General features: G+C 44.0%; 3 protein-coding genes across 11 annotated transcripts in view; 2 read left to right on the top strand and 1 right to left on the bottom strand.

Annotated features, from left to right (window-relative positions):
* The window catches only part of RSPO3 (R-spondin 3), a 61,653-nt gene extending 14,733 nt beyond the window's left edge, over nucleotides 1-46,920 (top strand). The window contains exons 3-6 of the mRNA XM_075414102.1: nucleotides 20,093-20,284; nucleotides 21,754-21,900; nucleotides 24,282-24,479; nucleotides 45,870-46,920. Coding sequence (XP_075270217.1) covers nucleotides 20,093-20,284; nucleotides 21,754-21,900; nucleotides 24,282-24,479; nucleotides 45,870-46,063 — 731 coding nt within the window. The 3' untranslated portion in view covers nucleotides 46,064-46,920. The remainder of the gene's footprint in view (nucleotides 1-20,092; nucleotides 20,285-21,753; nucleotides 21,901-24,281; nucleotides 24,480-45,869) is intronic.
* A 24,400-nt stretch (nucleotides 46,921-71,320) lies between these two features.
* RNF146 (ring finger protein 146) lies at nucleotides 71,321-82,004 on the top strand. Of its 2 annotated transcripts, XM_075414091.1 has the most exons (3): nucleotides 71,321-71,429; nucleotides 76,416-76,572; nucleotides 80,241-82,004. In XM_075414091.1, exon 3 carries the CDS (start codon nucleotides 80,242-80,244, stop codon nucleotides 81,298-81,300), a length of 1,059 nt encoding a protein of 352 aa, XP_075270206.1. In that variant the 5' UTR covers nucleotides 71,321-71,429; nucleotides 76,416-76,572; nucleotide 80,241; the 3' UTR covers nucleotides 81,301-82,004. The 2 variants fall into 2 exon arrangements, with proteins under 2 accessions (XP_075270206.1, XP_075270207.1); XM_075414092.1 differs by lacking the exon at nucleotides 76,416-76,572.
* ECHDC1 (ethylmalonyl-CoA decarboxylase 1) lies at nucleotides 81,996-131,019 on the bottom strand. 8 transcript variants are annotated; one of them, XM_075414094.1, is made up of 8 exons: nucleotides 129,710-130,387; nucleotides 122,145-122,366; nucleotides 117,216-117,358; nucleotides 109,366-109,418; nucleotides 107,394-107,474; nucleotides 85,006-87,416; nucleotides 83,483-84,849; nucleotides 81,996-82,301 (listed from the first exon to the last, which is right to left on the bottom strand). In XM_075414094.1, the coding sequence occupies exons 1-6, from the start codon at nucleotides 129,717-129,719 to the stop codon at nucleotides 87,011-87,013; spliced, it is 915 nt and encodes a 304-aa protein (XP_075270209.1). In that variant the 5' UTR covers nucleotides 129,720-130,387; the 3' UTR covers nucleotides 81,996-82,301; nucleotides 83,483-84,849; nucleotides 85,006-87,010. The 8 variants fall into 8 exon arrangements, with proteins under 8 accessions (XP_075270209.1, XP_075270213.1, XP_075270214.1 ...); XM_075414098.1 differs by lacking the exon at nucleotides 81,996-82,301 and having other exon boundaries at nucleotides 82,334-84,849; nucleotides 85,006-85,114; nucleotides 86,784-87,416; XM_075414097.1 differs by lacking the exon at nucleotides 81,996-82,301 and having other exon boundaries at nucleotides 82,337-83,595; nucleotides 84,709-84,849.
* Between the last annotated feature and the right edge of the window lie 13,160 nt (nucleotides 131,020-144,179).

Below are 144,179 nucleotides of genomic sequence, written 5' to 3'. Positions count from 1 at the left end.
CCTCCTGCTTGCCCAGGGCCCCCTGGTTGGGCACAGCTGTGTAGCCTGGTGGGTGATCTGCCAGCCAGCTGTGCAGCCACAGGCTCCCACTGCTGCACATCTTGTTGCTCCTCCACACCTCCTTCACACACTTCTTGCACATCAGAGCCAAGGCAACTTCAGAGGCTGTGGCGGTGAAGCTTACCAAAGATTTTCTTTCAGTATCACGGGCTTAGATCTTTTTTTTTTTTTATAGTCCGTATGCCTGCAATCAACCTGTGCTGGAGAACCACAACAACAGGACAGGCTCCAGATCGAACAGTCAAGAGACTGCCCAAGTGCAGGGCACAATGCAATCAACAGCAATCAGCACCCTGTCCTCCACTGACACCATCAAACAGTCTGGAGTTCCTCCACCTCTTGCAGCAGCCATTGGCCTTTCAGACTATTTACTTCAGGGTCTGCAAAGCAAACAGTCACTTCCCTCAAGATTAGCAAGAATAGAGGCAGTTTTATGTGGCTGAAGTACAACTTGAGGTTGGTGCGCACACAATTCTCTGGACCATCCTTGTTAGGTGCCACCAAGTTATAGAATGCAGACCCTGACTTACGAAAACGCCACAGAAGAATGCAACAATGAGTGGGTTTTCTCTCTTGTCTTCTTGTCTTGTCTTGTCTTGTCTTGTCTTGTCTTGTCTTGTCTTGTCTTGTCTAGTCTTGTCTTCTCCCCTCCCCTCCCCTCCCCTCCCCTCTCCGCCTGTCCTGTCCTGTCCTGTCCTGTCCTGTCCTGTCCTGTCCTGTCCTGTCCTGTCCTCTCCTCTCCTCTCCTCTCCTCTCCTCTCCTCTCTCCTCCGTTCTCCTCCATTCTCCTCCGTTCTCTTCTACTCTTTCCTTTTTGGCTGCAGGGAAGTTGCCAGTAATTTCCAGCATTTGGTCTGACAACTGTTCTACTGTAAATATTTAGAAGAATCCATTAGTGATTAAATAAAGTGTAAGTAACTCTTCCTAAGTGATAGCTCTTATTAATGTTTGCAGCAATAGGTGCTTTACAAACACGTGAGAGTCCTACCTCTAGGCTGCTTGTAGAAAAGGACAAGATAGAAGGCAGCAGCCAGAACACAGTGTAATTTGAGTGTCAGTGTGTTATCACTATAAATAATCAGTACAGCGACAGCATTCTGTAATGTGTGCACCATGCTTGCAAATCTTCTAGACAGCAACAGGTAGAATGCACTATCCTGACCAATGTATTTTAAATGATCTGTATCAGGCTGTAGAAGTACTCAGAGTCCCAGTTTGGACTTCTCCGCTTTTCTCTGGTCTTCCCCCAAAATATGAAAAATATTTAAAAAAATCCAAAGCAGAACCACCAAGCCTCCCCCCATCCCAAAATGTATCGAGTCATCATGTGTTACAGGGGAAAAGACAAGCATTGCTCTGGTGGAATTTGTAACTTTTATTGAATATTCTAGAACTATCCCGACTATACAGTGTCTTAAATGTTCACTGTGCAGGACGATATTAGTAGCAGATAAGGATGAACACTAACAGTGTTCTGGGGCTGAGGATGAGATACTTAAGAAGCAATGTTGACAGAAGTCACTTTCCAGTGGACTCAATTTTGAGGATAAAAAAGGCTGCATTTACAACAAACCAAGGAGAATGAAGATGTATAAATGCATCTACACACTAGCCAATTTTTTTTTCTGAAAAAATATGTGATATTCTAGGAACTCAGTGAACAACAGGTATACATGTATGCATGTGCATTCCACAGCAAAATTTTCTATCCCAGCAAAGGCTGGTGATACTGTTGGGGTTTTTTTTTTTCATTTTAATTACTTTGTTTATTGTCAGTTTTCAGTGAGTAGAGTGTGCTGGTTCCAATACAGAAGGAGTAAAAAATGGATCACAAGACTTGGCTCCAGCATCCACCTTGCACTGGTTCGGTCTTGCAAGCAAAACGGCCTGTGGCTTATCCAGGCCACTCGTGATGCTTTCCTAGGGGTAATGTCTGGTACTCAGAAATAATGCACGTAAGGCAGATCTTTTAGCACCCTATCTAATTTCTGAAGCTGGCAGGCTCCTTCTCTTTTCCTGTCCCCCCACCTTAAATAGTTTGTAGGAGTTATCTGGAGCATTCTTTCATCTCAGTTTCATAGCCACATCTGACTTTTCAAACTTTGAGTCACCATTTTCTCTATGTGAGTTTAGATCTTTACGGAAGAAATAAATAAAAGCAAGATGGGCAACTGGGACAGTTGGGTGTGAGCTGCTGAGCAGGAGCATGCTGACTTTTTGAGTACTCCCATCACTTATCGTGGTGGTTTTATGGAGTTGGTGGCTTCAGTGTCACAGCAGGGAAGACAGATGAAACTTGTTAGGGTAAAGTTTGGTTCTGCAGGTTTCCCAGAGAAAGAAAAGGGGAAGATACAATGCTTGTAATCACCTGAAGCAGGCATCAGTAAGTTAAACAGAAAGGGAGGTGGCAAAAAGTTCTTAACAGCCTCCTCACTAGTTCAGATGTTAGGCTGGTGTCAAGAGTGAAGAGGATAATGTCTGCTCCAGCTTCCCTTCTGCGTGGTCAACTATTACTCAGCACAAATGAAGTAACATGTTGTTAGTACCAGTTCCCAAGTACAAAATGGACTCAAAGCATGGGCAGTGATATGCCTGACTCCAGTGGGTGCAGTGCATTTTTTTAAGTGCTGCTGAGGCAGGGCCAGCTCTGGTGTTTGGCTGAAGTCAGTAGCCATCTGCCAGAGAGTGACTGCTACAGGCTGAGTCTGGCCTTGCATCACTCATCATTCATGCCCAAAAGCAGGAGACAGAAAGCCATGAAGTCTTCTTTAGGCCTTGGTCTTTCTGAATTTGTTTATAGGCTTCCAGGTGCTGACACTCTTCCACCTCTAGAGCCAGTACCAGCAGAAGGAGAGGGTGAGGGAGCCATCCTGAGCTTCTTGACAGTGGCAAGGATGATGAATGTCAGGTAGGATGTAAGGCGGTTTATCTTCTCCTATACCTCCATGTGTGCATATATGGGAGCTTTAGGAGGTCAGATGGAAGAGATGCTCATGCTCTAGAAAAGCTACAGAGGGGCAGACTATGTAGTCTTTTCGAGGAAGAGGAACACTAGTAAGGATTGTTTCTAAGCTAGTGGGGTTGCATAGCTGAGAACAGCTGAAGTTGTTCTCCACAAAACTCCCCTAAGTGACTGTATTCACCTTAAAATAGTATCAATAAGAAGCAGCTGCAAGAATGCACCTTTCAAAACCTGTACAAATATCAGTTCATTTGTCATATTACTCCACTTGACAGGTTTTCAAGAGGGCATTGTCATAATTTTTCAAAAAGTGAAAAGGAGGCAGATAAGTTATCTTCTAAGACGATCCAACAGCATTGATCTCATTTTAAGACACATAGAACACTTACTTGCAAATCTTGCTGAAGCCCAGGTGGTCAGATCTCTTTACCTCAAGGAACAAATCTTCCACTGGAACAGTGACATTTGGCTCAGATAAATAATTTGACCATCTTCCTTGACTGCATGCATTGAACACATAACCAGCAACAACTGAGCTAGTCATTGGACATAAAACGGCAACTCCTGGGCCCCTTCATCCCTACACAGAGGTTTAAGATAGTTCAGATGGACTGAGACCTAGAAGTGTCTACTTGCCTTCAGGGACTACAAAGTCTGGTGTCCCCAAGCCCGGAGGATCTCCCCCTCTCCATCTATAGAAGAGTTAAACCTGAGAAGACCCACATTGACTCTTCAGGAGCCTGGACAGCTGAGTCAATCATGGATGTCCAAATCTTCAGTGTCTATAGTAAGTGGAGATGAATCCCAGCATGGGTCCTTAAGTGCAGGCACCTTCATTTTTAAAATTGGATAAAAATCTTTCAGAGGTGCTAAAACGCAGTTGAAAGGGAACTGAACTTTCAGAGCTCTTACTTCTTACTCTGAAGCCAAGCTTGAATGTTCAAGGGCAGCAGACATTTTAATTATATATCATTTCAGGAGGACTGCTGGGATATCATTTCCCCCCAAGTTCATGATGCTGTGGGCCATTCCCACTTATGCTACAATGTAATGATCGCAACAGAAACAATTGCTTCTCAAAATTTGCTATTCCATTGCCATATTATTGGTTACAGCATAAGCACATGCAATTTGAGTGTGAAACTGCTGATTGAGAATAGGAGCACTTTACAGCCACTTAGCTCAGATGTGAATGCATACCCCAGGGTGAGCAGGAGGGGGGAATAACCTCTACACTTTCAGAACAGGAGCCATAGCAAAACAGGGATGAAAGAAAAGGGCAAAAAGCGAGGCTATAATAAGAAAGGTAATTTTATTATTACATTATTATTTATTATTATTATACTGTTGAAGGTAATGGTGTCTCCAAGTCCCATATAAGACAGTACCTTAAACATTCCTCCCAGATGCTCGTTTGAAAAAACAAAGTGGAATGTATGCTGTAGTTCAGAAAAGAAGAGGACAGTAAGTAACTTGGCTTGTTATTCCTTCTGCTTTTTGAAAGAGGAGTTGTTTTCCATCATTTCACTCCATTTTTGCATGAAGCAACATTCCGTCCTCTTTAAAATACTAATTTACTAGTGCTGAATTTCCTCTGATATAAAGAATAAACAAACTGAGGAAGAGACCATATTGCTGAAGAATTTTAGATACATGTTTAAGTTTTAAAGAACAAAAAGCTAGTGTTAATTTTCTTTTGTTTTGCCAGTAATTTCATATGAATGTTGAACTGCGTTAGATAAGTGGCTAAGACACAGCAAGAGAAAATTATGTGAAATCAAAAGGATACTTTCTTGTGATTCTCCCCTTCTCTATCCTGCACAAATATATCACGGTAAAATCAACAAGTCTCCTACCATCTGTTTGCTTACACTGATGCCTCATCCAGCAGATATGCTACATTGAAACCTTATGAGACATAAAAATCCAATTTTGTTCATAAGGCAACAATGTGGAGTTTGTTTTAAGGAAACTGAAGTTTATTTTATTTCTGAAAACTCCTGTGAAGCAAGTAGTTCTTAAAGCACAAAGAAAACATTGGATCATTACCCTATATTAAAAATGTGGCATTTTTATTTGCTTTTATTCACAATTATTTCATTCTCTTTTTTTATGTCATCAGAATCAGATTGATGAGCATAACACAACTCACTGCGAGTAAGAAAATGATGATATTGCTGATGCTACCTTAAGGCAAAATGCTATCAAACAGCTGGCTCGCCAGTGCCTGCAGCCCCTTGCCAGGGCTGCAGCGGCGAGGGATGTCTGATGGTGCCTAGCAAAAACTGTAGGACCCGCTCAGTGGTTGCTTTCTCAGGCACAATGATTTATGGTTAAACTACAGCACGCTTTTAGAAAGCTGCCTGACCTCTTATTTGAAGCATAGATGTGACTGAGATTATACTGCCTCCCTGAGACTGCTGCAATGATCGAAAATACCGAGGCCTTCTGAAATTTGTCTTGCATAATGCAGTTGAGACTCACTGATGCCCGTTTCCAACAACTGATCCATTGTATCTTTACTTCCAGTAGCAGATAGCTTTATAGTATCAGATATCTTAGGGGCGACGCTTAATTGCAGACTGATTTTTTTCCACCAAGAGAACGAGGTGGTGTTACAGAGTGTGCCTCAGGCAGGGCTGGTTTTGGAGAAAACACACCACTAAGCTAGGTGCAGTGTTTACTACGCTTTTTCTTCTCTAAGAACAGGCATGACTGAGGCTTTAACGTATCTGATCTCAGTCCCGTTCTATGCCAGTGTAACTCTCTTGGTGTTAAATATTCATGGAGCTGTTCTTTGCTTATAAAGACATAACAGAAGAATTGGAGCCGGGTCTACCACAGTGCTGTTCCTAAGTTGTGACCAAGCAACTGTGTTCCTGACGGAAGTGAAGCCCATGAAGACATTCCAGTGCCGCTTTCCCTCATGGCTATTTCCCACCTGCCACCAGCGGCTCTCAGGCATTATGTAGCGTCAAGACACTTCAAAGCTTAGAGACCTTCAGAGGAAGCAAACAGCAGCGAGGTGATCCGCTGACCCTTCTGAATCCCCAGTATTGAACTATTGCTTCAGCATGGGCATTGGGATGACTACGCCTCCTCCTTGCAATATAAAGCAGAACAAGGCCGACAGCAATCATGATCAGTTTGCTGGTAAAAGCCACAATTTCAGCCCTAGAGATTCCCCAGATGTCTCCGTTCAGACTGGTTATAGCAGCTGTCAGACAGGCAGTACATTCCCTTTCTTCCCCAAACACGTGTTGTTAAAGAGCTGCTGCAGTCATCTTAGAGAAAGGTAGTACGACCCCTAAAGCATTTACTCCCATCATGGAGCTGCATCTTGATTGTTATGAAGTGTCTGGAGGATCACAGGGTGAAAGGTCCTGCAGAATTGCGCATATACTTGAAGTCTTACTGTTATTGCTGCTGTTGCTATTTGATTATGTCATAGAATGACAGAATCATAGGTTGGAAAAGACCTCTAAGATCATCAAGTCCAACCATCCACCCAACGCCACCATGTCTACTCATGTTCTTGAGGTTTCTTAAGGACGGTTGAAATCACAGTTTGCAATAATTATATTTATTCTCTTTCTCACATGTCTGTGAAAAGCTTTGTAGTCATTTTCCCTGATCATTTGGCCTCCTTTTCACTTGGCTTCCCTTTGAACACTTCTTTCTAATTTTCTGTGAGAACACCTTTGTTGTACTGGCTTTTTTCCATACGGAGTGTTACATATAATGTTGGTATGGAAAGTATTACGCAGTAAACAGCAGATTTAAGCTGAAAAAGATACTTTGGAGATTAATGAATGGGCTTTGAGTCTCTGCTTTTATAGGACACCAGTTCGATTCCTACTGAAATCAAAGCAATCTGTTTTCCTTCCTATCAGGATATAGTTTAGTAACCCCTTATAAAATTATTTAATAATCTCAATGTTGAAAATCCTTATATTAAAAAAGCAACAAAATTATCATCTGTATTGGGTCTTCTGCTGAGACACAAAGAAACAGGGCTGCTAATTCCAAGCACTGTAGGAATCTTAATCCCAGATATAATGGCAGTGATTTAAAAATGTATGAACTTTAATTTTTAAGAGTTAATAAATTAAAGTAGTATCAGAAACCCTTCATAAGCCTTTTGAATTCACACAGCTATGTGTTTCTCTGCAGAATTAAAGAAGACAATTTTTTTTTTTAATCTTTTAAAAAAGGAGAAAAGAATAATGATTGTGCTCTCTGGAACACCCTGAAAACATAGTAATTATGTTGAAAATACTTGATATTTTATTTTCTCTACTACAAAATTACCTAAAAATACTGAAAAGTTAAAAGATGAAAATTGGTTTAAACTATGAATTAGTTAACAGCTGAGAAGTTCAAGGCATTATTTTCAAAGTTAGTACGTTAAGAGTTAGGCTTTTGCCTACTTCGGGAAGATATGTCTGCTCCAAGCACAAGACCCTCTATTCAAGAATGTGTCCTTAATTTTAATCAGGTATTTAAGTCTAATTGAAGTCAAAGGGTCTGTAACACATGTGTGAAGGTAACCATATGCTGATGTGCTTTTTCGAATGGGGAGGAATTTAAGCATGGTAATTGTTGGGGTTTTTTTTTCAGTTGGGTCTGGGTATGCAGAAAGTAGAATAAAAGAGATCAACAAACATTAAAGCTTGTTAACTTAGTGCTCAGTATAGAGGAGAAAAAGGGCCTTTTATTTCCCTGAAATTTCTGACCTTTTTTGTTGTTTTTCTTCTCCCTGTTGCTCTTTGCTCACCAACCACAGCTCTCGTTTGCTGTGGACAATTCCCAAAGGGAACATTCCTCGCTGGACTAACATACCCAGCTCTTTTCCTTAATTTACAGCGACTACAGCACCCCTTGCAGAACGCATAGCAGACCCTTTGGCTGCAAGCCAGTGGTAATAGCATGTTTTCCAATAATCTAATCTCTTCAGTCACAGAGCAGAAATCAGAAAGTTAAAAGAACTGGCTTCTCTACTCTTCTCAGTCCACCTTTGAAATCTGTGCGTGGCAAGGTTGTGCGAGTGGCTGCAATAAATTGTTACCACACTTGCACCCATGAGTCAGTAGTTGTGTTCGTAACTATCTGATGTATATGAGAGAATCTCATATAAAGCAAGGTTTAATGCAGTGCCAGGAATAGAATCGCACATGAAGTCTTGCATGTGCAAAAAAGCCAGGAATTTCAGCCAAAGCTGCGGACATATTGTAAACATCCATGAATTAAACACCTCAGCACTCCAAAGAGATAGGTATCATTTCTCCTTTGCAGATGAAGAAATTGAAGCCCAAAGATGACAAGGCCAAAACTTATAAGTTTGGCTCTAGAAGCTAAGCAGCAATCCTTTGATTGGACTCCTAAATAAATAGCTGCATTTTCAAACCTCTGAGCATCTGCATCTTCCGCAGGCACTCTGGAAAACAGGTTACGTATGTAGGGATGGAGCAGGAGATTAGTTGTCTCACTGGAGGTCCTGGGTTTGAAAATGTGGATGCTAATACTTTTAGCTTTCCAATGCTAGAGGGGCACCATAAGCAGACAGCTTCAGCAACCTTCAAATCCAAGAACCCCTAGCTTTCTCCAAAAGCACGTAACTCTGTGGTGCTGTTCGGGGGGATTTCAAATATAAGGAAAGACAAAGTAACTAGATGCTGAAAAGTCACTTATTGCTTTTATTTTCTTCAATGCGGTTTATTTCTTTTTTACCTGTACTGGACTGTGTATGTGTTTGCTTTGGGGGTGGGGAACTGATACCATGGGAATCATTTTTCCTCATTTCTAACATTATGCAGATCTCGGGTGGTCTACAGACTACTGGTTGATAACTGGGCCCATCACTCTACCCCAGGACAGAATCCCCTATACATACAATTTTGCTTGCTGTCACTGGGGGCACGTACTTGTCAGGAACTGCTGCTGCTCTGTGAGAGTAAATGGCTTGACGTGCTTCATGCAACTCCTTGAGCTCAAGGAGTCATTTAAGAAGGACTTTTTCATACTAGGGCACAGTTCCACCTATCCTTTCACTCACTCTGTTTTGGCATCTGCTTGTGTCATTTTTTATCGCAATATTTGCTGCAGCAGCGTGGCGTTTGGAGTGGTGTTGTTGCGGTCATCTCATATCCGAGCCCTGTCTCATGGCAGCCCAACGTGGTGCTGCAAGCCACTAGCCACCAGTAGAGCTGCCAAATATTCATCGCATTGGATGCTTTAAAAATAACTGCTGTGTTTTCATGCTTTTCTAATATCTAGGGGATGTTTGGTTTTCACCGAAGCCTAACTAATTGTTGGTATAACTTATAGTAGACAGTTCTATTTGCAGTAACGGGTTCTATTTCTATAATTTATTCTGCATCAGCTTAACTTCATTATTTTACAGCGTGACAACACAGAACTGAATAGTCCTCTCTTCCTCATTACTGTAGTTATTAGAAAAATTTTCTTCAATGGAGCACTCTTGCAAAGTGCCAAGGATATTTTGCAAGCTGGCTAAGGCATCCGACACCTGAAAAAGCAGCGCTTTCAGGCCACGAAACAGCAAATGGATCATTTTGTTGTGCAGCCGGTTGGGTAGGAAAAGGTGTCGCACAAATTTGGACTTGCACATGCAGCATCAGGTTAAACGTACTCCCAGGATGCTGCTGTGATTCAGCTTAAATTATGTGACTCCTACCACTGTTACTGGTGAAATATTTTAGCCAAAATGTATTTTTAAGACCACTTGTTCAATTGTGCATAAGAAGGGTCAGATATCACTTTGGATATGCATCAGCAATGTTAAATAAAAAGCAGTCATCCCTAAAAGTTATAATTCATAGATTACCATTGATCTTTCCAAAGGTTTTTGTCCTCATTTTAGGTTAAACTTGTTTTCAAGACACATAAGGTGCTTTTTTTCATATTTTTTTGCTGTTGCAGAAAAACATTAAAGTGGCTTCAAAACCTTTGATTTTGCAGTTCTTACTATAAAATGTTTAATAACATCCATAACACTAACGTTAAATTTCCTAGCTGTCTAATTCTTGGTTTTACATATAAATATATAACTTTGTTTTTCTTTGCCTAGTGTTGTCAATAGGTGGCCTCAGCTTATTTAATTTTTAACTTTAGAATTTCCTTTTTCTTTTAAATTAAAATTCTATACCTTACCATTCCTTATTACCTTTATGTTGTTACTATTATTATTGCAAATTAAAGCCACTCAGAGAAGCATTGACAGAACAAAATTCCATTACAACGCATCACTCTAAAAATAGAAATATTTTGTAAAAATAAAAAATATTTGACATAATTTTGTCAAATTTTTATTCAAATAACCGAAATGAAGTATTCCCAACAAAGTGAAACAGATTATCTTTTAATATTTTGTGGGATATTTCATAATTTTTTGCATTTTATAGCAATTTTGCATGAATCCCACTTTTGAAAAGCCTTGTCAAATAGCATTCCCGTCATCCCCTATAGGTGTGATCATTAACTGGCAGACATTGGAGAAGAGCAAAACATTCACAGAGACCTTTGATCAATTAAACTGATGTCCCAGATGCTGCACATCCTCTCCAGGGCATCCTCAAGAGGCTGGAGCAGCCTGGCAGCTTCCAGCCTTAGTCTGCAAGAGAGGTGGTGGTGGCCATGGGGCTCCTCTTTGCAGGAAGGGCCCGGGTCAAGGTGGGTACGGGGGACCTGGCTTTGTCCTGCAGCTGCGGGGGGGGGGGGGGGGTCTTCTACACTGGAGGTGGCAGCAGGCGGACAACAGGGTGCTTTGGCCTCTGCCTGGACTTCTCCATGCCACCAACACACCCCGTAGGATTGCTGCAGGCAAACTAGCTTTAGAGGGGAAGCTGTGATCGATTGCTTACTGACTGCTGAGGTAGTAACGGTGCTGCCTGCCATTCACCTGCGCAGCTGCGCAGAGCTCGCCCGGTCTGTGCAACCACTGGCTACAACCGTCACTAACAATCCCACACAGGCTGCAGCTTGTGTTTTCAAATACAGCCTGTGAATAAGCTTTCAATTAATTTAACTATCTGGAAAGTCTGATGTGTCAGCATTATACTGTTAATTGCTTTTGGGACAAAGAACATACTTTTACATATGTTACATTAAAAAAAAACAAAGAGCAGTTTTAATTCATTTTCTCTTGCAATCAACTGAGCTGATTGGCAAGCAAATCCTCAGAGAAGTGGTGGTACCCCACCACTTAAAAAATGAACCGCATCCCTGCTTAAGCACAAAATGGACGACAGCCTTGATTTCATCACCAGCATCCCAATAATTCAGCTCAAATATTTCCTAGCATGGCTTTAGCTCAACTGTAAGCTGCCTGCTCTGTGTCACTGCGGTGATGTGAGATGTATTACAGTTTTGGGGAAGTGAATGATGCTTGGTGTGAGCGCTAAATTTCTTTCATGTGGGTCAGTGTGTGAGGCAGCGGAGCTGGCTTCAGACTTCAAAGGGAGGGCAGCACGCAGAAGGGGTGATGAAGCAAGCCCTAACTACATGCCATTCATAGTTACTTCACGAGAAGAGCCAGGCACGCGGAGCTGTCGAACTGAGTCAGTTTCTCGGGAATCAGATGCCTATTTAAATCTCGCCAGTCCTATTACTTAATCGCGATCAAACCAGGCCATCCAACCACACTGCCCTCTAAAAATCAGGTAACTGTACTCTGAACCATAGACTACCCTAATGTAGATTAACAAATTAGTGAATCCTCAGCCCCGCCTCTTTGCAGGAGTTTTGCTGTTGAGTTTGGTTGTCCAAGACTTCCGTCAGTGAGTCCAAGCTGACTGCTGATGAAGCCTCTTGTCAGTTTTCCAGCTGAGTGCATTCAGTTTTTGTATCATACAGTTCATGCTTTGCACTCAAAAACCTTTGACTTCTTTTTTTTAGACTGGCATGGGTCCCAGAGGCATGAGGGAAAGGTGAAAATAGTTGGGTCATCATTTGCTGAGTGTTGACAGCGTATGCTTCACTACACAGCACTACAGCAGAGAAGCAGTCACTAGAGCTAGTATTTTAATCATCAATTTAAACTTGGAATTTTGGGCAGTATTTTGTGTCACTGGCAGATGGATGGTCTGGTCAGCCTGGAGAATTTACCCTTTTTCCTCTATGAAAAATTGAGATCTGAGTTTTCCCTTGTTACAAACCGTAGAAAACAATTTTTAGAGACCTGCCAGCACTGTGATACTCCTTAGTATCTATTCTCTGGATTCAAATCTTGATGTGAGACTTGAATTTAAAGAGACAGGTTCTGCTTCAGTGTTTGCAGGCATCAGTCCAGAACAGTTCCACTGCAAGCAACATAATTCGTGCTTTTAGTTAGCTTCAGTATGGTATGAATTTAATCATTGCACAGAAAAAAATTATTTCATTCAGCAGAAACTTTTGATCAATTCCACTTAGGAAAATATACAAAATTGAGAGGATATTAAGTAATTGACCAAAGGCACATCTGAGCAACGCCAAGGTAGTGGGCTGGCTTGCTGTACGGCTTATTAATACTTTAACGCTGTAAACATGGTAGTAGAAAATCATAGCTTCGATGTGGGATTACAGGCTTTTGCTGTCTAAACCCTTCTCCCTAGTCCCCAGCATGGAAAGTAAAATCTGTTACATCCTGCTGTTCTTTCTGTGGTTTCTGAAACAAAACTTTGAGAGAAAAACTCTGGTCTCAAAAGACCCTGTGGGAAACGAGAAACTTGCAAATGCTACTGTAGTTGTGTAATGTTGACAGTATGAGCTGAGTGATCCTTATACAGCTTGGAAGTACACGAGCATCTGTGTAATACGCAACAGTAAAAGTCTCCATTATGTTAAAGGAATAAAACAGGAGAAGCAAACCAGGGGGACAGGCTCTGCTGCCAGCAGGACAACCTGAGCACCGCCGAGATTTGTTAGAAACACATAAACGATAGATGGAACGCTAGCATCAAGCAGCAAATCAAGCAGAAAGACTGCACATTTTAAAGAACGAGCACATGCAATATACAGCCGTGATTTTCTACTTGAAAGAAGTATGCTTCTCCTGTGGGGAAGAGATTGGGGAGTCATGGGAGTCACGGTGATGTTGAAAACTTTGTTTTTAGAGTTCTGTGTGCACATGAACAGCGTAAAATCAACTGGGGATCTTCATGATGGCATCTTGCAGGATTAGAGTATTAAAATACTGTCTAAATATATGTGCATCAAATATAATCTCTCCAAAACTCGAACCCCCTTTTTTCATCTCAGCATAGATGCTTTATTTGCAAGTAGCTGAGTCTGACAAGTGTTATGTCACTTTGGTTATACAACTATTAGGTTATACAACTGTTAGGTTACTACTCATTATAGATACCATACATTCCCTTCTATAACAAGTCATTTTATGTGGACAATAACAAGAAGATAATGTAATTCAGTTTTGCATTTTTAGACAAGATTAATAATGTGTAGTCTTGAAGGCTGGATATTTGGAAACAACTACAGCTGACTCTAGAAGTAAGATCTGTAGTTGCTTATAGTATTTAAAACTTGATGTGTGAGAAGGTGTTGCGTGGCCTGGTCCTACCTTTACTATCACTACCAGTGTGCTTAAGGCAACTCGTCTTAAGGATCCTCTTCGGTCCTATACTGGTTAAACTTCCTGGATGCCTGAATTTTGGTGGTGCTCCATAGTACGTGGGAAAAAAAAGTCAATTTCCATTCTCCCTCCATGAAGAGAATCTTTCAGTTTATTTACAAGACTCTTTGGAATGAGAAGAAGCCATTTGTGGTTGCTGTGGCTGAGTTCTGTTGTGCTGAAGATGCTAGGAGACTGCATAAAACTGTGCACCCCTGGTGAGATTTTTCAGCCTGTTGATGCTTTTTCTAACCAAATCAGGGGAAACGTGTTCTGGCAGCCAGTATACTTGATTTTCAGGATCACTTTGCCAGACATGTGTTTAATAATGATGAGGCATTCCCCAGAGAGATCCTGGCCATTTGGGCTGAGGGCCTCCTTGCTCGTAGACACCACTACAAAACAGTTACGGATACTCCCTGAGACTGTGGGACAGTCCCATACTCGTGTTTCTGTTGCTCTTTAGAACTGTTGACACTTGGTGAACAAAATAGGTTGGTTTCTTTTCTCTCAGATGGGAATTGCCTCTTGAGGAGTAAAATATTCTGTCAAGCCAGGCAGATGATTGAGGAATTTCTTTTTCAGTCCTTATGGGATCTTTATCCTTCAAAACATGGGAGGACATTTGAGGATCTTCTTGGTTGCGTGTTTTGTACCATAGAAGGCAGCAATGCTCTGAAGTAAAATTGAAGTCAGGCTAATCTCTGGAGGAGTTACCATCCTCTTAGAAAGAAATCTTAAAGTATTTTTTTAAGGACAAATCACAAAGAAAAACAGAAGACGTTAAGCCTTTAACAGGTGACTTTTAGACTGACTTTTCCTCTTTGCTCCATTTGTGGCTGCCTCTCCTTTCAAGGCTGCCTCGAACTCCTGTAGATTCAGGGACGCTAGCCAGAGAGTCCACATTCCTCAGCTATCATCATTGGTTCGGTTGCATCCCAGAAAACTTCTGGCCAACCCAATGTAGCAATTGCTGTGCATGGGTCTATCATCTTCCCCACAGAGCCCAGCTGCTGCCCCATCACAACACACCAAGTCAATTGCTTCCCTATGGATGATTTAAGGCCAAGAGATCAAGCAGAACTTAGCCTGCAAGACTGAGCTTAAGTTTCTTCTTGGCTCAGGCTGGCAATCTATTTAGCAGTGATAATACAAACTAATCAAACCCACGTGTACTTGCTCTCCCAGTGCTGTCCCACCACTCTTGGGCTTTCTTCTTGCTCTGCACTGCATGTTGTCTGTACGTTGGTTCAATGTTCTTGCCCTACCATTGTCTGTTCCGCTTCTAACGCATTTCCACACAAAGAAATGCTAACCAAGAAAGGGTCTGAGCAAATACACTGTGGTTTGCAAACTGAATTCCTTAATGACTTTCTCATTAGAAGAGCTTACTGCCAAATGCTGTTTGCGTTTGCCTAAAGGACAGTCCACATGATTAAGAGTAACTCTGCTTTACATGAAGTATTGTTTTCAGGCCGCTGCCACAGGCAGCTGCTTCTCACTAGGCGAGAGAGAGAAACGAACGGCAGTGAATGCACAGAGCGACCAGGCAACACGAGAACCCATGGGATATCCTGTCCCAAATCCCCCCCACCACAAGGGCTCGTGCCCACACGGGTGCCACAGGGTGGGTAAAGCCGAGGCAGGGCTTGGGTCTCGCAGCAAGGGGTATCCACTGGGGAGGCTGAACTCCAGAGCAGCTCTGCTGTGAAAATATTTCCTGTGAGAACGCACAAGCCCGAGAAACCAGGAGTAGCAGCAGCTCTTTAGCAGGGATGTATTTAATTTGTCTAGCACATCCATTTCAAGAGCAAGCCTCTAACTGGGCATCTTGTCGTTGAAGACTGATGATGAGGCAGTGCACCTCAGCTGCAGCAAAACAACGAAGAATATTCTTCTACCCCGAGCTTTTCCTCTAGTTGTGAGAACATATGCTGACCTGGATGCCTCTCACATTTTGTTTTCTGTTTCTGATCCCATAAATTTTAACCTATATATAAAGTAAAACTGTTAGAAAAAATTCATTGTAAAAGTTTTAGAATTTGCTGCATGCAATCAAAAACTCCCATTGTCTCATTACTGAAAGTTCAGATTCAAATTCTGCTCCTTGTCCCTAACTTTCTATTTTTAACAGAGCGACCACAACTCATTGTTTCCAGAGCAGGGCTTTGGAAAATATTCTGAGAAAGGAAAATCCCCAGAGATTTCATTTGCTAATGAGGCTTAAAACTAATATCTGGACAAACAGCTTGCACAAAAAAAGGCCTCCTAAGCCAAAAAGGGCTTTAAGCCAGGCAGGGGAAGAGAATAGTTCAAGATTAACTTAGTGTCTTCTCTGATCTCCAGTATTTAGGTTTTATAAAAAGAAGAATGGAGGTATGGATTCTGGACCTAAAGCCAGTCACAGGCCTGCACATACATACTTTGTACCTGATGAGTCAGCAGGCCTGGCTAACGCTTGTGTAAGAGATGGGGAAGAACTTGTCTGTGGGTCTCTGTGCTCCCACCGCTTGCTTTGCCCATTGGTATGCTGTATTTTCCATCCTTGAGAGTCTGGAACTTCACTGTGCTCAAAAAGTGTTTGAATACAAGAGGGTAGACTGCTCGAGGGCTGGTAGGGTCATCGCTAATGGCAGACATTGCTCCTAACAGCCCACACATAGAGGACTTCATCCTCATCGAAGTTAGTTCTGAGGGTAGTGGAGAATTCTTTAGATTTCATTTTATTTGTCTTCATAATGGAGCAGGTTGCACCAAAGACCAAGTGGTTACAAGCAAGAGCATTTCTTGGACCTATTTGCAATGCTAAAGACCAGACCTTCTGGTTCTGCAGCCAGTGCATAAGCCACAAGGCCACATCACCTGCCCCTCTACCGAGAGACTGGACCTGTCTCTGTCCCGCTTACCATAGCTAAAACTTGTGGCTAACAGGAGTGGTCTATGTTCTCCTAGTGCTTTTTCACCTGTAGACTTCAAAGCGTTTCTTAAAGTGGAAAGACATTACTTACCCATTTCTACTGTTGACCTAAGTATAGGAATTTGGAGCCATGCTTACGCCAGGTGTACCATGGCTGGATTTCACCAGATGGGGTTTATGTTCCCAGCTTGTTGCAGCACACCACCTAAACTCTGAGCTCACAGTCCTGATATGGGGAAAAAAAGGGCAAAACTTCTGGCTGCTTCCTCATGGTTATAGTGTGCTGTTGCTGAAGTGCTTGAGATCTGCAGATGCTAACACCTTGCTGCAATGAGAGAGGAACAGTAAGGGCCAGTTCTGTGCCCAGCAGCAATAAGTTCGCTCCCTGTGGCAGAAAGATGTTTCAGAGCCCGAGGTTTCCCTGTTTCCGTCTGGAATCCTTTCGACCCCACCTGGCCTTCTCAGGAGGGGAAGGACCAGTCGCTGCATTGCAGGGATCAGGAGGGTAGCTGATCTGAGAGGTAACAAGAATGACTGCAGCTGGAGCTTGGAGATGCCTCATTTCAAACATGCTATCTCATTTTGTAGACACAAATATTTTTCCTGCACCATTTATTTTCTCCCAGGTTCAATGACAAAACCTAGTGCTGTGCTTTCAAACAGTACCAATTTCTGGAGCACTCGGCTGTCCGTGCTTCGCTTCTTGCATGAGCCAGGATAAGGGTCTATGGAGCATTCGGAGCAGCTGCAATGAGAGGCAGTTTCATTACACAGATACAGGGCTCAAAGAAATGCCAGGCATAATAGGAAACAATCAAAAAAGGATCCCTTTAATAGCTTTTAAGGAAAAAACATCTGCTTCATTTAAAATGTCAATTCTGACTTTTCAACAAGACTTTTGCTCCATGCATTTCCAAGAACAGGATCTTGTTTTGCTTCACACGTTGAGTTAGAACATGGCATGACATCAACCTTTAAATGGAGCTTGACTTACATATTTTAACTTATTCCTTGCTCCATAATACTATCAATATGATTCTCCATTTGGAACTACAGGCTTTCTTTTTTTGCCGTGTTATTTGTATGAGATGTATCTGCATGAAAGGAAGCAGAAATTGCAAAACTGGCTAGAAGTACATTTTATTTTATACTTAATACTTCTGGAGTTAAAGGGGAGGCGGAAATTGACCATGTAATGGATCTTAGCTATTGAGAATTATGTTTCGATAATAAAGTATTGCCTGTCTCATGGTCTCACACATGCAGCTTGACCTCAGAGCAGTTGCACATAAGTTTTCTCTGTCAAGAGAATCTATTCATAATGATGTGTCACAGGTGCTCACACATCATATGTTTCACGTCAAAAGTGATCATCCATATTTTATATAGCAACTTTGATGACAAATATTTTGTACTTCACCTGCTTTTTTTTCCCTCTGTCAAACTTAATGAAGGAAAATCATGCATAGTTCTTAAATAATGTCAGCTTCTTAGATCACGTTACTGTGTCTGCTTTTGAAAATAGCTTCATACAAGAGCCACAAGACACGGGCGAGAGAGACAAGGACATTGTAATTTACTTAACTTTAAAAAGAAACCAAATTTTTCAGGCTCTTAATTTCAAAATCAATATACTCTGTGTCTTTGGAATCTTCTTAGAAAAAACTGTGCTATACTTATTGAGTCCTCCGTATTTTGAGAGTCTAGTGAAACCAAGTCTGATAACTAAATTGGGGTTGCAGCTTCTCACCACGCAGAATGTCATTTCTTTGCATCGTAGTGGTGCGTCCTGGTCGTACAAGCACTTTTCTCCAGGTTGTTCTACAAAGTGAGTGCCTTGGGGGGCACAGAGAATTGGGTTCTTATATTCTCATTGAAATTGTTTGTCCGCAGCAGAGCCAAAGTTTGCTCTTCTTCTATGTGTTCAGGCCTACTGAGAGAAATAACCCTCATTCCTCATTCTAATAACGAAAGAGGAAAAGTGAACTTGAACTCCCTTTGAGGTTTCTCAGATTGCGGGACTGGTCATCAAAACCTCAGAGCATAGAGGAGTGCTTTTCCCATTCATGGGCCATGTCTTTCCTGCCAAAAATGTATGTGAACAAAGTACAGAGGCATTCCTGAACTTCCCTGTCATCAGGCAAACTCCCCTGAGCTAGCAGGGAGTGGTGGCTTTCAACCTCTAAGCCATGGATTCATATGGGCTTCTGGTCTGCCTCCAAGGGATCCACAGAAGGGAGCTCATGAAAGTGAGTTCATTGTATATGCAAGCTATTTAGCAGTGTCTGCAGGTAAAAATAAAATCAAAACACTAAAATAGGCAATCAAAGTATGTTATGTGCATACTCATAAAATTACCACTGGCCTGTGAAGAAGGCAGAACAAGAAGCCAATAGTATTTACAAATAGGACTTACAAACATAAATGACAACTGGATTTCTCTTACACATGAAATATTACCAGGTGTCTCAGGTGAAGAGATGACAGCTGACACTTAGAAAAATGCCTGGGTTTTTCACAAAAGACGAAGCCAAAAAAGAGGGTCTGGAGCTATTTTGTGCTTAATTATTTTTCAATCCAACTCCTATTTCAGAATGCAACCAAGAAGCAATTAAAACTAAGTAACAACTTCTAAAGTACCAGAAGATGCAAAACCTTATTCTCTGCCACTGAGAAGTAATACGCTGATTAATGCCTGCTACTGAAAAGATAGTCTGCAATAGCATCCTCTTTTCTGCTACCCCTAAGCCTCTAAGGAAGAACTGAATAGTCTTAAGCAGTGAGTGTATTAAGTTTTCCATTCCTTGTCTGAAGAATTAGAACAATTCAATTGAAAGGTAAATATAATCCTACCTATGCTCCATGCTGGGACTGGAGCAGGGTAAATGCCACAGTTAAGCCAGAACATCAGGTTGTAATTGTTAGAGATTAAAAACATGCCAGAGAGAACATTCCAGGGAAAGAAGAAGGGTGAGAAGGATGGCTCTCCTCTGTCTTTTTATTAAGGCAAATTAGCATCAGATCTTACAAGGCCATATTCCTGCACAGCAGAACTCAATCAAATGGCATTTAGTCAATGAAGGAAATTATACACTAGGCTGATTTTTAATCATCCAGTTAGGAAAAGCAAAGATAAATGAACATGTATTTATCTGCTGAGCCAAGTGCATACAAGGCAGAAAAGGCACTGAAAATAGCTAAAAGACAAATAAATGTTCTCTAGGATTCTGCTGCTCCATAAAACCTATTTCAAATATAATTTTCTGTTAGCTATTTCTGCAAGATGTGAGCACATCAGCTGAGCTTCTCATTTTTACGCAGATGAAATAATTGCTGAAATGATGTGTCAGGTCATAAGAGACACAAGAAAAAACGAAGCAATCTTTAAGAGCTGCCGGAGAGGTGGATGATCCACCCTTCCAATCACAGAGGAACCATTATTTCATGTTCTTTTCTAATATCTTGTTCTCTCACCATTTGTTGTTTGTTTTGTTTTTTTTTTTTTGAATGCTTGTCTTCTCAGTGCATCCTAACGTGAGCCAGGGTTGCCAAGGAGGGTGTGCTACGTGTTCTGACTACAACGGATGCCTGTCATGTAAGCCCAGGCTCTTTTTCGTTCTGGAGAGGATTGGCATGAAACAGATCGGAGTGTGTCTTTCCTCGTGTCCAAGCGGATACTACGGGACACGGTATCCGGACATTAATAAGTGCGCAAGTAAGTGCTGGGGAAAGGGGAAGCGTGTGGCTTTGTTTGCTCCCTCTCGAATGCTGTGTCCCCTTAGGAGCTGGGTCAACAGAGAAGCAGACGGACAGGCCGTGTCTTTATTTGTTCAGTTCTTCCATAGTAGCACAGTAAATATTAACCCAGGCAAGAAATTAAGGGTGAAAGATCACCAAAGAGCCTAAACCTGAGGGATCCTGGCTCTCCGTGAGTGACCTGCCCAGGGCCCAGGTGATGGCTTCCTCCTCCTCCTCCTCCAGACCCCCACGCAGAAGGGGCTGGCAGCGAGAGGGAGCAGCGGCTGCTCCGAAGAGCCGGGGGACCCTGAATCGCAGTAGCTGGAGCCATTGCTTAGCCCACTGCCCTTACCCAGCTGACTCCGCGGCAAGGAGGGGAGATGCCAGGTTTCGGCGCTGCGGTTTGCCCCGGTCTCGCAGCAGCTTGCCTCACGCTCGGTGCAGCCCTCTCAACGCCTGCAGCAGCCAGCCAGGCTTCAGCCTGGTTTCGGGGAGGTTACCGAGGCGTGTTGCCTCCGGGCTGGGAGACAGAGAACGCAGCTCTGTTCTTCACCACTTGGGCAACATTTGGATCCCACTAGGTATTCTGAACCATAAATGAACTGGAAAAGATCGCAATGTCCTCATCACTCCTCTTTTCGTTGTTGAATTCACTGTTTTTAATCCCGCAGGTGATATAAAAACATAAGAGCGACAGCCAAGCAACTCTCCCAGTTTTTACCTGGTAATAAAAGTTATTTAATGAATGGAACCCAGAGTAAAGTCTTACAGAGTAACTTGACACTGTAATGTATATGCTCACTTTTTAGCAGTGTGTGGCCTTGCATATCAGACATGAGCTGTGCCATACACAAGTTTTTATGTATTTTCTTTTAAGAATATCTGAGAACTGGGAAATATACCACTAATGCCTATTTGTGTAGTCATCTAGAGAATACATGAAATACTACACGACATCTGATTGAACATCAAGGAGTCATTTAAAAACAGAAAAAGATGTTGATGCAGAACAGTCTTAAGCAGACTCTAAATTCTGGCATATTTTTATTTCATCTGGCTGAATGGAGATACGTAGTGTGGAACTGTCTCAGTACCTGTGCCCTGTGGGGTTAATTAGTACCTATGCTGGGTCAGTGTAGGGCAGAAGCAGTATATTGTTATTCTGATGTGCTGTGCCGTGTCTTCCATTTGCATAGGTCTGCAAGAAGACAAGCAGTGTGAGGCCATTCAGCATCAGGCCATCCTTATTAAATCCTCACTCACGCCAAGGTCACTCGTGGCTGGCCTCACTGTGTGTACAGGCCATGGAGAAGACCTAAATATAATTTGCTTCCCTTGAAGATCGTTTAACATTGCTAGAATTGTGTGATTCTGGTATATGTGAGAGAGCCCATGGCGTTTTGTGGCAAAAAGCAACAACACTGTTGTTTACTGTTTGCTTTTCAGAATGTAAAGCTGACTGTGATACCTGCTTCACCAGAAACTTCTGCACAAAGTGCAAAAGTGGGTTTTACTTATACAGTGGAAAGTGCCTTGAAAAGTGCCCTGATGGGCTGGAAGCCAACAATCACACGATGGAGTGCACTAGCATTGGTAAGTCCGGTCCCCCCGTGTCCTGCCTGGTTTTCTCACAGGGGGTGGGTAGCAGCAGGAGGGCATGAGTTGCAAGATCAGTTACACCACCAGGGAAGTGTAACTTAAAATGGAAATATTCTGCATCATAGGATGTATCCCCCAGCACAGCAAACTCCAGGTACTTCCCAAGTCTGCCATTTCACAAGAGGCACATCTTGGTTGTGCCCCACAAACACAGCCTTGATGCTAAGGACAATTCTGCCTCAGGAAATATGGCCTCTTTGGTCTGCCCTGAGGTAGAATGACATCCATCTCTCAGTTGCTCTGTTATGGTGCTATGCAGCACCACTAACATCAAAGGTTCAAAGATCTCAAGCCAGACCCCACATATAGTTGAAAGATTAAAATACTAACTGCTTTGCTTTAGCTCCCTTGTACTACCTGAGCTTTCAAAGCATGCGTGCGGCAACATTTTGAAGCTTACCTTCACAAAGGTGAAGGCTAGAAATTAAAACAATAAGAAACCCCCCCCCCCAAATACCCCAAACCCCAAATTAGTATATGTGCATACTGACCTGACTCCAGAAACCAAGGATTAAAATAAAACACCAGTGTAGCACTGTCACTGAAAGAATGAGATTGGTGACACCGGTCCTGTGACACACTGGCTGCAGAGAAGAGACCTGCTTTTGTATCTCTCCAGCCTCTGACTCACAAGCTCCGATTCTTCACGCCGGGACAATTTTGGAGGTCACCACACCTAACCGTCTGTTCCATCCCTCTGCCACCCCTCCGGCTGAATGCAGAATGGGCGATTCATTTGCCTCTGGGCTGATGCAGTTGGCATCCCCTGCCATGGGCAGGCCGAAGCTGTGGCAAGATTCAGCTTATTTGAGTAGGCTGGCTGTGAATTGCGGTGGCTGAGGGCTGCGAACTGCGGTGGTAACCTCTTCAGCCACCAGCAACCAGGGAGCACTTAGGCGCAGTCTGGCTGTGACGGAAATCTCCTCCCCCACAGTATCATGCACACAGCTCTCCTGGCATCGCGTGTTTTGGAGGGGAAGTAATGCAGGTATAAAAATAATGTGCAGTAGTTTGGCATTTGGCTTCTCAAACATATATTAGTTCAGGTGGTAGTGATGGTTTTTACGGTTTTATTTTCAAGCAAAGACTTTCATCTTTGAAAGAAATTCAAGGGATCATTTTTGTTTCTTGATGGCTGTTTCCAAGTGCTGTAGACTCAGCTGCTTTAACAATGAGTCAGTCTCAACTAGGAAAAGCCATTTAAAGCTACGGAGGAAAAACAGAACCTTTTTGTGCACGTGAAGGCAAATTATTTTAACAGGAAAGCTCCAGTGTAATATCAAAAACAAAATGACCCACATGACAATTCACTGGAGGAAGGTTCAGGGATTGCCTGAGGTCAGTCATATTTTTAGGTTTTGAAAAATTTGGATGTGAATTCTGGAGCTGGAAAAATGTTGACTTGCAAATTCCTCCTTATAGAGGGGCTGGAAGTCTTTCCTTCTTTAGCGGTAGCTTCTAGTCTTAAGCATGCATGTGAACATGTAAAGATAAATTTTTACTATCTTTTATCAAGAGATACATAGGGAGGAGATGGCACAAAAGAGGGACAGTTATTAAAAGCCCGTTCTTAAGCTTCCAAGGTTACTCCCATTTTTGTCTACACTGTTTGGACAAGTGTCCAGCTGCACACCTTTTGAGTTCCCAATAGCACGAGATGTGCATTCAGATCACTGTGGTTCACAAACTGTAACCCACAATTTTTTTAAAAGCTTGCACCCACCCAACCCAAGTTCTCCTCTGCTTTGGCTACTTACAGCTTGTATATGCTACAGATGATGGCTCTTTCACTATTTAAGCCGAATACTAAGCAGCAGATCACCAAAGATACTTGATTCTTAATGAATCAAGCCTTCTGGTGTCAGTTGGTCCTTTATACCTCTGTTGATTTCCAAATTCAACACCTTTCAGACCAGCTGCAGCAGCTTGACCCAATGACTTCACTCTCACACAGGCATGACCGAAATTTAATTCTGCTGAAGCTACGAGGGTTTAAACCTCCACAAAACCAAAGCAACCTCAGCACAGGCCCCAGTAACTGATTTTATTGAGACCAATCGTGGTGGTGTTGCCCCATTTCAGGAATGGAATTATGAAACAGCGAGTACAAAATAGTAACTGACATAATTATTTGACATTACTTTGTGCAGTATATCCTCAGCAGTTCAATTTCTGTCAATTCACTGCTGAAAATTCTGATTAATTCCATTAAATTTGCCACCTTTTGGCTGATGCAGAATAAAATTAATGTACCATATGCATTGTGTATACAAAAAGGTATTGGTCAGGCTCAGCTTGTCCTATGTTTATTGCAGTGCACTGTGAAGCTAGTGAGTGGAGTCCGTGGAGCCCTTGCACAAAGAAAGGAAAAACATGTGGTTTCAAAAGAGGAAATGAAGTAAGGGTCAGAGAGATCGTACAGCATCCGTCAGCAAGGGGCAATCCTTGCCCAGCTACAAGCGAGAGCAGAAAATGTGTTGTACAAAGAAAGAGATGTCAGAAGGAAGGAAAAGGTACCACGTTATCATCATCATAATATGAGATTGGTATTGTGCTTGTTTAATAACTCATATGTGAATTCCCAGGCCTCGATTGCAGGCTTCACCAAAGCTCCCATCGATGTGGTGTTCTTTGGGCTGGAGAGAACTGTGCCCTTGCCTGCAGTAAATAAAGTCCTAACGCTGCTCAAATAATGTGCTTTGTGTGATCTAGACAGGACAGGGTGGGTTGGATGGGACGGCACATTCTCTCTTGGTTCTGCTAAAAGAGATGCCAAGATCAGGGGTTGTATGTGGAGCTAAAGATCCATTGTAAGGCATGTCATGGTGGGAGTTGTTTGTTTGGTATCAGGCAGCCAAGTTTCATGCTTCAGCCATGGGATTCCTCCAAACCAATTCCTATTTCATGCTTCCCTACAGGTAAGACCATAACTCTTGCAATTGCAGTGCTGTGGCCTCTCTCCCACCCTGAACTCTTTCTACTAGCTCTGGCTGAACAACGTGGCCTGATCCAGCCATCTGCATCTGGCTCATGGGGTCCCAGTTTGGGAGAAAGAACACAACACTGTGTGGCAGCCAAGGGAAATTCCACTTGGTTTCACCCAATTGGCAAGGGTGCCAGCAGAACCACGCCTCCAAGCGAGCCGGCTTGTTGGACATTTTCCATCACATCGTCCCACATGTTAAAAATGGGAGATGCTTAAGAAGTCTATGAAATAATAATTTATACAAATTCCACCCAGTAGAGATTGTTGTTCCATTGTTCCCTTTTCTCCCCTTCTTGCAGCAGGGAAGTTACTTGCTCTGTTCCCAGAGCAGTTACTCTGGTTGGCACAGGAGTGTTGATGGAATATTTCCTTTTCCCCATCCCTCCCATTTTCCCCATCCTTCCCATTTCCCCATCCCTTCTACTTCCCCCTTCCCTCCCAACTCAAAAGCAAGGTTTTCACCCCTTTGCGGATGAGTGGAACAAGGGCAGCAGCTGCCCCTTGTGTGAACATCTGTGAGCCAGCATGAGTTGCTGGTACCAAGCAGTAACTTACTGTTTCATTGTCAAACAATCGCTAGGGTTGCTGCAGATTACTTACAGAAACTTTAAAGGGGTTTGGAGCTTGTAATCCTTCTGAAGGTTGGCTTGTTCCCTAGGGATATACCTCATGAGAAGGGAAATAATGTTAGAACGAGGATTGTACGAACCAGATAGCTACAGGTGCCTCCCCCTCACCCAAGAATTGGCTAGATCTACTTATTTACGGGAACCTACAGGGTGGATGTCACCTCCTGCTCCTCCTTGTGTCAGGCAGTGCCTTGCAGAGGTAGAGAGGTGTATCTGCCTCAGGGAAGTAGCCGAGGCAAGCTATTTACAGGCTCATTTCCGCTTAGAATCTATGTCCGAAAAGCCCACGCTTGCTTCTGCTCCTGCACAGTGGCACATCTTGAAACACAGCCTCTCATTAGCCTGACGGGGGAAGAGTTCTTTTATTTTGGAACCATGAAATTGTGTTTTTTGAGGTGATAATGACGTTGTGTATTGGCTTATGGCAATTTGGCAATCTCTTCAGATTAGACAAGACATTTCTCTTTGAGAAATGCCTGCTGTTCCTGTGTAGTAAGTACTTTAGAAGAAACTACTCACGTATTTTACTGTTCTTATTTTACGGGTTCTGAGCCAAACCATACTTGAAAAATATTGCACACCACAAGAATTCGTTCACAGTCATCAATATTTTTCTTACTTTTATTTCTGCAATGTGCATAAAGGAGGGGGTTTTACTTCTTTTTGAGCAAGTCACAGACTGTATTCTAGCCTGTTTTACACTCAATAGACAATTCCTTCAAAACCAATGCAGGCAGAAGGCACCTATGTTCCAATTCTACCTGTGCCCTTGCTATGTCCGAGAGTCATTCTTTTTTAGTGTTCTGAAATCCCACTATATACTCCTCAGTATCCACAAAAGTCTGTCCCATTCACTTTCATACACCTTCATAGGAAGATGAACTTTAATTTTTTTTAAAAAAGGTAATTTTTAACAAAACTGAGGAAATTCACACATAAAACATTAGGTTAAAATACCTTTAAGGGACAGATTATGGTGACAAGCCAGGAAACTGAGGATTAAGCTAAAAGTTTTCCTTCTGTTCCTGCTGGAATGGGGAAATGAAGCTTTCCAACTTAACCTCCAGGCAACTTATCTTCCCTACTGCCACTGTCCCTTATTACACAGAAATAAACTTCTATGCACTTTTGAACAACAGAATAGTTGCACGAGAAACCAAGCCGGGCTCTGTTCTTCTGGCTAGCTGCATGCAGTCAGTGAGTGCAGAAGGATGTAACAACAAAAACACTTTGGGAAAGGGAAGGGAAAGTACATTTATTTGTATTTACTGTTAAGAAATATTGAAAATGCTCTTTGGTATTGTACGACTCCCGTTGCTGCTCAGGAATTGCTTTGGAGTTTACCTTTCACAGCATCGGATTTTGAAGTCTAGCAGCAGACCCAGCAGTTACCAACAGTGCTGCCAATCTTTTCTCCGTGGCCATGAAGAGAGAGTTAGCTCAGTCAGCCTCTGCTGTTTCCATGTTGAATAGCTGTCTGTGGCCAAGGGAGTTAGGGCAAAGACCACATGATGACGGGGTATGCTCGTCACAGATGCCTCAATGACTTTGCTCAAGAAGTTGAGGTCAGAGACAGGATGTTAGTCAGTGAAGTCGCTGCTATCTCACAGAAGCAAGGGCATGTTTATGGACTGGCTATGCGAAACAAGATAAAAGGGATGAAGGGGGGGGGGTTTTGTTTCCATCTGCTAGTGTGTCATTAAAGCCGGTGCGATCTATTACAACTCTTTTTTTCCCTCACTGCTTACAAAATGAAGTTTTACTGGGAGAAGGCGCTAGCATTTTCAGAATGAATGCAAACAAATGGGAATAATGAGGATACCAATAGCCCGACTAGCCTAAACGGTTCTTTTTACTCATTTTAGCATGGAATTATTTGATCCCAGTGTGTTCTCATATAGTAATTCCTATGTGTTTCACATACAAGCTCCTTTTATCGTGCAGTCCCATCCAAACCTCACTATAATTTATTTCATAGTTCTCTTCTTTTAATCCTGTAATGGTGAGTTCTTTTTTGCCTTCATGACTGTATGATTTTAAGTTCCAGTTTCTTCCTTTTCTTCCTTTCTTCCCCTCACACTTTTTGTTTTGATCCCCCAGTGCAGTGCACTGTTACTTTCCCACACTTAACATCTTCTTCTGCCTTTCACTGATAGACATATGTTGAGAGTCACAGGCTTCCTGTAGCCATTAATGGCAAATGGCAAACAGATGTACTGGAAAAGCATAACCTGCAGAGCTCTTCAAACTGCAAATTATCCATCAATATTGTTTCTCTGCTTTCAGAGAACATGTTCTGCTCAGTGTGAAGAGACTAAAAACACTCACCAAAAGATTAAGTGCGTAGTTATGAACAAGGGAGACATCTTAGAGAGCTAGGTATTATGCAAGCCAGTAGGTAGGCTACATCGGTTACGCAACTGGATTGTTGTAAACTAATAAATAATACATTTTAATTGTTGCTTGTTCATATATTTATTCATTTGCATGCTGGTGGCATTTAGATGTTCTAAGGAGAGAACCAGTGTTAACTGTGTTCAGTTCTATGCAAAGAAAGTTCCTGTTCTTGACAGGCAAAAGTTCAAGCATTAGACATGAAGACATGGTGGGATGAAAGCAGAATAGCATATTTCCTTTTCACTGTGGAGTGTAGGGATTGTCATCTTGTAGAGATGGAAAGAAGGATACTGTTAGGAAAGGAAGAGGGGCAATTTTCGTCAAAATTCAAAAGACTGCAACCCCCTGGAGGCAAGGTAGCTTGTCAGTTAATGGTTTGTGCTGTAAGGAGAATACCAATATTATGCTGTGTTTTTTTTTTAAATGTACAGCAAGAATATGAGAGAAAGCAGCATCTTTGAGATGAGAAGCTGAATTCTCGATGCAGACTGGCAAACAGAAGGGAACCAAGGGAACAGGATTTGTTGTTGAGCAGTTTTAATGAGGAATTGTATATATTTTGGGGAAATAAAGCAAAATAAATGCTTCTATCCTGCACTGGATTCATGTGAATATAAAAATCTGGGTTTGATTTGAATAGTTTAGACAACTGATACTCAGCTCATCTCTGTTGTTTCTTTGAACTAGTTCCTCCACCCTTGATTGCTATATGTCCGCATAATGCTTCAAATATACTAATCAGATCATGTCTGAAAATGTCTTCAGCTGACTATGGTATGAAGAAGGAATTCTATCAGGCATCCATCAGATCTCCAAAACCACCACTCACCTAAAAATCCTAAGCCATTCATCAAGATTTACTTTAGCTAAAAACAATGTAATTTAATGCTAACAAACTTAAAATATCAGGCAATAAACTAATTTCACTCACTTTAACACATTCAGTTATACACCCTCATGTATACGCTCTGATGCCATATGGATCCACGTAACAATGGAGCACGGAGGGCTCTGGAGTCTAAACTAAGTTGCCCCTTTAGCATTTCTCACAAAAAGAGTTTGTGCAGTTGACCTCCAATTGAGGTGCACTAACAGTCAGTTAAGCTCTTCCAGGCAAAACAGAGAAAGAAAAAGAGAGACCTTACCATAATTTAAAAAAAAAAAAATAAATTTGTAAGTTGCATTCCATTTAAAAATGTACATGGAAGCGCAGTAGTGAAGGAAGCCATTAGAAATCAGTGGGAGCTCCACAACTTCTTTGTACAGGTTTTGAATCATGGCACTAAAATCAGAGTTTCATGATCTTCACAACCCACAGAAACTCCTATGTAGCCACTAAAGACTTGCATAAGTATGTGGCAAATCAATGTGTTTATTCATGTGGTAATACTCATTTTTCCCCAAATTTCTGGACTGCCAGGCCTCTGGAACAGTTGTTTTTGCATTTTGTTGAGCTCTGTTGTCACATAGGACAATCTGAATTTGATATGGATGTGATTTTCACAGAGAGGGCTTTGCTGTCTGAGAATTCAGGCAAGGAATGACAATCTGGGATTCCACTGAGCCTCCATAGCTTTGGCAATGATGAGATTCACTGCTCTTAAGATGGAGAGATAAAAATTAGTTATTTTTGTCAAAGCAAGGGTCATGTTAATGGTGAGGTTAATAGTGCACCTGGGGAGGAGGTTCCATGGCACCGTATGATGGATTCTAAGAAGGGCAAAACAATTTGCCTCCTGAAAGTGCCTGTTTCTTTCCAATGGCTGTTCAGGACAGCCCAGTAGGAGCGATCCGGACTTTTACCTGCTAACTTTTGAATGAAAGGGCACATTTCCTCCATCTGCACAGCAGCAACTTCGCAACACTGAAAAATCTAAACCAAAGTTCACCCAGGCTGACTCTGTAAGCAAGACGAGTGTGTTTCAGGGGATCCATGTGTCAGCCACGGTAAAACAAAAAGTAGAGTTCAGAAATATTCATTCCCAATACTAATTTAATTTAGTGTTGGCAAAATCAGGGCTAGGGCAGCATTTTGTTGTGTTTGTTGATAAACATCTAGTAATGGCTCTAATCTTGCTTATTCGAAGGTGAATTGCCCTTTACAGAACAAGCAATGATGTCTGTCCCTGTACAGTCCACACACCAAAGATAAAAGCCTATTCCAGCGGCAATGGAGGCCCACACCAGTTCAATAATTCCTCAGTGTACTATTTTTAAACAAATTTTTCTGATATAAAAAAGAGGAATTGGGGGAAATTTTGGATATTTCTGGTACTGAGTAGTTCTACTTAATCAAATTTAAGTCCTAAGCATTGCTGCTTGTGAAAGTAAGACATTCCAGTCACAGCTTATCCAGAAAGTCACATCCTTTCCCTCATGTATAGCTCAGTGGCATTTAAAACAAGAGGGCTGGAGCACGTGAGCGGGGGAGACATCACAGTGCACAGTTCGCTCGTATAACTGTGAGAGATGGGGTGTCCTGTGTGAAGGTCACTACTGTGGTTATGGTTAATGACCTTACTCCGTGGCAGGCCACAGGACTTCTGAAGCCTCAAAATGAACACAAAGCTAATTACTGCATCCCTGTGTTTACATACTGCATACGCCAACGGGTCGTAACTCTGGCCTTTGCGAGCCCAAGTTACTATAATTGAGGAATCTGTCTTGCGAAGAGTTTGGTTGTTTATTTTCTGTTTGTTGCTGCCAAGAGGAGCTCTCATTTCCTTTGCTTGCAGGGGTTTTGACTCTTTAACTTTAACACATTTCCAGCCTCCAAGAGTTAGGCTGTTGAGACTGGGAATCCGCTAGCTGCAGCGTGAAGTGAAATGGCGTCCCGGGGATACCTTGAGCAAGGCAGGGGACAGACAGCACGGGGCTGCCCACCGCTGCAGGTCGGCAGAGAGGGCTGCGGTCTAGAAAACAGATCTGGGTGTGAAGGCTTGGGGGGGGGGGGGAAATAGGACTGATTTGTGAGTCCAAAACAGCTAACAGTAGAAGATGTACTGGCTCTACAATTCAAGGGCTGAAAAGGTTGGGAAAAGTCATTTTTAAACTTTAACCATAGCATTTTTAAAATGTAAGCACAGTTAGGCAGTTTTGAAAGTCTTATTAGGTTACTACCTGCAAACTGAGACCTTAAAATCTGAATAAGTAGTAATATTGTCTTTTCCTACAAGTATGTTTATTTAGTTTGTGTTAGTGTGAACATTAAACTCTCAGCATACATCCTAGTTCTGACAGACATGTATCGACTGCGCAAGCAGGTAATACATACACACTGTGTGCCTCTCCACGTGTGGTACTATACATGTATGCACGCACTGTGTACCCGTGTACCATGCCAAGGTTGTATTGTCTGAAGAACATGCATCTTGGTGAACAGTCAGGCTGCAAATGGCTGGGGCTGTATGCCAACCTGTCGGGCCCTCGGGTATCAAAACTGGTTTTAGCCTTGCAGGGTGTTGGGCTGATGCTGTCTCTGTGCTGCTCGGGAGATGTTGTCATATCCTGCTGCCAGCTCCTCTCTTGCCACCTTCCGTCTCCTCCCTTTCCTGTCCCAGGGGGCCTGGAAAGCGAGGGGAGGTCGCTCCACTGCCCCAGGGTCCTCCGGAGCATGCTATCAAAAATGTGCTGGTAACCAGCATCAACCTTGTATTGACAGGAACGGTGTCAAAGCTGAGAAAGCAGCCTGTGGTCAATTGCTCCTGTGAGGGAAGTGAATCAGAAAAAAGCTGATTGCATTCTTCTATTAAAATGTGAACGATGTGAGAGCTGTTCTCCTCAGATCACTAAACCAAATAAGGGATAGAAATCAGCTCTTTTTCTCTTTCTGATCTTCCCTTCTGGTGCCTCCTTGCACTGCAGAACTGGCTGGCTGACTATCTTTCAGATGGCCGAGATCTGTAGGAAAAACAGGAGGGAGTACAAACCTCTCACAAATGCCTCTCCTTCCCCCTTCCAGAGCATCCATCAGGTATTCATGCAGCACCAAATTTCCAGCACCCGCCTAGAAATCTTCCCACTTGAATAAAAACGTTTGGGGTTGAGAGAAGCAGCTCCAGCTTTAGAAGGCGAGATCTGCAGCTGTGTCTCTACCGCTAAAGAAAAGCAGGCAGAGGTCCACTCCTCGGCCACGAGGCCCAGGGCCACCTTCTGACTCGCATCCTGCCTCGCTGGGGAGATTCCCTCTGCAGCAGATTGGACTGGGGAAGAGGGACGGCTGTTGCAGGTCAAACAGAGCCCTAAAACAAACTACCAGTTACGCTGCACAGACACGCAGGGGTCTGCCTGTTCTCTGGCCTCCTTCCCGGCCACAGCTGTACTTCACTTCTCCATGGCATCTCCACCTTTGGTGACTTCACACTGTTGAGTTTCAGGGAGAGGCAAATAGGAAACCGTGGCCTCTCCCCCCTCTCAGCGCAGGGCAGAGACCGTGTGCGGAAGAGCAGAGCATCGTCCTCTCTTACCCCACATCGCTTCTTTGCTCTGCCTGCACATCCTTACGCACCCGTCTCTCACTCCACACTGGTCTTCCTATCACTTCTCACGGTCGATGCTTCCAAAGTCCTTGCCCTAGCTTCTCATGCTTTAAGGAGCTCCTTCCAAGGGAGGGACCTGTTTGTCACAGCCAGAAGAGGAAAAGCCTCCCCCAGGCTGTGTGCCACAGCAAGGTATCTTCACAACTTCTTTCTCTTGACTCTCCAGAAGACAACAGCAAGCTGTTTGCTCGCCTTTGGTCAATATTACACAAAAGGTGAAGGGAAGTGGCTGCTGACAGCAGGGCTCACCCAGCCCTCACCACCTGGAGATCTAAACCCCTCACTGTTTTGGCCCGTGTGTCCTGGAAAGAAGAGCACATGCAAGAGAGACGTTTGCTAGCACATCTATCAAATTTAGTCCAAGAATGCAAAACATTTGGGGTATGTGAGCTACAGAGTAAATCAGGCACTGGGTGCTCCAAGTCTAATGGTGACACATGCAGCACTGTTTAATCAGCTAAATCCCGGGCTGTGGAACACTTCCATGTATAGCAATGCTCTTATAACACTGCCAGTCACGGACAGCAGTGGCACTCATTCACTACTGTATTACAGCCACCCTTCCTTTACAGGGCCCGATCCAAGACCCACTGAAAGCCCACTGACTTGAGAGGACTTTGGATCTAGCCATTTTCAGCATTCCTTTGTAACAAAGCGAAAACAAAGGAGCACTTTTTGGCTGCTGTTTCTCCTCCTCTTACTGGATGTTTGCATGTTCTTCCCCACCCAGGCAGCTCTGTTTGCTTTTCCCCACCCAGGTCTCTGCATCTCCAGTCTCGTCGTCTCTTCTCAGCTCATGCTCCCTGCCAGCTCTGACACCTGATGTAGCCTTTGGTCTGCTTAGGCTGCCACCTCCCAGCTCTCTTCCCACCTCATAACTTTGAAAAAGAAAACACTCACTGCTTTAACTTTCCTTTATAAAGGTCCAAAGGAGCTTCAGAGCATTCCCAATGAGATGATAACATCCGATGTTATTATCAGAGATCATGAAGATCAGGAGAGAGGCTGTGGGAATCTCCATCATGGAAGATTTTTAAAGAGGTTAGACAAATATCCATCAGCCACAGTCTAAGTATAGCAGTTCAGCTTCACAGCCCAGTAAGGGACCAGACAATGCTTTGATAAGCATTTCTAAAATTGCTACAAAATTGCCACAATTTTTTTTCTTGCCTGTTGCCTTCTGTAATATTTCCACAGAGAGACAGGGTACTGAGCAAGTACAGAGCACAAATCCAAGTACCTCTGTCCATTGACATCAATATAAGGCTTCCTGCTGTCTTTACCAAGCTCAGACTTTTATTTGGGCTTGAGCCAAAGAACTTTCCAAACAACTTTCCTTTCATTTTGTCCAGTTTAGTCATTCTCACTGCTGAGATATCTGTTCATGTTTCTCTCTGCATTCATCAGCTTTGAATCACTGTTATATGAAGAGTATGGGGCTGGATTTTCTTACAGAAAATTTCTGTGAACTTGTTACACTGATTCACCAAAGATATAAGCTAGCACCTCTCTGCCAATGAAGCTACGTATATTCTAAGAGCAGATGAAGATGTGGCCCACGAGGGCAAAATTGCTGTAGGCTTAGGCCCAAAAAAATTGAGCTAATTTGAAGGACTGATGCAAACAAACATCACTTTTCAGTAATTTTTGTTGAAGCCATTTTGCAGTGGCAAGAAATTAAAGGGGAAGAAAAAAAATTATCATTTAAAGATGTAGTGGCCACACAAAATTCAGAGAAATTGCGTCCTAAATTTTCTATTTTCAGTTGCTTGAAATCCAAAACAGTAGCAAAAGAATTAACCTCCAGTCCATGAGTGAAACATACACAGGTGATATTAAGCCTAGAATTTAATGATTGACTGTGGGTTTTTTTCTGTTGTTTTTCAGTTTACAAGTAAAATGACCCAGTAATGAAATTTCTCAATTCTAACCTAATCCCCCCCCAACATCTATGGCAAACAGTAGCCCCAAGATAAAGATTTACAGCTACAGTTATGTCTCTGCTTTGTTCTTAAGCATGTATTTACTTCTGCCCATTTGCTTTCTGAAATTCTCTCATTTGTCATCTGAAGAACTCCATTTAAAAGGAAAACAGGCTTCAGACATGAAACACAGCTACATTCCTGAAACATGAGATGAACAACCTTTAATTCATGCAACCTTTCATTTACAGTAATGTTTAATGGATGGGCCAGTTTCATTGTGGACAATGCCTCTCCCTGTCATTAGCCTGCAGAAAGGTCTAAAACTCTTAAGCATTTCAAGGAATGCCATTTCAGGCTCTGTATTCCCTCCTTCCCTCCCCCCCGCTGCTCCCCATCACCCTTTTTGACTGCCCTTGTCATAAGTGCCTCATCTAAATGCTGTACTCTGCAAATTGCACTTACTGTTGGCTTCGAGCTTTGAAGGACCCTTCTGAACACTTTTTATACAAAACCTCACAGGGTCAGAGTTGGAAAAATCTCAGCTGGTGGACTTGGATCCCATGAGCTAGTGACCATTTACAATTAATATTAATGAATGGCAGACGACAGATGTTTATTGCTTAAGTAGAAATGTGCATTGCTAAACCAGAAGGATTTAGTTTCAACCCAGAGGAACTGACTTTATTTCCTGTATGGATGTGGATGGTGGGAGGGAATGTCAGTGGGCGATCCAGCCCCTGCTACCTTTAAGCACAAGCAAGGAAACGACACTCTGTAAAGAAGGATCCTGAGCTCTCTGATTGATTGAAGCATGACGTTTGGTCCTTAAAAACATTAACTGCAGTCAGGAGGGCTCTCTGTCCACTTCAGTGGCTTTGATTTGTACCAGTAGTGGTTTTCATCTACAGATCCCAAAGCACTTACCAAAATTACGGAACTGTCATCTCCATTTTACAGTTGTGAAACCTGAGGAGGTCACATGAAGACTGTATTATAAAGAAAAAACAGGGTTCAGCACTGAGACAAAGGATCAGATTCGCAGCTACAGTACATTTTATGCCGCTGGATTTTTTCCCCCAGTGGTCTTAAATCAAAGGAAAGCTATGATGTATAAATCTCTTAAGTTTAAATGTGACGCAGTGGAAGATGCGATATGGAGATGGAAGAGTCTCTGTGAATTCCTCTGACTACTACAGGCTTAAGGTTGATGGAACCTCTGTTTTCTAACTGAAAGCAACTCACTCTTTCAGAGCACGTAAATTAACTTCCTGGACATAGAGACATCGCAAAAGTACATGAACAATTTAAAGTAACTTCTTAGAGTTTCTGGTTGAGGATGGAGTAAGGGTCTATTTGCTCTGGATTCTTTGGAGAAAGCATCCTTCTCCTTTTAGTATCTTACTACAGGATGTGTGCACCAGATGCTTGCTGTTTTCTTGCCTCTCAGATTTCTACACTTCTGTATGACAGTCTGCAAAGTGTTCCTGAGCATGGCATACCAGGCCCTTGCAAAATGTTATCGGTTTTTGTGGCTACAGGGTTGGTCTCAGATGTTATAAGAGTGCCTAAGGAGTTGCTAGCAAAAGCAAGTTGAGCTCAGATCTGGAGAAGTAGTGAGTAGTTTCTCCTTTTGACTAATGTAAAAGCTCTTGGAGCAGGCAGGAAAGTCATTAGTTACTCAGTTTTAAAGAGAAGCATGAACATATGGACTAGTGCACAGTGGGCTTCTTCATGTGGAGGCAGGAGGCAGCTGGAAAGAGAGACTGCTGTTCCCCACAGTCCCAGTTTACAGAGGCTAGAGAAGGTCCTAACTTCTTGCAGTGCATTGCAGTACAGAAAATATCACTCACTGAGCTTTTGCTTTGGGTGCCCTAGAACCTTTTTGCAGCCCTACAATTCGGCTCCCGTAACCAGCCCCGCTGTACGGGCTGCACACACCCCACCATCACACCTGGAAGTGTAAGGCCTAGGACTGCTATCAATTTACCAGCACTGCTCTAGCACTCTTAAGACACCAGCCCAGCACCAAGCAGAAGAATAAAACACGCCTACAGCAAGTTCTCCTGAACTGCCGTTGAATACCGCTGGTAGGAACAGTGCTAGAGAGCAGGCAGGGCAGATCTCCTGGTGGGGTGGCTAAGGGGTTACAGATGGTGCCCTCTGCCGCGAGAGGATGCTTCCTCATCACGGTGGGGGCTGCATCTCCTCTAATCTTCGGGCCATGCAACCTCATTCGTATCCGATCTAAATGGTGCGGTGGTCAGTTTCTAAAGCATACTAAGGGAAGCGGACGCCAGTGATGCACCGTCACGTGGCACGCTCATTGTTCACATTCCCCTTCAAGCTACTCATAAAGCCGGCTGCTCACTTCAGCGTGCAAAGCCTGTGTCAGCTACAAACAGCTCTAAACGCGCAGTTCATTCCCAGAGGGATTTAAAAAGAATAAACTTCTCACATTCTTGGAAAAAAAAAAAAGGAAGACAAGACAGCCTGGATAAAATTCACATGGACAATTTCTATCTGTGATTCATTTTAAATTGAAGACTTACGGTCAATGTTAAAATATTTGCATTCAAGTTTTTTTCATGCGTGTCCTCCATGACCCCTACTTAGAAATCTTTTTTTAAAATTTTATAGGGCTGAATTTTCCGAAGGAATGGAAAATACCAGATTATCAAAGTCATCACATTTCCCAGAAACTTACTGATTTCAAGCAAGCCCCAGTGGAAAGTAGGCAGGTTTTGAAACAACTTTGCCTTTGTGTTAGGTTTCTGCCTAGGATCCTGCCAGCTTGTCCATTGGGTTGGCCCTTGAAAACCCACCTGGCAGGCTGAAAAGGACTTGAGAGCCTGAAAGCCTGAGATCCCTTTGACAGCATCTTGGTCACCCGAGCTCCGTGAGCTTCCTAGGGCTAAGCCCTGAATCACTGTGGCATAAAAATTTCCAGAGCCTTTTCCAGAGGCAGCCCAAGAGCCTTGGTCATCCTAATCCCCTTCTCCACAAGCTGCTCTCTACCTGGTGAACTGTCAGGTATCCTCTGAATAGGTGAGAAAAACTCTTCAGAAACTTATGGAGATGGCCAAAGTGATACGTCACGTCACCCATTTAGAAAGGGGGCCTTTGGAGTCCCTGATCTGTATGAAATTTAGAAACCTGACCTGTCATTTTAATCAGGATGAAAATGTATTTGGAAATATTTGCGCTACCTAGAGAGAGAAGGATCAATGCTTTGGCCAGCTGAAATAGTGCACACACATTGGAGACATGAAACAGAAAGAAACAGTTGTTTTTCAACACCTTGTTTTGAAAAGTATCCTTGAAAGCAAATTCTTCCTTCATTTACACCAGAGACCAACCCTGGTGACCTCCGCGTGTTTGAGCAAGTACAAGAGAGGGCAGAATCGGGCCTCCAGAGAATTTAAGCAGTAGCACCCTGTCGGTTTTGCTGAGTGGATCCGTCAGGGGCTGCCATGCCCCTGCCTGTTAGCTGCTGCTGACCGGCCGATCCACCTGTCAGGCTGGCCGGGGCTACTTGGGGGACACACACGGGCTCCTGTCTACCTGTCAGCACCGGTGTCACCGCAGGCGGGAATGCAAACAAACCAAGCTTGGAGAGGAGGGGAGAAGTGAACTGTGCAGAGCGGGGCCAGAGGTGCATCCTGTTGGCTCCTCATCTTCCTTCACCTTCCTGGCACGTCGGGAAACTTAAGGAGGTGGAAGGAGGGGGCTCCAGCGGGGAGCGTACGGCTGCACCTATACCAGCAAATGAAGTGGTGGAAGATGCCCAGGTTCCTTGGCCCTGGTGTCCAGTACCGAGGCAGAACTGCTGGCCTGGCCCAAGCGTTAGAGCCGGCACTTGCAAATCCCCTCCAGGATCCATACTCGATCACCTGTATAGCCCAGCTCCAAGCTGTGGTCACTTAGGGAAGAAGGCGTTCTTATGGATGCATCCAATCATTGGGGTCGTATGAGTATCTTCTGAACTGGCAGCTTACGTTAACGCAATCGGTTTAAGTCAAGCCAAGGAAAACGGCTTCTTTCATTTCTCCCTCCCTTCAGAGCACTCTGAGTGCAAATTTGAGCACTGAAGAAGCAAGATTCTTTGGGTGTTTTCTCCCTTTTACTATTGTACTAGAAAGAGTTCAAATGTCTGCTGAGGCACTAGCATCTGTCTCTTATCATGTATAACTTTTCTTGATTATTTCTAGAGAGGCAGACTAAACATGTGGCTCTGACATAATGCAGCATCACATTTTTACTTCTGCCTTGCTCAAACGCCCGCACCAGCTGAACTAAGTCTACAAAAAGAACTACATTTATGACCTCAATCTGGACTAATGGGAGGGCTTGGATTACTGGTGCCTACGAGCAAAACAAACTATTATAGATTTCTGTCAATATCCTGACTCTCTAACAATAGGGTATGTTTTTTTGGTACCAGTCACTGCAATCGCCAATCTTTGTATTGGCGTCTGATTCTGTTAGTCTTAAAAGAGGCTTGTACAATGGATTTGGACACTCATCTACCTTTTTGCAACTTTTACGAGAGCTGTAAAAATTAAATCCCATTCAGAAGCCATTGTCAAAAATCTCCAAGCAAGCTCAGTGAGAAAACACCACTTTCCTAAATGCCAGCATGGTGTATGTCACCTCCCATCCTAAGCAATGCAGAGTGGTTTTCTGCTCTGCTAAACAGCCGTTGCTTTCCTGTCTTTGGAAGCTGTGTTCAAAGCTGCGGGATCTTATAAGATGAAAACTGTTATGTAATTATAAAATTGCTGTTGTTAGCACAACATTAGCCTTGATTAAAACAAGGCTGCTAACAAATTCCCTTAGTCCCAACAGACAAGTGCAAAGGAAATATATCCCCACAGGCTCTGGTTTGAAGAGATGGCAGTAAATGTCTCCGCAAACAGCAAACGGAACTCATTATAGAAATCCTCCTCCCCTGGCTGCTTCTTTGACTGGAGGATATTCTTGCATTTTCAGGCGCTGGCAATGTCTTTTCTATGGCACGGGAAAGGCAGATCCGACCCATTTCTATTGCAAAGCAGTCATCACAAGACAGTTAAAGCCAGAGACTTTCCATAAGCCTTGCTTATGAGCTCACAAGTGTAGCAGTGTCGTTTCCCAAGCAGCTCACGGAAGAAATGATCCCTTCCTCCTTCCCATACACCTAATGGGATACAACTTGCTCTTCATCTGCTACAGCAGTGAAGTCTGACGTCTCCTGTCTCAGCACGGCTGATCTGCTTAGCCTTCTCTCTTTCCTCTCCGCCTGCTTTATGCAAACGGCTGTTGCACAGGGCTGATCTATTCCTGTATTGAGACACACTGTTCCCATTCCCCCAAAAGTCCCTACCTCAGCATCACCCTTTTCTTGCAAGGACAGGCTAGCACACACAACATAAATAAGAACATTTTTCAAGTGAATGCCATTTAGTAGTCCAGATCTTATTTTCAGAGGCAAATGAAGACCAAGGACCCCAAATCTTGTGGAAAGACTACAGTACGTCTCAGGCTCCTACGTCACCTAGAGGCTGCATCTAGAGAAGCATTTCCATTTTCAAGAGGAGATAGGGCACATAAGTTAGTCACTACGTCCTCTAACGCAGTCACTCAACCATTAGTGTCTACGTCTTTTGAGGTGTCTTGGATTATTTAAGACCACTACTTAGGACTGTGGCTATGACAGGTCTTAAGACCTGTATCCATCTGGATTGGTGTGTGGAAGTCAGGTAGGCTGTTCTCACGCATCTCAACAGCACAAGAACCTATGTCTGGCCAAATTAACTGCTCCTTGGATACCTCTGGACCTTAGCTCCTTTAAAATTTTTACTCAGGTTCACTCTAGCAACTGGTGCATCTTCAAAAGCAAGGCCAGGAAATGCACTGAATCGTGCAGCACCTAGGTAATTCTGAGGTTGTTGACCCTCACCATTCCAGTCACCTGAAAATCTAGTGTTTATAAAATAGGGCCACCATAACTAGGAAAACAATAGTTGCTGATAAGAAAGTTATGCTGTTTAAACTTCAAAAGGATGTACCAGATGAATCAGCCACTAATTGCTTGTTAATGAAAAGACAATGCCCTTTGCGTCACTGGGCAGTCGGGGTTTTGGAGGCTTGCTGTCCTGGCAAGTACAGACTACAGCCTGCGTTCCAGAAGGAAACGCGTCACTTTTCTTGAAAATGAGAGTGATCTACTCATTTGCATAATACGACATGACTGTACTGTAGATGGAACTGTCGTAACTGGTTTCAGAGCCTGGGGCATGCTCCTTTCACTTGTGTCTTTGCTCAGCACAGCTTCTTCTGCGTCGTCATGCTGTTGTTGTCCAGGTCGCGTCATGAGGAAAGGGTGACAGATTTTTAGTCTAAGAGGACTAAAAAAATTCTCTGAGAAGGGTGTGGACAGGTGGGAAGGAGGGCAACACAAAGCAGTGGCACATACCCTCAAGTTTTGTCCCTGTACCTGGAGGGGTGCAGAGTTGTTGGAGCGCTGGTACCAGAGCACCGATGCTGACGGTGCTCCAGCAGCCGGGAAAGGGCTGAGGGGTCAGCTGAGGCTGTGCGGGGTGTGAAGGAACACTGCGGCATGTTACAGCTGTGGCTTGTGGTCTTTTATTATAGCTCTTCAGCTTATTGCAGTGTAGCGGGGAGGATTTTGTGGTCCGTGGTGACGTGCACAGTAAAAGCGCCAGAACCCTTCCAGATAGGGCCTGCTGCGGTGGTGCCTGCAACCCCGCCAGGCGCAGTTCAGTGACTCCTCTTGCCCCTCCTGCTCTCCCAGGGTAAATTTCTTCGTGGGAGTGATCTCCCCGAAAGAAATACGATCATCCCAAACACGTGACGCCAGATTCTCACCCCTCTGCTGTTTCCACGAGACCTACCCTGGGCCACCTCCCACCACCAAAGCAAAGGAGTTTGCGCAACCAGGTTTTCTGCCTTCCTGTGGTGGTTTGGGGTTTCAGTGCCCCACGGAAGGGAGAAGTGAATAAATATGCTGCTCTGAGCTCCCTGTAGTAATTGCAGCTGAATATAACAGGGTGGGACCAAGTGACAATGCCTAAAGTAGATGAAATCTGGAACCTGTGGTAGTCCTTCCACATCAGCCGTGATTTTTTTCAGTAAGTCTCTCTCGCATGGTACTCTTAAATACCAAGTTCTCCCAAGTCATCACCAACACTTCCTCCCTCTACTCCATAAATTACATTATGTGGAAATATCACATCTGATGTGATAATGCAAAGACTTCTCTGAAATATTCTGGCTTGCCTACTTAAAGATATATTCAGACATGTATCGCATAAATACAGATGTCAGGATTTCTTTGACCGGGGGCTATAAATTAGAACAAGAAGAACTCAGCACCTTTAAGCTGATTTGGCATGTAATTATTGTTCTCTGAATTAATTTCATGCCTGCACTTAACTTGAACTATTGCACTTCCCGAAATTCTAGCATGTCTGTAGATTTTCTTCAATATACAAAGTTGCTATTAGTAGAAGCAGATTATCCCCTATCCACAAGAAGATTCACTGGACAGTGCCTATAGGCTAATTCTTCCAGCACAGCTGGCTGTGGGAAGTTTTCGGTTCTGGAATAAAAGCGGTTTTAATGCCAAATAACTACTTCACAGGACTATCAGAATCTCGTGAATCCGCATCTGCACGGGTAAAACATTCTCTTGCAAAATCTTTCACCACCTCCTGTTTAAAAAGACTTGCCCTTTTTTTTTTTTTTTTTTTTTTTTTAATTTTGGAAGTGTTTATGGACTCCGCCAGCAGACACAGACGCTCCCAGAGCCCGTCAAGGCTGCGAGAGAACTCCGTGGCCCCCCGGGGCAGCACCCACGCTGCGGCACTGCCCGCTTTCACGTCCCCTTCCCGGCACCCCAGGCAGAGCCCAGCGCGGACGGGCCCGCAGCGGCCGAGGGGCGCCGGGCGGGGAGCGCTCCTTGCCACCTCCCGACGCCCATCACCGGCGGGCGGGCGGGGGGGAGGGGGGGGGAACCTCCGGTCCCCGGGGGCCGCCGCCCGCAGCCCCCCGCCCCGTGGGCTCCCCCGGCGCCGCCTCCCGCGCGCGCACCGGCCCGGCGCGGCACTGCGGCGCCCCCTCGCGGGCGGCCCCGGCCCCGGCCGCGGCCCCGGGGGAGAGCCCGTCAGCGGGGCGCACCGCGGTACCCGCGCACCGGGAGGTGCTACCGGTGCGTGCGGGGGGTGTTCTCCGAACGGAGAAGGACTTTGGCACCACAACGTTCTTCGCGAGGGAAACCGAAATTCTGGGAGAATGTCTTCTGCTCAGCTCTGCCGTGGCACCGCTCGCTTCCTCGACGGGCTCCAGCTCTGAGGCTCCCCTTGCCTTTTCTTCTCCTCCGGATGCAAAGGCGTGCAAACCTGCAAACGTAACACCCCGCCGCGTTTTTTGCGCTTTTCATTATTTCACAGGTAGCCACAAGCCCAAATTTCCAGTGAATTTCCACAACTTCTGGCGTCCAGTTCAACGTGCTGTGGTGAAGGGGGCTTCAGCAAGTCGTAGTAAGACGGAAAAGTGTTTGGGAACAAGTCTCTGGGAAGAAGGGGGCAGGGGTATGAACAGGGAGAGAGACGCGCACAAGAATGTGGCTCCAGCTACACCCCGATGCTGGCAGATCGCTGCGGGCAGAATCTTCCCTTGGGTCTAAACTGAACCAAGGACTGACTGGAAGTAACATCACGCTGTCATATAAAAACTCCCGCTCCTTAAAATAGCGGCGGAAGGAGCTGAACAACCAGCAAAGATGACTCTTGACGCTGCATTGCGTTACCAGAACAGCACAGGTCTAGAGGGCAGGTCCTTGCGCAAACAGCAGCAGCACAGAGATGATGGCATTAAACCATGCATAAAATTGCACAGAGGACTCCAGACTAGTTATCCTCAGAGCAGAAGAGAATTAGGACTGAGCTTTAAGTACCTTCCAGAGATCAGTTTTGCTTGTCCCTCACGACGACACCAGCCTGATTAAAACAGAAGGAGTAAAGCCATGCCTAGAGAAGTCTCTAGCTAGACAGAGGTGGTGTGTTCTTAGTATATTCACACACATACATACAGACGCACACGTCCTGATCCATGACTGAAAGGGAGACCATCAAACGTCATTCCAACACACGTAAAGAATTTGGCTAGGAAGTCACAGCTGAGGGATTTTGGCTAATCACCAAGTGAACAATGTCAAACACTGAATGTCTGGACAGTTTCCATTCAAATAACATTTCATCTTGGGCCAACTGTATTTACAAAGCACTGGAAGGAAATTCCGTGCTGTCATTTATCCATTAGCAGAAGACAGCGTTACGGCTGGGTGGGATGCAGGCTCGCCCCTGCACGGAGCCCTCACAGCTCTCCCAGTGGCGGGAGCTCCCGCTGAGCCTCGCACGCCCACGCTGCAGGGACCCCCTGCTCCCCTCTGTGCATCTCAGATCGTGCTGCCAAATGCAGAGGGGGACTCTGCAGGTATGTGGGTAATGTTGGGGTAATCTCTGACTGGTTACCTAAAATTTGAGGTGCCATTTTACAGCTAAAGCTTTATTGCATGTTTCAGAAAAAAAAAAAAAAAAAAAGATGAGAAAGGCAGATGTTTGTCCCTACTTGACTTAACATGTGTAACTAAACCTTCCCTCGCTCGCCGATCTCAGGCAGTGATGGTAAGGAGTGAAGAAGCTGTGGAACAAGCCCATAGAGCTACACAACAAGCAGAGGATACAGCGTATCCTCACACCTTAGTCTTACTCTTTGCTTCCTGCTTTCTCTCCATCTCCTCTGGATCTGCCTCCCTTTATCTGACCTGCTCCTCCTTGGATGGTCTTCTGTTCTGAGAACAAAGCCACGGCCCCTGCGCCTACTCCCCCACCGTGACCTGCTTCCACAGAGCCCCTCGAGGCACCAAGAACTCCCAGACCTGGCTGAGTCTGGAACAGGCACAACTCCTTGCATTCAGCACCCTCAACGGCAAGAGCTGTGCCCAGGTTTGTGTAACTCCCCCAACACTGGCGTAGGAAAGCCTGGATTATCCCTGCTGATGTTTAAAAGCAAAAAGCATTTTTGCTGTACAAAGGGGGATAGATTATTTTCAGTAGTATTGTTACCAGGATAGCATAAAACAGATTTTGGCCAGATGCTTTTCAGTACTTGCCCAGAAATGTCTCCATGTAAGGAGGCGTACAGGTCGTTGTATCATGAAAGGCTCAAGCGAAGTTGCTTTTGAAGTCATCGTTGGGATTCATCTAACCACAGGTGAATTTCAGCTGCATAGCTCAGCAGACACACCAGTTCCACACAGAAAAATTCTGACCTGTTTCAGACTTGTGTGTACATACAAGTTCGATTCAATGTCATACCTGCATCAGTTTGTAGAGCAAATAGAAGGAATAGAATCATAGAATCACAGAATGGTTTGGTTTGGAAGGCACCTTTGAAGATCATCTAGCCCAACTCCTCCCTGCCAGGGGCAGGGACACCTTCTACTAGACCAGGTTGCTCAAAGCCCCATCCAGGCCAGCCTTGAACACTTCCAGGGAGGGGGCAGCCACAGCTTCTCTGGGCAACCTGTTGCGGTGTCTAACCACATTCAGCATGAAGGATTTCTTCCTTATGTCCAAGCATAAATATCATCTCCACGGCCCATACACAACGTTTTAATGTTCCTGAGGGGATGGGAAGCTTTACTGGAGAGGTCTGTAGCAGTAACTAAAACCTCAATGTCTTACCTTTGTAAGCATTTAAAGCAATAAAGTACTTGAATACCTAATTTTGTAACGACGGTCTAAAGCATGACTTGAGACTTGGGAGACCACCTTTTAGTCTGAAGAGGTCAGGTAGCTGAGCTGGAGCTGACACTTTGTCATGGGATTCATGTTGCAATACCAAGAATCCCCCGGGCTGTGGGTGTGGTAGGGGTTAAGGGTGGGGAGAGGGATTTTTAAAAGACGTAGACGCTGAGCATTGGCACTGAAGGGGAGTAACATGATGGCTAATTTCCTCTCACCATATGCGCTGGGTCCCAGCCCAAGACAAATTTAGACCAGACAGACAATAGTTTGTGCTACCTGGCTTCGGCCAAACTGCTGTGTTTTGGTGGAGTACATGGAGCCGTGCCGCTGGCTGTGGGAGACAGGCTAGGAGCGTGCGAGACATTTATTCCAGCTCCGAAGCACCAGGACTCCCCAGGGAGTTCTCGGCTCTTTGCTTAGGGTGAGACTGATGGGAGGTGCCAGTCCAGTGGCCGAATTTAGCAGCTGGATGAAGAGCTGGACACTAGTAACCAGTGTCCAGCTTCTAACAGGAGGTGCTAATCCAGGGCCGGTTTCACAGGCTATGGCGAAGCGAGGGAGTCAGAAACTGCAACAGCCTGAGCAAATCTTCTAATGTGCCATCATTTTTATTTCAGGGAAAAAAAATAGGGAGGAGAAAAGAAAAAAGTCCAACAAAGACGAAAGCAAGGAGACAAGACAGGAAGGCAAAGGGCGAGCAGCCCGAAGACAAAACCGAGAACAGAGGGAAAACAACAACAAAACGCAGCCGAAGAAAAGAAAAGCCCCAAACAAAGAACCGGACCTGGCACCCATCGACACTGCACATTAACAGCCCTCCATGATTGTTTAAGTCTTATGATGCTGCTATCTCTACCAGATCGCCCTGACAGGTGCTCCAACTGTTCAGGCCGCAAATGGACAATGCTACCAGTTATTATTAAACTTTAAACAACATTCCAAATACTTCCTATATTCTCCAAGCAACCATAGTTTATTAAAGAGATTGACATGAGCCAAGGAACAAAAAAATCTAAAAATGGGATACTTTAAAACTGTTATATTATATGCTTCCATGCATCTGTAAAAGGCAATTAAGAAATTTTGTATATATTAATAATAGGGTATAAAATATAGCAATATAATAATGAATGACATTCAGATGAACAATGTTCTTTTTCTTTGTAAAATATTTTTCAAGTTATTGTTTAAGTATGAGGCAAGAGATATGTCTAAATCAAAGACGCAAGTCGTATCCCTTCATATATTGTACATAAATATTAAGAGAAGGAGGAAAACGTTTCTGAAGAGCCGGTAGGAACCCAAGGTTTTACAACCTCTGGTGGAGCGGGACGGGATTGCCCTGTGGTCCCGCGACCCACGCTCCAGACGTGGGCGAGGAAGACCAGGGGAAGGCTGGCAGGTCTTCGCAAGCTGAGGGGAAAGAAGCAGAAGCATCTGAGGCTTTGAAGAGTGAAGCCCTGAGGCAGAAGGTGACAGAGCTGAGCTTGGGTAGAGCTCTTACCTGTGGGGCAACACAATGTTTCCTGGTCTAAACAGTGGTACCGTGTGTGCTGTTTTATGCTTTTTATACCTATGTGTAACTTAAGTCTACATTTCAAATCTTCTGGTGAATGACAAATCGTATTTGTAGGAGACAATGTTGAGTTAATAAAAAACAGAAAAATAGATCATGCAAGTATGTGTTTTTCACAGTGATGGTGTTGCCTCTTCTGCTGGGGGAGGGAATCCTTTCACAGCTTCACAGACAGAAGAGGGCACAATTTACATCCACAATGTGCTTCTAGTGCAAGAGTATCCACAACGATAAATCTATTGATGGACAGAATTTACAAACTTTTCTCCAAATTTACTTCAATTCTTGTTCTATTTCTTCTCTCTGACACAGCAGAGGTGAAAATTTTCGCGGCTCAGGGGACAAGGCAAACCCCTTGGTACCATCCTGATCGTATTAGTGGCTAGGGTGACCCACGAGTGAAGCGCAGGCTATGCTGTACGCCGCCTCTCTGCTCAGAAACGGATTTACCCTTGACAGAAATAAGTCGAGGAACCAACACACTTCACAGCATGCGTTTTACTGCCACTCTTTCCCCAAGGGCAGCTGTCACAGGGGTGACAGCCTGCCCAGCATGGTGCGTGGACTAGAAAACGTGGCAGGCGAGCCTTCCCAGCCACGTCCCGTCCCTATTCACTGCTTCTGTGTCTCACAGTGAGTTTGACCTTAAAAAATACTCTGGCCAACACTGGAGCCTGAGAGACAGGCTTCAGTGACGTTTGGAGGAATATCCTAATCATCCAGACGGTGATGCAAGACAGTTTCCTACATTTTGCTTTGTAAGAGCTTTGCCTCCCAATGATACCTGTACAGATGCAGTAGTCTAACAACATGGGTGTTTAAGGCTCCCACAGCTTGCCTCCAACTTTCATGAGAATGAGTCAAAACTTTCTGTAACCAGTCCCCGGCCATACCCATATACTGTATTTTTGCTGGTGAGAAGACCTAAATGCTGAAGGATGAATTTTAGAGATGAGTATCACCCACGTGTAACACTCCCCACACGCAATGAAGTCTGAATGGGTGAGAGAGAAAAGCAGGGTGCGCTGAACGCTGTGAGAGGCACCTAACTGCGGGAAGCTCGAGGGGTGGCTGTCTGTGGGCTCCCAGCTTCATCGCACAACTTGTCTGCACCCTCCTCCAGAATGAGCTGGTCTCAGACTCCCACCACCCATCCTGCTGGCACCAGTCATCTTCCTCCACCAGCATCTTCCCACCTTCTTGGCAGCAGCAACTGAGGAGAAGCTGGTCCCAGGGGAGTGGAAGGTGCAGGACGTGCGCTCAGCACTGAGGCTCTGGGTGATGCTGGAGGGAGGCAGAGAGCGGAAAGGAGAAATCCTGCTGCTGCCAGACTGAGAGGTTGGCACCAAAAGATGAGGTGCAAGCAGCAGTTCTGGGCCAACGGGTTGATATCACCACGAGAGCAGCATTCGGCGCTTCAAGTCCTCTCCCGCAGCCACAGACACCCATCTGTCTGGGGTGCTGGTGGGCAGACAGGGAGGTTCAGCTGCTCAGGCAGGATTTACTGCCCTATCTACCCCCTCCAGGGACAGGCTGTTGGCCAGATGAAGTATCTCTAGCTGGACTCAGCAAATCAGACCACCAGCTGGACCACATGGGTAACTGAACCCAGGAGAGCTTTGTCTGCAACTCTTATAACTAACTGGTAGGATTGTGTATCTTCCCTATCTTAAGTATAGGAGTTACATGGCAAGGGGGTTTCAGATGGAAGACAGCTCTTGACAAAAGCACAAGTAAAAATCATAAAAACAAACAAGAGTGTTCAGAGAGGAATTAAAAAAAGGAAACAGCAAAACAAGGAGCTAAACCTAAAATGTCCCTGATCTCAGTTATTCTCTACTACACTTGGAGGAGTCAAAGGTATGCCATTTATCTGTCAAAGTCAGGCAGAAGAATGGAAAAGCAGTATCAAGTAGTTCAAGAGCTACAGATTGAAGGAAAAAAAAGAGGGTGAAAGGAAAAGAATTTAGGATACAAATGAGAGCTTTGTTATACACTGCCACATCAACCTTTATTACAAACTCCAGCGTGCCTCTCCCTGCTTATGCAAGTGGCAGCGACAAGTGAGACAGTTTTTCTTACCAAGAGCAGGACTTGGAATACTATCACCTTTCAGCAAGGGATAAAAATGTAAAAGGAATTTGGCTCGTGGCAGTAATAATTTATAGCAATAGTACCTGAAAAACCATGGCACAACTTTTCCTGGAAATGATCAAGGGATCTGCCATCACGTTGTTCCCTCCCACACAGGATAATAACGTTTGATAATATTTCCTGTAGCCATGGTGAAGCACTAAAAAGTACATCCAGCTCATCTGGGCAACTAAAAGTTTCTCCAGTCCTGGCACTGACTACCCTGATGGCAGCTGAACTACTCCATTGGGACTCCCAAGAAACTGAAGAAGAATACGGACCTTTGTAGGACCAATATATATCGCAAAGACACTTTTTGCCCACCCAGCAGTAAATACGTAAAATCAGGAGTCAATGATCTTACCTGCCGAGTAAGAGCCAACGGGGACTCATATAACCTTCAGGAGAAGATCTGATGAAGTACTGCAAGGAGCTGCGGTTAAATTTGTGTGACACTTCTTTCCTGATAATTGCTTCCCAGTTACAAAAAAACTCAAAGCCTTAAGAGTCAATTTTAAGTAATTTCCAGAGGAGGATTATGAACAGAGTAGGATTATGAACAACTTTTCTTAAAATAGGAGCTAAACGGAATGGGTGTTAATTGTCAGCCAAATTCATAGTGTGTTAATTATTAAAGAACAGCTCTGGAATAATGTACTAAATATCAGTTATGGTCAGTAGATACACACAAACGAGGTGCTACTTCTGACAGTTAAACTGAGCTGCTCAGGGAATTAGTAACAAAGACGCAGAAAAATTCGAAAAAGCAACTGTTCTGGCCCAGGCTTCAGACCTGTCTGACCAAGCTGCAGCTTGTTCTCTCACCTGGCTCCTTCTTAGTGAAGACCTGAATAAGCGAATCCAGCGTTAAGGTATCATAAACAGTTTAAGCTCTGAACTGCTGAACGCTTCATTGGAATTGTCCTAGCAGCTTTATTCGGAGCCACCAGAGTTGTCAGGCTGATCGATGCACTTAATAAGCGACAGGTTTTGCTGTACCCTGCAGTAAAGTGGCAGCAGAAGGACCCATCAGCACAATGGCACCATCACCAGTCACCCCCCACGAGGAAGGTCTTGTGTCATACCCTTTACTGACTGCCTCTGGATACTTGTGGTTGAAATGCTGATGGGAAAGCAGCACATGAATATCGTCATTAATTCAGAAGTATTCCTCTATAGCTCTCAGGAGGCAATGTCATTTATTTTGTGTTTCTGTGGTTTTCGGCTCTGAAACTTATTGAAGGCTTAACTTTAAGATGCAGCATGAATGTACCATGACTCTTGCACTTAATTGCTATGCATTGTTATTTTCAGAGACAGCACTGGGTTTCGTTTGCACGGTTCACATGAAGTTTGCAAGAATTCAAACAAAAAAAATCTGCACAGCACAACATAACAGCTGATCATGGGAGCCACTCTTCACAGTGACATTCTGCAAGTGTCAGCTGAAGCTGCAGTTTCGGGCTCGCCTAAGTCCAACGGGGAGGGCTTGGGCAGTACTGTCACGTTTTCAGGCTCACATCGGCTACTTCATCGCTGTTGCTTAGCACAAAGCTTACATCGTAAAGATCTTGCACTCAGATGCAGCAAGTGTACTCTGCAGTGACACATCCTCAAATAATTCTGCCATATGGCCTCTTGTTAACAGGAGGTTAGATTTTTCCTACTATTTTGTAATAAATTGGCATAATTCAAAGAGAAGTTAAGTCAGCATGTTTGTTCACCATTACAATAACCCGTCTGTCCCTTACAACTTTCTCTCCTAACTTAGCACTGATATTCCTAGCGGATTTAGGCCTACTCTTTCAGACCCAGAATACTAATTACATTTGCCTTTGAGAAACAAGAGTACCCATTGATTGGTTTGGCAAAGAAATTTCTGTTTTCTCATGGGTGGGTGAAATTTTTGCTGATACTGTTCCACAGAGAATTTCAGAGTACTAATAAAGTCCATATCAATCCCTCATACACAAGACAGTAATTCAATTTCTTAGAAATCAACTCTCTGCATTCCTGCAGAAGCCTGTTTGGAAGTGCATCATACCCCAGGAACATTCGTTAAACATCTTTTAAAACATAAAGCTGTCTGAGAATGATCATAAATATGTCAGCAAGAAAACGGACCTTTAAGGATCTTTGAAATTGGCCATGTGGTGCTGCTTTTTAGAATTTACTATTTCCTAGCAGTAGTCATAAGATGTATTTCAGCACCTTGTATCTCGATTTCCATCTCAGCCTTACCTCATCCAGTCTGGGCTGTTCATGGAAAGGTACAGTGCTCTCCACCTTCCTCCCTCAATGCACACACAGGACTGCACTTACACTGTGCACACTTCTAAACTGCTCCATCCTGCTTAGCTCACACAGACGCTGCAGATGCACTTGGGTCGGGGTCATTAACCATTCTCCTTTCTGACTGGCTTTTCTTCACTCAGGTCCATGTATCTTCTGAATTTCCTGTCTCCAGATGAACTTTTGAAGCTCTGGTCATTGTGGTCACATACAGAAGGAAAGCATGTTCTCACGTTCACTGCTATTCTTGCTTCTTCCTCCTGTCCTCTCCACTTACCATCTAAGTGTCTTTCCCCCCCTCCTTTCTTCTTCGCTACCTCTGTTCCTCTCCTTCTTCTAATCCATCTTGGGTGTTCTCACTGAGAAATCTAACCTGAGTGGCAAACTGAGTGCCTTTGACTGCTGAGTCTCCTCTTTTTCCTTCTCTTCACACCTCTCCCTTTCTTTCTTACTTCAGTTCTTTCTTCTTATGAGGTCTATGAAGTAAATTGAAACCAAACTGTCTTATTACCAGACTCGTAATCACAGAGCCTCAGCCTGGGGAAAGGAGGGTAAGGTAAGCAGCCTCTCTCGGACAAAATGGCCACCGCAACTTTTTCTGTCATCAGTCCTGTGGAGGCAGAAGAAAATCTGCAGGTACCACAAAAATAGGATGCAATATAACAGGGACAACAGGGACCACCACCTTTAAAAAGGTGATGTGAACAAAATTGAACTAGCAACAGCAACCGCTTTTTCTTGTATAATAGGAATAAAGCACTAGGATAAATGATTCCAGAATGAAACCAGTAGGTTTCAATTTATTTAGTTCTTGATGTACCTATAGGAGGAAACCAGAGATAAGACAAATTAATGCAGAGATGGAAACAGAGGGATGGCTGGCTGCAGATAAGCAAGAATCTGAAAAACATACTGTCACTATTATTTAATCTGTGCATGAAATAATCTTTACTCATTCATAGTCTACTCCAGCACACTTATGGCTAAACAGGTTAATAAAGTTCTACAGATATTTGTACAGCCATTATACAGGAGGAGTCGGTACAGCAACCAATACCTTGCGCTAGTGAAACAGGTATTTTCCCAGAGCCTGAGATTAAGGAACTGCTTTTGTGATTTTGTGGGGTTTTTTTTTTGTGACTGAAAAACAGAAGGACAGTTCCTCCTTCTACTTTATGCTCTAGCAAAAAACACCTGGTTTCACAAATGGTTTGATCCTCACTGTATTATCAATGCACCATATAAATGTACGTCGGTCCATAAAACAGGCTTCTACAAAAAAAAAAAAAAGCAGATAAAATTTGTTAGGCAAATCAACATAACCTGCTGAAGGGTATGTTCCTTTCTTATGAGAAATGACATATTGTTTTATTCTGCTGTCAAAGTTGAACAATGGTAGAAACTTCTAAAAACATCTTATAGAAAAAGCATAATTCAAAATGATAAAGCAAGTTATTTTCCACAGTGATGTTTTGTTCATAAAAGAAACCTCCAGTGAGTAAATGACAACAAAATCTGTCACACAACTATTCTAATAATTCTGTTCTCTGGAAACAGGATTTAAAGTTTCAGACAGCAGGAGAGGACTAAAAACGGGTAAATTATCTCCACATGACACTGACAGGTATCAGTGTACCCCTGCTAGTTACTGGAAAAGCAAATGTCTAAAGTAACAAATAAAACCCAAGGTCAGTCTTTTACCACTGCTTTCGCCCCACTGTTAATCCTCAAATAGCTGATAGGAGAGCATCTGGTTTTGCAAGCAAGAGACCTAATAGCTGGGCAAGGAGCTGTCACTCACTCTGTCTTTAAATCAGGAGATTTCTTTGAACAGTGGCTGAAGTGCACAGCGCTGTCATTTTCAGTGATGATGCCTCTGTGTCAGATGCTTACATCTTGCTGCCATGCTATTCGCTAACAGTATCTGAGATGCTACCACTCTGCCAGTGTCTCACTTCCACAAAAGAGTGGCTTTGACGATGCACAGAGTGTGATGAGCTTCTATTTTTTCCAGACTCCAGCTACTTCTTTCTGAAACACACTTCTACCCACCAGCCCACGCCTTCTGTTCAGCGGACAGGCCATATGTAGGATAACTAACCCAGTTTTGCTGAGAACAGGATGGCATGGTTTGGAAGCCCCACGTGCATGTGTGTGTGCATTGGGGTCAGGGACAGAAGGGCTGGTGGAGACTGGATTTTGGATCAAATCCCTCTGAAAAAAGGAACACCTTAGATGAGGCACCATTATAGTTGAAAGGCGGGGAGGGAGCATTCACACCTATTACTCTTTTGTAGTCATCCCTGAAATGAACCCGAGGGCACAGCCTGACCTCTTGGGCTACAGGCTTGGCCCATTTCTACGTGTTTGCAACACACCATGATATTTCTGTACCATCCTCCTTGTCATGGATGCCCAGCTGAACACCTAATGGGATCTGTAATAACGGAACAGTCTTCCTGAATGTTAATGAAGTTGTTTACATTACTGGTAATGAATAGTGAGGTCTGAGCCACTTGCTATTTTCCATCCTGACAAACCCTCCTTGAGTGTCCTTTGGCGATAGCTCTCCAGTTCATCTTAAGTACATATTCTACTCTTTATGAGTCCTTTTACCTTACCAGCATTATCTGAGCTCCAGTAGTGCATCAAATGATGTAATTAGCATCTCTCATCTGTGGTTTCTTTTCACACCCTTTTTCCTATGACCTTATGTGTGCTGTGTCTAATGCATTACTGAAGTCTAGACATACCGTGCTTGCTGCTTAGAGGGAAGCAGAGAAGAGAACCAAGTATTCTCACGGTAGTGGAAATCTTGCTCAAGAGATCAATTTCTTATTTTGGTTTGTTTTGCTTTTTTACAGATGAAATGTCAACATAAGACAATTTCCTAAGCACATGCACCCTAAGACTTACATTTTCAAAAATAATCCCAGGGGAAAGAAAAGAACGATAATTAAAAGCGAGTATTTGAAAGTCAGCTGGGCACCTTAAGCTGAGATTCGGGTACACCATTAGGGGGCCATCTCAATATAAGATCTTAAGAATGAAGCTTTTAGAAAGACTTAGAAGTTTTATTCAGCCAAGACATACTTGCCCAGGGATAAGTAAGAATTCTTTGCAATTTTCTCATGGGTCCTGCAGAATCCTAGGAGCAATTTCATATGTTAACAAATGCAGGTCCACTGCACTTTAGTGACTGTCAGTGGGTGGTTAAAAAGCACAATGCCCACATTGTACCCAAGCTGTAATTAAAGAGGTATCAACTATTTTTCAATATAGAAAGCTTTGTCTCCTGACTACATGAATAAATAAGTCATTGGTCAGGAATGCTGGACAGTCATAATTTCAGCCCTATAAATCATACTCTGTGTGTTTTGTAACCAGCTTTTACCGAAACGTTACTTCATAAAAAATCACACTAGCAGCACCATGCATTGTATTATTTATTACTATGAGTGGGAGCTGCAGAAGCATCCTCATCATCCTTCAGCTGTCTCCCCATGCGGGAGAGCAATAACTGACATGTTTTGAAAAACAGTTGACAGTATCATGAGGAATTTCAATATTCGTTTGAAAAGTGGACATTCTTGGCTTGCTACGAGGCAACAGGCAATGCAAAGCACCCAGATAAAGTGACTTATTTAGAGGATGCATTGATACCACTGGGTATTTTCTCAAACAGCTTTTAACTTGATTTTTTTAACACAGTGACACAAATCTGTAGTTAAGATGTCTTTGCATACCATTTTTTGTGTAAGCAATAGCAGCGACTTATAATTCCATATAAAGCTGTCAGCACAAACACATCCTCCCTTGCATGAGCTTGCTGAAGCTAGGCTGAAGCTCACACAGTCTCTTTGCTCAGCTAAACACGAGAATGAGTCCCTCAGAAGGCTGCAGCCGAAGGCTGAGAAGGTTCCCCTGGGCTTCTGTGAAGCAGCAAGATGAAATTCAAAGGGGGAGAACACAGAGCACTACACTAAGACAGGAATATACACATACACAGAGGAGTAAGAAAAGGCCCCTTGGGCAGCGGTGGTAATTCACAGCTGAATGCAAACAGTGTCATGATATCACAAAGAAAGCGAACATCATACTGGGACACACACACGCAAGGACATAGCCTCTAATACATATGAAGCGATTCTTCTGTTCTACTCAGCACTGCTAGAAGCCTCAGCTAAAGTACAGGGTCCCCTTCAGGTACCACAGTTCAAGAAAGAGGTGGTCTAACTGGAAATAGTTCGGGCAAGAACACTGAGAATGGTCAAAGCTCCAGAAAAATGTTCCCACATCTAACTGTATCTACAAAGCAGATAATAGACACGCAGCAACACTGCCAAGGATGAGACAGATAGGGCCACAGATCGGAATCATTTGGAGGACAGCTGAAGGAAACAGAATCAAGGAATTCTTTATTTGTATAAATTTCCCCCTTTCTGGATATAATAAACAAGAACAATCACTGAAAGCAGGTAGCAAAAATAAAAATGCAGCACATGGCAAACACATTGAGAAATACAGGTATGTAAAAATAAAATATCCCTTCCATCCCATCTCTAGCCAGTTCATAAATTTACCCTTTCTCAGGATACGCAGCGCTTGCATTCCTAGCTCCCATATTCATACATTTAGACAAGAATTGCATCTTTCATTCTCTTTTCCAAACAAAATTTACCCTCCCTGTTTCCCCATGATGGAAATGAACTCTGAAGCCTCCAAATTCAGAAGACAAATACAAAACATGAACTTTATCATCTACTTTCTTAGAGGAACAAAACTTACGCTGTCATGCTGGCCATCTGGCAGCTAGCTGTCCCAGCAACTGTTCCAGCGTGCTGGCCAGTGTCACTCTGATATGGAAAAAAAATCCAAGAAAATTAAGTTTGTACAAGGTAGGCATTTGACAGACAGATCCCGGGCTGTCAGGCAGCAGGTACAGAGCCATCTGCAAGGGTGCTGAGGGGAGCGTGCGGCAGAGGCAAGGTCACTGGGGGAACAGGGAAGGGCTGGGGCCCAAAGGCAGGAAGCCAAAGGGAAACTGGCTTCCTTATTTTTGCTGCTCATTGAGTGACTTGCGTTACTTTCTAAACTTAAAATTTTTAGTTCATCGTCATGATTTTGGGGGGAGGAAGGGCGCAGACAGACATCTTCTGATTTCTCAAATCCTTGGTAGGACAGCGCTATTTCCATTCAGAAGACGTACCACCGGATCAGTGGTACCCGTTAGCAGCCAGGATTGTGGCTCTGCATCGCATCTGAAGGATGCTGCTTGGAAGAGCAGAGCCCCCTCCACCATTCTGCACAAGCCTCCCCCTGCTCACTGACAGAGCAGTCTCCGGAGGACCCCACCGTGGCCAAAGCAGCCGAACAGTGCCCACCTCATGCCACACGTGCCACAACCCCGTTTAGCTCAGGGAAAGATTCTCCAGCCTGGGCTTGTGTGCAGAGGGCAGCTGAGGGCTGCAGGTCACTCCAGCCAGAGTGTGTGCAAGGGAAGAGACGAGAGAGGGACCTCGCTCACACCGCCGCTCCGCCAGCGCCCCTGGGCACCCACCTCACCATGCAATGGCCCTGGGACCGCTCGGCCAAGGAGCCATGGGGCACGACAGTGCGGAGCCACCCCAGTAGTCCCTCTTCAGGTAGACAGATGAGATTTTGAGAACTGTTTGTTCTGTCATCTTGAGATATGCATATATACATTATACCTAAAATTAATGAAAATGAAGGACTGTCCTGGATTTCTTGAAAGCCTTGAGAGTTGGGGCTGTTCAGCCTGGAGAAGAGAAGGCTGTGGGGAGACCTTATAGCAGCCTTCCAGTACCTCATGGCAGCCTATAGAAACTTTTGGGAAAATCTTTTTAGCAAGGCCTGTTGTAATAGGACAAGGGGTAATGGCTTTAAACTAATGGAGGGCAGATTCAGACTAGATATAATGAAGAAATTTTTTACAGTGAAACACTGGAACAGATTGCCCAAAGACATAGTGGAGGCCCCATCCCTGGAAACCTTCAACATCAGGTTGGATGGTGCCCTGAGCAACCTGGTCTTGTAGAAGGTGTCCCTGCTCATTGCAGGGGGATTGGACCTCTAAAGGCCCCTTCCAACACAAAGCATTCTATGATTCTGCGATACATTAGAAATCCAGCTCCTTCCTTCCTTGTCACATATGGCACTTCCCAATACTGAGACAGTCCCCCGCCCAGCGTGTATCCTGCAAGCAAAGTCCACACAGGGATCCTCAGAAAGTAGAGCAAAGAGCTATCTAATGCAGCCAGAACTAAAAATTGCATTTTGGGACTGAATCCCCAGCTATGTGCATCAATGCCTACATCCACCCAAGCGGGTGTGTCATTTCATGCATTTGTTGTGATCTGAAACTCAAAGGAACACACGCAAAGGAACAGGGAGAGACCTCTACTTCAGATACTAGGATCCAGGACAATCACATTGCACTGGACTAGCAGACAGCTGGGTTCACAGCTGAGTGTCCCAGTTTGGAGCGGAGATCGGAGCAGAGCAGCGCTCCTACCATGCGACTGTCCCAGCTTGGGCCACGCATGGTAAAGCAATTAGGATCACATGGCTAGGAAGTAAAGGAACATCTACTTAAAAAACCCTCTGTTTGAAGATCTCTTGGACATGTGGGTGGCCTCAGCGCTTGAGCAGACTTACATATGCTCACCAGCAAAACATGGTTGTGCAGAGCAGAAAGTGATGTGGCTGGAGAACTGATCGAGGCACAAGTTAAGGAGAGTTCTGAGGAAGGCTGTGGTTAAAGGAGCCACTTCAAAGGCCCCACAGGAGGCTGAAAAGAGCCTGGTTACTGGTTTCAGGGCTGTGCTGCTCACAACTCACTGTGAACACTTATAGGTGTTGGCAATGCACAGTGTTAGCCTGAGGCAGCAGAGCTGAGGGATGGACGTGTTTATGCACTTGAGCAATCACTGACGTTTCACAGCACTCTGAAAAGATTGTAACTTCTCTAGCACAGCAAACTTCCCGGTAATAGACCCTCTGCCAAAAGACATATTCTTACATCACAGCTGAAGGATATGAATCACATGAGAGAGCCAGTGTCCCAGACCAATACTTATCAGCTCCTTGGCTGGAGGAAGTATCCAGGAAGAAGGAAGCTACATGAGTAACAGATGGCATAGAAAATTTGGTGATGCTACGATGCCTATAAAAGATATTTTACCTGGAACTTCTTTACTACTTGCTCTGGATCATGTTTTTTCCCTCCAAGTTTCTATTACAAAAAGAAAAAAACCTAGTCATCTTGCTTTCATTTTGATCCTACCCACACAGGGTATTCCAGACACTTTGCTCAATCAGTTTCAGCCCTAAACCTACAGATGGGATGTGACTGAGTCACGTTAACATTGTTCTCTGTATTTTCTGACTCACGGCCATTTTGTATTTTAAAATTTGAAGTTGTTTTTGCACCGTCAGCCATCTTAGATAATGTAGCAAACTCCTTAGCTGCAGCGTTCTCACTCATCTATTTTCAATGGAAGCTTAGGCCACACTGAAGACCTACCAAGGGACTTCTTAGTAACTTGTACTATTTGTCACTGTGTCCACATGATCTGAACTATGGCTTCTTTTTAAATTCAATGATGCATGAATAACACATATGAAACATAAGATTTATGAGGATCTTGGCCTTAACATCAGACAATCATAAGGATGTGGACAAATACATATATATACACACATCCCTGTACATTCTTAGTTGTAATTTAGAGGTTCTACTTTGTGATAGAAACCCTGAAAGATCACTTTCACCTTATTTTACTCTGTTTTCCATGATTCTATTTAGACACAATGACCAAGACCGAGACTCCCAGCCGCACACAAAGGAAAGTGAAATGCAACCCTGAAGAAGGGCATGAGAAGTGATTTCAGCCTATTAGCTCAAAAAAATCTGTGACCACTGTTTACCAGTCAGAGGGCTCCTGTACAGTTTTCTGGTTTCAAGTAACCAACAGCGCCTAAGTCACCTCCCAGGGTATTTGAAGGACAACCCAGCCAGACTTTGTCTCTCCTGGCAATGTCCTGCTTGGCAGGTGGGTAGTGAGAGAAGCATTCAGTGACTCAGCTGGCTCATGGGATGATGCCTCCATAACCAACAGAGAGCCAGGCGAAGAAATCCTTATGTGGGAAAAATCTGAACCACTGTTTCAGGGGTTGCTAATTGGGGATCTGAGACTCAGAGGGCCCTAACACTATCATTTTCTTCATTCTTGTGTTGTGGACTCATAATAATAGCTTAATTATGGTTTTAATTTTGGAAATACAGACTATTGTTGTTTGATGCACAGGCCAGACAGATAATGATTTCTTTGTTGCAAGTCTGGCAGAACACAATGCTGCTTGTTTATAACAGCAAGTGGATAATTTATTTGCATGCAGGAGGTAGTTTGTTCCACTGGATACCCTTTAGCCTTTACTTCTCCATTGTTCAGAAATAACACAGTATATTACAATTACAATTATATTACAATAAGCCTTCAATTATTGGGTAAACCAATTTAATCAAATAAGAGCATGGCTCATGCATAGCTGCAATTACCTGTAAAGTTATGGGTACTGGCAGTTAACAATACTGTCTTTCACTGCATCATCAGAAATGGCATCTCCTAATTTAAATATGCTCAACTATCAGCAAGACCTCCATTGTTAAAGAATGTTGTGGTAATTATTCTGTTATGGTGTTATTCCACAGATGGACAGTCAAAAGACAAAGACTTTCGTGTCCCTTGTATACATTGTACAGTCCTCTCATTGCCCTCACAGAGCAGAAATTTTTACGTATAGCTCATTATATATGAAAAACATCACAAGTGTAAGCTCATGTGATGGAATTCTTCAGCATCTGCTGTCAGCGTAAAAAAGGCTTTGCAGCCTTGACCAGTGCAGCAGTTACCAGCCCTGTTAGCAACAGCCTCTCTTTTCCTCACGGCTGCCCTGGAGACCTTCTACCAGCACATGCACGCTTGGGCACAGGCAAGCGTAATTCCCAGCAAGAAATGATAGTCCCAGGCGCAGGAGTTGGTGACTTACTGGGGCACAACCCGTTGGCCAAGTCAGCCTCTGTGTGTGACCCATTTGTTTCAGCTCCGAGGTAAGGGATGAGGTTCACTCTGAAATTAACCTGCCCAACTTTCAGTGTCTCCGTGGAGGCGCCTGCACAAGTCAAGTATCTAAAGTCCTGTTACTGTCAGCGGAGAATTGGTGAATACAGCCAGTGGAGCCCAGAGGGTGATTCAGTTGTGCAAAGGCAGGTGCCCAGGGCCATTTTACATTCCCAGTCATATCCCATCTGACTTCCAGACAGCACTCCAAAAAGTGAACAGGTCTCCTGTAAGGCCTGTGTCATATCTGCAATGATGCATGGTTCTCATGTACCCTCTATAACAGCATTAGATGTCACAGCAGCTGTTTTCCACCTTCATTGTCTACTTTAGGGTGAGTTGATTTGATCCAGACTCTTCCATCTGTACTGCCCAGGAGCTCAGTGCAGCTGCCTGAACATCACATGGAATGCCATCTGACATGCCCTGGGAAGCCCGTCTGGAGTCCAGCTACCACGGCAGAGGGATATAGGTATCCCAAAGGCCCTGTGTCAGATGTACCAGCCCCAAGTGGGTGTTTCAGAAATCCTACAGCACCTTAAAAGGCACAAAGACATCTGTACTTGGGCACCTGAACCCTACCTACATCTCCATAGACTTAAATGGGTGGCTAGACACGAGGCATATCTAGAGACACACATGTACAGAGGCTGAAGTCTGTTTAAGACTCGCATTGAGTCTCACACAGTGTGACCTAGCTTTGACCTTCTTCCTTCTGGTTTAAAAGTTTAGTGCTGGGCACTCAACTGAGTGCATCAGCTCTTAAACTGCCGTAACTGGACTGAGTGCCTAACAAGTCTAAAACGAGTTCGCAATTTTAAACCAGGTTAAAATATGAATCTTCCCTTCTCTGTCTTTCTCAGTCTACTATCAACCCAGGTGCCTCTCCAATATGAGCTTTCATGTTTTCCAGAGAGATCTTGACTGTTTCTGCATCTTAGTTGGGAGACCAGTGAAAGAATGTTTCTTTCTAAATTCTTGCCTATATAAAGCTGCAGGCTCTCTCACACCCTTATTTTAGCTACAAGAGCTTTCTATCCCATTGCTGGAGATAAACTTCATCAAAAAACACCACCACAGAATCTGGGCTCCGAAAGACGATTCAGCAGCTTTTCATCTCATCGGAGATGAATGATGTTAGATACCACACACATCACTGAAGAATGAAGCCTGACGATATCAGGTAAAACTATAGAATGAGTAATCATACTGCTGCCAACCTTTTCAGTAGAAATATCCATTTCCCACCCTTATCCAGCAATCCCAAACTGTCCACTATATCTGTCTAGATACCCTGAGTCCCCAGTACTCCTCTGCAGAGCTGGCAAAGCTTTCTGCTCCTCCTGCAGAGTTCTGTAATTTATCCCTCCTGATGCCATTTTACAGCAAACTAGAAACTGAAGTGGGACTAACGAGGTACAAGCTAGATAATGCAAAGAATTGCTTCATCAGCATAATTAGTTGACATTACATCAAGCGGAACCAAAACCACCAGTGCTAATTTACCTGAACCTACACAGAATATCTACTTTGCTGGGCCTGAGCATCACAGAAATTTTGCCACAGAACAGAAAGCATCTACATATGTAAGGATGTATACAACTGCACACATTCCTTGAAAAACCACCGATACCTTTCAGGCTATGGAAATGCAAATGACAGTGCAGGTCCATTCAGCGTCTTCTCTCAACCAACAACACTATGCCTCCTATAAAATGTACTGCTTAATCGTTGAAATCTATAGCCTTGTTGAGTCTGTACTATGAATCAGAAGTAAGTTAATTCTTTCATCCAGATCTGATAACCTCTTCTAGCCTTACTTTTCACTCTTTAAGACATTACAGTCTGATTCACTTTGCTTCACTATCCAATTGTGCTGGAGTCCTGGATGAAATCATACGAACAAATCTGCGGCAGGTGTAACCTAGTGTTCAGTGGAACTCGAGGAGTTATATGTTCTAACAACAGCAATGAATTTAATCCATGATCAGTGGAACAACACAGTTACAGCATCCGGCTCAAGATGAGTAATGGGGGCAGCTTTGAGCCCTCAGGCAAATAGATGCCATAAATTCAGCCCTTGTATAGATCCAGGAATTTATACCGGGGATGGATGCAACCTAGTCATCTTGCCGTTCACATGTTCTGCACTTTAAAGGCTACACATTATTCATTGCTGATGTGAGTAGCTGAGTGTCTGCTAAACTCCACAGAACGGCACGGAGCTGTGCCAGCTGTGAGTGTGTCTGTCCCTGTGGCACTACCCAACACACAGCTAAAGTCAGCAGTGCTGAATGGTGACACAAAATGAAGAGATGTAAAATGAGACTTTTCAGAGCTTGTTTCAAAGTTAATGGAAATTGTGTAGCCATTTCCTTTAGCTGAGTTTAAAGAAGCCTATCATAACTCCCTTGGAGAGAGGACAACAGCAGTGGAAGAAGTGATCATTCTATGTCTGAATGAATTAACTGAAATTAGTGAAACTAATTCTAGAGTAAAGAGCTATCCAGCAAGAACAAGAGCCAGAACGGAGCCCAAAGTAACATCCTATTCAAAACCAGGAAGGGTGGTGAACCAAGACTCCTCATCTGTTTCTAATATGAACCCCTCATGGCTTTCATAAGCACTGCTGGAGTGAAGAACCAAGAATACCTTATCCCATTGCTCTTTCCCTCAGCTTTCAATGCTCCGTGTAATTCAAACACTTCTAAAATACAGCTTGTGTGAGAACTCAGAATAAAATAACAAAATGCCTAGTCTATTTACCTTGGCCCTTCAAAAGAATACTCATTCTTGCATATTACTGGTGCATTAATACAACAGAAGCTTTTCAGGATTATTAAAACAGACCTAAACCCACAAACTCCAAGCTAATGTTACAGATGCACCAGGAGACTTCATTCACACAAGAAGCAGCCCTGGAATAGCACTCTTTATCTCATTTAAATTCCAGCGAGACCAATAATTACAAACTGATGCAGACAAAGGCTCAGGTTTGGGTGTAGCAATCCCCAGAGAAGCCTCACCACAAACTGAACAAATGAATTTCATCTTGAGATCCTGTCAACCAAACTAAAGAGGAAAAAAATGCAGTACAGAAAACCCAAGCAGACATAAACTCAAGCATACATAATAGAAGATAAATGGTAAGAAACCGCAGTTTGGAAACAACTGCTTTCCTCAGAGGCTCCTCTGATGACACTTAGGAACCTGGAGAGGGTTATGGTACCAGGAGAATACTACCACTTTGTGCTCTCCATCTTCAAAGGACTGCAACTAATGAATCCTCACCAGGCCCCTGCAGGACAGGGAAGTACTGCAATTCACCCCACAGGCAGGTGCTTTGACTCCTGATCTGGTAAAGCTTATTCCAAAGCAGAGATCAGAAAACCGCACTTCCTGAACTCGGGATCCCAACGGCACGGTAAGCCTTCTGTGAACTTGCCTTCCTTGCCTTGCGCTTTCTTTTGCCTGCCCTCTTCCTCTGGGTCCAGAGAGGGACACTGTATTGCCGCAGCGGATTTCTGTCATTCTGTGAACTTCACAGAACTGCTGTGCACTCCGTCAGAACAATTACTACTGAGCAAACACGCTGAGTAGGAAATGGCTGAAGTTAAGACATTAAGCGTACAGAAGGAAAGGGTACTGCACTCTAGGCTGCAGAAAATGCATCCCTTCTCTCAAGATTAAAAGTCATTTATCTTCTACTGGAGTACCTCTTCCTGATAAACGGTGCTAGGCAGCCTGCTCACACCATTTCTAAACCAGCTTGCCAGAGAACTCAACTGGGATGTAGATTTGTCCCGCTCTTCCCCTCGGGGAAGATCTACGCAGGGGTTAATTGCACTCTTATGTTTTTAAGCCCTTTCTTGTTCCCTTCTATAAGAGAAGACACAAAACCCTTCACGTGTACCCTGGGCTGATCCAAGCAGCTTGCAAGAGAGCAGGCAGTTCAACACGCACAGATACACACTCGGGCAGCCTATCCTGCTGGAGCCAGTGAAACTACTTGCAAGACGTAAGGTTGTGTGCAAGTCAGTACTGGCTTGGGGGCTGTGTGAGTAATCAGAATTAGTAACTTTTGACTTTATCCTCTTTAACGTTCAAACGGTTATTTTGCAAGCTATGCTGAGCATCCCTTTATCATTGCTTATGGATGCTATTTCCCTTCACTGAATTTGTTAATTAAACTCTAAGATATAACAGGCAGTGCAGCATTACTGAATAATGCATGCCTCAAATCCTCAGTGAACACCTGTCAGCTCAGAGTTCATGCCACTAAGAAATGTACTTTGCTATGCTGTCATACTGTCTAGGAACATTTTATAAAATAGATGCAAAAGCAAGTGATGTTTTGTTGTTTTTATCTGCAACATCACCTTTGCGTTAACTGTCCCACCCTGTGTGGCTCTTAGACGTGCCAGTCATTAACACTGCAATTATCATAATTATTTAAGCACTGATTGACATTAATTTCCTTCTAAGATTTTTGTCATAACACTCCATCTTCTTTTCCTTCTTTATGGAGAAAAGTCTGGTGAAGCCACAGAAAGAAACTCTTCTCACAGACATTCATTTAGTGTATATTATTGGCATTTAAAAATTCAGATGATATTAAGCAGCATTTCTCCACAGCAGTACTGCCTCAACTGCGTAGCTGAAAACCGCGTTACAAGTCTGACCTAATCCTGCCTTCTCTGTAACATCAGCCATCACAGGCATCTCACTGGGAGATGTGAGCGTGCAGAGAGCGACTAGACTTCAAATGGGAACATTTACCCCAGTTATTTTCTTTACACCATGTTGTTATTCCTCACTCAAGAAACAAGGAGATGCTGTCACATGACATGGCTACCTGTTGTAGCCAAGATGAACGCTTCTTCTCGGTGGCACAGCTACTTACTCTCTCTTCTCTGTACCACAGTTCTATACATCTTTAGAAAATATTTTCTCTTGCTGGTCTTAGGTACTACAAAAACTGATCTACTCCCTGAGGCTGGAAACTGAGACCTGCTTCTGGGGGGCTCCCATTCTGCCGTGAGATTGTACTGGAGGATAGTGCTGGGTGTCTGAGACTCTATTCTCCTCGTTCGCTGCCTTGGTGCAGTGCTGGGGCACTACTCACAACACAGCACGTACCCCACTCCTCACTCTCTTCCCTCTTGAGACCCATTTCGTCCCACTCTTTCTCTCCACTACTGGGGTAGAAAGGACACACCATCCAAGAACACTGCCCTACCAAATCCCGGCGAGTAGACCAGGAGAAGCACAGGCACAGCAGGGTTAGGCTGTGCAGAAAAGAGCCCTGCCCACGGTGTCCTTCTCCACGACGTTCCGTGCTGCTGCGCAAACCAGTGACACTGTGAGAAACTGCTGTGAAACCTTCAGATGACACTGCCCACCATAATGACAGGGTCTCTCACCCAGAAAGCCACAGAGCCTAAGCACAGGAGAGATCAATGGAATGCAAAAAGAACAAACCACCAAACAGCAAAGCAGCTCTGAAAACTGGATGCTTTTTTTTTTTTCTCAAAATCACTAAGAAAATTTGGGCTCCTGTATGGAATAGGAGAAATAAGATTTAACTGTGGAATTGTCTATAAATCTTGCTCATGTGAGCTTTTTCACAAAAGTAAAGCCTAGAGAACAGAATTATCCAGAGACTTTCTAATTTTGAATTGAAAACTTTCAATCTAAAATGTCATTGTCAAAATTGGAAAGTGGAAAAATCTCCATTTAAGTTGTTGAACTGTTCACCCAAATGGAACAGCATACAATGCTCTTGGTTCTTTTATCAAAAAATAACAAAATCATCTCACTTGTTAATTAAAATACTGGGGTGCTTGTTAGTTGTTATCTTATTTGTCAGAAGACTTCTATGTCCTAAGGTTGCAGCATTTCCAGGTCCTAACAAGAGCTCAGGCAAGGAAGATTTCTTGAGTCATGTAGCATTTCAGTGGCTTCAGCAACAGAATTTTTGTCAGATGTTAAAATTCACATTGATCTGCTTATAATTTCTGGGAAAAAAATATTTTATGGAGTTTGTTTTGGCTATCCTTTGCTCATTTGTTCTTTTATTTTCTTACTTTATTCATTTTCCTGTTCTACCTATTTTTATTTCTTGCTTCAGGCTTTATTTAGTTCCTATAGGAAATGGTGCTTTGATTGCGCTATTGTAGCATTCAAAAATATTACCTGCAAAAATAATAATGTGCCCTCTAGCATAAAAGCAGCTGCTCGCATGGCAACTATATGACACTTCATGTAGGTATAACTAAAATTACAAGCCTATGTTTCCATTTGTTCTGTCTCGGTAAGGACTTACACGCCTATCAAGAGCTCACCAGCAGGTAGCTCAGAGGGTCTGATATCTGCAGTGTGAAGACTCTGCCAACTTTCCAACAAAGCATGGGTGTTTCCAAGTGTTTCAGTACAGAGCTCCTCTTTTTTAAACATAACCCTGAGTTAGAGGCCTAACTAGTGTGCAGTTTCCCAGAAAACATCAGCACAGAACCACTCAGCAAGTTTCGCCACCGGCTGCAGTAGGACCCAGTTTTGGTACACCAACAAGCAGTGTTAGCTGTGAGGAATGGCTTTGCTGCGTTTCCTCTGTCAGGCAGTAGTCTGGTCAGCGCTATCGCTGCATCAGGAGACACAGCAGTACCTATACTCTATCCAAGTATTTCTTGAAGAGCTCATCTTCCCCACAGTTACCATATACCATCTAGTGATACAAAAGGAAACTGCAATATCTAATTCATCATTCTTTAAATGAAAGATGAAGATGGCAACAACGTATTTTTGATATTTTACTTTCCTTCCACTAAAGCAAATATAGTCCTGACCGTGCTATCTGCTCTCTGCAACCAACAGTTTTTCCATCTATGAAGAATCTTGTGACTCTGGCTAGTTTTCAAGATTTAATCTCTGAAGATGTATGATCATACAAGCATCTCGTCTTCAGTTAAAAAAGTCTTCCTTATAGCTGCAGAACTGCATTTTATCCGTAGTTATAAGTCATTGTAAGTCCTACAGATGTAAACTTGGGGCCAAATTTAAAAGAAACATGAAATATAACCTTGCAATTTTTGTAAACCTCACGATGTTGAAGGTCCACAATATATTTTTTTTTTTAAATACCGGGTTAATATTCCCTGTTGATGGGGAGGAAGTCAAAGAGAAAGAGATCTTAGTGCTCTTGAGACTAAGGCACAAGATCAGCTATTGGGAAAAGTAGGCTTTAATCCTGGAAACTCTTTGCCCAGAAAACTTCAAGGACTTAAACACACTGTATCGTAAGGCAGTAACTGTTTTGTGGTGGGGTTTTTTCTGCTTGTCTGCATCACCATATGGATGACTTCAGTTCAACAGCAACATACACTGTGATGAGATTCTGACAGCTGGGATAATGGAAAAAGTCAATGTTTACTTATTGGTGGAAGAAAATTTTACCTTGCCTGCCAACTGGCGCAATAAAATAAAAATGTTTTGTATGCTGTGTGGAATTTTTTACTGCCACTAAATGAAAGCAAAACAATCAGGATCTCTCCCTGGGAGTTCACAGCCAGAATGGGTACCGATCCAGCAAAAGTCAGAGATTGAGAGAACTGAGAAAGAGAACTGACCCTCGGCTCCTCTTCTCCCACTTCTCCCCCTCAGCATCGCTCAACTTTCTGTTTTTAAAGCAAAATGGGATTGTTCTTACGACTAAGCAACACAATCCTTCCAAAACTGTTAAGTAACAGTTTATTTGGCAGAGGTTGCCACATAGCTAGAATACGTGAGCAAAATACAGAAATTATGGGAAGCACAGTGGCTGTATTTTCATATGCCAGTTCAGGCCTTAACACTTTGTTCTGAATCTACAAATAGTGCCTGGAAATCAGTTTAGCCACTGTGCAGCAGGACTGTAAGTGTAGATTGCCAAGACAGACACGAACCTCAATGCTTTCCAGCTAGTCAAAACAAAAAACCACTTGCAAACCCAAGACTAGGCTTTGGATGCCTGTCCATCAACTTGCCTTTCGTCCATCTCAGGAACAACAGCAACTGCATGTCAAGGGAGTCAGAGCGAATGTCGTTTCATCTCGCTGGCACCGTTTTGGGCACTGTTCTTAACACTATTTGCCCAGCCGCAGAGAGCCGGGACTGGCAGCTGCCAGGGCCAGGGAATGAGGGAGGCAGCCCGATGTGGTCCCTGGCCAGCCCAGCTGGCTGTCAGGCCGCTCTGCGCTGTTCGCACCCTTAAAACACTTGTGGTACGGCGACAAGCTTGTGTCATGGACCATAAACACTATGAACGCCATTTTTAAAAAGAACTAATTCTGGAAGATTTGTGGATCTTAGTCTTCAATGAGGGTAAAAAAGTATGGCTAATGAAAACTGTAGTGCAATATGGGGATCTCGTGCTCTGCAACAGCTCAGAGAACAGGAATGCTGTGAGCGATCGGCAGCAGGGGTTCACGCCACAAACGTTCCACTGAGACAAAATCAGGATTTGCGTTGAGTGTATTTACACTCTGGAACGCAACCCTCAGCCCCTTCTCTGGCTGTCAGCACAGCAGAGTGAAGGGTACACTTCGACTCGAGGGGCACGCTGCCGACCTCCCCCCTTCTCCGGCTGGCGCAGAGGGTTTGCGGGAGGTGCAGGAGCGGGGCACGGGCAGGCTCGGTACCACACATCAGCCACTCCTCCACCGCCAGCCTACCTCGCAGCAGTTCTGACATTTTCCACACAAACTCCCCAGACTGCTTTGCTATAAACTGACTCAAAACCGCAGCAGAAGAAAACCGTTTTCCTCCCCTGTCTCCTCAACCGTGCCAAGTGCAGCAAGGATTGAGCTCCTGGTAAATGTAAGGCACTGGCATACCTGCAAAGGCTTGTATCGTTATCACATACATTTGAAGAAGTAGAAAAAAACGCTTTCCAAACAGAAACACTGAAATATGGATTAATAGTTCTTCATTGTCAAAGCATCAGCAAAATACTAATGGCAGGACTGTAGACACTTAACAGGGGAAGCGGTGTCTTTTAAGGGTTGGTCTGGTGAACCTCTGCTTTTCAACCCACTGTATTAATTAATAATTTAGTGGCAAGCACCAGACATAAATTCCAGACTCATGACATTGTAGACAACAGTAAAAACAAATGAGGAGAAACATAAGAGACAACAGAACTATGAAAGCAAGCAAAGGTAGAAAAGATACAAAGAAGGTGGTTTCAATTATAACAGACAGGCATAAACTAATACGCATAAAGGAAGCCATCACTGGAATAGATGGGACGTGTTCATGCCAGAAACAGAAACACAAAAAAAGATATGTACGTAGTACCCATTCTGATTGAAATAAGAACTGGTAATAAGCACTGACAATAGTGTAGGTAACATTTTAGAAGGTATAATCTTAATAGAACTTAAGCAGATTGTTCCTGATCCCCTTATTCCAACCTATTCAACTAGATATCTTTGCGCCTCTTATTTCTTTAGTCTAATAAGGTCCAATGCATTTAATTCTTTGGTTATCAGCTTTGGCACTATCTGATATTCCCTTTAACTGCCATGCTTGCTCCATAGCTCACGGAGCATAAAATACAATCTTGCATTCACTAGTGCATCTTCTCAGTCTCACCTGCAAATAGCTCTTACGAAGCTGCACACACAAGAGAGCAGCTTTGCTGGAACTCTTCGGATCCCTTAAGCACCCAGGCCTGCTTTCCTTTTTCAGGTCAGATTCGAACTGAAACCGACAGGAATTTGGCCTCAATAGCTTCCACAGGATCAAGGGCTGGTTCAGTGCAGGACTAAGCCTATTGTCGCTGAACGCACTGCCAGCAAGGGACCTTTCCTCTCCTCTAATCTCTGTTCTTTGACTCAGCCTCACAGAGCCCTCTTCAAACAGCAGTACAGGTTGCCACGTAAATGTTTGTCCTTGGATGCAACCACGTCGCATTTGTTAAAAACGGTGCTAATTATGGGTAGGGTCCTCTACAATTTTAGAAAAACTCCGCGGTTTAACCAAATGCATCTGTTTTAGTATTCCTGATTACATTTAGCAATTAGTATTCTTAGGTTTTTGATCTTCTGTGTTCTCTGATGCTTGTGATTTCTGGGTGTTAAAACACCAACGAGAGTGGCCAACAGCACCTCCAGGTCTATCAAGCCCTTGACTAGGCAGTCTGCACCTTCACTCACGTCGAAACAGTCAAGTTTTCCATTTATGTGCAATGAGCACCCGGGCACGCGGCCCCTCTTCCCCCATCTGACCCCTCCGGCTTCAACCCTGTGCGGGTGATTGCTCCACACCCTGGTTTGTTCCAGCATCGGTGGGGCAGACCTTCCAGCCGCTCCTGACAGCGGCGGGCAGCGCGGGCCTCCTCCCCGCGCCCCGGCCCGCAGGCAAGTGGGCCGCGCTTCGGGGCAGCCCGGCCCCCCGCGACCACCCAGGCACGGCTGGGCACGGCCACCAGGTACCGGCCTGCTCCAGCTGGAGCTGCGACCTCCAGGCCCGAATGCCGAGGCCCGAATGCTGAACTGCCCCGGCCTCCCGGCAAAGGAGCCGGGCGAGGCGCCCCTGGGCAGGCCACGGTCCCTCCGGGGCTGCTGCCGCGCCCGCCCCCGCCCCCGCGCCCCACCGGCGGGGACAGGCCAGTCCCCCCCGCCCCAGGTTCGCCGTCAGCTGCCGCAGCTCCCCCTTCCCCGCGCCGCCGCGAGCCTGGGCCACCCCTATCGCGATACTTCCGCGACGGCGCCGAGCACAGCGCGCCCCCTGCCCCCTCAGACCGCCCGCCGCCACGGCGCCCCCGCGGGGACGGGGCGAGGCGACGTAGCGCGATGGCGTCACACGCGCGTGCGCGGCTCACCCTACCCCCCCCCCGCTGCCCCTCCCCCTCCGCGGCGTCACAGTGGCGCGTTCGGCTCCCCCCCCCCTTCCCCCTCCGTCCCTCGCGTGACGTCGGCCCGTCCCGCTGTCCCGGCGGCGGGGCCGGAGGAGGCGGCGGGTGGCTGTGCCGCGCAAGCCGGCCGGCCCGGCGGGTGAGTGACTGAGGGACGGACGGACGGACGGACGGACGGACGGACAGACAGACTGACTCTCTCCGTCCGTCCGTCCGTCCCTGCCGGCGCCGGGCGGGGGGAGGCGGAGGCGGGAGGAGGCCGCCAGCGCTGGCTCCCGCAGCGCCGCTCCCTCCGCGGCCGCCCGGGGTCGGCGCTGACCGCGGCGGGAAGCGGCCGGGGCCGGGGCCGGGGCCGAGGCCTCGCCGTGCGGGCGGGCACCCCGAACCAGAGGCCGGCGAGCGGCGCGCGGGGAGCCGTGCCCGGTATTGTTTTGGCGGCGGGGGATGGGGGGAATCACACCGCCCCCCCCCCCCGCCGCCGCCGCCGCGCCCGCGGGGTCACGTGGCGGGTGCTGGGGCCGCCGCGGCGCAGGGCGCTGCCCCCCCCCCGCGCCGGGCCGGTGCACGCGCGATTGTCGCGACAGGAAGGCGAGGGGAACGGCGGTGCAGCCGAAACCAGGCGACAGCGTGGGGACCGGGGTCCTGGTGGCGCCTTCGCTGCGGTGCGAGGCAGGGGCGCCGCAGGCTTTGTGAGGGGCGGCGCAGCGTGCGGGGCCGGGGGCAGCGGGGAGCGGGGCTCCGGAACGCGGCGCTGGTGCCAGGTCTGTAGCGCTGGAAGTACCGCCCGGCCGCTTCGCCGGCTGCCGCCCCCGCACAGCGGGCCAGGTGAAAGTAATGGCCGAAAGCGGGAGCGTGCGCTGGCGCTGGAGGCACAGTGGCAGCTGGGTGTCGGCTTGGTCGTTCCGAGTAAACCTTCAGTAGCGACCGTGTGCGAGAACTCGCTGTACGGTCTCGTGCGGTTAACGCCGTGGCTTCTTCCCAAGGGACTCGAAGTACCGATGGGTTAAGTCGCTATAACGCGGAATCTGCACCCAGCGAGAGAGAAAGTTCTGTTGTTCTTGTTTCCTTCAAAATGTACGGCGTCAGTAGAGTTGTAATTGAATTGTCGTTTATTTAGAGAGCTGGAACTGCAGTATTTTTAAAGGCTGTTGAACAGTGAACTCATGGAATTGGTGGGTGGAAAGTATTTTGAATTATTTCTTTATTTTTCCCTCTCCTTGTGCATGTGAATCAAATCTATATACATGAAGAGATGTCCCTATAATGACTTTCTGCTTCTGAAGCATTGATAACTTCAGATGAGCCAGTTTCTGCTTCGTTTTCCAAACGATACCATTTTATTTGAGCGAGAAACTAACATTTTGCTCTGATAAATAAATTGAAATAGGATATGTGCTCAAAACTCAAATTCAGTGCTCCAGTTGTAGCATAGCAGAAGAACCTCATTTTGAATAAATATGTAGCGGTTCAGTACCGAAATGGTTGCCTGTTCTACACTTGACTATTCTTCTGTCATTCCGTTCCATATGTACACGTAAGGGTTGTTTTTTGTATGAATGTGTAATGGCAAAGGGTAAGGAATGACAGGTAACCTGAAGCCTCGTCGCAATCAGCAGTTCCTGAAGATACTCAGAGTTCAGGAAACAGATACAGAAAACTAGGTAAGGACAGGAAACAGGGAGGTTATAGCTGTTGTGCTATCCAGTGCCCAGGGACAGCTTAAAAAATGCCTGATAGGCTCAGTACCTTGAGCTGATCCTGCATTGACAGAGGCAGACCTTCAGACAGGAGAGAGCTGTGTGGGTTTTTTTTCCTATTTAAAAAACCAGCCACCTTCATTCTGTCTTCCCACAGTGTTTGGCTCGTGGTGACTTGTAGGGGAAGGTCAGAATTCCGAGGTTCTCTTTGCCCTCCTGCCTCCCCCCCAATAACTGAGTTACAAGTTAGGGAGCTTGATGGAAAAATCCAAGTATTTAATTACAGAAAAGCATTTACTCTTTTGCAGTAACGCTGTAGCTGTTGAGTTTGCAACCTATGGGCGAGGGGGGGAATGATGAATTTGTGATAGCTACTTTCGAGTGGTCTGTACAGAGTTGTAGAACTTGTGAGATCATCTGTCATTTGAGGTAGGACTCAAGAGTCTTTGGCTGGTTTGGTTAGAAGCTGGTATTAGTTGAGTTTACCAGTGGTTCCTGATTGTTTCTAAAATGCTAAGCTTTTACTTGCAGGAATTTCTTAAGACTGTAGGTAACACTTCATTGACATTTAGGAGCTGGCTTCTTAAATATGTAAGTTTCTGGGATTTTTTTATTGTTGCTGGTTTTTCCAGAGAAATAGAAAAATGGAAAAAAAATGTGTTGGGTCTGATAGTTTACTGGGAATCCAGGGGGGACAGCTGACTGAACTAACAAGAAATAATTTCGTTCCATCTTGGTCTGGTAGAAGCTTGAAATTTTTCTTAAGGAGAACCTGAAATAATTTTTGGGAGATAGGCCTGGTAGGAAGTCCACCACTTCAACATCTTTATGTTCCGTGGAAGAAGCGGACGTTGACTTCTCCCAGCAAGCATCCTGAGAGACTTTCGAGGGGACAAAGAGAGCAGCTAAATGCTGGCTGAGCCTCAGTTTGGGAGGGGATGTCGCCCAATTTAAATTCTTGCTCCTGATCGGTGGGATTGTCCTTCATCTGTTGCACCTTGAATGCAAGTTTTGAAATTGGTGTGTGATAGGGTGCATGGATTTGGTGACTGTGCAGAAGGAAGGGATACCTGCAGGTTGCCGCAGATAGCGTAACTCCTCATACTACATGCTTTTCCGGCATAGAAAATTAATTGCTAAGTATAGAACACACCTCTCAACCCACTTGACTTTAAAGGAGGAGTCGTCATCCAGGATAGGGCGTGTGTGTAACCACAAGCATCTTTTATCCCGTTCAGTAAAATTTTCAAGACTGGCTTATTAAATAACAACGTCATGAAATGTAGAGGTTACCTGAAGTCAGTTGGTGAACTAGTTCTTTTTAAGAGCTACGCAGCAATTAGAAAGTTGCCTTACCATAATCCTGTAATTATGCCCTAACTGGATTCTGCTAGGTATGATTACATACCTTGAGTATGTGCAAGCATTTTTATTTCCTGAGAAATCTGCCAGAACTGACCCAGCCTTTTTCTCCCATCGCCACATAACATTTGGTTTTATGATGTGCTGGCTCTAGTAGTGGATTGCAAGAGGTAGTGGATTGCGAGAGGTAGTAGGTAAAAGGCTGCAAGTGGTGCCTGCAGAAGTAACAGAAAGCCAGCTCCCAAGAGGAAGGACTGAACACCACACCCACAGCATCAAGCTTGTTGCAGCTGGCTCTTTGATCACGGCAAACATAGTATCTTGTCTGAGTGGATTAGTAGAGCCAAAATTTTAATGCGATTGCAGCTCTTGGTTTCAGATTGATGTGTGAAGAAAGGGGAAGCTGCTAGAACGATGAGGAGAGAACCTTCTCCCTTTTGAAAAGGTGTGGATAGGCTTGTTAAATTTTGCATTTTTCCGTAGGAGCTCTTTCTAAAAATAGCTGCACAGAATGCTACATGGAGCTCAGCTATTAAGAAAATAACATGCTTGAGTAATGTGTCTTAGACTGAAGTCATCTGAACATTTCACTCTGTTACTAATCATAAATGTTCAATCATTTGATGAAGGACGATAGCAGAGAATACTGTAGAACTAAACACTCTTGTGTTCTTTCAGGGACTTGCTATTGCCTTGACTTTGCTCGACTCAGTACATGTCTGATCTGCACTGTATTTATCCTGAAATGGTTCTTTCCTTGAGCAAATTGAAATCTAAGACACGACATTCTTGGGTCTGCTTCAGATCATTCCTATATGCAATGTTTTGCAGCAACTGGAAACTGTAGTTCAGAATGCTTAAGAATCATCTTTAAAGCCCAGAAGGAAGACGTAACTCCATGGCTGATCCACCTTTTTGCAGAGGATTCCCAAATACTTTCTGTAACTAAGGGTGGCTCTTTTAGGTCAAGACCTTCTTGTTTAGGGTGTGAGAATGCAACAGTGAAATCTTCGTGGTCCCCATGCCCTCTCTGAGCTTGCAGATTCCTACTTCCTTACTAGAGTTATTCAAGTATTTGTTAGGCCCTTACTGCTTTCCAGTGATTATTATGTATTTGTGAAATGACTTGGCTCAGATTCTGGTTGGTGACATGCACAAAATGTTTTGTGACTGACATTACCTCCTAGCCTGGAGAGGGGCGGAGGCCGAGTTGCATCCTTGTCCTCTTTTTCAGAGATTACGTGCATTCATTCCATGAATGAACCTCGGAGCCCTCCAGCACTTCATAAAGAAATAAAAGGAGATCCTAATTAATTCTTTTTTTGTTTACCTTCTTAAGTATCAAATCTAGGTCATAGAGTTTGTTTATAAGCTAGTATGAAGACAGACATATGTAGATTTATAAAGAAAAAAAAAGTGCTGTGCGGTTTGTGGTTCGTTCATGAAATGCATGTGATCTCTGAAAAAGAGGACAAGGGTGCAAAGCTCTGAGCTACAGACTGCTTGAAATAAATACGGAGAGGACCTAGGGGAAATCAGCTGTTCCCATGCACTGTTTTCTCCTCAAGCACCTGATAGTAAACCCTGTTAAGAGACAAGATGCAAGCCTAGATAGTCCTTTGGAATGGTATGATATGGATAGTTATAAACAGCTTTAGGAAGGCATTGTGACTTTTTAGACTCTGAATATAAGGAGTCATTTATTTGAGGTTAAATGTGCATAAACACAACATGCTCCTAGCTTTGGTCTTGTTTCTCCTTTTGTGTACGTGGTCACTTCATGGAAATGAGCCATTAACTTACTATAGTTAAAGGTAATTGCCTTTTATAATACTTAAGCAAATTATATTCTTGTCAAGTCAGGCATCAAAATCATTGATACTAAAACTGTGGGCCAAAATTATTGCAAAAAATAAAACAGAAGTCTGATAATATTTTTATTGAAAATGGCGTTCATCAGGTAAATGATAGTAATCTCTTTGCTGTAACAGGACCATGGCGCTGTATTTTGCTTGCTGGTACCTCTGTACAACATTGTAACGGTGATGTTATTTGCTTTCTATTAGTTTGCAGAGAAGCTGAAAAACTGTAGTGTACCGTTGGGCAGGACAAGTAAGGAATGAGCCGGCCTTGGGGAAGAGCACCTGCCGTCCTAGCTGGAGACATCTGAAGAGAAGACATTTTAGTCTTGTGGCATGCTCTAGTAGAAATTACTCAGAAAAAGTAAGCTGTTGTTTTGTTAATGGACTTACATGTGTCAGCTCCTTGACAGACTGCCTAGTTGCAGTTAGAATTTGACCTGAAGTTTGAAAAATTAGTTTTGAGGTCGTTTTGTGGGAATTTACTTTTTCTTCCAATAGAGTCCTAGAAGGCCCGGGGTCTTTTCATATAGTTTTTATACATCACCTCTTCCATACTTTGTGTGTTAATGAAGGTGCTCTACGCTGTGCACCCTAAGCTTACAAATATGTTGAATATCAAAAAACACCCCAAACAAACAACACCCCCCCCCCCCCCCCAAAAAAAAAAAAATCACAAAAGGATAATAGAGAGGTGGGATCTGGCAAAATTGTGGACTAGGTCCTTCTCAGTTGGCTTTGGGCTGTATTTATGTTAAAATGCAGTGTTCAGATGCTTATTGTTCCCTTATTTATACGAACTGAGGCTCTAAATACTTGAGATAAAATTATTCTTAGAACTTGTTCTTGAATTTGATTAATTTTTAGCCTTAGTATTCAATAATGTAATTTCCATTGTTGCCAGAAGTGACTTAAGGGAACCCAACCCTCCAAAAACCAAAGGTTTGCTGTTTGATAACAGTTCTAATATGAAGCGTATTTCAATTAAATGGAATGTCAGGAAAAATTTTCTGTGGTCAGTTTTGTTTAGTCCATGAAGTTGCAATGAAAGTGCTTCCACAGCCATAATGTAGCAGAATTAGCAGTCCTAGGTGTTTTTCCTCCTTTCTGAAGGATTACCTCTTCAGTAGAAATCTACATGTACATCCTCATACTTGCTTATAAACAAACTCTGTGACCTAGATTTGATACCTAAAAAGGTAAGCAAAAAAGGATTAATTAGGATCCCCCTTTAAAAACAAAAAGGGAGACAGCATCAGTTTAGTTGATATGAATCTTCAAGTGCATAATTGCCCTGCATTCTGAGCACATGCAACTGCAGTTGTGCTTATCTCTTAAGAGTTCTATGTTGCTGGGTAGCGCTTGCTTAGAGATAAGGGTTTACTCCTCCAGCTGTATTCATTTTACATATAACGTTTTCCTGAGTCACTAAAAATCACATAGGAATTTCAAGATAAGGCATTTACTCCTTTCTTTGCATATCCTGCATTATTGTCTTAACCTATTAAGAAATCAAAGAACCCCTGAATTAATGGGTGACCTACTGAGCATGTTTCAAATGTTAGCATTTTTGTGCTTTCAGTGAACAGGCGAGAACTTTCACTCTGCTTTTAGTTTACTAATAAGTTGGCTCATGGTATCAGAATTTGATTTGCCAAAATGCATTGCATTTTTAAGCCCAGCATTGCATTTTAATCCCCTCTAAAATCTTAATTATGATGTGTGACTTGTATATAACAGGTTGTTTTAATCTTGTCTTCTGACTCTGAAAAGGATAACCTTATAAAGTGCGCTCAGGGAGAAGCAGCCTTTTGTAAAACTGTAGTGTGGCAGTAAAAATCTCTGCTGCTGTGTCTTTTTGCACAGTGGTATCTCATTATGGGAGCACTTGAAAATTCAGATCCTTTACCTCAGTCATAGTTAGCGCAAAACAATCAATACATGGATTTCTCTTTCAGCTCTTCTGTTGTGAGATACTGGTTGGGTTGTATTCGTGGGTATTCGGAAATCTCAACAGCTTTTCTTCCCCCCTTTTTCTAATAAGTTTCTCGTTACAAACCCCTAGTTTTGGTGTAAATTTCTGTTGCAAAATATAACCTCAGAAGTGTGAGGCTCCCAGAAAGCAACTTGTTCACAACATTGTTGGCATGGATCTTGCAGGTAGATGTGTACCTTACAGTAAAAAGACAGTTACCAGGTGGTAGGTAGTGCTGCATCTGTATCTGGCATGCTGATTTAAGAACTGGTATGCAGATTTGTCTTTAATCTCGGAGAAGGAGATTCAGATACGAAACTGAAACATAGGTGGATACAATTATGTGCTAGTTCAGGAAAAACTATTTGAGCTGTAGAGCTTTTAAAAGAACGATTTGATAAAAAATGGATTAAAGAGGCATTGGTCTTTCGAGAGGAAATTACAGTGATAGAAGGGAACAGAGCATCCAGAAATACATTTTTAAGTAAATAGCACTTAATATGTTATTGTAAGGATAAATACAGATACTGAACCATAAATCTTTTTTTTTTTTTTTTCTTTCTTAATCCTAGCCTGTATTCATAAGATGTTTAAAGTAGTGGAGGCTTTTACAGTAATACTAGGCATTTTCTCTTGAGGTAACACATTCAGCTAGATATGCATGTAACATTAGAACAGGCTGTCCAGGGAGATTGTGGTATCTCCATCCTCGCAGGTTTCAAAAATGCTCAGCTAGACAAAGCCACGGTTGATCTGATCTAGTATTGGTGGTAGTGCCGAGGGGGGGCAGGAGAGTGGACTACGTGACCTCTGAAGGTCCCTTTTGGCCCACATGCCTGTGATAGTTCTGCATGAACTATTCCTAGCTGCCTGTACAACCAAGACTAGTTTCACTGAAAGGCTGTTTTGCTGAATATCAGCCTCAAAGTTCCTTGGGGATTTAAATGAAAAAAAGGTGCCTTTTTAGGCCCCATCCCCCAAAGCCCATGCTTCTCCCTCATTTGATATCTGGTGTTTGGTTTTGATTGCTAATAAATACGAACATAAAAGGAAAATTACCATGAAGCAGACTGTGAAAGATTGCCGTGGCAAAAATGTAGTTGAGAAGGCATTTGCATATTTAGGTTAGAATTTTTCAGCTGCTGAAATCCTACACAGTGCCAGAGTGACACAGTTTTGCGTTCCCTGCTCTCTTACAGTTGGTTATAAAAATCATCTTTAATGACAGAAATAAGATATGGCCAGAGAAGGCAGAGGCAATGACTTCACAAACCAATCATATCATGGTTGTGTCGTCTCTGACAGACTGTCCCTTCTGCTGGGCTGCAGCAATTCCTTTTGAGATGCGCTCGGCTGTATCAGTTGGTGTTTAGGGAAAAGAAATCCAGGGTATCTTTGCAAAAAGCCACCTCGGTTTTCAAATCCTTCTCTTTCTGCGGCCCTGTGGTTGTTATGAGCCCAGTTAGAGGGATGGTATATCACAGTGCACGGGGACCAAGAAACAGAGTGGGGGAATACTTCAGCTGAGTGCTGCTGCCAGGCATATTTTCTCCTGTGGAAACCTAGTCTGAGGTGTACTGCTCAGGCAATCTCTTAATCAAACTGATGATCACCAGCACTGTGAAGAGAGATTGTTTAAAGTTCAATGTTTGCAGCTAGATTGCCTCTTGAGAAAAGAATCACAGCATCTTTAAATTTCCTGAGGCGGCCCCAAAGTAACTGGGTGACTGGAGGTTCATTAATTGACACTACTTCAGAGGAAGAACAGAGGAAATTCTAAAACCTGTTTTCTAACTTGGCACGAAAAGGAGCTGAAAATGAAACAGATAAAGATTGGTGATTAGCAAAAGAAATTCTCCCAGCACTTGATTTAGTCCGTCAGCTCAGGAAACAATGTCAGCCTGTCGGGTTTCTTTGAGTTGAGCTTCATAAGTGAAACCTTACCTTAACTTAAGGTGAGCATCTCATTCTGTGGATGTTGAGGTCAAAGATGACGTAAGGTGCCCGTTTAGGTTGACGCAATAAACTGATTTAAATCTGTCTTTGATCCTCTGCAGGATGGCTGGCTGTGGCGAAATAGATCACTCAATCAACATGCTTCCCACAAACAGGAAGACGAATGAGTCGTGTGCTAACGCAGCACCTTCCCTGACAGTCCCCGAATGCGCTATCTGTCTGCAGACGTGTGTCCATCCAGTAAGTCTGCCGTGTAAACACGTTTTCTGCTATCTGTGCGTGAAGGGAGCTTCTTGGCTTGGGAAACGATGTGCGCTCTGCCGGCAGGAGATTCCAGAGGATTTCCTTGACAAGCCAACCTTATTATCACCAGAAGAACTCAAAGCGGCAAGCAGAGGCAATGGAGAATATGCTTGGTACTACGAAGGTAGAAATGGTTGGTGGCAGTATGATGAACGCACCAGCAGAGAGCTGGAAGATGCCTTTTCCAAGGGTAAAAAGAGCACTGAAATGCTCATCGCTGGGTTTTTATACGTAGCAGATCTTGAAAATATGGTTCAGTATAGGAGAAATGAGCATGGACGCCGCAGAAAAATAAAACGGGACATAATAGATATACCAAAGAAGGGAGTGGCTGGGCTGAGGCTGGACTGTGACAGTAATGCTGTCAACCTGGCAAGAGAGAGCTCCGCTGACGGCGCCGACAGCGCACTGGCCCCGGCGGCTGCAGCTGTGCAGCCTCTGGTGTCCATTTCTGCGAGGCCCCTGCCGTCACTAGACGGTCAGCTGGTGAGTCCTTCTACGCCATCACCCGACACAAGCAATTCGCTAGAGAACTCTTTTGCCCACTTACAAATAAATGGAGACAGTATGGCTGAAAGGAGTCATAGGGGAGAGGGAGAAGAAGACCTCGAATCATCATCTTCTGGTCGGGTGCCCGCCCCTGACGCCTCTGTTGAGGAGACCGAGTCAGATGCTAGCAGCGACAGCGAGGACGCGTCTGCCCACCTCCAGCAGCGCCCGCCCTCTGTCCCGCAGAGACACTGGAACGCAAACGCGAGCCAGCCAGGAGCAGATAGACCCATGGGAGGGGGCGGGGGGGCGAGCACGAGCGTGAGATCTAGAAGGCCAGATGGACAGTGCACGGTCACTGAAGTTTAAATCTAGAGCCATGCGATTAAAAACTCAGTCCTGTATCTGTAAATTTTCTGTCCGTGTTGGCATTGCACTCAAACCTAGCAGTGTGTTTGGTGGGAGGGGGGTGAAGGGGAAAACCAGATTTGGCCTGTTTAACTGAAGTCTCTTAACATGTCTCAGCTGGAAGACTCTTAACTGTAGGAAACTGGGTTGTCCTGCTAATGGTTTGAAAGCTGCTTAGCAATACCCAGTTTTCTTGAAAATGTCATGTGTTTATTTTGTAGCATTTTCCCCTTGGAGATACTCAATCCCTTTTTGGCCAATGTATATCTACTGTACAACTTGAATTGTCTTCATTATCTGACTGTTGCATTAAGTGTCTTACTACTTTCTGCATGGATTGATGTATGAAAAGAACACTAAAGCAATGTGGGAGCAGGCAAGATGTTGGATGTGAGCAGGATGCTTAATTTAATGTGAGAAAATAGATGTGAGTTTGGAGTTAAAGTGTGTTTTTACTAGACAAGAGCAATCGTTTACCTTCCTACAATGGAGATGTAAAAATGCTGTTAACTTCTGTTGCAAATTCTTACCTGTACACTCTTCATGGCATTTTCACTGGCTTTGCCATCTAGTCCTTGTAGTTTTGTTTTTGAGGTCTTTCTTGATCTGTCTTGTTTTTGTTACGGAGTTTATAATTTAATAAAATTACATTTTATCAGTAACAATCTTAGATATCTCTCTCCAGTTTAATTAAACTTCTTAGTAGGAACTTTAAAGAAAACTATCTTAAAACAGCTTCCAGTGTTTGCCAAAAGGGTATCTTGAAGTTCTTGCATCCCTGACTGGCTGTCTTTCAAACACAACACTGCAGGAGTATGTCTTTCCACTGAATAATCATGAGTTGCAGGCTTAATGGTCACATGGGCTTAACGCTCCGTTCTCCTCTGAAGAGCTGATCAACTCACTTCACTGTTCTGGTGGGCAGAAGTATCACAGGCAGCCTTGTTTTAGCAGCAGAAATGCTGAAACAAAAGAGCCTCAGTTACCAGACTTGACCGTGTAACACAGAACATGGATATTAAGGACTATATTGCTGTTTATCTGTTCTTCATAGCAAAATTAGTGGCAGCACAGGAAAGGGAGTTTTATTGCTTGTATTAGAAATACATCTCCTCGATTGACTTCTGTGTATTAGAGAAGGTTAAAAGCCAGATCTTGAACAGCACAGTTTGTCTTTGGCAGTTTTACAATTTTTCAAAGTGAGAAGCAGCATTAGTTGATTCTGGACTTGATCTTTAAAATAAAGCTAATTAAACTCCAATTCTTGGTACACATATCCCTGAGTAGAAGGGGACAATAGCTGCTATGTAGGTACTACACATCTTCAGACAAAAGCTGCTGTAGGCAACCAACCATTTAAAGGGAATTAAAAGGGCTGATTTTCAAAAATGGCAGATACAGACTTCTAAAATGTTCTCCTTACCATAATGATGGCTGACGTGTCTAATCTTGGGCAAAGCTGTGCCAGTCCCAGTTTGTTCCCTCTGCCCACAAGTGAGGTCAGTGAACAAAGGAAAATGCAGAGGGGACCAGGATGGAACAAGGAAGATATCCTTCTTTCTCAGCTAGCAATGGATGCTCTTGATCATGGATTCTTACTATCAATCACCTTCCAATTCAGTAAGCAAATAAGCCAGTAACGTGAACTTAGAAGGAAAGAGGATGGAATGCTTTTCTTCTGCTTGTTAGTTGCCAGCTGTCTTTCACTTCTCTGGTTTGAGTTAGACTTGACTAGAGCCACTGTGTGCTGACTTTGTGCTGCAAAAACCTTCAGTAAGAACACCTCTGCTATGTGCACACTTCTTACTTCATGTGAGGGTATGTACTGTTGAAGAAAGCAAGAATTAAAGTAGAAGAACTTGACTCGCTATATACTGAACTTCAGGATTTTCAGCCCAAACAGTCTACAAATAATTTTGTCAGTGATTATCCTTGGGGGTTCTTGACCAAAGTAGAGAGGCAGACCTCTGTTCAGCCGCACAGCCACAATGCTGCTTTTGGCTCCTGCTGGCTGACTGCAGCTGTGAAGTACTAAAATTAGTTAAAGTAAGGCTGGTGAGAACTTAATAGCCAATCACTGGAGTGGCAAATGCACTCCCCAGCCCAAGCTAGGAAAAAAAAGTAACTGGTAATTCTCATCTACCTTCAGTAGGAGATGTGTCTTTTCTGTCAATCTTCGCTAAACCACAGCCATGCTGCATTACTTGGTTTTCTGTAACTCCATACATTAAGTGATTGTCAACTTGTACAGCATAGCTAGAGAAATGGACAGTGGAGAAGAATGGAAAGGAAAAAGGAAATTAAAATACTGTAAGATCTACTGCATCACTTCGTTTCCAGGAGAACAGATAACCACAGGTACAGGAATCCTATGTCACGGTAAAAAAAAACAAACCCAAACCAAAAAAAACAACAAACCACAGTGAATCAAGCATTCCACGAGAATACCTAGCTTACCTAGATTACCCATGTGGTAAGTATATTTCTGTCAGCAGCAAATATGGTAAAGTATCTATACGGCTAAAAGTGATCTCCAGTATCCAATCTTTAAACCCTTGGTGCAGAATTGACACATCCATTAAGCACTCAGGCTGTCCCAGTACACAGAGGCAAGGGAACAAGACAGGCATTTCACAATGTAATAGGAAACCTAGTTTGCTGAGGAGGGAGCTGGCAATCTAGCCCCTAGGAAATAAAAAAGCTATCACGCCATTTAATTAGGAGATGGGGAATATCAGTTTTAAGGCTTCTAATTTATTTTGTGCATTTAGTGCTTGCTTGTTTTTAGGCCATTTCTGAAGGGGAACAAGATGAAGCTTGCAGTCTTTAATAATTCTAAGGAATATAAATGCTTACTAGCTGCTGGTTATAGGTATTTGCTGCCTTAAGATGATAAGCAAATATTCTGTGAAGTAAAGCTTTTAGGTTTGAAATTGGTAAAATGGGATTCCATTTCATCTCATTCAGTCTGGAGCTCTCGTGCTAGCACTTACGGTAATTTAGTGTGGCTGGTTTTCATACCAAGGGCTGTACTTGCTTTTAAAACAGGAAAGAAACCAGAGAATATGGTATTAGGCTGCTCACAAAATCCTTGATCAAAACAAGCACCTGTAATTATCTTAAGAATCTCCTGTAGGTGTGTTTGGTATATTTGTGATTCCAGCAGACCAGAAGACAAAATGAGCTGCTGTAACCTTTTCTGAGAGTCTTAGTTGGTACTACTTAATTACTTGTCGTGTTCTTAGAAGCAAACATTGGCCTTTGATACAAATCAGAGAGGATGGCTGGGGAAATGCATCTGCTGAAGTGAGAAGTAAGCTCACTGTCTACAAATCAAAACGGAAAGAGGTCCCCAATAGGTGTACATACCGAGTTTCACTTACTGGCAGGACTGGTCTAGTTCAAAACGTCTAAGTAAAACAGATTCTGCTTTTCTGGTACAACTTCCTCCCTTTCACACTTGTATCAGCCAGTGCACAGAGCACACTAATGAGCCCTGCAGCCTGGCACCTGGAAAATAAAAGATTCACGAGTCTTGCTCAGATGCTAAGCAATTTTCACACCCATTTTAAAAACATAATCACAGTATTAGTAATGGAAAATTTATTCTTGTTACTAGCAAAGACATAACCAGTTGCCCTTTAAAGCATAATTTTTTTGACTCACGACAATGTCATGTGCTGCTGCTTCAGAAAGCTGGATGAGCATGGACTGGAGCACGCTCTGAAGGTTCAGTGATGCTGGCAGTCTGGAATCCCTCTCAAATCGTGAGGAACTTCACAAAAAGCAGAACAGCTTCATTACTAAACAGTCAAGTACTGCATGACTATATTAAAACATTTGTACTTCAGAAGTCATTGGTTTGAAGTCCTCTAGAGCTTGGGAAAGAATCCAGCTGTAGAGGGGACTAACAACTGAGCTGCTGGGGTGGGGGACGAAGCACAAACCAGATCACTACTCTCTCCCCATGTTCCCATTCCTGTCTCTTCTCTAACCTGGAAGCAAAAATTGAACTCAGTTTTTGGGGGAGACTTGAAATCTTCCTCTAGCAGCAGCTTCAGGTGTGAAGGCAAACAGGCAGGATCAACAGGGCAGACTTAAGTTCCTTATCCTCCCTGAGGTGCCAGCTCGAAAGACATCCCTTTCTTTTGCAGCATTTGTTTTGGTTGCTTCAGGCTATACACACTCCCCGCTGTGAAAGCCATATAGTAAAACATCCCCAGCAGAGCACAGCATCTGCTCGAAAGCTGCAGAATCTTAACAGGCAATCTAGGCCTAATTCCCATCACTGATCTGTCCCCAGATCCTCAAACATACGTACAGTTAACTCGCTGTCTAAAACTCGGGAATCCTGCCACACTGCAGAAATCGTAACATGGATTTCCATCCAAGGACTTGCTCCTTTTCCTAAGGGAGCTTGTTCCATGTATCTAGAGTTAGTTATGCCTGGTCAGAGTGGGAATGCATGTCAGTGGCACGTAGCCCAAAGTTCCCTCCTTAACATGTTCCCCGGAGCACCTGGGAGCACCTGGGTCTTAGCCGCCGATCTCAGCCCTTGCTGGATTTGGAGACAAGTGCATCCTAACAACAGTACAGAAAAGTCTCAGTCATGGATATGCCTGCGTGTTTTTGTTCTCACAGATGTTTTATTTTAAGAATTATCTGTCAAAGCAGGGACTTGGTGTCAGTTTCTAGTGGGAAAACCCTCCCCACAGAGTTATCTAATTCACAGTCACCGGCATGAAGCAGAGACCGAGTTCCAAATCTTCTGGTCAGCCCAAATATGCCCTACCAGTAAAAATATGCTGAAGTAAGGTGTAGACAGATCCACACACAAGTCCTTCTGGAATGCTGAAGTACTCAGGTCACCCAGTCAGTCAGGGACATCCCATCTGAGGGCATGATACATCATGGCCTTCCAAGACTTCAACTAGATTCTATGTAAAGAATGAGGTCAGAAGCTTTGCACGTGCTCAGCAGCACAGATCCAGCCTATGGGAACGTACAGACGCGTATGTAGGTAGCTGGTTCCTTGAGCAGTGAGAAGACACCTACATGCATTTAAAGTCCTGAATCAGCGTCAGTGGATGAGGGCTATAAGCTCTCCAGTAAGTTAAAAATTCTCCTGTAAAAATCACCATTAAAACTGAAGTATCCCTGGATACTTTCTCATTGATTATACAAAGAACAGACTGAATATGAAAAAATAAAAACTATCATTTCACCAGTTATCATCCATTTAAAGCTGCTTAAAGACACTGGTCTCATGTTGAGGAACTCATATTTTGCAGCTTTAGATGCACCTGTTCTGCAAATAAATAAACTTCATATTTTTCAAGCAATTCATTTCCATACCAGTTAGAAAAGCAAAATTAACTCCAAAGAAAATAATCTTCAGCTTCATTCCAAAAGAATTATAGTTCTATTCTCAGCACAGTATTTACCTTTACATACTAATTTCACTGATCTCCATTCAGTAGATGATTAGGACAGTAAAGAATCTGCCGGGGATTTCTCTGTGGTTGCACACCAAATATGTCTGCCTGACATGATCAACAGGAATGTTAATGCCAGTTTAAATGATCAAGTCCTTAAATGATTCAGTTTAATGCCTGCTTTAGTGAGAGCTTTGTTCGCAAAAAGGTCAAGAACATTTCTTATGCATTGACTGTCATTTATGTTTTGGTCTTCTAACCAATGCCTGCAAATTGGCAGGCCCACCCCATACAGTTCCGAAAACGTCCTTCTCTGTCCTGAGGGCAGCTTCCAGTGGTAGCTCTCTTCCTGCTGTCACCACCTTTTTCACAGCCCGAATCACGCTGGTGGGACCCTCTGTGTGCCGACTCAGCCAGGCTCGGGCTTCTTCTAACGCTTCGGTTTCACCCGCGGACGACAACGTCTCCTCGGAGAGCCCAAGGCGCAAAGCTGTCTCGGGGTGCACCGGGGCAGCCCCGCTCAGCAGCCGGAGGGCAGCCCCGCTGCCGACGAGCCGCACCAGCCGGGCAGCTCCTCCCCAGCCTGGCACCAGGCCCATGTGCTTGTGGACAAACCGAATTTCACTCCCAGGCGTCATCAACCTGTCAAGGAAAAACAAACATGCAGAGGGCAATCCGTACATCGACTTCCGTGCTCAGCTCGCCCACACTCAGCTTTCTATTTTCTCCTCCCCCCGGCTTCCAAAGGCTGATACAACCTGACAGCACACTGCTTACAGCCAGAGCTAGAGTATTTTAATTTTTACATCACCCGGTGCCTCAAGCTGCAGCTTTTGGCCTTTCTCAGAATGAGGTACATAGGCTGCCACAAGTAGAGATGCTCAGTGCCCTCACCGGTATCTGCAGTCAGTTCTAAAACGTGTTTGAAAACAGAATTGCAAAGACGGAGGGCACATTACACGTACGCTGCCTTGCTAAGTCATGTCTAAAGCAACAAGGCTTTAGCTAAAACCCAAGCGAACTGACGGACAAAAAGCATTTCTCAGGAGGATGGTTTGTGGCCTCAGTACTGACCTGCGCTGGGGAGGTTCTGTCAGCACCCTGGTGCTTGATTATAGTATAGTTGGTGGCGTTTTGTTCCGCGCTTCAGAGGGTCCACGTGAGTTTGATTTCTAACTGCTCACTACGGTAAGGGAAGTCAGGATGGATGCTCGACTTATGGCTCACAACATAGAATAGAATTGCTTTTTCTTTATGCCTTACAGCGTGTAATAGAATTGCTCCCCTCCAGAAGGTAGAGTCACATTCCTCTTTTCAAAGATTTCACATCTTTGCTTCTTGTCTACAGCCTGTCACCTTCCTCATTTAAGAACTCACCCTAGGGCTGATTAAGCTGTCTCCCTGGAGGAGATCTGCTGCAGTGGGTTGTACTCTCTCTGCACAGTGTTCACACTGACACACATTAGGTTAGTGGAAAAAGCCTCCAGAAACACAAGCATGCAGAAAAGATGTACAGAAGCAGACCCGTACTTAAGATGTTCATCTGCGGTGTGGTTACTTGCTGCTGCTTGTAAGACAAGGGATATAAATTATACTTGTGAAGTAGATTAGCTTCTACTTCAAGTACTAATTGGCTTTCTGAAGATAAATCATGTAATACTGAGATCTACACACAAGTCTGTTTCCTAAAATTGCAGTTTTCCGTAATGAAAATACCGAGGTGAGCAGCTTTGGAAGGGGAAAGAAAAAGAAAACCTTTAAAAACGCAACTACTTCTAGGAACTCAAAGTTCCCAAATCTGCTTAATTATCGTAAATTGTAAGTTTGCTTGGTTGCTTTTTTCTTAACCAGAGCACCATCAGCATTCATGCCATACTCAAAAGCACCAGAGCTGAAGAGCTTACGCTTTATCCCAGCCCCAACACAATGCACAAAGGCAACAGCTGACATGCCAGATTGCATGAAAGCCTTTTTGTAGAGATAGTGGAGGAAGGCTGCGTGACAAAAGGAAGAGAGCAGAGTATTTCAGGGGAGGAAAGGTTTTTTGCTAACACTAGCAAGTGCTTCCCAAACCCAGCAAATCCCAGGGAGCTCAGGTCTCGCCTCTCCATGGGGAAGACTCTGCAAGTATTTCAAAACTCCTTTACTGGCTCAGCTTACTTTGCAATTTGCTGACACCCAGTGTCCCACTGGGAAAGCAATAATGAAGACATTATTAAGGGTTTAATTCTAGCTGTGCTGAGCGATGCAAAGCATTAAAAAAAGAAGTGGTCACAGGCAGCTAGGCATCTGACGCTAGACAATCCGCAGGCAGTCTCACAGGACAGCCAGCACCGGTCAGTAACGTCGTGTTCATTACATCCGAGATTGTCCCAGGCACCTGGGTTCAGGCCTTAAGAACAGGAATTTCTGTTCAGGTGGGCAGCACAGGGACTCATCTGGGAAGGGACCTCAATGCACTCTGAAGTTCGCAAGGGAAGTCACCTTTTACATGAGAAGCACAGCTGATCCATCAGCACCAAAAGAACAAAGTTGAAAACGTTTCGTATGTCAGAAGGTCTCTGTTACCCTGCCCAGTCTTCACCGCCCTCTTAGAAAATGGAACTAAACATGATGAAAGGAAAATAAATGACTGACAGCTAAATCCATAGAGAGATGGAGGCTGCAGCTTCCAGGATCTCACTGAGATTCACCTCTCCCTACAATGTTCCTCTGAACAAGCTCCACAGAAAATACTGAGGTAAGTGGTGGTCAGTAGAAGGCGTAAAGGTAGTCTTGGACTGCCTTCAGGCTTAAGAAAGGTATCTGTGGTTTTTCAGACTTCTCAACTATGAATCCTCTCCTGAAGTCACACCATTTCTTACAGAGGCCACCCATCACATTCTCTGTTAGGTACACCACTCACTTCCAGTCCCCACACCCAAGGAAACAATGGAGACCTCAGCTCAGACCTGAAGAGGCATATGCCGCTGCCAAGCCAGCCTGGGATCAGCCTCTGAACAACACCAGCTGCAGTCTCGCATAAATATTTCCCTTTTTATTTTACGAAAGGAATTGAGTCTACCTTCTGAGACACGACAGATCTGATCTCCCATTAGATGAATTTATGTAAGAAAAGTACATCAAGCATTACTAAATACAAAGAGGCAGACATCAAAAACCTGAAAAGACCGAAGTACTACTCTATTCCTGAGCTGTGTATATCTTACTCACCTAGTACTGGCCCTGCCTGAGACAGAATAGTAGATGAATGAAAAACGAACCTTGATTTGACTCAGTATGCCTGTTCTTGTCTTCCAGGTCAAGAGAATGAAAATCTGGCTCTCCTGTACCCCAGGGAAAGGTCATACCACTAGGCTCCTGGACACATGCCTTCCCTGCCCTAAAAAAGGAAGAACGTCTGTTGCATGACAATACTGAAAAAAATATTTCTTAAATGTAATTAATGCAACAAAGCAACTGAACACCTTACAAGCAACAGAAACATCCTCCAGAAATGCAAAGGGTAGCAAAATCCTCACAACTTAAATTGGAAATAAGAGGTTATGGTAATATAAACACCAAAGGACAGCTGAAACCTTCTTTAAGAACATTGTATTTCCATGTTACAAGAACTACAACATCCCTAGGAAGAAAGCACAGCCACCATGAGCCACATCCAATTTTGGGTTAGTCATCTAAAGCAAACAAGAGCTACAGCAAATGTTCCTGCTGTACATTTTAAAATGTTCTCAGATCCGCTAAACATTACAAACCCTCCACCTTTGATCAGAGGATTCTTTCACTCCGTGACATCTCACTGTGCCCACATACCGACTGTCATCTCACGTCATGTCACATCACATCACTGGCAATGCATGGGAGAAGAAAACCTTGTTTGCCATTAACAATGCCACCTAATAATTCTATCATTAAACAAGTACACTTGCTTCCTCAAAGGCAGCACCTGCTGTGAGCTAAAGTATTTCCCAGCTACCTGAAGCTGGAGCATGTACAACGAAAGCTGAAAATACAAACAAAAATGTATTTTCTTAGTTTTTCATACCTGCTTTTCAGTAACTCCTGCTCAGTAACTCCTGTTACTGATCTGTTCCAACAGGTGTAATCAGTTCCTTGGGCAGAATTAAGATTATATTAAGGTTTGTGCTGGCCCCATCATCATTTCCTGGACTTCGGGGTTTGAATTATATTCAGCCTTCTGACAATGCAAAGGCACTAATGAAGTTTACTAGGGAGGGACAGATACCATCCTCTATTTTAAGCATTTTAAAAGCTCCTATCACTATGCTTCTGAAACCCACAATGTAAAAAAGGATGCCTAAAACATTAAACGTGTTGTCAGCAACCTGGATTTTGTTCCCTTCCCTGTCTGACTCCCCATGTCACGTAAGGACACAGCTCCTGACTTCCAGTCTTCTCCTTTTAGCTGGCAGGAGACTGGCACACCGTGGAGGGAGGCAGCCGGAACCACGCCGTGCTGCAGCACCTGGTTCTCAGCTACCGTTACACTGAGAGAGGGCGGCCAGAACTGCACGGGGTAACTTATATCTCTCTCACAAATAACTCTGGCCTCCTGCTCTCAAGCCACTGACCAACATAAATAATAAGCAAAGGTTATGCCTCGGGTCATAGCAAGTTCCCTCACCAAATCTGCTAACTTCTATATATTTTGGTAACACTATCTACAAGGTGACTTAATCAACACAAAGTTGAAAATTCTCCAAAAAACAGAGTCAAAGGCATTGGGATACAATGAAAAGACACCCAACATTTTAACATGCTGTAGAGCAAGAGTTATAGAATAGAAATAATACAAAAATTTCAAATACAACTAGATATTTTTGAAAACATAGATGCAAGACATCCAGACACATGAAAAGCAGTGGTCATGGTCAGCCACCCATGCATTTTGGCCAACTGTCCTCCCTCGGTGAAGACAGCAAGAATACAGTATTGATATCAAAGTCTTTCAACCAGTCATCCAAACCACACACACAACTATTTTAAGCACAGAAAAAAAGAGACATTAAAGAAAAAAGGAAAACACCAGGAAAATGATAGCAGAAAGAAGGCTATCAAGGGCCAAACATTTGTTTTAATCAAGCAACAGAAGAATAAAGTTGATGTACAATCCAGTCATACAATTTCCCCAACATATATGTTTTTCTAATACACTCCTCAATACAGTATCAGCTTAATTAACTTTTGTTAAGTTAAGTAACAGCCATGCTATGCTGACATGTGGCCAAAGCAGCTTTTTAAAATACACACTGCTGGGCAGTGCAAGTTCAAGAATTTGTTAGAGGTCAGGTATGACATTATCTGTGGAAGGTGTTTATCATGCAAGTGGAACTTGTTTTGCCAGGTGGGGATGAAAATTCCACCATCTTGATTGCACGTGACAGAAGCGAGGGTGTAACTAGTTTAGGATTTTGTAACTTTGCTTGGCAAGTGCTACCAGGAACATCCGCTGCAGTGGCAGCTCTCCAATGCATGCTGGACCTTAAGTGAGCAAGAAAGCCAGAGTCCACTGTCCACTGCTTCCCTGTTCTCCTACTGAACCTTCTCAACACTCAAAATGCAGTCCTTGTCCCATCACTTCACCTGCACGTTGCACCTCATAGCCTCACTCCATCTTCTTTACACTTCTTCAGCATCCCAAGGGGCACAGAAGATCCCATCATTGGCAGTAGGTTCTTGCAGCGAGTGACTGTGACTCGGGCAGTAGACAGTTACACAGGTTAACATCTGCAATCTGATCTCCCTTCTCATCTTGCTGATGCATGCAAAACCCACCAGAAAAATAAAAGTGCTGCTCTTACACACAAAGTGCTGGTGAACACACGCAGTAGATGGGATGTTTTCAGTCACCTAGGGGGTTACAGTAAGTTAAAACAAAGCAAGGGAGAGTTGTGATTGTTCAAGTCATCGCACCAGAACAAGAACTAAACTACCTGTTCCTTTAGCTGTACAACAAAAGCCCTGATTTGTGATTAAACAGAAGTTCTTCAGGTTGGTCCAGTGCACCACATAAATCAAGTAAAATCTTCTAGGCAGTATACCATATCTTTTAAGTGGAGTGCTGAAACACAGTAACTGTTCAGATGAGGTAGAAGTAGGTAGTTAGATGCGAAAGTATTTCCATAAAAGAAGTCATCTTCAATCTTTCATTGGAGGCAAAAGCATTGCCACAGGCATCTACAGTTCAGTACAACTATAGGATCTGAATAGCTGGGATATCCTGTACTGTCCACCCCGGCACATGAAAATCAAGGTCCATCTGTGCCTGAGGAGACGCAAGCATGTAAATGGGCCTTCAGCCAACAGCAGGATAAAGCTCTTCCTACAGCCACAAAACGGCCGACTAAACCTGTGATCAGTGGCTGCAGCACATGCTGGAAGCACCTACCCTGCCGAAAAACCCAAGTCCTGGTGGTCTCCTCTGACACCTCCAGCCCCTCTGCTCTAAATGCAGCCAGCCAGCTCTGGAGCTACAGTTCCTTGGCTTAGGCAGGGGTGCTGAGGCATCATGCCTCAGGCAAGTGGCAGCCCTGCAAGCAAGGACCATCGCACAAGCAGTCAAGCCCTGCTGCAACTGCACACTACCTTGAACGGTTCCTGTAGCACAGACCACGGTTTGGAAACCTCCAGGCTAGCTGCCTTCTTCCCATTTGCTCTAGCATGGCAGGTGGCCCTGCAAGTTTTGACGTGCACCTAGTGCTCAATCCACCTCCAATATCTGCGTTCCAAATCTTAGAGTCAGAAAGATACACCAGAGATCACATACCTTCTCATTTAATATATCTAAAACCTACCCTCCCCACCATGCACGGACAGATGTTAATGCACGTGTAAGAAACTACAGAACTTCCTTAGCATTAAGATAAAAATTACTGAGGCCTTGTATATGAATGCTTTTTAGCAATTTGTTGCAAAACTCATCCTTACATTCTCCAGAATCTTTTAACACTGAAAGTAATTTCTGAGTATAGCCCTGAAAACTAGACCTGAACACGAGCCACCGCCTTGATAATCTTCACAAAGCCACAGGAAGCCTGAAATTAAGAGTACTGACTAAAGTTAAGGCTGTAGGTCACGCCTGCAGAGACCTAACCTGGAAACCTAAATACTGATAGTTAATTATATAACAACATAGTGTTCTAATAGTGACAACTTGTCTTGTATAAGTATTCAGTCTCTCAAAATATTCTTAGGACCATAAATCTTACTGGAAAGGCTAGGAATACTTCCATCAGCGTTTAACTGCAGAGTGTACAGGGGTTTATTTTTGATTAAAAACCCCTAGTTCTAGCCTTGTTCAATATTCCAACACACAAGCCTTCCATGGTTACTACAGAAACTCACCTTAAAACAAGAAGTGCATTAACCTGCCAGTTTTGTAATAAAAATGAATTTTGAAGCAGCAAGGTACTGTGGGAAGAATATTCTGCAGAAGAAATATGCAGTACTATACTAAAATAATTTAGCTTAGTCAGCAATGCTGCTGATGAGCAGTTTCCAGTCCTTACTTCAATTTTTGTGACAGATGCTGTTAGAATTAGACCCTCAAGAATAAGACAGTCTTCTCCAAAAAGCAAGTTAGGACTAATTAATCCATCTCTGCTTATCGAGTGCAGTGTCTCATCAGTCTCTTTATCACTGCACCGTCAAATCATTACCTAGGTACTCTGTAAAGGGATTACCTAGACAAAACAGCTAAAGATTTTTCTGAAATTCAGCTATCTTACTACACCCTGTATCACCAAACCCCCATCCCCCCCAATTCTCTGAAAATATTAACAAGTGGATTAATCCTGAGAAGAGTTAGTCATAATTTCACTTATCTTTCAGTCTCACTTGATGAATTGTGTAGGCTTTAAAGGCTCAAAAAGCCTCGATAATACATTTAATAAATGATTCCTTGCTAATGATGTTTAGCAGATTTTTGAACTATAACAATGCAGTGACTATCGGCCAGCCATGACTGCTCTGCGCTTTCCCAGCACAGCTTGCTGCTATTTATTCCCTCTGCTCCTGTCCCGTGTCTTCTCTCTCATGCAGAGCTTCTCATGTTTCTGCCCTACACAGAGGAAGAATAAGACCATTAGACACTGCAGCAATCGCTGCTTCAGAGCTCTGGCAACATGAAGTGAGAGTTACAAAGTGAAAATACTAAAACTGATAAAACTAAGAATTTGTCCTACATGCATGTCGTGATAGGCCGTGCAGACTGGCATCATAAAAACAACCCCCTAAATCTTTGCTCTTTCTGAAAATCCCTTAGTCACAAATATTCACTTGACAGATGGCTAAATGGTAACGACCAAATATAAAAATGAAGACAAAATGGTTAAAGAGAGTTTTGGGAAACTAGGTCCCTTGTGCATATCTTAAATACAACTGCACAAAGCGGCTCTGCAGTCCCAAATCTCAGTAAGGTAAGAGAAGACCGCACACATTAATGATCTCTCCTGTTTATGAACTTTAATCTGTAACTTTCACTACAGGAATGCAATGGAAAGAAGTAGGTCTAGCTACTATTTTTATAAGCCCATCAGAAAGTCAGCCCTCTCAAATCCTTTCAGTGATAAAACCAAAACAATAAACCTACTGTACCTGAGGTTTGAATAAACTAAAATGACACCCAAGAACCGAAATAAAAACATCCTGCTGAGCCTCCCAAGCACAGAGTGTTCTAGGCACGCTCTAAAACTCGGTGTCAAAGGAGTAGGCTTGATGCCAACCTCAGAAATCTCACCAATATGAGAGCTCACTTTTCTCACAGCTCTTTACAAACTGCCTTACAGATTATATGGAATTTTATTTATAGTTACTGAATTATTTTGTAACACTCTTAGTGCAGCCATTTCCCCCCCCACTTGCAACAAAAGCTAAGAATCAAGCTTTACATAAAGCAGCCGAGGAGAAAATATCTCAAGTCTCCCTAGCACATTGCCTTTACCACCTTACTTTGCTGCCCTTCAGTCAGGTTTTCCAATGCGTTTTACGGAGCTCTAAGACTCGGGGTCAAAATCAGATCCAAGAAAGAGAGTCCTAATTACAGGTGTATTTTCTTGAGCAAGAGCTGATGTTCTGCTGGGTTGGCTGGGAAACCCCAGGCCACCTCCCAGAGGGGAGCAGATGGACCCAAACAACGCGAGATGCACTCTTTAAAGGAAACCTTAACATTACCATTTATAACATGACTCTATCATGGTTTCTCACATCACCCAGAGTCAAATGAAACACAGAAGAAAGAATGACAGTGTCATATTTTCATCTAAAGACACAAAACATTTGGTGGATGCTCAAATTCTGGAAAGCAGAGTCCTGGATCAAAAAAGGGAAGATGTAGTAACAAGAGAAGAGTTTGAGGTAACAGAAAATTCAGGCAGAGCTGGAACATGGGGACATCAGAGCAGAAACTGCTCAACAGACATGAGCCATTTTAGGACGAATATGGTCTCCAAGAATAAACAGCAGCTTAAGGTGTGGATAACTCCAGCATTTCTTGCCCAAACATTGGGACATTCAACAGAAGATGAGCCTCCCAAAGGAACAGAGTCAACTCACAGAGGCCTCAAGATTACCAGTTTCAAAGGAAGCCACTCCCGAGAAGAAGCAGGAAAATAATGTTGTTACTAGGAAAAGATCCCGCGGATAACAGGAGTTAAATTTTAATAGGCAGATATAGAAATCTACATGCCCAAAAAACCCAGCATCTCACCAACAGCAATGCCTGCACTGAGAAAAACTAACAAAAGGCTTATCAACAGCCAAAAGGAGTATGGTAAAGCAGCAGAGCACTCTGTGATTCAGCAAGACCCAAGCTAAAACTGGTCCAGACACGATTGTGTAAGAACAACCAGAGAAGTGAAAAAAGGTTTACTTCTTAGGCATTTCCCCGATCAAAGACAAGTGACTAAAAGAAGGCCAAGAGAGACTGTTAATTTGAGACAGCGATTATGGAAGGAAAGAAAACACAGGGAGAGAAGCTGTTTACAATACCCTGCAAGGGGAGCTGGGCAGCCTCCAATAAGACAAGGTAGGTACAGCCCTCCAAAAGCCTCCTGCAGAAGATGCTCACTGTCATACCGGCTGCCACCCACACAGATAGCCTGTCCAATCTCTGGCTGGACCAGAAACTCCCAGAAGTCAGCCACAGCTCACCCAGCAGACCTGGATCAGGGGTTTTAAATCTAATTTTTTTACCTCAGGCTTCACACTTTCTCCCCTGTGGCTTCAGAGAAGATGGAGAGAGAAAAGCATGCTATAAAAGCTACATTTCTTCTAAACGGGATAAATGAAGCTGAATATTGGAAGTTACAAAAAGACTTTTTCTGCAGCAGGAATGAAAAATTGAATTAGATGACAGATCACATGGCAAGAAATACGGGCCCAAGAAAGCATGACTGATTAAAACTCCACAAGCAGTATTAAAGGAAGTAAGACAAGTCTCTTTTTTTTTTTGCCCCCCAGTCATTTTTCAGTAAACTGACAGAAAAGAAAATTATTTGTCCAAACTACAAAGCGAATCTGCCCCATTTCCTAGGCTGCTCCTCCCTGAGGTCCACACGCGATGCTCACAGGGAGTCCTACCGCCCCACGGTGGGCTGGGGGTGCCGGGAGGTGGGCAGCCGGGTGCTGTGGGGACAGGCAGAGGGCTGGCCAGGGGCTGCTGCAGCTCCCTGCCGCCACGGCCACGCAACACCCATCACACGGCCGCTTTGCAGGCTGCCATGCGACAGAAAAGCTGCGTGAGCCACTTACCGTTCCCTTGTCCCCAGTCTCCTGCCTGAGCATTCAAGTGAGCTGAGGAGAACCAGGAAACAGCAGAAAAAGTAAATTTAATGGCCTTTCCCAAGTGGGAGAGACGTAGACTTTTTGCAACCATGCAGTTAGCAATAAAGAATCCCCAGTCCATGGGTGCTGCCTCGGATCTGTTTGAGAACACCTCCTGCGTGCACTCGGGGAAGGAGCAGCTTGGCTTTACGAACACTTACGAACACACACAAGGCTCATACCACAATTTAGGAGCACACAGAATGAAGAGGATGAAACAGATTGTTACACTGGGGAGCTGTAATTCCTCCGAGCTGTGCAGTACCAGCTCTGGAAATGGCACGGCTCACCAGAGCCATGAAGCGGGACTGAAGCCCCACCATTCACAAGGCGGTGCCTGGATCCTCCTTTCTCCCTGCAGCTGTACGACAGCAACACACGGGTACACCCCACCTCTCCTCCCCTCCAAGTGACTGATGACTTACTCTCCTCCTCTTCCAATTCCCAGCTATGACTTTATTTCTTTATCCTGCTGTCAGTGGGTCCCAGGCACAGGCACACCGCCACCATACCATTCCTTTCAGAGCGGTTCTCATCTTGCCGTAGCACTGGGGTCTTACCCACGAGGCAGGCTTTAGCTACTCTTTACAGGCTGCCAAAGTCTCAACACATAAGTGAGTGAACGCCAAAATAACGCTCACATAAAAATTACTCATGCTGGAAATCTAAAATGTTACCTGAGTCTTTCCTTCCAAAAAAGGAACTACAGCTATTTGGATTTCATTCAAGCAAACATTTTCAACAACAGATATGACTTTTAGACTAAAGCAAAAATTTCCATAAGAAAAGATCCAGTGATATTTTACCAGATTCTTCGATGAAAAAAAGACCACTTGGAGGTAAAAGAGCTTGATAATTGAAATTTTTAGTCAAATCTGAATGCCAGTATTCATCTAGAAATCAAAAAATTATATTTGAGCTTGTTTTCAAATAGAAAATGTTGTATTTTTTAAATTATGCGCACACTTTTGTGCAGCACATACACCCATGTTTACAACCTCAGTTTTTCATATCTTTATTTTCATCAAATATATTCATCTAGACCAAAGAAAACAGAAGAAAATTCTCCTGGACCAAATTCAAGAGTCTCTTAAAGAAGGACCATTTCAGTCATATTCTTTGCTCGTCTCTGCTGGTGATACAGAAAGGGGAGGGGCAGCTTCCCAATACTCTGGCTCAGAGCTTGGCATCTAAGAAGTCAAAAAGGCAAAGATGACCTCATTAGCCTGAACTCAACCGACTGGAAAGGAACAGCATTTCTTGACATCAGCTCTAAGAGATGCAAGGTTCGAGTTGCTCTAATACTTTATGATGGATTTGATATATCGCATTTCTGCCACCCACGGCATTAAAGGATTTAAACTATGTAGTAACATCACACTAACAACCCTTCGCAAGACCTAGGGTAAGAAGACACACTTTGAAATTCAGCTGCGTCTGCGTGCAGTGCTACTGATGCTGCATTGGCACATCCTGAACAACAATTTCAGACTAGAGCTAAGAGACAATACACTTATTTGAAATCACTGGTGATGAAACTATAATGAAATGTTGCCATTTTGTGGTTCATGGCTTATTTTTTTTAAATTATCACAGTGGCTGTGACCTAAATTTTAAGTTTTCACAGAATCACAGAATGGTCGGGGTTGGAAGGGACCTCTATGGATCATCTAGTCCAACCCTCCTGACGAAGCAGGGTCACCTACAGCAGGCTGCACAGGACCTTGTCCAGTCGGGTCTTGAATATCTCCAGAGAAGGAGACTCCACGGCCTCCCCGGGCAGCCTGTTCCAGTGCTCCATCACCCTCAGAGGGAAGAAGTTCTTCCTCGTGTTCAGACGGAACTTCCTGTGCCTCAGTTTGTGCCCATTGCCCCTTGTCCTGTCACTGGGCACCACTGAAAAGAGCTTGGCCCCATCCTCCTGACACCCACCCTTCAGATATTTATAAGCATTTATTAGGTCCCCTCGCAGCCTTCTCTTCTTCAGGCTGAACAAGCCCAGCTCCCTCAGCCTCTCCTCATAGGGGAGATGCTCCAGCCCCCTCACCATCCTTGTAGCCCTCCGCTGGACTCTCTCCAGTAGCTCCTCATCTTTCTTGAAGTGGGGAGCCCAGAACTGGACACAGTACTCTAGATGAGGCCTCACCAGGGCAGTGTAGAGGGGAAGGAGAACCTCCCTCGTCCTGCTGGCCACACTCTTCTTGATGCACCCCAGGATCCCATTGGCTTTCTTGGCAGCCAGGGCACACTGCTGGCTCACGGTTAACCTGTCGTCCACCAGGACACCCAGGTCCCTCTCCGCAGAGCTGCTCTCCAGCAGGTCCGCCCCAAGCCTGTACTGATGCATGGGGTTGTTCCTCCCCAGGTGCAGGACCCTGCATTTGCCTTTGTTGAATTTCATCGGGTTCCTCTCTACCCAAATTTCCAGCCTATCCAGGTCACACTGAAAATCCAGATCTGATATACGATTTCAGAGCTTTTTTTTTGGGGGGGGGGGGTGGGGGATGGGAGGAGCTCAACGACATACCCCAAAAAAGGCATAAATGGGAAAATGTGCTAGAGAATTTAACATTAAAATTCTACATTAAAACAGTAACTTCTTCACCTCTTTACTTTTTAATACAGCACATTAGTTATATTGATAGGGAACTAAAGCAAGCTTCAGACCACTAACTGATGGCACATTCAGACTAGCTGGACAAGAAACAGGCACATTTTCAGCAAACTATAACAGACCCTCCACAAATATGCCTAAGAGTGTCACCAATTGTCTTATCACCAAAAGTATAATTTCCCCTGGTATCTTTTTATTTACAGTCTTTCTCTTTCACACACATACAAATCCACAGTAACTGAAATTATTGTTTTGTCCTCAGTCTATATATTTGCTTTTTTTTTTTATGAATACGAATGCATCAGCACATAGAACTGGAGGATAATAACAGGTCATGGATACATTAGAAGTGCTTAATCATACAACAGTTCAAGCACAATTGGAATTTACTTAACATAAGAATTTATAATTTGATTTACTCTTCCTGTGACTGCTGAGTTACAGCAGTAGCAATTCATTTCTTACTACGGAATCCAGGAAGAAATAGGAATCTGAAGCCACAGGTTCAAGCAATTTTGGGTAAGTCTGGAAGGAACAGGAACACAGAGGTCAAGCCAGCAGGGCTCCAAATCTTCACTAGGATATTGAATGAGGGGAATGAGAAGCAAGGGGTGAAGGAGAACACTGGAAGTTGCAAGTGTGGAGGCAACGTTTACTACCAAAGTAGGTTGAGATCCACACAGGAACATCTGCTTACACTTTCAAAAACCCAGGAAAATTAAGTAATTTGAGGAACACTTGGTCATTTCAATGAACAGTAAGTCTGGTGTGGATGACTACCCTTCAAATATCTACAATGTTAACTATATTGCTACCTGGAGTGTTAAAGAGAGGAAGAGTTCTTTCCGTAATTCTTCAATAGCATGTGACAGGACTGAAAATGAGATAAATGACAGGGACTCTGCCAAACATTCTCTGGAAGCTGATCCAGTGCAGTCAGGCAGTTTCAAGCTGTGGCTTCAGGGGAAACTGAGGCTATCTAACAGCTCCCTAGAGCCAAAGAAGATTGTATTCCCAACCCCTCCTGTTCTTTGCCATCCTCTCCGAGAGGCTGAGTTCCTCCTCTACCTTGGCTCTAGCCAATATTATCTCCTTTTAGACCCCACCTTAATTCACTGTAAGAACAGGAAATATCTAGCCTTTCTGATGCTTTTATTGACTCATACTGCCATCTTCACTGGAGCTTGGCAAACCAGAGGTAAGCAGTGAGCTGGGAATGGGCAGTAGGGACATCCTTCTCCCACATCAAGGTGACCTGTTCAGGCAGTCTGTCCTTCTCATGAAATCACAGCTCAACATAATCCCAGCTCAGAATCAGCAGACTGGAATACAGAGTGCTTCTGAGATATCATATTAACCAACTTGTGGAGCTATCAGAATATATATTAAAAAAAAAAAAAGAAAAAAAATATTAGTTTGGTAGAGAAGATCAGCGATGGAGCATCAAACTCTAATACCTGCAGGCAGTTTACCTAAATTGGGGATTAGTCACTTCACAGATGCAAGCATAGTTGACAATTTCAGTTCATTTTTACTCTTCAGAAACCAATTCTCCTTGAACCTCCAACACCACCTTACAGTGTACTGACAGCTTGGTGTCCCGGCAAGAATCAGCATGGATCCAGCTCTGCGTTCCCTAAAATCTGTCTTATCTAAATTTTCCATTATCTGGGCTATCTCTGTTTATTATTACTGTGCAGCAGCAAATCAGCTGCACACAGGATTGCTCAACAGAAAGGATGTAAGATTGCATGGCAGAAGTGGTCTGAAATCTCGATACGTGCTAATGACGAAAAATCTCATTCACCCACTATAAAATGGCTTGGCCTCCCAAAGAAAAAAAAAAACTTGGAATGAAGTAAATCCCTACAAAAAGACAACCTGAGAAAGAAAAACCTGAACTTAAATTCATGCTTTGTTGCTGTTATTTGCATCTCCAGTAAAATCCAACAGTGCTACATTTGAACTGTAGACTATGTAAAAAAATCCTCTGCCTGGAAGATTGTAAACACACGAAATTCAAACCCAAATGAAAACTAGTAATAAAGAAAAAACAATACCAGTCCACGAATACAAACCCAAAAATACAAGCTCTCAAGTCTATTTCTAGCAGTGCTGCAATTACTTAACCACATGTCAAGTGTGCCAGGTCAAAAATACGAACAGCCTTCTTAAAGGCAGGCAACGTGAAACTTTCAAAATCATAATCTATTTCTCTGAAAATTCGTCAGAAAATTGTACTAAAAAACCTCCCAGGGCTCTAAAAATGTGATGTATGACTGCAATGGCATTCTAAAATTGCCAACTGATTTGAAAGAGGTTTTACATATATATATATACACACACACATGAGAGAAAATTTTATATAACTAAAAAAAAGTGATCTATGGGATATAGCAGGCACCTGAAGCTGTGAGAACGCACTCTCAGATTTGTCTACTGACTCTCCTCCTGACGATGTGCAGCGATGTTATGGAGTCCAATCTGATGAAGAGCCCTTTGTCAGCCTGGACTTTGCAACAACTCATGAATATGTGAACCCCATCCCCTTACATTCATATCATGCTCTGCCCAGTGAAAAGAGCTACTATGTACTGAGGCATTCTCATTTCAAACAGCAGCATCTTGTGTACCTAAAAGCTCCTCCTGACAAAACTAAAAGCGCAAATCCTTACATACAGCAAAATATTTCCAAAGAAGCTAGTGTGTTGTGCTCTGACAATCTGAAACTTCTACTTGGAAAAGTTGTCGTAGAATACTAACGTCTTTACAGCTCCCCCCCACTCCCCTTTTTTAAAGGAGCAACAGATTATTTGTAACCTAATATAAGGATGCGTGCCTACAACTGAAAAGTTGGTCATAGTGGGCCTACATCTATGTAGTGGTTATATTCTCTTTTGCTCCTTTCATTTCATATAAATGACATTTAATGCACTAAATGCATGCTTGCGAAAATAAATAAACAGAAGTCATCATAAGAACACACGCAAGAAAAGCCATTCAACAACAGCGCATTTCATCGTATCTTTTATTAGGTGTTTTATGGAACATACCTAACACCTTAAAATGTACTATTAAGCATGCCTACGTATTTCACAAAAATATAGAAAACATCCAGTTAAAATGCAGCAAGGCCAGTTTGATGTCAATGCAGTATTATTGGCATAAGCTTCTTCCATTGTTAAAAGCTTGATTCTGCCACTCCTACAGATACAGGGCAGAATTCTGCTCAGAAAGCAGATACCTCTTTAAATCAATGGTGCTTTTTACAAAGTAAGATACTGCTGAGCACTAACAAGAGTAATGAAACTGGCCCTTTGCGATTTAACTGTGCAACATCAACTACAGCTGAACAAATTATAGTCAATTAATTTATTTTCTAAAAAAGAAAAGGAGAGTGCTGCTGCCTCTACCTATGAGCCCATCCTGAGGTCAGTGGTCAGAGAAGTGGGTAGCTTTCCATCTTTGCACTCCTATCCTCTGCCTGCAGACACCACCTTTTAAATGGGATTCACATGGCAGTGGCAAACCTCTACTTTGACTACAGTAGCACTGGAGAGGAAAAAGGGGGTTTTGGGGAAAAGACTGTATTTTTCAGAAGCACCCAGGTACAATGAAAGTCCATTAGCCAAGTGATGTAGGACCAAATTTTCAAAGTTGCAGATGTGCCTAAAAGACCTACACAGATATTGTGCCGGCAAGATTTCTGAAAGGCACCAAAGTGAAACAGAAGACAACAGCTCAGAATTCAAAGTTAGTTATTCTGGCTATTTGTTGGTAGTGCAATAACTGCACAAACAGATTCATTACCAAACTGTCTCTGCCGTGTATCTAACTATTAGTTTATTGCCAAACAACTCACTACAATTCTTGTCCAAATTCCTCAATTAACCCTGCAAATCAGTTCTTAACTTCATGACTTCACACGTTGTGCAAGTACAAAATACACTTGTACAAGTTTCTGCATACAGGGAACTTTGAGCAGGTACTTGATTTTGATTTTTTGTAAAACTGCATCACTGAATCCAACATCGCAGTCATTTTGTGCAATTCACTGAAACGACCGCAGTGTCATAGAATCATAGGATGGTTTGGGTTGGAAGGGACCTTACAGACCATCTAGTTCCAACCTCCCTGCCATAGACAGGGACACCTTCCACTAGACCAGATTGCTCAAAGCCCCATCCAGCCTGGCCTTGAACACTTCCAGGGAGGGGGCAGCCACAGCTTCTCTGGGCAACCTGTTCCAGGGCCTCACCACCCTCATGGTGAAGAATTTCTTTCTTGTATATAATCTAAATCTACCCTCTTTCAGTTTAAAGCCATTACCTCTTGTTCTGTCACCACATGACCTTGTAAAAAGTGCCTCTCCAGCTTTCCTACAGGCCCCCTTCAGGTACTGAAAGGGCACAATCAGGTCTCCCCAGAGCCTTCTCTTCTCCAAGCTGAGCAACCCCAACTCTTTCAGCCTTTCCTCATAGGAGAGGTGTTCCAGCCCTCTGATCATTTTTGTGGCCCTCCTCTGGACCCGCTCCAACAGGTCCATGTCTGTCCTGTGCTGAGGGCTCCAGAGCTGGATGCAGGACTCCAGGTGGGTCATGCAGAACTGGAATATACACTGACATTTGGCAGCAGAACTCACAAGCCATCTTCACAGGCTCCGTGAGAAATCAACTGTGGCACACTGAAAAAAGTCTAGGTTTCTTGAAACTGCACTAAAAAGCTAAGCTGCCCAAACAAGTTTCATACATGCATGGTTTTACATTACTCAGTTTTAAAGAAATAATTTAGATAAATAATTACAGTGTCAGAAGCCTTATCTTCTGAATTTTCATATCAGAAAAAGTCTGAAAGGATTTTAATTACCTTGCACTTGTCTAGACAATGATTTTTTTTTCCAGTCACGTTTATGATCTTTATAAGGATGTTGCTTCTTATAGAGTCATACTGCAACAATCCATAAAGCAGCTAAGATTGAAGAAGATGTTTTGAGAAGACATATTCCTCCAAATCAAAGGTGAAGTGACCTAAGATGCTTTCGCTTTTCACCACTGCCCTTATGTCAGCAATATCTGTGCCAGAGTTCATGCAAGCCCTCCCTAATCCAATTTTACATGAGCTGGCTTAAAACAGAGTAAGAGACAATTAGCCACAAGAACTGCCACTGGAATAATACATCAGTAATACCTTAAACAACCTCAGCTATTTTAAAGCTGGATTTGTCCACACCTCCACTTGAGTAGAGACATGCATCATGCTGCCAGAGCACATTTCAGAGAAGGTACATAAGTCATTTTGGTTCAAGTGAATCACTTCAACAGTATCAGTATAGTTAATGTAGTACAAACTGGCAGAGATAAAAGTAAGAAAATATTTCAGGCCAATACCAAGCACTTTGGTAGTTTCACAGTAACTGTGAAAAACAGAAGAGGAATTGAAAATTTATAATTAAAAGCAGTCACAGCTCACTCATTCTGCTCTTAATAAAATAAAATAAAACGCCCAAACATTTTATTCAAGGAAGAAAACAAACTTCTCTGATTCCTGTTCTCAGTTTCCTCTTTTGGCATCTAATGAGTCAGGACAGAAAGCCTGTTCCACTCATATCTACTTATAGTCCTCCAAAAAAAATGGATTTTGTCCCCCAGTGTTAAAATTCTTAAATGCAGCAGCAGTAGCAGCAGAGTATGTTTCTCTGTCTTCTGGGTGTTATCAATTAAGTCCCACTTGCTGCTCCTGAATTGCTATTATTTAGGTGCACTGGATGGGTGTGTTAGAAAGCAATGGAAGATGGATCAACAGCTGTAGTTATTACGAAAATTATGGCAGCACATCAGAGGAACTGCAGCTGCTCAACTCAAGCAAATAAGAGCTATTTGACAATGACTGTAATTACACAGTATGTCAAACAACATAGCTGGAGTAAAACTAGAGACTCCATATTTTAGAAAGCCAAAAGATTTCCAATTCATTACGTTCACATTCCCTAAACTCCTATTAAGGGATAACAGGATTCACATTCTGTCAATGGACTCACAGATACAGAAAGCTCTACTAAAGTGTCCTCAGGTGCATTCTCCTGTCAGCGCTGCAGCTGTCAAACACGGCACCTCTCGGCACATTTACCAGGCATTCATAACGCAGCCTGTACTCAGGCCACAGTCAGAGCTGGGATTCCAGCTCACCAGGTGCTGCGTAGTGTGAAGGAAGAGCCGGCTGCATCTAGTTTCAAAGCAAAGGAGGATTGCTTCTGAGTGGCTCAGACAACGCAGATACCGTCTCCTCTATCCAAAGCCAGTTCCCGATACCTGGAATGCCACTGTAATATTCTACTTTACTTTGCTTAGTATTCCTTTTGAACGTAAGTACTTTCAGCTTGTTCTAGATAATTCCTTTCCCACTTCAGGTGCTAACGCCTTCTGAAAGAGCACATTTTCTTCTCTTAGATAAAAACTTCACTAAAAAACCCCTCACTTTCAGATAGGCTGCGTGCAGTGCTTACCCTGTTACATTTGTAGGCTGTCTGCACATTAGCAACTGTTTAAGTGACATTTTACTATTTTAGTTTCTTCCAGTTCCTGTTCTGCATTCAGCTACTTTAGTCAAAGCCCTCTGCTTTTTGCTAGTTGTTTCATGCTGGAAAATCCCTGCAGCTGCATGGAAAAAAACAGGGACAGAACCTCATTTGCTTTCCTCCGCACCTCAAACTCGTTTCAAAAACTGTGCAGCACAAAATTATGTTACGAATAATAAACACAGAACAGGAAATACAAGACTAATGGAGAGTTTTACTTATTTATTTTTACTTCTGACAGCCACACAAGGAGACATAAGGGGATACACAACTTTGCAGTCCTACCTCTCACTTGGGCAAGAAGTTGGACCCACCTGGTCTGTGACATGGTTGTTAAAGCTCCTCACTGCTCTTGCTTTATACAGTGGTTCAAACTGTATAACCTGATAGTAAATAACTTTTCCTCTGTACTATCAGGAAACTCAAATGTTTTTCCTCTGAAGTCTGCTGACAAAGCCCAGTTCCTAATGCCTTGTAACTCAGGGACCCGACTCCTGATAAAAGTCGTAGCTCAAGCTTCCCACATTTCAGAGGTACAGTCATTAAACCACTGACCCGACATGACAGCTACTCAAATTGTTGATCTTACCTGAAATCACATGCTGTGGTAAGTTCTGCTCCTCCTCCAACAGCTTTTCCTTGGACTAGTGCAACACTGATCAAAGGCAATCTACACAAGAGAGTTTTGTAACCAAAAATCATGCTTTTAGTCTTTTGGAAATTACAAAAGGATTTAAGCAAATCACCTCTATAGTAAAAGATCAGAAAAATATACTGTCCCAACTCATTCAAATAACTACATCTTTGTGGTTAAGTAGCACAATACTGATTCCACTTATGCTAAAATGATTATTCCATAATTAATATGGATTCTCTAAATAAAACAGCAAGGCAGATATATCAAAACGAATCAAAGTAAAGATGATCATGTACTGTGTTATGAAAAATAGATGCTACAGATTATACCCAAAAAGACTATCTGCAAGAAGGAGTGACAAGACAGCAACACAAGACTCTACATTAAGCCAGTACACTACAGAAAGCAGCAGAAAGGGACATGAAGCACTACATGGCTGGGTTATCCAAAAATAAAGAGATTCAGCATGATACCTGCAGCAGCTTCTTCAGAGTGCTATCATCTCAGTCATCAACAAAACTTTTCTTTTTTTTTTTTGAGGACAAAACCATCCTTTGAGGATAGCAACAATCTGTTACCTTTGATGGTGTTGTATTTAATCATGTTCAAGGTAATTCAAAGGACAGAGGGAAAGAAGAGCATGTAGGGAGAATCTCTTTTCCCATTGCCTTTGTGAAATGAATACTAATGAACAGTGATGGACTTAGGATAAGCCCAGTTCTGTTAGAAATGAAGACAGCTGGTTAGTGCCAGACTTTGCATGCTGATACAGCTGTTTCGTGTTTTACTTTGAAGAGACATACATGTAACTCACTGAGCAGTCTGAAACCACACTCAAAGTCCGCTTCCCAATCAGGACCACATGTTTGGTTCAACTTCTACTTTAGCAGAAGCACCAATAATTTCTTATGGTCCAAGTTCACTTACGAGCTGCAGCACACTTCATACAACACATGGCAGAACTGAACCCACTGGAAGATGGTAACCTCATTATTCCTCTCATCTATGGGGAACCAGAAGATATGGGTCCAAGTTCCCTACATCCAACACTGATCCATGTGAGGCACCTTCTTCAGGATCACAGCCAGCCTCATCTCCCTCTGAGGGAGACTGATCCCATCTACAACAGATGTCTCTGTAGAGCCGTCCAGTGTTCCCCCTGAACCACAGCTTCAACATACTTGACGTCAAGACACCTGAGGTGAGGGCTTAATCCTCCTACATCTTCCTCCTCTTCATTTTGCCCTATCATTTTTGCTTATATGGAAACCAGCTTATACAAACAGATTCTAATTCCTATATTTACAGAATGTTAACTCATTACACTTTCTCATATAGATTATACGAAAACAAAGAATATTTATCTTCAAAGAGCTCTGAGCAGAAAAAAGACAGACTTTACCACACATGGATTTAACAGAAATGCGATTTCTTAAGGGAAGCTAAATCTAAAGGAAAGGAAAAAAAATGTTTTTCAGAAGTACCAGATGGTAGAACTGAATACATTCCCCTTATGAAGTGGGAAGATTAAATAAATAAATTAAATAAATGTTACCTGCGTAGGCTGCATAAGCTGGCCCTGCTTGGTTCTTTTAAGAGCTACTGATTTCCACTGAGTTACAGAACTCGGCTTCAGAAAATTTGAAGGCCTAAACTTCCTTAACTCTGGGTATCTTCGGGCCCCCCACATATAAGCCTATAGGGTTTATCTCTGTTCCAATCTCTGGAAAGTCTAGTAGCTGCAAAATGTCAAGGTCTAACGTAAATCCATAAATATCTACCTGATTAACACGTGCAAATACAGGGTCTGGGATTCAAAATTAGAACTATGTATTTAACTTTAAACATCTTGTTACAGAGTTAGCCAAAACCTTTTCCAATCCTTATAATTACTTCGTAATGAAGGGTAAATAAAATATATTACCTCATAAGTCTGGTTAAGGTGTTTTGCATAAACATGCACATATTCATCCCATCCTACAAAGAATAGGAAATTAAAAAAAATGTTAACTGATCCTAATGTGAAGCAATTCAACACACAGATGGAGTACACAGGAGTATTCATTATATTTACTCTAGCTGTTTTTTTCTCACTGGTTAATCTTGCCTGAATTCCAGCCCAACCCCACTATTCACAAACAGAAAACCTAGTATAAATCAGGTTAAAAAAAAATTAGAACTCAATAAATTTATATGAATTTTTGTTATAATTAAGCCACTGCTAAAGTAATTACAATATCAAATTTCTACGATGTGAAATTTTACATCCTTTCCTCTTAATTTCCTGTTCTTGCTCCCAGTTAAACACCCATAAAGCTGAGTTTTAAAAGTCTGTATAGAACCACAGCGTGCTCTGTACTTTTTACTGTTCCAAATCCATAAGTTTTAGACAAGATACAATTCACCAACTGTATTTTTTATTGTTTGGGCCAAAAGCATTTCAGCCAAAAAAACCCAATCCAAAAAACAGAATGAAGATTCTTCTTATTTCTCTCCTCTTTTATATTTTACATCAGCTTGCAAACAATAGTGAATAGGGAACAATTGGTCGCTTCTCTTCCAGTACAAGAACTAAGGAGCTCCAAATAAAATCAGTTGCTGCTAGGCTCAAAACAGGTATTTCTTCCTACAACACATAGTTAAACTGTGGAACACTTTGCAGTGGGGCATTGCAACCTCTAAATGACCACATGAATTCAAGAACTACTAGCTAAACTCATGGCAGAAAAATCGACAAAGGGTTATTAAATACAATGTAACGCCTCTAGCTCTAGAAGTCTTAGTCACAAGTTGCTGGGGGCTAAGAGCATATTTTGAAACAAAATCATTATCTATCTGCCTTCCTTGTCCTTATGTTCTTTCTCAGGCATCCAGTATTGACCAGGAGCTAGACAAATGACTGCACTAAATGACCCAGTATGACCACGTTTACATACATACTAAACTTCATACACTGAACTACACATATGCCATTTAATCCAGATTAAAAATATATCTATATATATATACACACACACACACCTTTGGACACCGTAGAAGCAAAACCACAGTAGGTAACAATTTCAGTGTCTTTCAAAATAACCCAACCAAACAAAACCCAAAAAAACAAATGGTAGGAAGAAAAAGAACAAACAAACATCTCTTTATTGGCATTTACTGATTTCTAAAACACAGTTTTACAGAGGCTGGCAACTTTAAGAATCTGCCTTCATTAAAAGCTTCTGACTCATACCTCAGGGAAAGAAAAGATATGCAGTAAGTCTTCAGTACATCTTGGAATAGGACCTTGAAATAACAGTAGGTCAACTTCAGTTGATTTATGGTCCATTTATTCATGCGCTCCCAAGACCTACTCTGCCCAACGCCAACCAGCAGTATGGTGCTCAGGGACAGATCTCTGGCAGATACAAGCTGCCACGACAATTGCTACACAGGAACCACTGAATTCAGTTTCATTACATGAAAGGCCTCCTTGAAAATTTCAGCACACATTGATTTACGAAGAGACTTTTATTTACCATTGTAGCAAACTCCTACATCCATTAAGACCAGTAGCAACATTTCCATTCCAAATTAAAGAACAATCAAATCCTCCATGACAGCTGTCTTAGCACTTCTAATCAGGAAGAAGAACCCACACAGACACAAAAGGTACCAGTTTTCGGTACCAGTACATGGACTTGCACATTTCCCATACTATAAACATCAGGATGAAGCTGCAAAAAAGCTCCTCAGAGAAAGTAATTTTTCACTTCTTCACAGCACAGTCCTTGAATTCAAACTGGCTGTCTGAATTCATATCAAAATGGTAATTAAGGATTAATACCAGGACAGACCAGCTTGATCAACACAGTTATGACTGAGCAGACAAAAAGAAAGGTCGTCATATTCTCAGGCAGTAGAGAGATTACTGTGTATCACATGGAAAAAATGCCTGCACACCCTTAAAAAAATCACCATTACTTGAGTCCTGGCCAACATACCCTTCAAACCTTCCTGATAAGAAAAACAAGGCTGGTAGTCAGAGTATTTTATCTGAATAAGAGAGGTGTTCACTGGAGTCTAGCGGAATAATCACATTTTCAATTTTAATACTGTCCTTGGAGTAAGAAGAAAACTAACAAGCAGAAAGTGAACTAAACTACAGCACGCATTACACATGAAAGAAAGGTATTAATACTTTGCAGTGAGGCTGGGAGGGGCAGGGAAGAAGAAAGTTGCCTTCACAAAGCACAAAACTGTGCCCCTGGCTCTTTTTGCTGCAAGAGCTTAGAGTCCACTTTCATTACGGATGGAATCATGTTTCCAGACCATCTCTAACTGCTCGAAAGTCCTCCCTCCATGGCTTACTGCTGGGGAATCTCTGTCCCAGAGCTTCTAAACAGGGACCAAGGAAAATGACATTCTCCTTCGTGCCTCCTTCCTCTCAGCTGTCCTTCAAGAGCCTCTCCTGCATTTCAGCTAGCCAGCTTTTCAAGTCTCACTCCACAAAGGGGTTATTGCTCTTGGGGATCAGGCTTACAAGGACAGAAAGAAAAATAATACATATTTTTTTTTAAATTCCACTATTAATTTGCCTTCTACGATTTGGTCACGTAATGTTAGCACTCACCAAAGAAGAACAGGCAGGGGACCTGGGTTTGTTTCAGGGTTAGGAACAACTGAGCACGGGAGAAGGAGGACAAAGAGGAAGAGAAGTAGAAGTAGAGAGAGGAGGAGAAGGAGCCACTATGGGGCATGAAAATTCTTCAGCATTCTTGGCCATTATTCTGCCTTTCCTGCATTACAGGGAAAGGCAAACTACATTGCAGATTATGAAAAACACAATTTCCTCTCAACCAACAGGCTGAATAAATAAAAGCGTCTTCTGCAATTACTAAAATCTATGGGCTAATGCAGCCTTGCAAAAATTTAAAGGAAAAACATATCAGTCCAGGCATGAAGCTATTCATTTTTTTTTTTTTTTGCCTTAGGGATGGCTGTGGACAGAAAATGTAACCTAAAGCTCTTTTAATCTGAAACCAGACAAAACTCTCACCTGCAGTGACTTACAGAGCAGATTTCTGCAAGACTAGAGAATGGCAAATGTTATTCCTCATTCTATTAAAGCTTTACTTATTAAAGACTATTAAATCACATCAGATGGTTTAGGAGTTGGCTATTGTAAAGAAACTCTCGGTTCTGGACAAATAGTTTGAACTCTCCCAAGGAAATAGAAAGCAACAATGTTGAACTATTCTTGGATCATTTCTGGTGAGTCTTCAGATTTCTATTTCAGCACTAGCATGAGATCTAGACACTTTCCAGAGAATTTTCAACAAAGTTGTAATTAATATCTACGCATTTTATTCTGCCCATTATGTATCTGTTACAGACCTTAATCCTTACAAAAGCCCTCTCTGCCACTACAATGGCTCCAAGTAATTCGTATAAACATACAGACAGAATACTAAATTTCCAAGAGAGTACAGAAACAGAATCCATGAGAATTACCGAATGCAGAACGCTGATGGAAAGCCTAGACTCCGGGTAAGAAAAGAACGGGCCCATCCTTGGTTTCAGCTCTTTTTCTGTTGCTATAACGCTAAAATTAGCTGAAAATCTGAGATTAAAAACAAACAAACAAACAAAACCAACAAAAACCCACATCACAGATACATTTGTATTTTTTAAATAACTAGGGTTTATAAAGCATCCAAATGAAAACTCCCCAAAGAACATTTATATCCATAAAGCATGGTGTCTCCATACTAAGACATTTCTCAGGGTGTTCCACAAAGGATACAAAGCCTCTCGTACCTTTTGAAAACTGAATCACGCTATTCTTTTTATCAGGTCAGAAATATTTAAGAGACTGTGGTTTTTTTGATACTTAGTTTCATCAGCGGAAACAAATCATCACTACAGACAAATACCAGATTAATCACAGAATCACAGAATAGTAGGGGTTGGAAGGGACCTCTGTGGGTCATCTAGTCCAACCCTCCTGCTGAAGCAGGGTCACCTACAGCAGGCCGCAGAGGACCTTGTCCAGGCGGGTCTTGAATATCTCCAGAGAAGGAGACTCCACCACCTCCCTGGGCAGCCTGTTCCAGTGCTCCATCACCCTCAGAGGGAAGAAGTTCCTCCTCATGTTCAGGTGGAACTTCCTGTGCCTCAGTTTGTGCCCATTGCCCCTTGTCCTGTCACTGGGCACCACTGAAAAGAGCTTGGCCCCATCCTCCTGACACCCACCCTTCAGATATTTATAAGCATTTATTAGGTCCCCTCGCAGCCTTCTCTTCTTCAGGCTGAACAAGCCCAGCTCCCTCAGCCTCTCCTCGTAGGGGAGATGTTCCAGTCCCCTCACCATCCTCGTAGCCCTCCGCTGGACTCTCTCCAGTAGCTCCCCATCTTCCTTGAACTGGGGAGCCCAGAACTGGACACAGTACTCTAGATGAGGCCTCACCAGGGCAGTGTAGAGGGGAAGGAGAACCTCCCTCGTCCTGCTGGCCACGCTCTTCTTGATGCACCCCAGGATCCCATTGGCTTTCTTGGCAGCCAGGGCACACTGCTGGCTCATGGTTAACCTGTCGTCCACCAGGACACCCAGGTCCCTCTCTGCAGAGCTGCTCTCCAGCAGGTCCACCCCAAGCCTGTACTGGTGCATGGGGTTGTTCCTCCCCAGGTGCAGGACCCTGCACTTGCCCTTGTTGAACCTCATCAGGTTCCTCTCTGCCCAGCTTTCCAGCCTATCCAGGTCACGCTGAATGGCAGCACAGCCTTCTGGTGTATCTACCACACCTCCCAGTTTGGTGTCATCAGCAAACTTGCTGAGGGTACATTCTAACTCTTCATCCAGGTCGTTGATGAAGAAGTTAAACAAGGCTGGGCCCAGTACTGACCCCTGGGGGACACCACTTGTCACCAGCCTCCAACTAGATTCAGCGCCGCTGATGACAACCCTCTGAGTTCTGCCATTCAGCCAGTTCTCTATCCACTTCACCGACCACTCATCCAGCCCACACTTCCTCAGCTTCCCCAGGAGGATATCATGGGAGACTGTGTCGAAAGCCTTGCTGAAGTCCAGGTAGACAACATCCACGGCTCTCCCTTCATCTACCCAGCCAGTCATGTCATCGTAGAAAGCTATTAGATTGGTCAGGCATGATTTCCCCTTGGTGAATCCATGCTGACTACTCCTGATAACCTTCTTTTCTTCCACTTGTTTGATGATGGCCTCCAGGATAAGCTGCTCCATCACCTTTCCTGAGCTGGAGGTGAGGCTGACTGGCCTGTAGTTCCCTGGGTCCTCCTTCTTGCCCTTTTTGAAGATTGGAGTGACATTGGCCTTTCTCCAGTCCTCGGGCACCTCTCCTGTCCTCCAGGACCTCTCAAAGATGATGGAGAGTGGCTCAGCAATGACATCCACCAGCTCCCTCAGCACTCGTGGGTGCCTTCCATCGGGGCCCATGGATTTGTGGACGTCCAGATCGCTTAAGCGATCCCTCACACAGTCCTCCTCAACCAAGGGAAAGTCGTCCTCTTTGTAGGCTTCTTCTCTTACCTCCGGGGCCTGGGATTTCTGAGAGCCAGTCTTAGCACTGAAGACTGAAGAAAAGAAGGCATTCATTAGCTCTGCCTTCTCTGCATCCTCCGTCACCAGGACACCCGCCTCATTCAGCAGCGGCCCCACATTGTCCCTAGCCTTCCTTTTGCTGCTGATGTAGTTGAAGAAGCCCTTCTTGTTGTTTTTGACATCCCTTGCCAGCTTCAATTCCAGATGGGCCTTGGCCTTCCTCGTCGCATCCCCGCATGCTCTCACCACGTTTCTGTACTCTTCCCAAGTGGCCTGCCTCTCTTTCCACATTCCATGGACCTTTCTCTTCTGCCTGATCTCTGCTAGAAGCTCCTTGTTTAACCATGCAGGTCTCCTGCCTCCTTTGCTCGATTTGTTTCTCAGGGGGATGCATTGCTCCTGTGCATGGAAGAAGTGTTGTTTAAAGAGCGACCAGCACTCATGGACCCCCCTGCCTTCGAGAGCCCTGGCCCACGGGATTCCTCCCAGTAGCTCCTTGAAGAGGGCAAAGTCAGCCCTCCTGAGGTCCAGGGTTTTGATCCTGCTTATCGCCCTGCTTCCTCCACGCAGGATCCTGAACTCGACCATTTCACGGTCACTGCAGCCGAGTCTACCTCCGACCTTCACATCCTCCACCAGTCCCTCCTTGTTTGTTAACACAAGGTCCAGCAGCGTGCCTTTCCTTGTTGGTTCCTCCACCACTTGCATCAGAAAGTTATCATCGATGCTCTGTAGGAACCTCCTGGATTGCGCCTGCCTAGCTGTATGGTCTTCCCATCTGATGTCAGGGTGGTTGAAGTCCCCCATGAGAACCAGGGCCTGTGACTGTGAGGCTGCTTGCAGCTGCCTGTAGAAGGCCTCATCAACCTCCTCCTCCTGGTCAGGTGGCCTGTAGTACACACCCACCGTAATGTCACCCTTATGAGCCTGTCCCTTAATTCTAACCCACAAGCTTTCAACTTGTTCCTCATTTGCCCCCAGGCCAAGCTCAATGCATTCTACTTGCTCCCTCACATACAGAGCAACTCCCCCACCTCTCCTTGTTGGCCTGTCTTTCCTAAAGAGTCTGTAGCCATCTATGACAGCATGCCAGTCATGCGAGTTGTCCCACCACGTTTCTGTGATGGCGACCAAGTCGTAGCCGTCCTGCTGTATAATGGCTTCCAGCTCCTCCTGTTTATTGCCCATGCTACGTGCATTGGTGTAAACACACTTGAGCTGTGCTGTCAATCTCACCCCTGGCCTTGGCACGCCAAGCCTATGCTCATCCCTAGTGAGCTGGGCAATATCCCCTTCCCCCTTCGAACCTAGTTTAAAGCCCTCTCAGTGAGCCCCGCCAGCTCGTGGCCAAGAATACTTTTTCCCCTTTGAGATAGCCGAGTTTCACCTGTCGCCAGCAGGCCCACTTCTTGAGTTGGTGTTCTTATTGGAATGTTCAACTAAAACTAACTTGCATGGGCAAATCCTGAAACTTGAAATGGACACAAAAAAGCACCAGGATGCCATTTAACACAACTGCAAACCAGGAGGTAAGAGCAGCACAGGAAAGGTCCCCCTCCCCTGCAGCTGACAAAGTCCCATTTCACCTATTGCCAAGAACCATCTGTTACCCCATAAAAAGGACGACAGCTCATGTGAAAGTTGTCAAGACAAGCTGGCATGAGTGAAAAACTGCCATCAGACCTTGATCTCTTCAGCCCCACAGTTACGCACAACTTGCCCGACTGGACTACATGATCAATGTCAAAGCTCTACAGCACAAGAATTGCAGCCGTCCTTCCATATTATGCAGGTCCAAGCACAGCTTTGACAAAATTGAAACCTTTCTGTAACAGCACCCATGCCACTTAACCTTGGTTTTGACTTTATAATGTATGAGAAATCATTACTTGTATCTGCTTTTAAAGGTCAAACTACTGAAGCACAGTTTATTTGATGTGTAAATTCACCATACACTGCTCTCAGAAACTGAAATGACATTTTTAAAAGAAAAGGCTAAAAAGAATATGTAATGTAGGAACACAGTGTTACGAATCAATTACAGTAACACTGTAATTGCCATGGCTTAAAGGGTCTGCCACCATTTTTTGAACCATTCTGTGACTTGCATGTAAAATTGCAGCAGAAGCACAGTGCAACACCTCTGTCTGAAAGGGATCTCGGAATATCAGAAAGCTGATTTTTCTTCAGAAACTTCAACTCATACCACTACTTGCCTGGGAGTTGGCTATTGCTTTGACAGCATTCAAATCCGATCCTGAGCAAAAGGTGTTTCCTGCACCATAGATGATAAGGCCTTTGCCATCCTTCCAGTTTTCCAGTTCGGTTACCCTCTCCTGGAGTTCTAGCATCATAGTGCCTGTCACAAGAAGGGAGAAGCAAAATTTATTATCATCACTATGTTTTACATTACATTTTTCACTACCAAAACCAAGCTCTCCTTAGTAAGTGATGGTCTTGAACACACAAGGGAAAGCACCACCACAAAAACCCACACGCAAGCACTGATACATGTTTTTCCTCAAAGATGCACTTCCTGAAATTCTGATGCATATTCTGCAATTTGTGTTACACTCACAAAAAAAAAAAAAAAAAAAGGCGGCAAGGAGGCAAGCATAAACTTTACCTGATGCATTCTTGTTTGCAGGTATTCAGGCAGGACACATGAACTTATACATGTATCTATCCAGATCTGTCTGTCTAGTCATTCTGATACTACTGTCATTTCACTCTGCCCAAAGAGCTGTCAGAGTACAGAAAAGAATCATGTGCAAGCTGGGTTCAAGGTATGACCAGTCAATAAAAAGATTCCTAAAAAAAAGCTGAAGAGCAAACCATGTTGGAGGCCAATGACATTTAGAAGTGTTCATCCAAAACAAAATAAAAATATATTTTAAAATAGGAGGAAAGTGCCTTTTATCTTCTAGAAGGACAAGGAAAAAAACTATCATTCTAAAACACCTTTGATTCCCTCCCTGGTACCTTTCTAGAAAGGCTCTCTTTACAAAGTATATCCTGGGCTCCAAATGTATGGATTGTACAGTAGCTGCTTTCTACTTCTGGCTTAAACATAGTATTCTTGTATGTCCACATAAGTACCCTTCCTGATGTAGAACCCTAAAAACTCCTGTTTCTAGAGCTCGTCCTAGAATGCAGCATCTTCCACACCAACTGAGCTTACCCAGCATTAATTAAAAGCTCTTCCTGTCTGAATGCCTATGACTCTTGTTCAGTTATATTCTTAAGAGAAAACATTTACAGCAACTGATTTTGGAAAGCAGCCTACATACAGGCTGATGACACCCTCAGCTTTATCCTCGTTTGACAAGACTTTAGATGGACAGGCCTACCTTCTTCAGATAGAAATTCCACCTTAGGCTTGGTCTCAGCCACTAAAATACCACAATTTTATAATGTTCCCGAGGAGGGCAACAATTAAGTGGACATTACATATTATATACCAAAATGACATTGGGTTGTTTTTTTTCCACTGTCAGGTCCAGACTACGATTCTTTAACAAATCCCAGCACTTTTACCAGTTCCTTTCCCTTCTGTATTTATAATTTGGTCATCCTTCTTGCGTGTTGCACATTACATTTGCTTTCACTGAATTTCACCTTGTTGATCTTCGTCTCTTTGTAGCAGTTAAGATCACTTTCAATTCCACTCCTCTGCTCCAAATAATAATCTTTTCGCAAGTTCTCCCAATTTGGGGTCATCTGACAATTTCAGCAGTTCACCTTCTATTCCACCATCCAAGCCATGAATAAAAATACTGAGCAGAACTACACCTAGATGAGATTTTTGTGGGTTTTCACCTGAAATGCTTTTTCAACCTGACAGTACCCTCAACAATGATTTTTCTGCAAATGCTGTTGTATAAACAGGTGTGCATCAAACCCATGGATTTCACTTCTTGCATATTATCCAAGTTTTCTTACAAAAAAGGTACTTGGGCTGGCATCCAAGCTTTGTGAGAGTGAAGACACAGCACAACCACTGTGATGCTTTTAATAATCAAAGCAGCAAGGTACTGAAGACTCTTTCCACAGAATATTCCAAGCCAAAAATCTAGTTAACTGAAAAACGGAGTTTACAAAAATGAACTGTATGAGCAAGCTACATGCAACAGCAGGGGACAAGAGACACTGGCCAGAGCCTGTTCTGTCCTCCTGGGAGACAATTCCTTCCATTACTGACAACACTGAACTGTTATTTTACTGATCGACATAGTCCATGACATTTGATATAATGATGAGGACACAATACTAACGCAAATCCTCATTCTGGCAGTCTTTGTCGTTCAGTATTTGATACCAGCAAGCTCATGCTCTTCACAGAACTAAATCTACTTGGAATAATAAATTTGTTTGCGTCTTAATTATAATCTGAGAATAAATGCTTTAAAGTCAATTCTAGAAAATAAAATATCATTATTATTTAATTCCTGCAGGCTGACTTCCTTCACTTTTAAATTAAGTTCAGCTTTAGTTCAGCAAGAGGTTGGGCTGCTGAAATTTGTTCCATCAGGCTTAAACTGACATTATGAGCATTTGTTTCCAAAGAGACCATTTCAAACAGTTGGCTATCAGATTCCAATTAAGAAGAGAAAAAAAGGCATAACAGCCTCCACATTGCCCATTAGCAATTTGCCAACAATTTTGTTCTGCTTTTGGTTCCATGAGTTGCTCAAGCTTAGAATAAACATAATTCCTTTGAGATAAAAAGCTGCTGTGTAAAGTAAATGCCTGGCAAATAAGATTTCTCTCAACAATTTAATGATGTTTTGCAGCTTTCTAAAGGAAGCATACATGTATATATAAATTCACATCTGCCACTATCCAGAAGCTCTGAGACACAGAATAAACAAAATTTATTGGGGGGAGGGGAGGATATCTACAGGCTGTGGCTGATGAAAGCACCCAGGTCTTACTGGGGCAATTTAGGGGTTGCACATCCCATCCCTTTTCATACTTCTCCTGAAGGATTTTACTTGATGCACTACAAAAGGAAAAGGATCAAGTCCTTGCTAGTTCCTCAGCAACTATGGTTTACAGACAGTAATGTTAAAATGAAATGAAGAGCAGTATCCATTAATATGCCATACTATCCACCGCAGTGGGCAAGAGGACAGCATGATTTTGCTTCTACTGTCCCTCCTGTAACAACAAAAGTCCCTGCAGAGGTGCACAGCAGAAAGAAACAGTAATCTCTTGAACCACCATAGTAAAATATTCCAAAGCAAATTTTTGTGGCTATTACCTAGGAAAATAGAGTACTGCTTTCTACAGGGCTCTACATACTACTGTAAAATAGAACTGCCTGATCCCATGGCTCATTTGTTCTGTGCTAATCACGGTCTGCAACAGACAGAACTATAAATTTCCTCATGGACTTTTGTAGCTCCTCTTTGCTACCAGAGATCTAATTCACATACACTAATAATTTATTTTCACAGCAGTCCTATAAGGAGAAGAGATTATTTTACAGACCACTAACTGAGGCAGTGAGAAAATATGTGCTAATTTTGGGTGCTCAACTTCAGACGTGTGATATGATTTCAGTACATTAACATTATATAGCACTTCATATAGTCAAAGCACAGCTACCAGCAGCCTAAATAGCAGCTGCAACTGCTCTGCACTTCAACAAATCAGTTCTGAGCCCCTTCTGCCAAGCACCCAGGAAACGAGGAACATAGCTGTAAGGTTCTAGGAAAGTTTAGTTTAAGCAATTTGACTTGTATTACATCTGATCTCCATAGCAGACTGGGCTTTATCTGTCCTTTCTCCTTCTGCTATTACCTCTTATTCCTCATGCCCCTTTCAACTTCCACAATGAATAAGCTAAGAATACACAGTCCACAAGCTGTACCTTGCACAGCTCTATTTTGAGTCAAAAATCAATGTGTAGAAAAAGAGGAAACAATGATGTAATGATGATAGTATAATAACACATACACTGACAGGGAGGCATTCAGAAAGACAACCTCCATGCTAACACCTTTTAGCTACAACTTCTCAAATTAGGTAACGATTACATACAGGAGCTTTTAAATGGAAACAAAAACAGCAGACAGATCTAGATGCATTACCACTAATTCTGTTGTTCGGTTAGATTCTCTTCCTTTCAGCTAACAAGCATTAGTGGAAGGAGTAGATTGACATTCTCTATATAAACAGCTCTGTGCTTTGCTAGTGGGTTGCAAACATATATGCTGACAGCAAAGGAACAGTGAGAACTGGGCAGGGAAACAGAACAGCAAAAAGAAAATAACAAGATGACACAAATGTATCCATTTTAAAATACTAAGAGATAAAGGCATTCCTACGGTAAAGGCTTATGCACAGCCCAAGCTCTGGCAGATGCAGACCCTCAACCTGTGCCACTTATGTCTGAACAGAACAGCATAAATTGGAATATTCTAGACAGTTAAGACAGCAAATATACCTATTTTGGAGATTAAAAACCTCTCATAACAGAGGATTAGCAAAATAGGTCACTTGGTTTTGATAGCCAAGTATTGTCCAGTGTAAAAGCATATTAAACAGATTCCTGATCTGCAACAGCTGAGAATACTCAGATCATCTGATCTTTAATTAACCAGTCACTGGTATCTAAGACATAAGGCAAATGAAGAAGAAAGGGAAGCCAGCTTGGGAAAAAGACCAAATTACAGAAGCTTAAGTTACAGGGAAAACTTTGGGTAAAGAGCAAAGAATTAACTTCACCCTTTCTACACCACCTACAAAACAAAGATGGTATCTTCCCACCCCCATAAAAATACCCGATATGTTTCCAGAGCAGCAGAGACAAAACGAAAGGAGATACAAGAAAGAGCACAGCAGCAGAATTGTGCTGACTGAAAAAAAAAAAGAGGGGAAGAAGCATGTTCTGCCAGACAGTCCCTGTGTCACTGAGAATTTCTTACATTCTTACGACATTTATGGCAAACCATATATACAGATCAACCATATATGCAGAACAGTGGGCATCTGCTGCACATCTGAACAGAACTAAACATTCCTTCTTTTAACTAAGGAATGGCAAGGCATAGCTTTTCATTTTGTTTAGACAAAACGCTAAAATGAGTAACTGAAGGAAAAAAAACAAGACACCAGTAACCCCATCAACTAATTAATACCTGTAAAAGCATTCATTAGCTTCGGGTTGTTCAAAGTAAGTATTCCAATGCCATTGTCTTCTTTGGAAAGGTTAATGGATCCACCAGCAAACTGCTGAAGTTTCTTCTTTATCAATTCTTCCTCATAGCCATGAGCACTGTTATACAGTAACGCTCTTCTCTGTTGTAGTATCCTTTCCTTTGTAGTTTGAAGTAAGCTCTTCCACAGAGAAATGGCCATTTCTGGAAATAAACAGGTGGGGGAAAAAAATAAATCAGGAAATTTCCTCTGAAATCCACCTCGGTCCTCTGACAGAGAGGGAAGCAGGACAGCAGAAACTAATGTAAAGGTGATACAATCATAAAAGTCTACAGAAACCAATGCAGACAGTATTTGTAAAATTTTTAGTTTAAATCTACTCTCACAAAGTCAATAGGAAGAGTTTTATGAAGTGATTTTAGTAATTAAGCCAGAAATTAGCATATTTTAAAATCCTTTCTTGTACAAATAATCCAAAAGTATTTGTGTGCAGAACATGAGAGGCTCAAGAACAGTGGTAAGATGCTTACGTATTCCATTAGACCAACTTACTCTGTACTAATCTTCCAAATCCTCCCTCACCCCTCCCCCTTAGGAAATGCCCAAACCCCACACCTATGTTGGAGAAAAATCCTACCAAAACCCCTAGTTTTCAGGATCTGGATCTCCTGCTTTTCTGTAAGCAACTATTACAGCAAGACCTTCCTGAGAGAAATACTTGAGGAACACAAAAGTTAAGAAATGAAGACCATTCCTACACTGAGGTCCTTTCCTTGTCACCTACCTTCATTAACACATTTATCACGCTCCATCTTAAAAGTATGTAGTCTGCCTAGCCACTGGTATCTATATGCTTTTCCCAGTCATTCCAGCAGCACTTTGAATGGATCTCACTTGGACACAGGGCACCAGAATCTGTGCAGTACTCCAAAGGAGGAGGAAAAGGGTACAACAGTAGTATATATTGAGCAGCACACTTGCCTATTATACAGGTACATACTATTGGCAAACTATTTCTATGTATCAGTACACCCATGGCTTATTCCTCCCCTATTTCCACTCTACAATGTATGACTACATATCAGGAAATAACAAGAAAATCATTATCAAATATTATTCTTGATTTGTGGCTCTGTCTTATTTTATTCACTCTGGAAAACGGTCTACTGGAGAAAGTGATTTACAAGTGATTCAAAAGAAATGGGGCAAAGCCTGAACTGGAGACAGCTGATCTGAAAAAGAAGTCATCTTAGAAGCCACTCGGAGTGGGAATCAAAAGAACCCTCACAGGACTCAGATAAAGGTTTGTTATATTTAAATCTTGCAATTTGCTAGACTACTCCTAGCTTTGACACAATCCCCTTTTTAATAGATACAGCTGTTCAGAAGATATGGTAGATGTTCCATTTTTTTGGAGAACTGAGAAAAGACCATCTTTGTTTCTTAATTATATCTGGCAGAAACAAGATTCTTTCAAAATTGGCACGGAGCTCCTGGAAAGTTTTTCTGAGGTGAACCCAGAACACAAACATATTCACTGAGACAGAATTTGGCGACAGCTATATTTTATGCCACTTTCAGGGCATCTCACAGTTTAGAGACTCCAAATTTTTAAAACACTTCATACACACACATGAACAAGCAAACACACATTAAAAAAACACACACATTTAGTTTATAATGAAAGAAGTGAACACCTGTCAGGTGTACACTTCTTTTGTCTCTAGCTGCACCATCCCACACTAAAGTGGAAAATGCTTCTGCTGGGGCAGGTATAATCCTCACCGAAACAGAGGAGGACTTTGCACAGCGATGACATTATGGGATGCGGAGGAGTATGCATTGTACCAGGCAATTTCAAAGAGAGACGCCTATGCCAGTAGATTCATACCTGTCCTGACACATTGCATAAACCAACACAGCACTACCTCACAAGTTCAACACAAGGAAACCAGTAACGCCTACACGAAACTACGCATTATAAGGTCATTGTGGTGGGCTGACCCCGGCTGGACACCAGGCACCCACCAAAGCTGCTCTATCATTCCCCTCCTCAGCTGGACAGGGGAGAAAAAATACAATGAAAGGCTCGTGGGTCGAGATAAGGACAGGGAGAGATCACTCACCAATTACTGTCACAGGCAAAACAGACTCATCTTGGGGAAAATTAATTTATTACCAATCAAATCAGAGTAGGATAATGAGAAATAAAAACTAAATCTTCAAAACACCTTCCTCTCACCCCTCCCTTCTTTCCCGGCTTAACATTATTCCTGATTTTCTCTAGCTCCTCCCCCCCCCCCCCCCCCCCCCAGCCAGCAGTACAGCGGAACAGGGAATGGGGGCTGCAGTCAGTTCATCACACGTTGTCTCTGCCGCTCCTTCCTCCTCAGGGCCAGGACTCCTCACACCTTTCCTCTGCTCCTGCATGGGGTCCCTTCCATGGGAGACAGCCCTTCATGAACTTCTCCAAAGTGGGTCCTTCCCATGGGGTGCAGTCCTTCAGGAACAGGCTGCTCCAGCACGGGGTGACAACCTGCTCCAGTGTGGGCTTCTCTCCACAGGTCCTGGCAGGAGCCTGCTCCAGCGCGGGCTCCCCATGGGGTCACAGCCTCCTTCAGGCATCCACCTGCTCCGGCGTGGGGTCCTCCACGGGCTGCAGGTGGATATCTGCTCCACCATGGACCTCCATGGGCTGCAAGGACAGCCTGCCTCACCACGGTCTTCTCCATGGGCTGCAGTGGAATCTCTGCTCTGGCACCTGGAGCACGTCCTCCACCTACTTCACTGACCTTGGTGTCTGCAGGGCAGTTTCTCTCACACAGTCTCACTACCCCATCCTGCTGCAAATTGCCATTATGTAGGGTTTATTCCCCATCTTAAATGTGTTATCACAGAGGCACTACCACCGTCGCTGACTGGCTTGTCCTTGGCCAGCGGCAGGTCCCTCTTGGAGCCAGCTGGCATTGGCTCTACCGGACACATGAGAAACTTTCAGCAGCTTCTCACAGAAGCCACCCCTGTAGCTCTCCTGCTACCCAAACTTTGCCATGCAAACCCAATACAGTCATACACACTGGAACAGATAAGGGGATCATTTTTTAACATCTGGTGAGACACTTTGAAGGGTCTTCTGAGTTCCTTACTAAATTAAAGGTTTTAATCTGTCACAATCAACTTTTCTACACTCAAGTGAAAACTAATAAAACTAATTAAAATTTAATCAAGTTAAAAATCTGATTGAATACCAGATTCACTACTGCTTAAATAACATCACTTAACTGCTGCTGCACCCCAGTACTCTCCATCTATGTACATTCTCATATCTGCAACATTTCAGCCATCACCCTGCAGAGCTTTAAAATGGCTTCTCTTGGTAAAATTTTATCGAAGAGTGAAAACAGGTTTCCAAAACTCATTTCTCAGCTAAATGATTCTTTTTATATTCAGGCTCTTAGAAGAGAAACCGCCTTCCATTTTCTCTAAAACTTCAGCAGTCATTCCTCAGCACACATTCATGCAACAAAACTTTCCATCCAGTTACTGGTTTTTCCTCAGGAGAGAACAAACATTAAAAACACGGGTAGTGCAGGCTCTCATTGCAAAGTGTACCTCCCAATTTTTAGCGAATACAAAGCCTCCCCAATCCTCATAAGAAGATAGACTAAATTCTCCAGGAAGCCACGATGATTAGCTCGAAAGCAAAGAAAAAAACCGTCTGTTCTGTTAACCTAACTCTCTGCCAAATTATACTTCTTTGATCACCTCTATACTACCTAGATTTCACATGTCAAAAACCGTACAGAGCAAAACAGACTTAAGATATGGAAATTTTATTCCACCAAAAAAAGAGCCTGTCATTTTCAGCTGCGTGGTTATATGCATTAACAGCTCTTTAATATTATCACTATGGTAATAAAAAGCATCAGCAAGTGCGGGATTAGAAAACAAATCGGACACCGCTGCCTGCTGATCATGACTCACGATTAATGACTCATGCAAGGTATTATCATTGAACTATTTTCTTTAAAACCATTTCTTACAGTACAGGTCAGTACCCAGTACTTTTTCAATAAAAACAAGATTACTTTTAACAGCTCAGTCTGAGAAAGCCAGCCACTCAGGAAAAGCATGATATTTAAGCTACAGCTCTCTCAAAGTAAAGGGATTTCTGCTGATTTCTGACAAACAACATTCAAAATTTCAATCAGTACGGAGCACTCACAATCCACGGCATGACTGAAATATTGATTTTATGTACTGTAATTGAAAGCAGAGCAAGACAGAGATGTTGCAGTAATTCGCACAATGTTGTAGGACAAGTCAAGAGACATCTATTACATTAAAAAATCCAGATTTTCAGTTTAACATAATCACACCTATTTAGAGACACTTTGAGAAACTAAGCCTTAGTCTCATTTTAAAGTTAGACATGCTATACCCATTAACATCTGTAGCACAGACAGTTTGCGCATGGTTTTTATCGTGAAACAAATTCTGACACTACAGAAATAACGAACATTGCGGCAATTAACATCTTTCAGATGTTTTAAGAAGTGCTACAGCTTTACGTATCACTGGTGACAACTAAGAGATGGGCCGATAGCATGGATATCAATAGTTGTTCATCCCACAGTAATTGTACCTCTTACACAAAACAACAGTTTAAATCCCATTTGGCACTCCAATGTGTGCTGGAGTTCACAGCACCCTTGCCTGTGGGCTAGCAGATTGTGGGTTAATATGAAGGTGACAAAGGGCAGCACTTCAGTATCAAAGGAATGACATGCATTATGCAAGAGCAATACATGTATCTACATGCAGGCACTCACACACAATGTAAGTACTTTTGTGCATGAATATGTATCAGAGGCCTTCCGAAAGCCTCTGGTAACTGCCTAGGTAAAATTCAGCTCTCACAATTTTAATAAAAAAATAATAGGGATAACATCACCACCAATATTCCCTAACTAAGCAGATTCTTTGTGAAACTAACAAACTCCAACTCTTGAACAACAGTTATTGGCCCTTGCCGTTCGCCACTCCTCTGTCGCAACCCCAGTTTTCCCTCTTTAAACACGCTGTATCAAACAGCACCTCCAGCAATGCTGCCAGTTGCAATTGCCAGCAAGCATAAAGACAGCCGGCCAGAGCACTGGGGTAAGGAATGTAGCAAGCAACCTCCCGGACGGGGAGAAGAACCAAGGCACACCAGAGAACTGGACGTCGGGAGCCCAAACGAGCATCTGAGCTGCATGCACAAACATGAAACGCTGCACTGCAGAGTAGCTACACAGAAATTATCAGCAAGCTGAAATTCCAGCAGGTAAAAACCAAACTCAAAGACAGTGCCTGACTTACTGACACAAGTCAGGGAAAAAGAAAACAGGGAGAAAGATGCAGGGATGCGTTTTCAACACGTCAGGGAAATAAGTGTGCCCTTTTACCTGGGGCAGGGTGATGTGCAGGTACAGACTTGCAAGTCACCTGCAAAAAAAAAAATCAGCCGAATTTCTGGTTTTGGATGAAGGTATTCTGAGATAAAGTGTAGCAGAAATAAAGGGATCCAACGTACAAAATCCACAAAAGAAATCTGTGAGAGAAGAAAATACTCAAATGACATAACAAAAAAACAATTAGAGGGGCACTTTTGTGACACTGCCAAAGGCATCAAAGGCGGCTAACAGGTCAAGAAGCACAGAAGAACTTGACGTGATGAAGACCTTCAGCAGCTGCAGTTTCAGCGACAAGCACAGAAGTGCGAAGACAGAGCGTGGAGAAAGCGACAGACGTGAACTGAAGACGATGACGAGGTGATTCACAGTTCAGCCCTGCGTGCGTGCCTTACTGGTCACTGCAGGAGGCATTCATCTGTACTAGAGAGCAGCGCGCGTGACTGTCGGACGTTGCACTGGGCTCCTGCAGTGACTGACCAGTGAATGGAAAGCGAGTGGTGACCCAGTGCTGAGGACTGGCACAACTGACCCAGCAACGTGAAAGCAGACAAAACAGCAGAGAGTGAATGAGAAATATAACTAAAGCATGAAAATAGTCCATTTGTACAAAAAAATAAGTAGGCTGAAAATCATTATCATCAACTGACTGGAACCTGGGACAGTGGGCTGGTGGGTGACTGGGGGGGGTGAGAACAAAAAAGAAAATAAATTCCAGCATTTGATGGAGAGAAGGAATTCAGAAACAGCAAGATCAAAGGGGGCCAGCCTGGATGCAAATCAAGACAAGAGCATGGCTCTCGCAGCAAAGACGAGTCACTGGGACTCTGCCTTTAGACGCAAGAAAGGTGTAGGAGAAAGGTCTCACCGGCAGGGTTCCTCCCCAGCACTGGTTCAGCAAGCCACTGTTGCCAGCTGCTTGTCACCACCCCTCACCTGAAGGTTACAGAGCCCTCCATCTAACTCATCCACTTATGCATCTCTCCTTTCCTTCAGCGACGCGTGGGTTAGGTTAACTTAAATACCTTACCTGACAGGTTCTTCCCACTCTAGTAACTACCAGCTCAGGCAAGCCGAGGGCAGTCACCTCTCCAGCTGGCTTTCCTTCGGCTGGAAGAAAGCAGCCAGCAGATCTTAAGCATGCTAAGGGATGGGCAGCAGAAAACCTACTGAACAAAGCGTAACTTACAAACACAGGAACTAAACCAAGCTTGCGAAATTCTGCCTCCCCAAGAAGGAAAACGCTCCTCCTCTATGGCATCTCTACACAAAACAGAACTCCTACCAAGTTCAACAGGAGCCGCCCCAAGCTCACGCCCTTCTTGAGACACGGTAGCTCTCAAACTCGCTGAAACCAGTTCAGATTTTCAGTACATTGTCTCTGGTACCTACGCTGTAGACAAATCAGGTGTAATCAAGTCCCTCCAGTTCAGTGTGAAGATACTTCAAGAGCTTTGCGACTCCTCTAAAAGCAGGCTTTAGAAGTAGCTGGTATTACAACAGACAGGTTTTTTTTTAGCCTCTGTTATTGTTGAGAAGTGAACAAAAAGTTTGAGCCTTGTAGTTTCTAGGTATCAGCATTAGAAACAACATTTACCTGTCCAGAAGCTGAGAGAACAAGAAGTGACATGTCCAAATTAACTGAAATGGCTTCCAATCACACACATGTGAAATAAAAAAAAAATTGTGGGAAAAAAAAAACTTTTAACATTTTAAGTAAAAACCCTTCTTGTTTGTGGTTTCCGCTTTAAGCTGGCTCACTCTTTACACCTATCTTCTGCTTCTCTCTTTTTTTCCTTCTTTTCTCATTGTTTCTGAGCAGCTCAATTCTGAGGATAGCAAGCTCTGTATTTTCCAAATTATTTGTTCTTTGTTTAGTTTTGTATTTTTTAATGGTCCCTGCAGGCTAAGATTCAGACGTGAACTCTCTGATCCTAACCAATTACATTCTCTTTTAATCACATTTTAATTATTTTGAAGACCTAGTAAACAAATCACACAGAAACATACCGAAGTCCAGTGAAAAACAATGGCATTCAAGGATACAAAAGAGCTGACAAAAGAAGTGTTTATATAAATACACATGACACTACCTAAAAACATTTGATTTCAGTCACACAGGGAGTACAAGATCTTGAGTTTCACAGCAGAGGTGAGAGCAAGAATCTGTTATCTTCCACAAAAAGCACGCAGGCCCTTTATTATTCAGTGCTTTGATCTGACGATGTTCTCTTTGCCTCTGTCAGCAAAGGACCCTCTATAACAGTGACAGAAAACACACTTAAGTTCACATAAAGCTCACTGCCCGCTAAGTGTATTTTAGGCACCTTTAAAACAAACAGATGAGCTACTTCTCGGGAACAGAAACGACCACAACCAACTCACCATTTGCTTTTTCTTCATCAAACCCTAAACCATAAAAAGCGTAAGGATGAATTCATTCTAGCTGCCAACCGCAAATACTGATGCTTTCCCAAGGACTAATTTGCCTTGAAAACTGTAAAATGTTTTGCAGTTTCGCAGTGCTCTGAATTTCACTCAGCATGCTCTCCTTCACTATTGCTCCACCAGTAAATGCTCCTGCCGACAGCAACACCAACACCTCACCCTGATGCCCGAACCGGCCCGCTGCCCGGTGACAGCACAGCGGGACAGCGTGCGGCCTGGCTCCTTGGCCCCACACACTGCATTTCAGGGAGCAAAGGCGTCCAGCATGGCATCACCCCGGGGAAGAACACGACGACTGGAGGGGCTGAGGGGCAACCCCTTCCCCAGCAGGGGTTCCTCGCTGCTGACCTTGCGCAGTGCCAAAACCCCGACACGTTCGCTGCAGCACTCGGTCTGACCTAGGCAAGGGTTCCTGGCACGGACCATTTTCGTTTCTTTACGTATTTTGGATCAACAGCCAAGGGAGCGCTCCGTGCCGAGGGGGGTCGAAGCAGGCAGCGACCGGCTGTTCCCAAAACAAGCCCCGAGGTCTCCGGGCTGAAGCCGAGCAGGAGCGCGCCATTTTCAGGCAGAAGCACCACCGGCCGCTCCAGCTCCAGCACCGGCGAGGCCGCCTCTCCCTTCCCCAGGCACCCACCGCGCCTCCCGCCCGCCCCCGGGCCCGCTCCTCGGCCCGAAGCCCCGGCCTACCCCTGCCCTTGCCCTTCCCCTTCGCCACCGCAGGCCGCAGAGGCCGCAGGCCGCAGAGGCCGCGGACCTCCCCCTCCCCGCGAGCCCTGCGAGGCGCGGGGGAGCCCCGGACGAGCCGGGGGTGGGGGAAGCGGAACCCCGCAGCCGGGCACTGACCTGCCCCCGCCGCTCCCCCTCCCTTCGCCGGGCGGGCGGTGCTGCGGGGAAAGCGGCCCCGCCGGGAACCGCCGCCGCGCCGCGCCGGGCCGGGCCGGGCCGAGCCGGGGCTGCAGCCGCTCTGCCGTGGGGAGCAGCGGGGGCCGGGGTAGCCCCCGGGGCGGAGCGAAGGTGGCTGAAGGGAACGGCGAGGCCGGCTCGGGGCCGGCAGCCGGGCGGGGAGCGGTGTGCTTTGCTCCGCGCCGTAGCCATGGCGTGTCCCCTCCCGGGGGACCCCAGGCACCGAACGCTCGGCCTAAATTTAAGCGGTTTTCCTGCAGAAGCCGCGCGTTGGCTCCAGGGTTGCTGAATGCCACACGAGCAGGTCGTTACTGGTTTCGTTTCCTGCACCGGTAGCCTGCATCGCTCAAAAGCCAGGCCCAGTGTTGCCCATCCACGCCGCCCCACGGAGACACCCGGGCTCCCCACCTCCACCTATAACTATTTTTTAATCCATCAGCACGAGCGTGAGCCCTTCCATCCCGGCCGCCGCCTCCCCAGCCTCGGATGCCGCCCTCCCGCACCCGGGCTCTGGCAGCTGGGCCAAGGTGCCCGGCCAGCGGCGGGCTCCCCCGGCACCGAAAGGGAGCCGTCCTGAAGCTGTGGTTTTGGGTAAACTCACAGCTGCCACAAAATGGCGTTGTCACGCTCAGCCCTGCCTGCTCAGCCCTTCCCCGGGCCGTTGGTTTCCCACTCTGCAGAACGCGTGCTGCCACGCCGTGAGCCGGATCGAGGGAAATAAATGCTCGTTTCAGTGCAGAGCACCTTGTGTATTCAAAACAATACGCAAATATGAGCCAGTCTTCATTACAACGTCCTTGTTAATACACATACATCAGATGACTCATTTTCAAGTCTTTGCAACGTCGCTGAAAGATGTACTCGGAAACACATCTTCTCCACCTTTATTAAAGCTGTTTTTCAACCCAACTGTCAATACAAATGTCCTGAAGTTGGTCTAGTTGATTAAATATTATGATTGAACATGTAGAGGATTTCAATTAATCATACATTTGGAAAAACAAAATCTTTGCGCTCTGAACAGATATTTTTAATTTTGTATTGTTAAGAGAACCCTGTAAGACTATGAAATATTCTAGTCCCAGGTGGCAATATCTTTATACAACAAACGGATTCATTCCCTTATTACAATGCTCCCAGTATAAACAGGAATATTGCAACAGGCGGGCTCGCCTCTTATTTTTCCTCCTGGGTTTACAGAGGAGAGATTTTTCCAGCCCTGCGTTTGTTTCTGGAAAACCTCAGCACCGAGTGAGAAACCTCTGTGAGCGAAGCAGCTCACACCAGGTCCTGCCCCAAGGCCTCATCCCTTTCAGAGCAGAGCAGTGCCCAGACGCGTCCCAGCTACTGCCAAAGCAGGGGACTGGGATGATGGTGGGAAGCTCGTGGTTTTCTAGGGAACATATTGCCACCTAGCAGCGCTTAGAGAAAGTAGCACAAACCTGACCTCCAGTTCCGTGAACACCAATTTGCCTCACTTTTGCTTTTATCGCGTTGTATCGTATACGACATGATGATTAGAATAGGGTGCACTCAGAGTGCAGAATGAGGGTGGTAGGAAAACGAACAGACAAGTGGGATCCTCTTCAAAAACAGACCTGAAAGACCTCTTACAGGTTGTAACTTCCAGCAGGATGGTGACACTAGTCCCTGCATATTTGACTGTACAACAAGACAACAATAAAAAAAAAAAAGAAAGAAGTGAACAATCTTGCAAAGTTTATTATTCAGGCTAATAATCCCTCTGATTTCAGTAACACTTTCTCCTTGCATTGCTAAAGCAGTACTGCCCTAGGAGAGTCAGGTCACCAGCTGAATTATTTAGTATATTCCTATTCCCCATCACCGACCCAGAACCTGGTGACGGTGTACTGGCTCAAAAAGCAATGTCTCGCTCTTGGACCCAAGGCTGCCAGACTGAAATATTGAATTCCAATAGATACAGACCTCCCTGGTGCTATTTTTACAAAGTCCTTTCAGAGCCATGGAACAAACCGATGACAGATCCGGGCTTAGCTCTCAGGAATTATTGGACACTAACCGACACATAACCCCACAGGCAGTTCATAAAGGGTCCCTTGGCTGTAATTTTTAGGAGGCCAAATATCGTCAACTCTGTGTGGAAGTGTAACAGGCTAAAGGATGGCTTAATGCATACTCCAAAGACTAGTTTCACGAAAATAATGCAGATACCTGCATTGTATTTCTAAATTTCTGAAATCTTTCTCAAATTTAGCTTTCTGGATCCAAAATCATGATATTCAATTTATCCTCGCTGCCTAGCCCTGGAGGGTCCCAAATCCCGTTGGTGCCTGGCAGCTGTGATTCATGGGAAGAGACAATTTATACCATGCCTGCTAACAAGACTGCGGCCCCAGCTGTCTCTGCTGTCCCCGCTGCGGATATCTGAAATACCCCTGAGCTGCCGCAGCTTGCTAAACACAGCCCCACACGCCAAGTTAAATTTGGTTTGATTTCATCGGGCAGGGGCTGGCCGGGGACAGGGCAGTCGCCATGCATACCTCAGGACCGCAGCCTTATCAAGCACTCGTTCGTCAGCCCGTCCGCCCCACGAATCGAAGCCACCGGCACGCGAGACTGGGGTTGTTTCCCACACAGGATTTGGTCACTGGACGTGTCTGCAAAGGGCTCGGCTCTTCCCAGGCAGGCACATACCCATCCTACCACGACATGCTGATTTTATGTTCCCTGCCCACATTATTTAAGGGTCTCTGTGAGGAACCAGCAGAGCTGACCCCGGGTTCCACCAAGACACGGCTGGAAGAAGAGCCAGAGAAACACCAGCCTCTGTGGCACAGCACAGGCAGAGCCACCCAGCTGGGCGGAATGCCGTCTCCTGCCCAGGCGAACCAGCTCGTTTCTCTGGGGAAGGCACACTGGTCGGCATGCTGGGCTGTGCTGTGAGGAACCCGAGGGAAAGGAGCCCAGGCCTCCATGCCAGAAGCTGCTTTGCTTGGTGTAGCATGATGAAACATCCATCAGGCCAGAGAGCAGGAGAGGTTCGGCATGGCCGCAGCTTGGTGTTTGCTCACTCTCTCAGTGACTCAGCAAATATTGATGTACTTAAACATTAATAGCTACTTAAGTTACTGCATGCAATATAGAGCGGTTTGAACAGGTAGCGTAAAGCACCTTCTTGCTCTGCAAAGTCCCCTGTCTGGTTATGGCTCGCCACGGGAAGAGTGGGCTCAGTCCAGCCAAAAGGGCCCGCAGACCCCTGCCACGTGGTCCCACCTTTCACTTCACTGGCACCGTCATTTGATCAGACATTAATTTCCTGGCAGGAAATTTATACAGTACAAAAACACACTTGTGTGTGGTTTACCTTCTTTCATGGTTTAACCCGGCAGCTGGCAACTGAGCACCAGGCAGCCACTCGCTCACCCCTCCCCTACCCCCCCACAGAAGGATGAGGGGGAGAGATACACAAAAGGGAAACTCGTAGGTTGAGATAAAGACAGTTTAATAAGACAACAAAAGAAATACTAACACTGCTAATAATTCTAATAGCACTACTAATAATGAATTTGCAAAACAAACTATATACAATACAATTTCTCTCACCACCTGATGACGGATTCACGGCCAGTCCCCGAGCAGTGATCACAGAACCCATGGGTTTGCCGGACCTCACGAATTTCATGGATTTCATGAATTTGGTGTAACTCCTGAAAAAGATCGAACTCAAGGAAAAGCTCGAACTCCTGGAAAAGAGAGGATTTGAACTCATGGAAAAGAGAAGAGCAGATTCCTGCTCCCTGGCCAACCCCCATTCATAAACTGAGCATGCTGTCTATGGTATGGAATATTTCCATTGGGCAGCCTGGGCTGGCTGCCTGGCTGTGCTCCCTCCCAGCTCCTGCACGCCTGCTCATTAGCCGAACACAGGAAGCTGGATAAAGTCCTTGATTTCTTAGCAACAACTGAAAACATCAGTGTTACCAATATTCTTCTTGTAGTAAATCCAAAACACAACAGCTATTGAGAGGAAAATTCACTCTGTATCTCAGCCGAAACCAGGACACCTTCCTACAGAGGATAAGATCAGATTTCACAGGACGGCTCGATTTACAGTACAGCTTAAAATATCAGCTCATCTGTGCTGGGGGCTGGTGGTCCCCGCTTCTTCCTCCTCCATCCTAGGAGTGAGGACTGAGAGTGACTGCATAGCGAGCCGGTTGAACTCACTGAACTGGCAGAAAATTGCTTTAGCGCATTACCATTCCAGGGCTAAGGGACTGAACCAGCCAGGCTTGCTACCAGGTGAGCCATGGGGGCACAAAACAGTGGAGAGAAGATGGAGGAAACAGTAGGAGGAAGGCCATCTTTTTTCTTCTTTTTTTAGAAAAAGTGCTGTTTTAGCAGCACTGAGCTGTCAAATGGGCTTGGTTGTGTTCTTATTCCTGACTTTCCCTGTGGCACTCGGGGCATGGCCTGTTGAGGAAAGGGAGTGAGTTAGAAATACGGGCAAAGCTGAAAGAGGTATGAGTGGGTGCCCGTCTTTCGAGGGGGCAGCCGGTCAGTGGGTCAGGCCGATTGTATTGGAAAACTCCACCCTAAATTCCTTTAAGATCCAGCCGTCTTTCCTCCCTCTTCCTCAGTTCTCTCTCACCACTCTGTTCCGTAAAACTTTCAGGGAAAAAAGGCATCGTGCCTTTTTCTCCAAGAGCATACGAATCACACAGAAGTAGGCCAGGTGATAATTGCGCAGCACATTGTAGTGCTGCTCCAATGTCAGCTGTTAATTAAAAACCTCTGCTGAAAATGGGCCATTAATTAGGGCAAATGCAGACATTCTCTATGGGTTCTGACTAACCAGTGAGTAAAAGCATTATTTCAACATTGATATTGGAATTGTTCATTTTTCTTTCTCTAGGGTGTGTTTACTGTTTAAAGAAAAGTGACTGAAACAAACCCCTCCCTGAACTTATCGTTCTTTCTTTTAAAAAGAGTTTAAAATAAATGTTCTGGCACAAGAACATGCACAAGCACACAGATTGCAATAGGAAACAATTCAGTATTGTGTCCAGATGTCTCTAGGAGTTGTTTATACAACTTGATATTCCTTGATAGGAATGCTTAAATGTTGTAGATACCAAAATACAGCTCTGACCTGCAAAAACAACCTGTTGTGGCACTTCACTCGTGTCTTTCTGTTCTTAAGAAAATGTCACTATCTGCATGAATAATTTTACACAGACACCAAATTGTTTGCTAAATCAGGGCCAGAAAGAAGGGTGTGTGCTTACTTTGAAACGTTTCTAAACCTCCATGAATTATTGGGGACAATCATAATATTGATAAAAGATCTGAGTGTTCCAGACTAAAGATACATATATCCGAGCTTTGCAGCTTAACCATCTTGCTTTTGTCTCTTTGGCCTGGATTCAGTAAAGCAATTAAGCCCCTAAATAGTCCCATTGATTTCAGTGACACATGAACACTTTGCTGAATCAGGTCCACTCTGCCTGCCATACTCCTTCTTGCTTCACAGTGTATTGAAGATTTTGGAAGAGCGGTTCCAGTTGTTATCAGTAGCTGTGAAGTGAAATCATGGTAGACGGTGTTATTTTTATGCCTAGATACCTATGCAGGAGGTCCATTTATGAGAAGCTGCAGAGATCTGGTTGAAGATTTGAGTCTTTCACTGTTGCAGCACTTCCATGGGGCACGGTTAAGCACGCTGCCACAGACACCAATAACTGCATTTACTGCAAGGTCTTTACCTACGGAGCAGCCAAATCTCTGTAGCTAAAGCAAAGACAAGCCCTTGGTTCAGGACTGATCTCCTGAAATCTGGCCGTGGAGGATCCAGCCCGTATCCACTGTGCCGGAGAGGGACCCATCCCATGGAGGCCGGGAGGCTGCGGGGCAGCGAGTCCTGCGGCCGGGGCTGACACGCTGCCCCGCAGGTCCCCGGCCCCAGCTCCGGCCGTCACTGGTCGCAGAAGCACTGTGTCGATGCTGGTTTCCTTTAACACATGGTTCTAGTTCTGCTTTGCAGGTGGAGAGATACTAAGTGGTTCCGGGTGAACTGGAAAATGCTGTGATGCGATGTGAGGACTGTTGGTAAATGAACAGAACTGGAATATTTTAAGTACCTTTTTTTAAGGTCTCATTAATCCCTTCTTTCATCTGCCTTCTCGTCGGTTCTCTTCCTTCTTTTCTGGTCATCGCTATTTTTTGCTCATAATATTTTTCTAGTTCACACTTTACAGAAAAAGAGGGAATTGTGAGAACTGAGTGGCGGCAGGAACTGCTCTTTAAAAGCAGAGCTGTTGTTATTTGTCTGAAGTACGTGTTACGTAAGTGTATTATTTCCACAGCTGAGTTATTTCAAAAGGTGGATAATGAGGTTCTTGGCTGGGTCGAGGCAGAGCAGCCTGCTGAATCCTATGGTCCCGGTTTCACCAGGGCTACGGGACCTTGCACAGGAAAGCTGACCAACTAAGAGCTTATCTTGTAATATAGCACATCAAATAGAAACACAAAGCATGTGAAAACACTATAATGGTAAAAGAGGTAATTAATAAAAAATACTGTCTGACCACCACCAAAGATTTCATAGTATTAAATCTAGGTATTTTGATAGTATTACAGAACTGCTAATGGCTGTGATCATGTCTCCAAAGTAGTTAATTTAGGAATAAATTCATTTATACCTACAAGTTAGTATTTTATAATGTTGTAAAATGCTGGGTCTGTTTTTTTTTTTTTCTTGTTTTTCACAAAAATGTCTGGAATATCTACTGTTCTTAAAGCTTTTAAATGTTAACTAGCTCCTGTTTTTTTTTCTCCATTGAAAGCATAATCTCATATGTCTGATATTCTAACCCTTCACTCTTTTTACAGTGTCAAAACTTACTGCTTTTGTGGTTTGATTCAAAGCTAAAACCAAATGCAGTGAGATTTGGAAGCAAAATAAACCTCTCAAGATTCCTGTTGTGTTACTGATGCTTCCTGTGCTGACCCATTTTCCCCTGTCAACAGATGACAACTGGACAAACAACACACAAAATCTCAACTGACTGTTTTGTTTTTTTTTTTCAATAACTAAGCCTAAAATAACACCTGAAATGAATAACACCGGAATATGAATATCAGTGAGTTAGCTTATGATTTTTGCTATGTTTTCACTATCAGCGCAGTCAATCCTTATTCTACTTAAGTTGATTTAGATAGGTGCATGTTGCCAGATGGCCTAAAGTAACAGGAGTGCAAAGCCCCTGGACTATCAAAGGTAACCGGGGGACGGCAGGCTGGAGTCAGCCTGAGCCTGTTTATGTCATCTGCGTCCCTGAGGCAGGGCTGCTCCTGCTTGCGTTGGTTGTGCATGTTCTGGTTGTACATTCAGACAGCTTTATTTCAGGCTGCTGCTGCAGAGTACATCTGAAAATATGACCAGTCTACCCTGGCAAGAAATAGCATAAAGGAATGAAAAGAACACTTCATCGATTTTATCATTTCTCTTTATCACCTTTTAGATACACGTGAATAAAACTGGATTTAACATATTAACAAAAGGCCTGAATCTTCACAGAATGCCATTCTGTCTTTCTGATGCTTAAACAACATGTGTTTCCAAGCAATATACCAAGAAAACAATTTTTTCCAAGCTTTTAACTGCTGAATCAAGTGAACAAATCGCAATTAATTTATTTAATGCAGACAAATGAATTTTTCTGTTCCTGTGAAGCTGGTGGTCAGGTAGCATGTCATCATTTCCAAAGGTGTTTAGGCTTTGACTTTTCGTCCGCACTTGTTAGCCAGGTGTTCCCGGGGGGCTGGGTCGCTCAGCTCAGAGGGTAGCTGGCCCGCGCTGGCGCAGGGCTGAGCACAGACCTCGGTGCGGTTTCACAGGAAGGCAGGGGAGCTACAGTGAGCTGGCAGCTGGGGATGCTCTGCCCGTGGGGTTGAGCTAACATCTCTGCTGAGAGCAAGCAGACATTCCCCATCGATGAGGACAACGGGCACTGGCAAGGGGAGACTCCTGCCTTTCCGTTTACCTCCCCTTTGCCTTCTGCGGAATGATAAATAGGTGGCTAGGCAGACATCCTTTATACGTGTTGGCATTCATCAAATGTGATCAGATATTCGTGGCCATATATATTTTAGCAGCGTCTAATCTGGCATGCTGTGCGGTATTCTGTTTGTTGTCTCTTCATCCAAGCAGGAAGAGATGGGTAGGGAGCATAGTCACATCTTAAAAAAAACCCAACCTACAAACAAAAATAACTGAAATGAATCTTTCTACAGACTCGGCACAAAGATGCCGCATGGGGAATTAGCCTCATCTCGAGCCCTGGGTGGTCAAAATCCTGCCTGGGGACCTGGCACCCAACCTGTGTGCGACTGCTTGGGAGCCTCAGAGCAGCTGCTGTGCTCTAAAGGTCATTGAGGGAGGATGGAGGAAGAAAAGTGAACGAGGAAATGTGTCAGGATCCAGTGCGTGAGACCGGCTCTGTCTGTCACGTGCCAGGTCACACAGTAAGGGCAGAGACCCCTGTAAGCAGCATCAGCGCTCACATGTGTTTGTGCCGCTCCCTCACCACTTCGGTCTCTTCCCCTGTTGCCCTCTGGTGCATCACAGCTGTTCGTCAAACAGCTACAACACTTCCTTACCAAGTAGAAGAGAGGTCGAAGTACTGCCTGAAATGTGTGTGGTACAGGTCCTTGTGAGGAAGGTGGAACAAGTGTTCCACCAAAAATGCAGGGGTAGCTGGCTGACCCCACCTCTTGGTGGGTTCCGGTGCAGCTGGCAGGTGGGTCCTCACAGTGCTGCCCAGATCCCGCTACGGTCTGGACTCATTCACAACCAGGAGCTCCGCCACTGCTTCTCACAGAGGTTTCTCAGAAGAGATGAAGGCTTTTTCCATGCTGTAATTAAAAATCTGTGCTGCTGTAACTTATAAAGCCTGTGTCAATAGAAGTTATTCACGCGAAGAAGCTTTTCCGTGCTAGAAGATGGAATGAGGGTTTATTGGCCTAGGAACATTTATTTCAAGAGACCTTTTTTTCAGGATTCTTTTTTGTCAATCAAGACAAATAAAAACTAGAAAATGCTAGAAGTGATTCTCCAAAATTTTCTCTGCAGTAGCTGCCATGTGAACTCCTTCCTCTTCCCACCGTGCCCTGCCACCATGTAATAACCTGGGACTTGTCAGGTCCCTTATACACTTCTGTGCCTCTACTCTGCCACATCACTTTTGGAATGGAATCAATATAATTTTAAACAGCACTGAAATTCCGTCTTAATTTACTAGATTGTAATGTATATTAAAGGCTGTAGGGTGAGAGAAGATGATGGGCCACAGCAAGACCAGTGCTCATTACCCCCTGCACTTCAAGCCCAGGAGACTCAGTATTGGGACTGCCAGGAAAGTTCTTTCTGTGAGCGAGAAAAACAAGGAGATGTGCTCTCCTACTGATTTGTGCCTGCCTGGTGGCTCATCCAGCTCCTTTGAAACAACCCAGTGTTCCCCACAGGGCACCCCAAGGCAGGGGCAGCACACCCCAACATGTATGCTGGCTGGCTGCCGGCGCAGTGGGTGACCACTGCCAGAAAGAGGGACCAATGGTTGTTTTGCCTAACTTTCTCCTGAAAGGGAATTAATTTGAGTCCACTAAGCTGATTTACAGGAAACTTTCAGAAATCTGAACACGTTTGAGACCTGGAGATCTCTGTCAGATTTGGCTGACATAAAGCAAAGGATTCAGAAACTGTAAGGGGAGTGACTGATGTGCAGACAGCATATTCCCATAAAACTACTTTTCAGACTAAAAATTATTGTAATAAATGTGATGTTCACACTTCCATTGCGTTTCTTATCTGGATTCTTCGGAGTCATTACAGTAATTTGGATCACATTTTTGAGACTAGTGAAGAAGGACTAAAAATGAACTAAAAAAAATTAAAAATGGATATTCTCACATAATTATTTAACTTCAGTTTGGAAATCTAAACTGGCAAAACTCCTTGGAAATAAAGTAATGGAGTAGGTAAGGGTAAGTGCACATTGCCTATTTCTAAGAGATGCTGTAGGTTCAGTGAAATCCTGGTGGCCAAGCACCTTCTTCCCCATTTTACAGGTAAGGATTTTCAGTGGGAGAGGTTTCTTTCAGGCTGACATCCTCGCCGGCATTCCCTGTGGCTGCTCTCATGTGGTCTGGTAGAGGGAGAAATGCCCACAGCCTCCAGGGCTTCCTGCTTGCAGGGTCTGGAGCTGTGAGAGCAGATCAGCAGCAAGGATGGACCAGGCAACCTGTAAAGAAGGGGAAGCCTTGGAGTAAGCCAGATCACCTGGAGCAGAAATTTATGTGGTTTTGCCCCACTTCTACCCTTGCTCTTCTGGATAATCGATTTAATTGTGCCATTAGTTTTTCCCCTCGCTCCTGCAGTAAAGGCAGTTTGTCTATCTTTGTTTCCATTTTGAAGCATAAAGGTGCTTCTAACAGACCCCACCTGGCCAGATGGCTGCTGCTAGTCTTCGTGCTTAGCAAGTGAACACAAATTGTCAGATTTCCTGATCACACCACCCTCTGAACTTATGCAGATTTGAATACATTTCTTGCTTACAGCATAATAACTTCAGAGCTAGTGAGAATGCAGCAAGAGAAGCAAGGCCAAGGAATGGGGCCCATTAACACCTCTCAGTATGCATTGCGTTGGACTGCGGACTTGTGTTCGTGATGTGCTGGCCTGAAGTGACCACAAACTGTGGCTGAAGGATGAGACATTGCATTAACAGAGTTTGCCCACATTTGTTAGCAGCGCTGCTGCAGTTGCTGTATTACCCTGCCTGCCTCTAGGAGCTCATTCCCAGCCCAAGCCTCTTCCATCGCGTTGGCACAAGGGCTTGTGTGTCCAGCTCATAAACCGAATCGATGTTTCAGATTGGCTGAAATGTAGCATGGCCGAGGAAATGCACGGTGACTTTCAGACGGAGAAGTCCTCTGACCTAGTTCACTGTGTGACTATACAAGCAGTCGTGCCAAGCACAACGCAGGAGGGAAGTGCAGTGTAGGAGCAGGACGCCAAGGTGAGATGGAAGAAGGGGCCACTTCAGCAAGCACTGCTGCAGGGTAAAGGTCCACATAGCCATAATCCAGGCTGCTTCAGCAGAAACTAGTAATTCTGTTCATTCCTGCATCAAGTATTATCTCCTGCTTCAATGAGGTCTAGACACTCTAGCCCTTCTTGGCAGCTTTTCTGTCTTTTTAAAAAGAAAAGAAGTTTTCACAATAATGTAATATGTCTGTTACAAAGGCACAACATAACCAAAGCATACATCTGAGCTATCATAACAGCTTTTTCAACAGAATACATATAAAATGTCTTGCTTTCTCCATTCCCCAGGATGTTAATGTCTTTCTGACATTTTGTCTGCATTGCCCTGTGCTCTGAGATCCCTTTCCGGATCCAGTCAGTCTGGTACGTGGAGCCGCATCGACCTGACAGCAGTTCACAGCAGGGAAACCTCCGCTTTTTCCTACCCAGACAATCAGATACATCAGATACTAGGACCATTTCTGGTAAATATAGCTTTCCTCTGACACCAGGCTTACACATGTAAGGCCTGCGCTAAATCATGGGACTGCACCCATACCTGTCACCGGCAAGCAGAATGAGCTCGGAGAAGAAATTTAATGTTTTAACAGGATCATCCACCCAAGATGTTCAGGGCTCCCTGGCACTTCCCCAGGTTTTATACCTCATGTGATATGGGTGGTTTAAGGACTTTAGCTGCCTTTTCTGGCTGTCGCAGAAACACAATGGCAATGTGGGAAACTACAGCCCTGGAGCAGTGGAGTTTTCATCCCCTTGTAGTAATAACATTTATTTCTGTCCAAGGGGGCTGCTCCTCTGTTCTTGCCTTATAAAGTCAGGGCAGGAAGGAACAGGGAGCAAGGCATTAATAACAATGGCAAGTTTATACAGTAAAGACAGAAGGGAAGTGTCAGGAGAGTAAAAAAAAAAAAGGGGGGGGGGGGAAGAAGATGCTTGAGGTGTTGTACACAGAGAGCTTACTTGGCCTCACTAAGACAGCAGACAATCTCATCTATTTGCAAAGACTGTATTGGCGGGTCAGCGCTTTTGACATGAAGCAGAAGGATCCCTTTCAGTGGCCGTGCTTTTTGAGCTTTGCAGCTGCAGGGCTTGCGCTGATCAGTAAACACTGTCTGTGTTGCGTATCAACGCCCAGGTGTCATCCTGTCTGGGGTGGCCGTATGACACAGGTCATAATCCATTTACTGAGGCTTGGGTGAGAAAACCAAGATGAATTTCTCTAGCATGTGACACTTCATGGTGACCCAGCTGGAGAAGAAACCAGGAAGCAACCTGTGTTATAGACAGAGAGATGGATAGACAGATAGATAGATAGATAGATAGATAGATAGATAGATAGACAGACAGACAGACAGACAGATAGATAGATAGAGGGGGGGGTGTGTATACAAATGATAATGGTCCAGTTTGACCTCACCATGCTCTTTGAAATAATGGCATATTTTGATAATCTTGAGCTACCTACTCTACATAGCCTTGCCTCAGCGTAAACCAAGAACGATAGTTTTAGCAGCAGGACCACCCTAGTCTGAGACCTCTGTTTTGAGTTAAGGGTGGATGCTGAGAGCAGACACAGAATTATTGTCCAAGCACATCCTTCAGCCTCAGGTTCAGCTGCTGCACTGAATTTCTAGAGGAAAATGCGGTGAGGGGCTCCATTTAGTCCCAGGGACTTGGAAGTCATAGAAGCAATGTGATTCACAGCAACATGCACCATGCAGTCTGGTCTCAGACTCAGCCTACATTTGCCCCAGCACAGAGGTGGAATTGCGCCTTCCTTTCCCAGCATGAGTCGCCGGCAGGCTGGGGGAGAGTTTGCAGCTCTGCTGCCCGCAGCTCCGGGAGGCCAGATGCAGAGGCTGCAAGCTCTGGTGCTCCTGCTGCTACCTGGGACAACCTGGGACCTGGGTCTGGGACAATCACCAGGTTTGCTTTAAAATAAGGAGGAGCTGCTTGCTGTCTCAGCATTTCTTCCAGATGAAGCAATGTTATTAATCATTAATACAAGTGATATGCACTCCAGAAGTAACAAAACAAAATGGAAATACAGTTTTCCTGTAATAATAAGCAAATTTAAATTCTCCATAGGGTTATACAGTCGGGGAACCCCAATGTTTACA

The sequence above is a fragment of the Opisthocomus hoazin genome, chromosome 2, assembly GCF_030867145.1.
Source record: "Opisthocomus hoazin isolate bOpiHoa1 chromosome 2, bOpiHoa1.hap1, whole genome shotgun sequence".
Classification (NCBI taxonomy): domain Eukaryota; kingdom Metazoa; phylum Chordata; class Aves; order Opisthocomiformes; family Opisthocomidae; genus Opisthocomus; species Opisthocomus hoazin.
The sequence above is the reverse complement of the archived record's forward strand: the minus strand, read 5'-3'. Positions and strand labels throughout refer to the sequence as shown.

Coding starts and splice junctions, on each gene's coding strand:
- RNF146 (XM_075414092.1), top strand. CDS start 80,242: ATGGCTGGCTGTGGCGAAATAGATCACTCAATCAACATGCTTCCCACA.
- ECHDC1 (XM_075414094.1), bottom strand. Junction 117,359..122,144: donor GCTAATGAATGCTTTTACAG/GTATTAATTAGT, acceptor TTCTTGTGACAG/GCACTATGATGCTAGAACTC. Junction 87,417..107,393: donor ACCACAGCATGTGATTTCAG/GTAAGATCAACA, acceptor TTTCCTTGACAG/GTTGATGACGCCTGGGAGTG.